The sequence below is a fragment of the Apium graveolens genome, chromosome 7 (assembly GCF_009905375.1).
Source record: "Apium graveolens cultivar Ventura chromosome 7, ASM990537v1, whole genome shotgun sequence".
Classification (NCBI taxonomy): domain Eukaryota; kingdom Viridiplantae; phylum Streptophyta; class Magnoliopsida; order Apiales; family Apiaceae; genus Apium; species Apium graveolens.
The window spans coordinates 173,461,500-173,605,678 of record NC_133653.1 but is presented as its reverse complement, the minus strand read 5'-3'; positions in this window follow the sequence as shown (position 1 = coordinate 173,605,678).

Here is a 144,179-nt window from a genome sequence, read left to right as displayed (position 1 = left end):
GTCATAAAATGATTTTGATTAAGAATGGTTTTAAAATTTGTTTTGATGCAAGCAAAATGATGCCAACTCACATAAGATTTATCTCTCGATTATCATTGATTATGTCATTCCATTGTCATTCCTAAAGGTATATCTCGATTTATGCTTTGCGTTGTATTGTTAGCACTTGTTGAGCTTTTGGCTCACTTCTTGCTTTACCCTGATATTACAGCTAGCAGCCATGGTTAGATTCAAGCAGACTGCCCGTAAGACCTGTGATGCGGATGCTTATGTTCGAGCCCAGGTAGAATAAGTAATAATAGCTGTGTGAGGACTCGGTATTTGTAATCAGATGTAATAGTTGATAGTGTTGGGCTGTTCCAAACCCTAAACTGTAAGATCTTGGATTTTGGTTGTGTAGTACTCATTAAAATGATGTAATAACTATAACTATTTTGCTATTTAAGTTGGGGGTGTGACAGGTTTTGGTATCAGAGCTACGGTTTAGAGTCCCTGGACAGCCCAAATAGGTTATAGGACTTGTGAGTAGGTTATAGATACTATGCGAGAGAGTAGGTAAAGTAAATTATTATTAATACTCCTCTTATTGGTTGTCAGCAAAGGGCGCATTCCTCGTCATCCTCTGGGTCGGACGACACTATTGCTTTCTCCGTGTATGCTGAGTTGAGGCGCGAGTTCGACATGCTTCAGGGCAAGTACGACCGACTGATAGACCGACTGAAGAACGTGTATCCGGACAGTCGAAACTACGAAGGGAAGCCCAAGGAGCAGATGATTGCGAGACTTGAGACCTTGGTTGGGTACGTCAACACTAAGCTTGAAGAGATGCCAGCGCACCGGGACCGTACCAGCCAGTATGTCATTCAGATGGTGGCGGATGAGCTCCAGAGCATTGTGAAGACACTTCGAGAGGAAAAGTCTACCAAGCCCCGTTCAGATGGAGTGGAGCCTTAGTTCTTTCCATTTACCTTTCATGTTGTTGTACTATCAAACTCTAAGGAATCCCCAGTTGCTTCTGTCTTTCCTTTAAATAAGCCTGTTATTTCTAGAATCAGACTATGTCCCAATCCTATGTACTGTGACCTTTAAAATTTCAATAATTATGTGCTATTGTTCCATTTGCTCTCAACTGTTATTTTATGTTTTTATCATCATATCTGCTTAATTTGGAAACGTGACCCCATATGTAAACAAGAATGCCATGCGATACCCTCGAATCATTTTATCATTCATATTTGTTATAACACAACTCTTATTTCAGGATCATGCCTCCCAAAAAGAAGAATCCAACAACCACCTTCACCACAGACCCAAATATTCTTCAACTACTGGAAACCTTGCAACAGCAAACCAATGCTATAGCTCAACAACAATTAACTCTTCAACAACGAATTGAAAACCAAGATAACCGTGAGCCATATCAACCACCTGAACCACCAGTACCACCAAGACAAATTGTCACTTTCAAGGCTTTTCAGAATGTGAATCCACCTGTATTTCAGGATACCACTGATCCAGTGATAGCAAACACATGGATCAAGGAGATGGAAAGGGCTTTTGAGTTGGTACAGTTAGGGGACGATCAGAAGACGCTGTATGCCACTTACTTCTTGAAGGGAGAAGTCATTTATTGGTGGGAATCAGTAAAAGTTATGGAAGTCACTCAGCAGATTTCTTGGGAAAGATTTAAGAAGTTATTTCTGGACAAGTATTACCCTAAGTACATGCAGAATCAGATGGAGCTAAAATTTCTTGAGTTAAAACAAGGGAACATGACTGTACTGGAATATGAGAAGAAGTTCACTGAGTTGTCAAGGTTTGTGACAAAGTATACCAGCACTGAGGAAGAAAAAGCAAAGAAATTTCAACAAGGATTGGAGCCTTGGATCAGAGATAGGGTGGCTATGTTTGAACTTGAGACTTATGCGGGAGTAGTACAGAAAGCTGCTCTGATTGAGAATAATGGGATGCATTCAAGGAAAGAGAGGGATAACAAGAAGAGGAAGGTTCCATTTTATGGAGAAAAGTCTGAAGCTGGAAGTTCGCAAGATCGGAATGTAAAGAGGATTGGTTTCCAGAAGGGCGGAAATTTTCAAAGGAAAGGAAATTTGGGCAGAAGGCAAGAATCAAAAGGGAACAATCAGGCAAACCAAGGGCAAGTTGGAGAAAACAGGTTCCAGAGGCCAGAATGCAAGCACTGTGGAAGAAGGCACCCCGGAGTATGCAATAAGCTGAGTATGACCTGTTATAGGTGCAATCAGAAGGGACATTTGGCAAATGAGTGCAAGATGCCGAAGCCAGGAGTTACGTGCTACAAATGTGGGAAGACTGGACACATGGCTAGGGAATGTAAGGCAACAGGACCAGTCAGAGCTCTGATGAACGTGGCAAGTACCAGTGCAAGCGTGCCAGCTGAGGTATTGGCATTACCTCCACCACCCGCACCAACCCCGCAAGCAACAGCAAGGACATTTGATCTAAAGATGAAAGATGCTGTTCAGAATTCTGAGGTGATAGCAGGTACACTTTTACTCAATAATGTCAAAGCCAAAGTATTGATTGATTCGGGAGCCACAAGATCTTTCATAACAGAATCCTTTGTTGATAAGATCCAATGTGATAAAACGGTTATGAGTGAGGTAGTAAATGTGGTAATTGCGAACCAAGAGAAGATTCCTGTGAATCGATTTTGTCCAAAATGTGAGATTGATATTTCAGGATATAAGTTCTCGGCCGACTTGATACTCTTCAAGCTGGGAGAATTTGATATAATCTTAGGAATGGATTGGTTAGGAGAGAATAGCGCGCAGATAAATTGTAAGACCAAGAGAGTGAATTTAAAGACGAAGAGTGGAGAGAAGGTAGTATTTAAGGGACAGAGGCAAGAGCGACTATTTCTTACAATTATTCAGGCTAAGAAGTTACTTAGAAAAGGTTGTGAGTCGTTCCTAGCATATGTAGTGGATTCAGAGAGAGGCAGCCCCAGCATGGAAGATATTCCTGTAGTTAATGAGTTCCCCGATGTGTTTCCCGACGAACTACCAGGCTTACCACCAGATCGACAAATTGAGTTCGAGATCAACCTTGCTCCAGGCACGGAACCAGTTTCAAAGGCTCCGTATAGGATGGCACCAGCAGAAATGAAAGAGTTGGCGAGCCAGCTACAAGAATTATTGGATAAGGGAGTGATACGACCAAGTACGTCGCCATGGGGAGCACCTGTTCTCTTTGTGAAGAAGAAAGATGGGAGTATGCGTCTATGCATAGATTACCGGGAGTTGAATAAAGTAACGATCAAGAACCGCTACCCGCTACCAAGGATAGATGACCTTTTTGATCAGTTAAAGGGAGCAAAATGTTTTTCGAAGATTGACTTGAGATCGGGATACCATCAATTAAAGATCAAGGAAGAAGATATTCCCAAGACCGCATTTAGGACCAGATATGGGCATTATGAATTCCTAGTAATGCCGTTTGGATTGACCAACGCCCCGGCCGCATTCATGGATCTGATGAATCGGGTATTTAAGAAGTATTTGGATAAATTTGTCGTGGTATTTATTGATGACATCCTTATTTATTCTAAATCGGAAGAAGAACATATGCAGCATCTCTGGATAGCCTTGGAGATACTCCGACAAGAGAAGTTGTATGCCAAGTTTACCAAATGTGAGTTTTGGTTAAAGGAAGTTCAAATTTTTGGGGCATGTTATTGGAAATGATGGAATTAAAGTGGATCCGGCGAAGATTGATGCAGTTATGAGTTGGGAGAGGCCAAGGACTCCTACGGAAGTGCGAAGTTTTCTAGGATTGGCCGGATACTATAGAAGATTCGTCAAGGATTTCTCGAAGATCGCCACGCCATTGACCAAGTTAACCAGAAAGAATCAAAGGTTTGAATGGAGTGCAGAATGTGAAAGTAGCTTTCAAGAGTTAAAACAGAAGTTGGTAACAGCGCCGGTGTTAGTACTTCCAGATGATCAAGGGAATTTTGTAATATTCAGCGACGCTTCACATAAGGGTTTGGGTTGTGTGTTGATGCAACACAGTAAGGTAATAGCATATGCGTCAAGACAGTTGAAGCCGCACGAGTTAAAGTATCCGACGCATGACTTGGAACTAGCCGCCATAGTATTCGCACTCAAGATTTGGAGACACTATCTCTATGGAGAAAAGTGTGAAATCTACACGGATCACAAGAGTTTAAAATACATTTTTACTCAGAAAGAGCTCAATATGAGGCAGAGGAGATGGCTGGAATTGATTAAGGACTATGACTGTTCGATAAATTACCATCCTGGAAAGGCGAACGTAGTGGCCGATGCGCTGAGTCGGAAGGAAAGATTGAATGCAATGATAACATCAAAAGAGTTATCTGAAGAAATCGGAAAATTTGAATTGGAACTTTGTGCTTATGGGGAAGTCAAAGAAGTTTGTCATGCAATGACCTTTCAGCCAATACTACTGGAAAAGATAAAGAAGTATCAAGAGGAAGTAATGGAAAAAGAGAAAAATCAGTTATCTGGAGAAGAGATTAATACTAAAAGGGATGAGCAAGGAATACTAAGGTTTTCATCCAGAATATGGATTCCCCATGTATCTGAATTAAAGAATGAGATCCTCCATGAAGCCCACCATTCGAAATTCTCAATCCACCCGGGAAGCACCAAGATGTATCAAGACTTAAAGAAGAACTTTTGGTGGCCAAATATGAAGCGAGACGTGGCAGAATGGGTTGCGAAGTGCTATACTTGTCAGAAAGTAAAGGCAGAACATCAACGACCAAGCGGGTTAATTCAGCCCCTGAAGATTCCAGAATGGAAATGGGAAAATATCGCTATGGACTTTATAGTAGGACTACCGCGAACAAAATCCGGACATGACGCAATATGGGTTATAATTGATCGTCTTACGAAGTCGGCGCATTTCCTTCCAATAAATGAGAAGTCGTCACTGGACAAGTTGGTTCATCTGTATGTGCACGAAATCGTATTAAGGCATGGAGTACCTGTATCAATAGTTTCAGACAGAGATCCCCGATTTAACTCAAGATTCTGGAAGCAATTCCAGGAATGTCTTGGCACGAAGTTGAATATGAGCACGGCGTATCACCCGCAGACTGATGGCCAGAGTGAAAGAACAATTCAAACAATTGAAGACATGTTGCGCAGTTGTGCAATCGATTTTGCTGGAAGTTGGGACGACCACCTGCCATTAATTGAATTTTCATATAACAACAGCTATCATTCCAGTATCGGCATGCCACCATATGAAGCTTTGTACGGGCGAAAATGTAGATCACCAACAAGTTGGGATGAAGTAGGAGAAGGAAGAATTCTCGGCTCAGAATTGGTACAACAGTTGCATAACTCAGTCAAGTTAATTCAGAAAAGGTTGCTTGCTGCTCAAGATAGACAGAGGAAGTATGCGGATCCAGCGCGTAAGGATGTTCAATTCCAAATTGGCGAAGCTGTGTTGCTAAAAGTGTCACCTAGGAAAGGGTTGATAAGATTTGGCAAGAAAGGAAAGTTAGCACCTAGATACGTAGGTCCTTTTGAGATTTTGAGTCAAGTAGGAAAGGTGGCCTACGAGTTGGCCTTACCACCTCAGTATCAGCATGTGCATAATGTGTTCCATGTGTCGTTGCTTAAGAAGTACAATCCTGACGCTAGCCATGTGATAGAATATGAACCTGTAGAAATTCAGGCAGACCTGTCATTTGTGGAGCAACCGGTTAAAGTACTCGACTGGCAAGTAAAGAGTCTTAGAAATAAATCAGTAAAGTTAGTGAAAGTACTTTGGAGGAACCCTAAGGTCGAAGAGTCGACTTGGGAGTTAGAGTCTGATATGCGTTCCCGGTATCCTCATCTGTTCTCTTAGATTCTGGGGGCAGAATCCCTTAAGGGGGAGAGGATGTTACGACCGGCATTTTCGTGTAATATTAATTGTGGATTTGGTATAATATTAAAGCCGAATAAAAATATGTTCAATTATTGTACGATTGTGTAAGCGAGAATTTCTGCATTATAAAATTTTTATGTGTAATACATGATTTTTTTTCAAAGCAAAATTTTAATTATTTCCTTTACTTTTGATTTATAAGGAATATTCTAAGCCTTGGAGAAATTTTCTTTTAAAAGATATTTTGTTCACAAATTTTGAAAGTGACTTTATAAAATCTCTAAAAATCCAAGTTATTTTATGGTATAAATTTTATAATTTTTGAACTTGTGTTTTATTTTATAAAAATAAATCTTTATAAATATAATTAGCAAATTCCATAGTTATCCTTGCATGCAAATTCCTTCCATACATTCCAAAAGGGCTAAAGAGTCAATAACCACCCCACTAACTCTTATTTCCTAGCCAAATACCTTCTTTACCCTTGCATGCAAATTCAACCAAGTTCAAGTGGAAGGCTAATCATGTCAATTCCTAATTCCACTCACTTTTGCCAATACAAAAACCATAAGACAAGCAAAGTCATGATCATTTTTACTCATCACCCACACCACACTCACTCTTCTCTCCCTCCTCCTCCCTCACTCTCGGCTCTCTCTCTCTCACTCTCGGCCTTTAGCCGAGAACCACCCCTCCCCATTTTTTTTCATTTCTCCACCAAGCTTCTACTCTTTATACAAGTAAATGTTATCTCCCATACCATGATCATTCATATTTCAAAGAGTTTTGAGTAGAAAGTTTAAGTTTAAGGGTTGCATGTAAAGGTTTTAGTGAAACTCAAAATACAATCTTGATTCTTATGGATTTAAGGTTGTTTTTGAGAGGACTACAATGAATGGATAAGTGCCAAGTCTTGAGAAGGAAACTCTTGATGATTTAATGGCCATTTCCATCCATTTCATTCGGCCATGACCATATGGGAGCCGAATGAATGGTCCTTGAAATCATTCTTGTTGTTTTGTTCAATTTTTGCATGTTTATGTGATAATGACTTGAATTTTGTGGTGAAAATTTGATAAAACTCCTTGCATGCTAAGTGATCATCTAGGTATACCTTATGCTAGGCTTGCATGTCAATTTTAAGATGGAATATATGTAGAAAATATGTTGTTTGGTTTGAAAAACCCGAAGGCATGCATGCATGTGGAATTCTCTTAGTTTGTTGTAAGATTTTGATCATTTGGAAAAGATTTTGTTAGTGAGCCTTAATTTCAGTAGGAATAATGTGATAATATTGATTTATGCTTCTTGTTGCATGGTAATAAATTGTGGTTATCTTTTATAAAAATATATATCTTGTTGTTTCAAAAGCATGAAGATTTGCGATTTGTTAAGAGTAGTCTCTTTCGTTTTGCCATAGTTGCACCTTAGGTAAGGATGATCTCACCAAGGTTATTTTGAGAAAAAGGGAGTTAGTTCAGTAGAATACCAAGTATAGGTCTTGGTTTAAGTATTTAGTTGTTGTTAATTGGGTTTGTCAAGTCAAAACCTTGGAAAATGAGAGTTATAGTTTCTGCAGAAAAATCAGTTTAGTACCCTGAGGTTTAGAGCGAGTTTTGACCATGTCATTGATGTGCACTTTGAGGCCCAAGCCACCAGAAGTTAGTATGTGGAATATATAATAGGTTTTAGGAGTTGATTGGAGGTTTGCATGTCATTTGGTTAGGTGCACAAGTAGAATAACAAAATCTGTCCAGCAGGGGACAGTTTTGTTACAACTTAGAAATAGGGAGATTTGGCCATGTCATGGGTAGGCCCTCATTAGGCCCAATTGGGCCTTAGTTAGAGGGTGTGTCAGAGAAGTTTTTCCAACCATAGTTCATAGGATATGAGCTAGAACCACGTGTCACAAGTTAATTCAAGTCAGGGCATTTTCTGCCCAGAAAAAAACAGGGGAACCTTGGACTTTTAGCTTAGGCCCAAGAAGGCCCAAGCCAGGCCTTTGAGCCACATCAAGCTTGTGAGATGCCCTTAGGTCAGGAAAGTCTTGTGTAAAAATTTTGAAGAAAAACTTGTAGTTTAAGAGTGTCTAATGCACTCAAGAAACCTTAGTTACCATTCTGAAATTTGCACCAGTGAACACTTTCACTTATCGCATAGTTTTAGGACACTTAGAAGTGAGTATTAGGTCGACCACCATAGTTGTAAGATAGTATAAGGTCAGTAGAACAAAAGGCACAAGTGAGGGTCAATAGGTTTTGGATAATTTAGGAAAGGCACATTGAGTTAGGAAGCCCAAATTCGAAGACTTCGTTTAGTTAGCGACCAAGTAACTTGAGTGGTGAGTCGAGATCATCCAAGCCTAGTGTGGCATTATGGTGTATATGATGTTATTTGGTATTAATATACGATATGTGATTATGTGGTTACATGTGTACATTTGAAAATATAAAGGTGGATATGAATTAAGTGCGTATAGGCCTAAGTGCCATCCATGTTTAATTTCGGGTTGTAAATAGGTTAAGATGGAAAGAATATATTATAATGAGGATTATTATTATTATGTAGGATCTCGAGACGAGGGAAAACTTGCCATAAAAGTCGAGTGAAGCTCCAGTTGTTGCTCCTACCAGTCAGACCAGACCAGTCTATCTCAAGGCAAGTGATTCAACTTGACCTTCGCATTTACTGTAAACAGTTCATATATATATCGATGCAATTATCCTGAGTCATTTTGATATATTTAAATCAAGAGTATCTTTTGTTTATCTTTGAGTTACATAGAAATGCCATGAACCCTCGAGTACATATTGCAAGTAGTTCAAAAGTCTTTTATGATAGTTTAATGCCATGATAAATTAGAGATGCGTTATAATATCTTATTGATCCTTTTGTTTATCATGCTACTGATCCCTGAGAAATCTTGATGTTGCACCCTGATGCTTTGATTCAACTCTTGAAATAGCCTCGATAGAAACTTTATTTTGATACCTAAAAGCCAATCATTTCTTAAATACATTCATGATTGTTTGATAACCCTATCCTTACCCTAAAGCTTGACACCCTGTTATATACTGAGCTGATGATCGCCTTCTTTATATTTTAACACCTTTATCCTATTGGAACCAGTGATGCCTATCTTTTGATGTTCTAATACCTATATCTTGTCTACAACTGTTGCTTTAAGTCTAGTTTGGCATTACTCTTTCATCTTATCCAATAGCCTGGCTTAATTTCCTTGTCTAAGTTCTTGTTTATGGAAACCTCTCAACTACCCTAATATAGTAAAGTCTAGTAGATCATGGCCCTGAGATTTAGAGTCATATTTCCAGTGTTTCAAGTTGATCTATAATCCCTTGATAAAAATAATTACAGTCGAAAGAAATTTTGTCATAAATCGGCATCAGTTTTTAAAATGATTAAAACATGGATTTTTCAGTCCCAAAGGGGGACAAATGTTTTCTTGAATGGTGGATCTGGACTGAGACGCGAGTCCTTTCCACACTTATATTAGGCTTAAAAGTTGCCTAGGGATTCCCAATAATGTTTTAGAACCCAGCGAGGTTCGGGATTACTTCGCGGCTGATCACCGGCTGTAATCCGTAGCGTCATAAAATGATTTTGATTAAGAATGGTTTTAAAATTTGTTTTGATGCAAGCAAAATGATGCCAACTCACATAAGATTTATCTCTCGATTATCATTGATTATGTCATTCCATTGTCATTCCTAAAGGTATATCTCGATTTATGCTTTGCGTTGTATTGTTAGCACTTGTTGAGCTTTTGGCTCACTTCTTGCTTTACCCTGATATTACAGCTAGCAGCCATGGTTAGATTCAAGCAGACTGCCCGTAAGACCTGTGATGCGGATGCTTATGTTCGAGCCCAGGTAGAATAAGTAATAATAGCTGTGTGAGGACTCGGTATTTGTAATCAGATGTAATAGTTGATAGTGTTGGGCTGTTCCAAACCCTAAACTGTAAGATCTTGGATTTTGGTTGTGTAGTACTCATTAAAATGATGTAATAACTATAACTATTTTGCTATTTAAGTTGGGGGTGTGACATCAACTGCAGAAGCAGAATACATTGCTGCAAGAAGCTGTTGTGCACAAATTCTTTGGATGAAGAATCAGTTACTGGATTATGGGTTAACATATTTTAAAATCCCTATTTACTGTGATAATCAAAGTGATATTGCTATGACAGGTAATCCAGTTCAACACTCGATAACAAATCATATCAGGATTAGGTACCACTTCATAAGGGAACATGTGGATGAAGGTATAGTGGAATAGCACTTTGTTCCAACAGATCAATAACTAGCAGATATCTTCACAAAACCACTGTGTGAAGCTACTTTTACAAGATTGGTAAATGAACTTGGAATGGTTTCAGGTTCTTTCTCTAAATCTGCTTAGTTTTGTTCTGATACATCAGACTTTATGATCAGTATTTACAGATATTACTCTCTTTGTGTATTATGTGCCTAATTGAAAATTGCTTAACTACTGATTGTTGTCTGATGGGAATTTCTAAACTTTGATAGTGAAATGACTATTTCTGTGACTATTCGATCCTATGAGGATAACTGTGCTAGATGCTGACCTAGTAGTCTTTAACATACTAGAGATCCCATGTTAGAAGTAATTATTTATGTGGAAATCTATTGACACAAGCAAATTCTGATATTGAGCTTAGTCACGTTTACTTTGTCTATCTTATTACTAAGTCCAAAACTAGAATAATGCTTCTCATCTGTTAAGTTCTGATGTTAGTAAATCTGTTGAATGTACTAAGTGCTGATAAACCTCACTTATCAAAAGAAAAAGGAAAAGAAAAGGGAATAAAAATCAGGTACTCCTTTGAGATCTAGAGTAAAAATGTGGAAGGGACGACCCAAGTGCATTGCTGGTATTAGGTAATATGCATTAGAAAAGCAAATAATTATTTTTCTTGGTGACTTTTCACACTCTATGATTACTGGAGAAATACTCTGATAATAGCATAAATTCTGATAAGCAGTCGTGACTCACTTACACTGAGAAACCACTGTAAAATGGAATTTCAAAAGATGCATAAAATAAGCACAAACCAGTTGAGGTGGACTCATGCATGAACTCGTTCAATAGTAGGCTTCAGAATAATGACAGATTTTAAGTAAAGTTCTTAGTTATGCCTTATTTCTAAGATGTACTGAAGTGAATCAGACTTTACTCTTTGTCTGATATTTAGCTTAATGCACACACTTACACTTCATATGAATGATAACAATTACTGTGGCGATCAATGTTGTTTTAGATGAACAGTTTATGTGTCAGATTGCATAAATTCTGAGGATAGGTTCTGATGGAAGTTCTGATGATTATGTTCTGAAGAACCGAAATCAGAATTTGTGTGAAGAATTACAGAAATAGGCATTCAACTTTTCAAATTAAGAAATCATGTTCTGATGACTGTTAAGTTCTGATATAAGTCTAAGTGTTGATATTAAATTCTGATTCTTTACTTGACTTATTTATGGTTAGAATCTGAAACAGTCTTATTTTAAATCCGAATATGTTTGGGTGGAATATTAACAGTCAATACAATTAGGGTTAGTGGTACACGTCCATGCATAGTAATATTTACTTGTTTCTTGTGCGCATTAAACCCTGTTTTACACTTCTAATGGCTGTTTTTATTCTCCTCAGTCTAGGGAGACGAGTTAGAATTAATTCTACCTATCAGCATTAAAATTTTCCTTGCGTCTCCTGGCATTCCATTGCCTATATAAACCAACACTTCACTCCAGTCAATACATCTCTCATTTTCTCTCAAACTCTCAAGCTCTCAATCTCATCTATTTCTCTATCATCACAATCATGGTGAACTACAACTTAGCTCTAAACTATGATACTTTCTCTCTCACCATGAGCTGTCCAGAGTGGCAGCAGGAATGGCATGTTACTGCTATTCCTGATAATTTTTGGGACTCTGTTCCCCAAGAGGTTCTAATAGACCACTTGTTCTTCTATCTGGATTACCTCGCCATGTTGAGCGATTGGAAGAAGCACGGCTGGAAGCTCTTCGACAACAGGAGCGAATCATTCGTCTCGCTGTTCTGTTTGTAGAGAGTAGGAAGAAGAAATAGGCCTTGTAGCTTAGGACACTCTTGTAATCTTGTGCTGTAATTTCAATTTCATGAATGTATTCTCTTAATATATTAATGGAATTTTTATATTTTTGCAAGATGTTGTCTCTGAGTTGTTTGAAATTCTGGTACATTTTTAAATCCTGATTTATCCATATTCTGATGACGATTTTATTACTGATACAAATCAAGTTCTAATTCTGACGTGGCAGTACCTGATTCCTTGATATTTTTTGGTCATTCTCTCACCTGATGTATTTTTACAGAATATTGGTTTCGTAGTAAAAATGATTTAATAAGTGGGAACAGTTTAAATTTTAAATTAAAACTGAATTACCTTGATTAATGGGATTACTTGGTAAGTGGAACGGTTTTTCCTTAAAAAACTGCATGTGATAAGTAATGATTATTGTTTTCCCGTGCCCATTAATTATTCTTTACTGCTGTATGTCTGACAGGTGTCCAACGGTTACTTTTTTACTATCGTGTATAAGTAAATGAGAGAGAAGATTGTAAAATCTTTTATTTACTTTCACACTTCATCTTTCTTTACTCCTATTCTCTCTCATCTCCTGACGTTGTTTTTCATACAGACATTTTATCAAACACCTTACAAGCAACCTTAATTCTCAATTTTTCTCATGGAACCTAAGGATTTGATCATAGATGGAGCCAAGTTCGTTCCCAATAACTATGCTGCAATCTTAAATCATGATGAAGCTCCATCTGAGTTGCACTTTGTGCAAGATCTTCTAGCACACAGTGAAATTGGGTATGCATTGACCCAGCCTCAAGTCATTTCCAGCCAACAAGTTCTGACGTTTTGGCGGACGGGGCATTTTGACAATGGTGGTGCTACTGGTACTCCAAGTATTATTTTCGAAGTAAATGAGGTTGAACATGTGGTAACTCCTGGAGCAGTTTGCAAAGCTCTACATGTGCCTCCGATTAGCAGAAACATTATCTCGGTTTCCTGTTTGGACAAGAAAGGTTTTTCATTTTTGATTCAGAATAATAGTTGTTCCTTTTCATTGAATAATGTTACCTATGGGGTTGCACGCTTGTTTAATGGTTTATATGTTCTTGATTTAGATACTCTTGTCTATAAAATAAATAATGATAATAAATGTATTAAGATGAAAGACTCAAATCAAGCATACCTTTGGCATTGTCGTTTAGGTCATAAAAATGAGAAACACATTTTTAAATTACATCAAGATGGTTACTTGGATAAGTTTGATTTTGAATCAAACGAGGAATACAAATCTTGTCTCATTGGCAAAATAGCTAAAGCTCCTTTTACCGGACAAGGTGAAAGGACCATCGAACGATTAGGACTTATACATAGTGATGTATGTGGTCCAATACGTACGATGGCAAGAGGTGGCTTTTACTACTTCATTACATTTACTGACGATTTCAGTAGATATGGATATGTGTATCTTTCGAAGAACAAATCTGATTCTTTTGAAAAGTTCAAAGAATACAAGGCCGAAGTGGAAAAGAAAGGAGGGGAAATTATAAAAGTTCTACGATCAGATTGTGGAGTAGAATACTTAAGCCTCGAGTTTAAAGGTTTATTGAAGGAGTGTGGTATCGTATCACAGCTTACTCCTCCCGGAATGCCTTAATGGAATGGAGTTTCTGAGAGGAGAAATCGTACCTTGTTAGACATGGTGCGATCGATGATGAGTCTAGCAGATCTTCCAATAAGTTTCCGGGGTTATGCTCTAGAAACGGCTGCATATACACTAAACCGAGTTCCAACTAAATCGGTTTAAAAGACTTCATATGAGATATGGAATGAGAAACATCACAGCATGTCGTTTATGAAAGTAGGGGGATGCAAAGCATTTTTGAAACGCTTGGTGTCTGACAAGCTAGGACCAAAATCGGATAAATGTTATTTTATGGGATATCCCGAAGAAACTAAAGGGTATAGTTTATATAATCCTACCGAGAACAAAGTGTATGTTGCTCGAACCGCTATATTTCTTGGAAGAGAGTTACTTTCCAAGAAAATTAGCGGGAGGACTATAGATCTCGAAGAAGATCAAGTTGTACAAAATAACATTGAACCAGAGTTGGAAAGTGGGCAGGAAGTACATCAAGATCTTCCTGCTCCGGAAACACAAGTTGTTCGTAGATCTAGTAGGGCTCGTCATAAGCCAGAGAGATATTATGGATTTCTCTAGACTCAATATGATGATGTAATGCTGATAGACAATGATGAGACTCTTACCTACCAAGAAGCTATGAACAGTCTAGACTCCGAGAGATGGCTAGAGGCCATGAATTCCGAAATTGAATCCATGTATCAAAATAAAGCATGGACTTTAGTTGATCCACCTGAAGGGGTAAAACCTATAGGGTGTAAGTGGATTTTCAAGAAGAAAACTGATATGGATGGAAAAGTACATACCTATAAAGTGTGACTAGTGGCAAAAGGTTTCAAACAAATTCATGGTATAGACTATGATGAGACTTTTTCACCAGTTGCTATGGTCAAGTCTATCAGGATTTTGCTAGCAATGGCTGCTTACTACGACTATGCGATTTGGAAAATGGATGTCAAAACCGCTTTCTTAAATGGGAGCCTTGAAGAGGATTTATACATGATACAACCTGAGGGTTTTGTCGATCCCAAATTTTTTAAGATGGTCTATAAGTTGCTTCGATCTATTTATGGATTGAAGCAAGCCTCAAGGAGATGGAATCGTCATTTTAATGAAACAGCCAAATAATTTGGCTTTATTCAAAACGAAGATGAACCATGTGTTTACAAGAAGGTTAGTGGGAGCCATGTGGCATTCCTAGTACTATATGTAGACGACATATTACTAATAGGGAATGACATACCTTCTCTACAGGCTTTTAAGTATTGGTTGGGAAATAGTTTCTCGATGAAGGACTTAGGCGATGCTACTTATATATTAGGGATCAAGGAAATTAATCGGCCTCAGTCAGAGTACATATATTGACAAAGTATTGCATTATTTTGGGATGCAAGAGGCAAAAAGAGGATATGTCCCAATGTCTCATGGGATATTGATCTCAAAAGACAACTTCCCTAAATCATTAGATGATAAGGGGCCGCTAGAGCAAAGTTCCATATGCTTCAGCAATTGGATCTATAATGTATGCGATGATATGTACCCATCCTGATATTTCGTATGCCTTGAGCATGACGAGCATATACCAGTCTAATTCAGGTGAGGGTCACTGGATAGCTGTCAAGAATATTCTTAAATACTTAAAGAGGACTAAAGATTCATTCTTGGTGTATGGAGGAGATGAGAAGCTGGTTGTAAAAGGTTACACTGGTGCTAGCTTCCAGACAGACAGAGACGATTCAGTATCTCAGTCAGGTTTTATGTTTTTCCTTAATGGAGGTGCTATAAGTTGGAAGAGTTCAAAGTAAGAGACAGTAGCTGATTCTACAATGAAATCTGAGTATATTACTGCTAGTGAAGCAGCCAAGGAGGTTGTTTGGATATGGAAATTCATAACGGGACTTGGTGTGGTTCCATCAATCACATATCCAGTTGATCTTTACTATGATAATAATGGAGCCATCGCGTAGGCTAAAGAACCAAGGTCCCATTCTTGGGCAAAGCATATACTTAAGAGATATCACTTTCTTCGAGAGATTAATGAAAGAGGAGATATACATATATGTAAAGTGCATACTGATGATAATGTTGCAGACCCACTGACTAAGGCTGTATCGCAGCAAAAGCATGAAGGTCATACAAGTTCCATGGGTATTAAATACATAGGTGATTGGCTCTATTGCAAGTGGGAGATTGTTAGTGTGTGCGCCCTAGAAACAACACTATTATGTTTATGTTATGAGAAATTTGAATTATTAATTATGATTATATGGATTATTCTTTAGTAATTTATTATATCTTTATTTTATGCGATAAAATGTTAGATTAATAAATGTCCTTGAAATATGATATGTAAATCTATATCTCTAAATACGTGACTTAGAAATGAGATTATGAGAATAATATTGATATTCCTAAAGGTCCTTAGTCAAGTATTATTCCTAACACGTTGAGACTAGTGTGTTTGTTGACTGATGATCACATCTCATTGATCATAGGTTTGGTGATACTAAAGTCAAAACACAGGTACATGTATTAGATACATGGTGCTGGATTGACCCGTTGTGAGAAGTGTCATAAGTTAATCTCACAGTGATAATGATGTATTGGTCCTTAGACCCGAAATTATTATATTTCTATACGAGAATTAATATACTTTGATAGTATTAAAAGTTATCGTTGACCGAGTAATAATAAAAGTAGACATTGGGTATATTATGAATCGTATGAGAAATATGAATGATCTAAATGGGATTTAGCCCTCCTATAATAAAGGAGTGATATTATTGGCCTCTTGATTGAGTAAGACTATAAAATGCATGGTTGTGCTCAAATACTGATTTGTTTAATAGTTTACTCATCGATCAAGGAAACAAGGATTAAACGTTAATAGAGGATGACACAATACATGCCTTGAGTTTGATCTATAATATAAGGCTAAAGAGATTATATTACATTGTACATTATTCACGAAAGGTTTAATTGAATCACCAATTATTATTATTACTTGGGGAGAAATGATGTATTACTGGATGCCACTCATTATTTATAATTTTATTATTAGAAAATAAAATTATTGCCAACGTAATAATAACCTAAAGGGTCACACACAAAGAACGTTCAAAACGGAGTGTTATTTAAATTATGAATTTAAATATTTTATTATTATTAATTTAAATTTAATTATTAAATTAATTAAGTGAGACTTGATTAATTATATATATATTAGAATTCGAATTTAATAATAATATAAACCCGAAATCAGAATGGGTCATTTTTCAGAAGCCCATTAGGTTTAGGGTTAGGCCTTAATACTCTCTCCCATATATATACATTAAGATGTATCAATTTAGGGTTCCAAGAAACATCATGTTTTTTGAGAAAAACCCTAGCAACTCTACATCTTAGAGAGGCTAGAGAGAAAGAGAGAGAGGAAGAGGAAACCAAATCGGCTAGTACCGGCTCCGGTGATCGTTGGACGATCGGACATTCGTGTGGATACCTTGGATAGCAGATCTTCGCAAATAGGGTTGCTGTGGTTCATCAAGATCAGAACTTCCATTATAATAAGAAGGAAAGCTCTATTAAGGTAAAATTCTATTCTCCCTAATTATCCAGTCATTAATCATAGATCATGCGGTAGGAATTCAATTTTTTTATTTTCCGTTACGTTTTATTACTTGAATACCTGACAGTGGAATCCTTCAGAATGTACCAAGTGAAAAGATTATACTTTGAAATGGCAAAATTCCTGATATCTCTCAACTTTCATGAAGAAGTATACCTCATAAATTCGTCAGATGATATCTGAGTCCACATTTACAAATTACAATTTTGACAAAGTCAAAATCATTTCCAGATTTATATTCTGGGAAGATAATCAATGATCAATGTTAGGTCCGTAATCAACTGTAGAGGGGGATGAACACAATTTATGCAATCAATTCGACAAAGTTTCAACAGAATCAACAGTTTTTATATTAACAGATAGAAATTAATTATGATCGTACTCTCTCAAAAGGATGAACAAATATCCTAGAGAGCTGCTAGGTTATGCGAATGATATAACAATGTTCGCAATGTATATAGCATGAACCTAATCTATGCTTTATATAGAGCACAACTACACAATCAAATAAGGAATCATATTCTATTACAATAAGGAAACCTATCCATGTATGATTCCGTCTCAGATAAAGTTCTTCACCGCCTTGAATTCCTGCTTTCCTTTTCTGTAAAAACCCGGATTATTTTTACATCGGTAAAAGACCCTTATATATAGTAAGCTTGCGGGTCAATAAACACTTTTGCGACTACACCATATACGAGTATTTAATTTAAGTTTCCGAGTTCATATTGGGGTTATACATACTAAATGAATGTATGTAAAAGTCGTTAGTTTTCGAAGAAAACCAATAGTTCAAATGACAATATTTTACGAGTCGTCGAGGAATAAGAGAACTATACTACGACCAAGAAAATCATGAGAATTAGAATTTCATAACTTATAACCAAGTATGAGTACTGGAAATGATAATAATTTACGATAAGCGGGATCATTCGACGTAGCGTTTACGGGAATTGATATAAACGTACATAAACGAATGCGAGATAATATAGGATGGCAAGGGACCAAGTGATAACCTAGTCAAATTAATTGTTTATAAATTTATCCAACAAGTAATAACTTAGGAAGCTAGTTACAAATATAAATAAATAACAAATTTCAGTAAACATGAATTCAAGGAGCTTATCATTCAAGTTTTGACAAATGTGACACCTAGCTAAGCCTAGCCTTTGAAAATAGGGTGCATCTTATCCTACACACTTTCTATATTCACAAGAAACCTATTTTCCACCACACTTCCAAGAAGCAAGACAAACAATTCTCTCTCTTTTCAAAAACACAATGCTGATTTTCAAGAACACCAAGGAAAGAAAAATTCAAATCTCATGTTCTACTCATTCAAAAATCACCAACTTTTAACCAAAGCTTCCTCATATAATGAAAAAAGTACTTTTATAATTTCATGGCCATTGGATTAGTATAGAATATTCAAATCCTTGCTCAAATTGGTGATGAATAGTAACTCCGAAAATCTCTTTTTATTTTCTTGATTTTTATGGCATGATTTAAGATCCTTAAGCACAATCAAGACCTCCCAAGGTTCAACCATTAATAATATAACCTCCCAAGATACCAAGAAAGTTATAAACCTTCATCCAAACTTTTTTTAAGCTTTAAGTTTCAAGAAAAGTAAGAATCTTGGATGTAAGTATGGTTTTGATGATTGATTTGATTTTTTCTTGATGTCTAGTTAGTAAGTTAATAAGGTTGATGTTGTGGCCTCAATAACATAATGTTATTGATAGGAGTAAGTGTTAAAATAATCATATGATGATTGATGGTGGTTGATTAATGATTGAGAGTAAAAATGAAACCCGAGTCGCGAGCGTAACGTCGATAAAACGAGGGAAACGTAATTATAGGTTTTCTGCAGAAGTGCAGAAGGTATAAAATGTCTTGAATGTATAAAATGTCTTGAATAATAAGACTTGATTATGAGGATTGGTTATGCGCTTGAATCGCTTGATTTCGATTTACGGATCAAAAGTTATGACCGTTTTAGTAAAAACGATTTACGCGACAAAAACTGCTACAAATTACGAATTTTGTAAATAGGAATGATCGACTTAAGAATATTAAAAATTCATGAAATTTTTACAGAGAGTAAGAAATAGATTTTATTAACTTTCATAAAAATTTTAAGTAAAAATATTTATTTTTTAATTTTTTAAAAATGTTGGAGCCGAGGTTGCGTGGAGTAAGAATACCAAACGCATCCCACTGCTAAAAAACTGGTGCTTCTGGATTTTCAACCCTGTTAATAGAAAACTATATTCAAATAATCTGTTCTAATTTTTTTCTAGATCATGCACGCGAAAACAGTGCTTCAATTGAGTTAACGGTATGAGAGAAATCAATGTTTTAGTGAAAGCGGTATAAATAGTAAAACTCTATTGTTGAATGAACTTTTAAAATGTTTTTCACCTATTTAAATTCATTTTATCAAAGTCAAACTTTTCTGATAAATATTACAAAAACTCAAAAAGCTCCTCGAGGTGGTTTCTTATTAAAATATTAATATTTCGATTTATTAAAAATGTTAGAATGGGAGTCCCGTAATAATAACATTCGGTAAACTCAACTCTTGAAGACCACTTTGACCGTCCGTTTCGACCAAGAATTGATACTTATTTCAAGTCGGTCGAATATTGAAAATTATGAAGTATTTTACCTATTAGAAATATTAGTCGGTGATGGGATTAGGAATACTGATTAAGATTATGATATTTGTTGATTAGAAAATCCGGAATGAGAGGAAGTCGGAAAATATATCTCGGACTCCAGGCAAGTTTACAAATCCTAAACTTTCAAAACTGTTGGGTTATGTTTGTTTTTGAATAACTTCAATATATGCATGATATTGTTTAAACTATTTTACCGAACAAGATATATTGTTGCGAGTAATTGTTAATATTATTGATATAGTAGAACACCGAGTTTAAAATGATATATTTAGACCGAGGGTTGATCGGTGTAAGTTTATAAAAACTCGGAAGTGTTCCGAACGTGTTTAGATTTGAGAATATTTACGCTAGCGAGTAGCGTGGTATTATATTTATAGACCGAGAGACGGTTGGTATAATTTATTTAAAAACCTGAAAGAATTCCAGTGGTATTTTGGACAATCAAAAATCCGTACTTGTTTTATTCCAAGAGACTCGATCAACAAGCAATATGCTTAAGGAAAAAAATAAGTTCCATATATATGATGGGATTCTTACAAGAAAAAGGAGGGGTAGAATTCAGTACATTATGGACTGGAGGGACTACCAATTTACTACCACATGAGAAGGTACCTTATATATCGATGAACATGTGGAGTATGCGTACCTGAGAGGGATGGACGCAAAACCGTGTCTTGAAAGGGATAGACGCAAAGTGTGTACCTGAGAGGGATGGATACAGAAAAGGCCCGAATGCCACCAGGGTGATAACCGATAACAAAGGGAATCATCCTTCTACATGTAGAGAACAAAAAATATTTACCGTTATACGACTGATCATCATATCTCCGGGGCTCCGGTGAATGTCCTATTCTTTTAATTGGAATTGAGATGTAATACTTTAACCCAAGCCTAGGTGCTGCTACAGGAAATGAGCAGTCTATCCCAAAGCCTAGAGCAGAATGGTCTGATCCACATATTGAGCAAGTTCATAAGGATAAAAAGACCATGAACATTTTGTTTAATGGTGTTGATGGTGACATGTTTGACAACATCATTAATTATAAAACTGCTAAGGATGTCTGGGATATAATTTAAGTTATTTATGATGGAACTGAGCCAGTAAGGGAAAATAAGATGCAACTCTTGATTCAGCAGTATGAGCACTTCCATTGTGAAGACAGTGAAATATGAACTGACATTTTTAGTAGATTTCGTAAACTGTTAAATGCTCTAAAGCTGCATGGAAGAGTCTACCATACAAGAGATTATAATCTCAAATTCCTTAGATCTCTACCAAAGGAATGGAAGCCTATGACAGTCTCTCTTAGAAATTCCCAAGATTACAAGGAATTCACTTTGGACAGACTATATAGAATTCTAAAGACCTATGAGCTTGAGATATAACAGGATGAGCAGATGGAAAAAGAAAGGAAGAAGGGAGGATCCATTGCATTGGTTGCTGAGCAAGAGAGAGAAAAAGAGATGAAGGTAAAAGTTGTGGAATCTGCACCAAACCCTAGATTTTGTGAAGGAAAAGGAAAAGGGCTAGTAGCTGAACATGAAGACCATCTTAGTCAAGATGATATGGATGACATACATAAATATATGGCTTTTCTATGCAGAAGGTTTGCCAAGCTTAAATTCAAGAAGAATTTTGGAGCATCCAAGCCAAATAGAAACATGGTTGACAAGTCAAAATTCAAATGTTTCAAGTGTGGCTTGAGTGGTCATTTTGCAAGTGAATGCAGAAATCCTTATTTCGATAGAAATAAGTTTGAGCATGTTGATTACAAGAAGAAGTACTTTGAGTTTCTCAAACATAAGGAAATGGCTTTTCTAACTCAGGAAAATGACTGGGCTGCTGATAGATTATATGAGGATGAGGATACAAGCTATGTTAATCTAGCACTTATGGCCAAATCAGATGAAACAAAGGTCAATTCATCCAGTAATCGGATAATCACCACGAATCTAGCACATTTATCTGAAGTTGAGTATAATGATGCTATAAATGACATGTCAACATAATTATATTGTTAGATATATTTGATAATGTCATGTCTAATATGATTTGTGTTTAGTTTTCAGATATTACTTAAACAGGACAAATCAGTACTTAACTGGAAATCAGCACTTATACTGAAGTCAGAACTTAAATTATCAGAACTTAAGGTTCAGGAGATATTTATCAGGAGATAATATCAGGACTTAAAGAAGACTTTCAGATAAGGAAGACGTCTGATTGAAAGGAAAGAAGATCAAGACAAATGCAAGAAGAGATATGCACGAAGAAGGAATTCTATGAAGAATAGAATACTTGGAAGAAAAGATAATTGATTGATATATTTTAGGAAGCAGAATTATATTCCATATCAATTAGTGATTATCTTGTAACTGTGTAGTATATAAACACAAACATAGGGTTTACACTATAAGTGTTATCATTATCGAGAATAATATTCATTGTAACCCTAGCAGCTCTCGTGATATTTTTTTCATCATTGAGAGAGGACAGTTCCACATTGTAACAGAGTTTAATAAAGTTTGTTTTCTGTTACTTGTGTTCTTTGAATTCGATTTGATTGTGCTATACGCTGTATTAAACCCCCTCTACAGTGTGTGTGACGTAACAAGTGGTATCAGAGCCTATCTGTTAACACACAAACAGTTTAAGATCCAAAAACAATCATGTCTGAAGCAGAAACTCCAACCAAGCCCACCAAAACTGAAGAACCTCCAAAGACTCAAATCCATAGTCGATATGAGGCTATTAGAGTTCCCATACTGAAACCATCTGAATACCCCATATGGAAGGTGAGGATGACTATGTTTCTGGAAGCTACAGATCCAGAATATCTTGACAGAATCAATGAAGGACCTCACAAGCCAACCAAACTCGCTGTTACAGTTGCAAGTGAAGTAGCAAAATATGTACCAAAGGAGAAGAGTGATTACACTGCTGAAGATATCGCATCAATTGCTAAGGATGCAAAGGTACAACACTTGCTGCATAGTGCCATTGATAATGTAATGTCAAACAGGGTAATTAACTGCAAGACTGCAAAGGAGATATGGGATGCCTTGGAGACAAGATATCAGGGGACTGATTCGATTAAGAAGAACAGGAAGACTATAATTGTGGCACCCTCCAAACCTGGGTCAGAAGTTTGGGGTCCACACACACACCTTATTTATAACCTGCTTATAACAATAATAAAGATAATAATAATAATATATGCAGTGACCCTACTTACCAACCACCACGGACCGCAACAGGTTAAAGTATGCACACAAGCCAAACTCACTAATATATTACAAACCGTTCAAATCCCAATCATTCAAACTCAAACTGAGTATTAAACTTTATTACAACTTTTACAAACTTAAATTATCCCAAAAGAAGCCTACTAGCTCAGCTTTCTCAACCTGAACCCCTAGCTCTCGCGCTGGACTGGGGATCCTCTTTACCAACTGGTTCCTTTTTAACTGGAAAGAATATAAACAACATTGCACAAATGAGCTAACTAGCTCAGCAAGTCACAATGATAAAACTGAGAATAATGATCATCAAGTGAACATGATTATGATATCAAGTGAACAATGGATTATGATTTAGAATTGGATATTATACTTTTAATTTAAAAACCAAGGTTAGGCTGCTGATCAGTCACGCACTAACCCCGAACAAGGCACACAGCAGTGCTTTAACTACTGGATCCAAGGCACACATTGGCTTAACTTGACCATTATATGGTCTGACCACGAATCTGGTCCACAATTTTATAAAAACAGTCCAATTCTAACATAATAACAGAATATGCAATAATAAACAATAACCAGAATCAATAACAACAATAAGTGTTTAACAATGAAAGGGTTTCAATCCTTGTAAGGATCAATAAGTCAATTTAAAAGCTTGGATGCTGGGTAATGAAGAATTGGATAACAGAGGAATCAACATTTCAGGGTTTCAAAGATTTGGGCTTTCAAAGCATAGGATGCAATGATTGAGTATACAAGTAATTCAGTTCAGTGTTTGGGATTATGTTTGCATGTATTTGTAGAGTAGTATCGTATGCTTGAGATTCGTGTTTGGGTACAGAACAATCAATGGTCTAGAAAGAATAAGGTTCATGGCTCAAGAACAATAACTGGAATCAGAGTTTGGGTTTCAGTGCTTCAAAGCACTTGCAATATCAACAAGACTATCAAGTACTATAATATCTCGAGAAAGTTCAGAACACTTGCCTGGTATTAGCTTACTACACTGCACTCGCTTCCAATTACAACCGTCTTACTCCTCAACTATCTGTTTCCCTTTTCTATGCCTTGCCTCTTCTTTGATTCTGCAGGTGTATGGATTACAGATTCTGATAGAGGTTCTCAAGACCTTCAAATCCAGTACTCGAGCTTTTCAAACAAAGATCAATAACACCTTCAAAAGTTGGTTTGATTCTTGAAACAGTTTATGAATATAGGATTTTTCTCTGTAAAATTATATATTTATCTGTCTACAAATGATTTTGATACGAAATAAAATACGGAAAAAGGCTATTCATATTTACGGAAAATTAGTATCCCGTTGGATCATTCCGGATATAAAACGGTACGTTTATTTGTAAAAACTGATCCAAACGGTATCGGTTTTCGGGATAATTATCCAAATCAGTACAATTTGTACTGCGGTCTTGGTCTCAGCGCCTAGTTACATGTACTATGAAGTGATAATTGGGATAATTTAATAAAAAGCTCCCGTTTATCGAAAATACGGGTTTTATTGATTTACCTAAACGAATATTGTATCGAAAATGTTGCGTCGGGACCCGCGCAGGATAAACCGTACACCGGATCGAAAAAGTCAAAACATGGAATATGCTTGGAATATTACAATTAGGTTAGGAAGGAGTTCTCGGAAGAGTTTCGGGTTCCAAAAACGTAACAACGGGTGACGTCGGTTGGTTCCCGTTTTTATAAAATAGATTTTAATTACACGGAAAAAGATTTTATAAATTTCATATGATTCTTATAAATCTATAAATCAACATAAAAATAATTAGGAGGATATGATAATTATTTATATTTTATTTTGGACATATAAAAATTAAAATACTCAATTAATATTATTTTTGAATATCCAAGTACTGATAACACTTAACAATTAACTCACAGAATAGATACTAAACACACATAATAATTATTTAATAGCAAAAATAATTACACGATATATCCCGGATATTACATCCTTCCCCCCTTAAAAGGATTCTGTCCTCAGAATCTCCTAAGAAAACAAATGAGGGTACTTTTCTCTCATATCACTTTCTAATTCCCAAGTTGACTCTTCAACCTTTGGGTTTCTCCACAATACTCTTACTAACTTTACCACTTTATTTCTCAATACTTTCTTTCTTTCCTCTAGAATCTCTATCGGACTCTCTACATATGATAAATCTACCTGAAGCTCTATTGGTTCATATTCTATTACATGCCTGGAGTCTGGATTATATTTCTTGAGCATAGATACATGAAAAACATTGTGAATGTGCTCCATGTGCGGAGGTAACGCCAATTCGTAAGCTACTTTGCCAACGCGCTTTAGGATTTCAAAAGGTCCGACATATCTTGGGCTTAGCTTCCCTTTCTTCCCAAACCTCGTTAGTCCTTTCCACGGTGATACTTTCAATAATACCAAGCTTCCTTCTTCAAATTCCATGTCTTTCCTTGACTGGTCTGCATATTTCCTCTGACGATCTTGTGCGGCTATTAATCTTTTCTGGATAAGTTCAACAACTTCCTTTGTCTGCTGTACCAGTTCAGGTCCAAGTATCTTGCGTTCTCCTACTTCATCCCAATATATTGGAGATCTACATTTGCGTCCATAAAGGGCTTCATAGGGTGGCATCCCAATGCTGGCATGATAACTGTTATTGTAAGCAAACTCTACCAGAGGTAAATGTTCATCCCAACTTCCTTTGAAGTCAATAGCACAAACACGTAACATATCCTCGATTGTCTGGATCGTTCTTTCACTTTGGCCATCCATTTAGGGGTGATAAGCTGTACTCATATTCAGTCTTGTTCCCAAACATTCTTGAAAACTCTTCCAAAATCTTGAATTAAATCTTGGATCTCGATCAGATACAATAGACACAGGAATTCCATGACGAACTATGATCTCTTTCAAGTACATATGGACTAACTTGTCGAGCAAAAATCTTTCATTTATAGGCAGAAAATGAGCTGACTTGGTAAGTCTATCCACTATAATCCAAAATGCATCATGATTAGCCCTTGTCCTTGGTAATCCAACTATGAAATCCATGGTAATATGTTCCCACTTCCACTCTGGAATCTCCAATGGCTGTAGCAATCCGCTTGGTTTCTGATGCTCTGCTTTAACTCTCTGACAGGTATAACATTTGCTAACCCATTCCGCAATTTCCCTCTTCATATCTGGTCACCAATAATTCTTCTTTAAATCTCTGTACATTTTGGTACTCCCTGGATGGATGGAATATCTTGAACTATGTGCTTCTTATAAAATTTCATTCTTTAACTCCGTCACCGGTGGAATCCAGATTCTAGATGAAAATCTCCATATGCTTTGATCATCCTTCTGCGTGCATAATTCTTCACCTACCAAACGATTTATATCTTGATCCATTACATCTTTCCTGACATTTCTTTATTTTCTCCAACAACTCCGGCTGGAAAGTCATACTGTACACTTTCGCTTCCTCAGGTTTGCAAACTCTAATTTCCAATTCCAATTTCTGAAATTCTTTATATATATATCTTCAGGTACTGATAACACATTCAACCTTTCCTTCTGACTCAATGCGTCTGCCACAACGTTCGCTTTACTGGGATGATAATTAATCGAGCAATCATAGTCTTTGATCAACTCTAACCATCTCCTTTGCCTCATATTAAGTTCCTTCTGGGTAAATATATATTTCAAACTTTTGTGATCCGTATAAATCTCACATTTCTCTCCATACAGATAATGTCTCCAAATTTTCAAAGCAAATACTATGGCTGCTAACTCCAAGTCATGAGTAGGATACTTCTGTTCGTGTGGTTTCAATTGCCTTGACGCATACGCAATCACCTTGTCATGTTGCATAAGAACACATCCTAATCCTTTGTGAGAAGCATCACTATAAATTACGAAATTCCATTGATCGTCTTGAAGTGACAAAATAGGTGTCGTGATTAATCTTCGCTTCAATTCCTGAAAACTTTCTTCGCACTTGTGGTTCCATATAAACTTTTCATTCTTTCGTGTAAGCTTTGACAATGGTGTTGCAATCCTTGAGAAATTCTGCACGAATCGTCGATAATATCCTGCCAATCCCAAGAAACTTCTTACCTCAGTGGGTGTTCTCGGTGTTTCCCAATTCATAATTGCCTCTTTGCCGGGTCCACTTTGATCCCTTCGTTACTGACTATGTGTCCTAAGAATTGAACTTCCTGTAGCCAAAACTCACACTTCGAGAATTTAGCATATAACTTCTTTTTCCTTAAAATCTCCAAAGCCGTTCTCACATGTTCCGCATGATCCTCTTCTGTCTTTGAATAGATTAAAATATCGTCTATAAACACAATAACAAACTTATCCAAATACTCCTTGAAAATTCTATTCATCAGGTCCACAAATACTGTCGGGGCATTGGTCAATCCAAAAGACATCACTAAAAACTCGTAATGTCCATACCTTGTTCTGAAAGCTGTCTTTGGTATATCTTCTGGCTTGATCTTCAGTTGATGATATCCCGATCTTAAATCAATTTTGGAGAAGTACTTGGCTCCCTTCAATTGGTCAAACAGATCATCGATTCTGGGTAACGGAAACTTGTTCTTGATTGTCAGCTTGTTGAGCTCCCTATAGTCAATACATAGTCTCATGCTTCCATCTTTCATCTTGACAAATAATACCGGTGCTCCCCACGGGGATACACTGGGTCTGATTACTCCTTTCTCTAACAACTCCTGTAACTACTTCGCTAGCTCTTTCATCTCAACAGGTGCCATTCTGTACGGGGCCTTGGATACTGGTTCGGTTCCGGGTGTTAAGTCGATCGCAAATTCAATTTCTCTATCTGGAGGAAGTCCTGGTAACTCGTTGGGAAATACGTCTGGAAATTCATTTACAACTGGAATATCTTCAAGTTTTGCTGGCTCCTGACTTCTGTCGATCACATATGCTACGAAATGCTCACATCCTTGTCGTAATAACTTCTTAGCTTGAATTATGGTTAAGAACTTCTTTACTTGCTTCTATCCCTTGAACGTTACTATCTTTTCGTCAGGCGTCTTCACTATTACCTTCTTATTTCGACAATCTATCTGGGCATCGTGCTTAGATAACCAATCCATCCCTAATATAATGTCAAATTCTCCTAACTTAAATGGTATCAAATCTACACAAAACTTACTACCAGAAATTTCAACCTCACAATTTCCACAAACTTGATTCACAGTTACACGTTCTTGATTTGCTAACTCCACAGTCATTATTTCATTTAAATGCCCAACTGGACAATTTAACTTACTAACAAAATCTTGTGAAACAAACGATCGAGTTGCTCCCGAATCTATTAACACTTTGGCACATAAAGAATTAACATTAAGCGTACCTGCCACAACATCCGTATCCTGGATAGCATCCCTCACTGACATGTCGAAGACTCTAGCCCTTGGAGTCTCATTTACTGTTGGGGTAGATCCTATGATCCTCAAGGCATTACTGACTGGGGCTGATGTCTTGCAATCCCTGGCCATATGTCCTGGGTTTCCACATTTGAAGCATGTAAATCCAATGGCTGGAACCTTCACTGCTGGATTCCGGATAGGCTGATCCTTATTTGCTGGCTCTCTAGCTGGCTGATTTCGGCACTCCCTCGAATAGTGCCCTTTCTGGTTGCATCTAAAACATACCACATTCAACTTGTTACAAACTCCTCCATGCTTCTTTCCACAAACTTGACAATCTGAAAAAATTAATCTCAACTGATTCGGCTGATTCACATTAGCTGGACGGTTGCCCTGGCCTCCGTCTCCTGCATTTTGTCTCCTAAAATTAAAATTTCTCCCTGACTGGAACTTGCCCTTCTTAAAGTTTGGAAACTTCCCTGGTTGTGACTGACCCTCACTTCCTTCAACTTTCCTTTTCTTGCTTTCCTTTTCCTTCTGGAACATCTCACTCTCTGTCTCTGCGATCATAGCCTTCTGTACTACTCCTGCATAGGTATCCAATTCAAAAATGGCTACCTTCCCTCTGATCCATGGTTTCAAACCCTGCTGGAATCTTTTAGCTTTATTTATATCAGTATCAACATACGACGGTACATACCTTGACAATTCCTCAAACTTACCCTCATAATCTGTTACCGACATGTTCCCTTGCTTTAATTCTAAAAACTTCAGCTCCATTTGATCTTGAACAAACTGAGGAAAATACTTTTCTAAAAACAATTCCTTAAACCTTTCCCAAGTAATAACATATGTGCCTTCCAATGTCTTCCCATTTCCCACCAATAGGTGGCCTCATTCTTAAGATAGTAACTTGCAAACTCAACCTTCTGTTCTTCCTTTACTTTCACTAAGGCAAATGTCTTCTCTATTTCCTTTAACCAAACATTTGCTTCAATTGGCTCTAAGGAACCCTTGAATTCTGGTGGGTTTACTGCCTGAAAAGTTTTAAAAGTTACCTGGGGGTTGGTCTATCTTTGTTGTTGTTGTGCCAGGTGAACTGTTTGTTGGGCCAAGATTTGAAGAATCTGGGCTATTGCTGGGTTCATGGGTCCTGGGTTCACATTCGGGTTTGTATCATCTTGGTTTTTATTGTTGTTGGTTTCTTCATTATGGGTGTTGGTGCGGGTATTTCTTCTGGGAGGCATTTTCTGTAAAGAATCAATCAATTTATTTAGTTTTTGAATCAAATCTTTGCATAAAGGAAAAGTTTTGTAAAACATGAATATCTCTTTTTGAAAACAGTTGTAACTAAGTAAATTGCATGCTTCTTTACAGAATATAAATAGTTATGGAAAACAGGGCTCATGGTATCACAGGGTATAACTGGTGCAATAAAGTAAATGACGGTGCTGGAAAGGAAAAAGGTACTGATATATATAGATCAAAAGTTTTAGGTAGTACAAGCGTAAAGACGCTTCGGATGTAAAAGCAAAAAGGGTGCAACAACCTACTCACTGGTCAGCATAGCTAGTCTATAAATACAACTCAAAAGTCTACTGATACACACTACACACTACTGTACATACTACATACTCATGGCAAATCTGGACCTCCTATCTCCTCAAGCTCCTCTAGAACCCACTTAGCCCACTCTACTAGGAAATCAGGGGTGATGTCCTATTGTGTAGCCTCAGCAATCCTCACAGCAGCTGCTCTACGAAACGCCTGGAGCCTCTCCCTAAGTCGCCTCTCACCACTCCCCATCTCTCTGGTACGCATGATATGCAATAACTCCTGGATCTGACCCTGTAGGAATCGCTGCTCCATAAGGAAAGCCTCAAACTGATGATATGGGACATGATAGGAAGAGAACTGGAAAGGTACTCCTGTGACTGAATGACTAGTAAAGCCTGAATCAGCAGGTGGGGGTCCTCTAACAGGTGGCCTCACGCCTGGAGGTGGAATAGCCTGCAATGGTACGGGCTGCAACACAGGTGGAGGTAGTATAGCCAACACGGGTGGAATAACAGGACGTGGATCCGAAAACGGCACTCCAACTGAAGGCTCTAAGTGATCAGCTGATACGGGAATAAAAGAGTCGGCCATCACTGCTATCTGAAATCATATCGCAATATAAGAATCTCGTACCATAACGCGAATTACACTAATACCTGATATACCGAAGCACTCAACCTCTCGACGTTCTATCTTTCTATTCCTTACTTCTAATCCTAACCCTCTACCCATTCCCGTTAACCTAGGCTTGTGTTAGTGACTTATAACCTGTAGCTCTGATACCAAACTTGTGGCGCCCTCCAAACCCGGGTCAGAAGTTAGGGGTCCACACACACACCTTATTTATAACCTGCTTATAACAATAATAAAGATAATAATAATAATAATATATGCAGTGACCCTACTTACCAACCACCACAGACCGCAACAGGTTAAAGTATGCACACAAGCCAAACTCACTAATATATTACAAACCGTTCAAATCCCAATCATTCAAACTCAAACTGAGTATTAAACTTTATTACAACTTCTACAAACTTAAATTATCTCAAAAGAAGCCTACTAGCTCAGCTTTCTCAACCTGAACCCCTAGCTCTCGCGCTGGACTAGGGATCCTCTTTACCAACTGGTTCCTTTTTAACTGGAAAGAATATAAACAACATTGCACAAATGAGCTAACTAGCTCAGCAAGTCACAATGACAAAACTGAGAATAATGATCATCAAGTGAACATGATTATGATATCAAGTGAACAATGAATTATGATTTAGAATTGGATATTATACTTTTAATTTAAAAACCAAGGTTAGGCTGCTGATCAGTTACGTACTAACCCCGAGCAAGGCACACAACATTGCTCTAACTACTGGATCCAAGGCACATATTTGCCTAACTTGACCATTATATGGTCTGACCACGAATCTGGTCCACAATTTTATTAAAACAGTCCAATTCTAACATAATAACAGAATATGCAATAATAAACAATAACCAGAATCAATAAAAACAATAAGTGTTTAACAATGAAAGGGGTTCAATCCTTGTAAGGATCAATAAGTCAATTTAAAAGCTTGGATGCTGGGTAATGAAGAATTGGATAACAGAGGAATCAACATTTCAGGGTTTCAAAGATTTGGGCTTTCAAAGCATAGGATGCAATGATTGAGTATACAAGTAATTCAGTTCAGTGTTTGGGATTTTGTTTGCATGTATTTGTAGAGTAGTATCGTATGCTTGAGACTCGTGTTTGGGTACAGAACAATCAATGGTCTAGAAAGAATAAGGTTCATGGCTCAAGAACAATAACTGGAATCAGAGTTTGGGTTTCAGTGCTTCAAAGCACTTGCAATATCAACAAGACTATCAAGTACTACAATATCTCGAGAAAGTTCAGAACACTTGCCTAGTATTAGCTTACTACTTTGCACTCGCTTCCAATTACAACCGTCTTACTCCTCAACTATCTGTTTCCCTTTTCTACGCCTTGCCTCTTCTTTGATTCTGCAGGTGTATGGATTACAGATTCTGATAGAGCTTCTCAAGACCTTCAAATCCAGTACTCGAGCTTTTCAAACAAAGATCAATAACACCTTCAAAAGTTGGTTTGATTCTTGAAACAGTTTATGAATATAGGATTTTTCTTTGTAAAATTTTATATTTATCTGTGTGCATATGATTTTGATACGAAATAAAATACGGAAAAAGGCTATTTATATTTACGGAAAATTAGTATCCCGTTGGATCATTCCGGAAAATTAGTATGCAAACGGTATCGGTTTTCGGGATAATTATCCAAATCAGTACAATTTGTACTGCAGTCTTGGTCTCATCGCCTAGTTACACGTACTACAAAGTGATAATTGGGATAATTTAATAAAAAGCTCCCGTTTATCAAAAATACAGGTTTTATGGATTTACCTAAATGAATATTGTATCGAAAATGTTGCGCCGGGACCCGTACAGGATAAACCGTACACTGGATCGAAAAAGTCGAAACATGGAATATGCTCGGAATATTACAATTAGGTTAGGATGGAGTTCTCAGAAGAGTTTCGGGTTCCAAAAACGTAACAACGGGTGACGTCGGTTGGTTCCCGTTTTTATAAAATAGATTTTAATTACCCGGAAAAAGATTTTATAAATTTCATATGATTCTTATAAATCCATAAATCAACATAAAAATAATTAGGAAGATATGCAATTATTTATATTTTATTTTGGACATATAAAAATTAAAATACTCAATTAATATTATTTTTGAATATCCAAGTACAGATAACACTTAACAATTAACTCATAGAATAGATACTGAACACAAATAATAATTATTTAATAGCAAAAATAATTACACGATATATCCCGGATATTACAATAATCACTCAAGAGTATGAACACTTTGACTCAAAGCCTAATGAGTCATTGACTGATTTATATGACAGATTCGTCAAACTCTTGAATGATTTGTCACTAGTTGATAAGGAGTATGATCTTGAAGATTCAAACCTTAAATTCCTGTTAGCTCTTCCTAAAAGATAGGATTTGAAGGACACAATTATAAGAGACAACTATAATCTTGAAGAAACAACTCTTGATGAAATTTATGGGATGCTCAAGACTCATGAACTTGAGATGGAATAAAGAAGCAAGAGGAAAGGAGAAAAGTCAAGGACAGTTGCTCTTAAGGCTGAGGAAGAATCCCCCAAAGCACCTACCTCAAGGAAAGGCAAGGGAAAATCGCTCATCACAAAGTCTGATACTGAGTCATCAAGTTCTGATAGTGATGATGACTCAGAAACTGAAAGCTTGCCTGAGATGGATGCTGATGAAGAGATGATGAAGCTGTGTGCTCTTATGGTGAAAGGAATCACAAGGATTGTATACAGAAAATTTAGGAAGGGAAAGAAGTTTTCCAGGAAAGGTGCAAGTTCTGATAAGAAGAGTTTCAGAAAATCTGAATGCAAAGAAGGGAAGTCTGACATAGGAGATTACACAAATGTCAAATGCTACAACTGTGGTGAGAAAGGCCACATATCTCTTGATTGCAAGAAAGTGAAGAGTGACAAAGGCAAGGCTCTTGTCACAAAGAAGAAAAGCTGAACAGATACTTCAGATTCTGAAAGTGAGGTGAACTATGCATTGATGGCAAATGCTGATAGCAGTTCTGAAGCTGCTGAGTTAAAGGTACATCAAACTACTTATGCCTTTCATACTGATGATATTATTGAGTTGAGAAGATATCTTAAAACCATGTTCATTAGTTATAGAGATCAAACTTTAACATATGAAAGTTTAACTTCTGAAAATCTTGCCTGTAAAAAGAGGAATGATTATTTAGAAAAAGAGTTAGTCATGTTCCATCAAACTCAGAAAGATAGAGATGATGCTTTCAATGTTAGGGATGGAGTACTTAAAATGAATGAATCTCTAAAAACTGGGTTAGGAAAGGAAAGAGAGATTATTAGGACTTGGACTAACTCTGGCAGAACAACTCAGAATTTGTTAAGTAGTGGAAACTGGAAAGAGGGCTTAGGTTATGGAGATGATAAGAATGATAAAGGAACTGTAAATATTAAGCCTATAGTTGTTAAATAAAAGCCAAAGTTAAAACCTGTTAAGTTTGTAGCTGTAAAGTCTGACAATGAGAAATCAGAAGTTAAAAAGGAATTAACTTCTGACAAACTAAAACAGGAAAATACAACTGAAGTAAACGTAGGCTTAATGACAAAGAAGCAGCTTACGCATAAGCTGAAAGACGTTAAGAATGCAAACAAGGTAAAATCACCTAGAAAAAATAGGAATGGAAAGGAAGGTGTGAATAAAAGCAATGATTATAAGCCTGTTCTTGATGCTCCTAGAAAAACGTGCCATAAGTTCTAACCATCTGGCTTCTTTTTGCAGGAAGAATAAGAACATAAACTCCTTACCTTCAAAGTCAGGAGTTAAGAGTCAGTCTGTTAGATATAAGCCACAAAATCCTTGTTTTAATTGTGGTAGTTTATGGCATTCCATTTATACTTTTAAGGAATATCATAGTCTATACTATGATTATTATCAAATAAAACCTTCTTTAAAGAAAGTTAGCATTGTTCCTTCTAGTATATGTTCTGATTCAAAGTCTGATAGTGTAAATTCTGATAAGAAAATTGTTAACATAAACTCTGATGCTAAATCCGCTGCAAATGTTAACAAACCTAATAAGGCCAAAGGATCCAAGCAAGTCTGGGTCCTTAAAACAAATCATTAGTGGTCTTTGTGATTACAGGGCAACAGGAAAAACATCCTAGTTTTGGACAGTGGATGTTCAGGACATATGACTGGAAATAAAGCCTTGCTATCAGACTTTGTGGAGAAAGCTGGTCCAAGTATTTCTTATAGAGATGGAAACATTGGAAAAACACTGGGATATGGAAATATCAATCTTGGGAATGTCATCATTAAGAAAGTAGCTCTGGTCTCAGGACTTAAACACAATCTGCTAAGTGTTAGTCAAATCTGTGACAGAGGTTATTATGTGGATTTCTTTGAAGAACACTGTGAAGTTGTAAGCAAATCTACAGGCAAAGTTGTTCTGAAAGGATACAGGCATGGTAACATTTATGAAGCCAAGCTTTCAACAAGTACTGATGGTTCTGCAATCTGTTTGTTAAGTAGAGCATCAATGGAAGAAAACTGGAATTGGCACAAGAAACTCTCTCATTTAAATTTCAACAATATAAATGAACTAGTCAAGAAAGATCTTGTGAGAGGACTGCCAAAATCAGTATTTGCTCCTGATGGCCTTTGTGATTCATGTTAGAAGGCAAAACAAATGAAATCTTCATTCAAGAGCAAGACTGAATCATCAATTCTTGAGCCTTATCACCTATTACATGTTGATCTATTTGGTCCAGTGAATGTTATGTCTATTGCAAGGAAGAAATATGCAATGGTCATAGTGGATGAGTTCACCAGATACACATGGGTGTATTTCTTGCACACAAAAAGTGAAACTGCATCTATCTTGATTGATCATGTCAAGCAACTGGATAAATTGGTCAAAGATTCTGTGAAGATCATAAGAAGTGATAATGGCACTGAGTTCAAGAATTTGATCATGGAAGAGTTCTGCAAAGACCATGGAATCAAGCAAGAATTTTCTGCTCCTGGAACTCCACAGCAAAATGGAGTTGTTGAAAGAAAGAATAAAACTCTTATTGAAGTTGCACGAACAATGCTTGATGAAGCAAAGCTACCAACCTATTTTTGGGCTGAAGCTGTGCATACTGCTTATTTTACTCAGAATGCAACACTCATTAACAAGTGTAATAAAAGTTTAAGTAAATAAATAAAAGATGTGTATTAATTTTGGTAGCGGTTATTGATTGTTATTTAAATAATTATGATTTGTTGATATGTGGGATTGGAATTATGTGATTTATTGGTGAGTTATGTGATTTTATTTTGCTTGTAAAAGTGACTTTATTGTAATTTTAATTCCATAAATATTTGGGTTGTCTTTAAAATTGGTTTTCTAATTTTATAATTTCAATGATTATTTTTAGGACTTTATAAAATTGAGAAATTAATATTTTGTTAATTATTCATTTTCAAATGATTTTCTGAGTGTGTTAAATGCTAAAATCCATATTTAATTATGGGAATCTTTAAAAATTATAAAATTTATATTTTATTAAGTTCGTATTATTCGGAGAATTTTAAAATTATTTTGGAAATTTTCGGGAATGGTTTCATGCGCGCGTCGTTTCGTTATTTATTAAAAAGCGGGTATAAAGCGTACCTTAAAAATTGTTTAAAAATTTCGAAATTTACATTTTTATTTACTTCAGGATATTTATAATATTTTAAAGATATTTTCGTAATTTTCGGAGGTTGTTTTATTCGCAACTTATTTCGTTAAATTCAGTTTTCGGGGCAAAATTTCAGTTCCCGGGTATATCTGGGATACGTGTCAAAATCTTATAAAAGAAATTGACACGTATCCAATTAACAGATACGTGTCAGCAGTTGGCTTTGGGGAGAATTAAAACATCATATCTCTATTATTTCTCTCCCTGTTGCACTCTCTCTTCTCTCTCGTTCTCGGTTCCTTTTTCATTTTCTTCTTCCTTCGCTTGCTTCCACCTCCTCTCAGTAATTACTATGCTGCCTGTTTTCTTGTATTCCATTGCTGTCTCTTCCTTTCTCTGGCCACTGTTGCCGCCGGTTTCCGGTTGGTGGCGGCGGTAGGCGATTGTGTGTGATTGTGTGTGATTGTGTGTGTATTGTGTGGTGTTGTGTGTGTTGTGTGCGGTGTGTGCGCGCGAGCCGCGGCGCGTGTGTGCTGTGGTCGTGTGGTTCCTGTGCTGTGCTGTTTCCCTGTGTTGGATTCTGTTGGGCTTGATTCTGTTGGTTCTGTTGGGCCTGTTATTGGGCCTGACAGTTGGGTTTAGTAGTGGGCTCTAATTATGGGCTTAATTATTGTGCAGTTGGTTTAATATGAATTAATTTGTGTTATTGCAGGGATTTTTGTTGACTGATTCTATGAAATAAAATACAGTGCAGTAAAAAAATAATTTTAAAAAAATCGGTGAAATTTTGGTTGGAATCCGAATTATCGGGTACCCCGGAAATTTTGCCGCCGTACCGCGATGACTCGCTACGAGCGGACGGTGGACGGTGATGACGATGTTCTGAGTCCTAAATTCTATAAATAAATAAAATGAAATAATTATGTAAAATATTTTCGGACTTAAATAATTATTTGTGATTGGTGTTGGGATGTAAGTTGTATAAAAGGATAAATAATATTGTGGATTATTGAGAATTGTTGACGTCGATTATAAACGACGGGTAGTCTTATAAATAAAGAAGTTGCTGCCAAAATTTTCTAAAATATATTTGTAATCATACATAATTATGTTTTACATGATATCCCTATTTATGTTCGAGAAATATAATTGCATGATTATGTGTATAATAATAATACGAGTCGGGTTGTCGGATTTGGGTTATTAGGATTTGATGATATCAAGCATGTCGGTATAACTAATTAGGGTATTCTGTAATTGTAGATCCCAGTTGAGTTGTTCCAGGATCAAAGTCAGCGTGAAAGCTATTAGGGTTTGTAAAGCGTTGCAAGGCAAGTACCCCTGACCATTCTTTTATGGTTCAGTGTATATGAATAGCTAAATGTTTTATTCTCGTAATGGAACAGAAATGTTTTAAGTTACGTATCCCCCGTAGTTATAAAATCACTGTTTTCGAATTGTTTCGGGGAGAAGTAACTTCAAAAGGTACCTATCTCGAATGAAATGATTTGCGAACTGGATTTTTATATGTGTGCTGGTTAAATATATGGTTTTGAAAGGAGATAGGTACAAGTGTTTTGAAAACTGGATAAAACGGTCAGATATGGGATACATTGGGGCCAGAGTAGGCCTATTGAGGTGGCGTAAGAGGCTAATTCGGTTGCGCGCATTATAAAACTGATTAGTCCAGCAGGTCAGAGACCTAGCTTGTCTCTGAGTTCCGGAACAGGTAAATGGGATGGCAGTTAGAGCCGTCTGGTGTTGATAGCCTGATCAGCTGTCTTCACATATCCGCTATGTGATTGGGATTTGTGAATTATATGAAAGCATGATTTATTGATACAGCGGTTTTTATAAAATGATTAGCATGCTAAAATTGGACTCTGGTATTATGCAGCACACTATAATGTTGTTTTCACAAAGCATGCTAGTTAATAATATCCAGTTACTTTGATTATCACTATGAAATGTTAATATCATGATTTCAGCTCTGTTCCCATTATTGTTGTATTATTATTTTAATCTGTTATTCATATTTGGTACTGCTGAGCGATTATGCTCACCCTTGCAAACTGTTACGTATATTTCGCAGATGCCTAGAAGATCTGTCAGACCGACCCGTGTTCCCGCCCCTTCTGGACCTTGCTCCTCTGAGGTAGTTTGTATCATACCATGAGGTCTGAAGAGTTGCTGAATAAAGTTAGTGTGACGTAGATAGTGAATAAAGAGTTAGTAATAATGAGAAACCTGAATTATACTTGAACCTGGATCGGATCTTGGTTTGGGGTCAAGTTAGTATATTCTAATAATAATAACTCTGTTGTTATAATTTTTGGGTAATTGTGTTTAGTGACGTCAACTCCTGATCCCGGGGTTGAGGCCGTCATAGTTGGTATCAGAGCTACAGGTTCAAGTCCCTGATTCAAGTTAGGGATTATGTTAAGTAGGTGATAGCTTGAGTCTTTAAGTGTGAGTCAGCAACTCATATAGAGGAGCAAACCTTTAGAGTCAGTCGAGGGTTCCGACGGCGTTACCCTAGCATCTATTAAATGTTTTGATAGAATTGCCTTGACCTGGTTGTGTCTTGCCTGTATATTTATTATGTTGGCAGTGGCCTATTGCGATTTCGAGTTCTCCATCTCGGGCTTCTGATTCGGATAGCTCAGATTCGGAGGAACCCCTTGATGCTGTTGCCGAGGAGACCTATATGCCTCCTCCACCAGTCCCTACTTTTGTGCCTCGAGACATCCCTGAATCTGGTCCTCGTCCCCATTGGGTACGTAGGTCTGTGTCTGCTGTCAGGGATTTCCCACCCGGCTGCAGTCCCAGTTCTTCTATGATGAGACCTCCGGCACCTCTTGTGGCCCCTAGTAGTATTTCTTCACCAATCCCTTATCATGTACATAGGGTGGTGAATACTTCCTTTATCAGAGATCAAAGTCCACAGTTTGCTGCCCAGTTGGACCAGGTACCTATTTCACCATTTCAGGGTATTTCTGCCCCTTCCCCTGAGGTGCGAGCCCGTGTGAGAGCATTGCTGTAGAGAGGGCTAGGTCTATTGACCGTTTCATTAGTTCAGAGTTCAGAGCTGTGCAGTATCAGGACCTAGTGAACTGGCTACTGTTTGAGCTAGGTTCCATTGGTGGTAGTGGTAGAGACTAGACAGAGCTGTAGTAGAGGGATGCAGAGCTCAGAGTTGACTTCTAGGAGTTCTGTGGTTGTTTACTTTGTATATGTACATTATCTTGTGATAGTTGGTAGTAGGCGAGGCTGTTATGACAGCCAATTTTGGCGTGTATTCAGATGGTTCTTTGTATTTGGATTTTTAGTTGTACTAGTTGGATTATGTTGGTTACTGTAGTTCAGCTGCTTTATATTATCGTTCAGTTTTTATATATCGTGTGTGTGTTGCTATTATTGTTGCTATTATTATTGTTGTTTCTATTGCTGGCATTTTTAGATTATAATCATTCACTCAGGACGGATCCAATTATATGGGGGATGAGAATATTGTCTTAGTGGCAACGCTCTCCTGATGCATAAATATAAACTACTGGAGCAATCCATTCTCTTATATATGACTATTATGTTTCAGGAGTTGCCACCAAAGAAAAATTCTCAGCCCAATAACGGATCTGCTGGGGATCCTTCCATGAGTGATTTGACAAACTTGTTGCGTCAGCAGACTATACAGCTGGCCCAACAACAACAACAATTCCAACAACAACAGCAATAATTGCAACAGCAACAACAACAGCAACAGCAGCTCATACAACAACAACAACAGCAAATCCAACAGCAGCAACTACAAATCCAACAGCAGCATGAGATGAGAGGGGCAAATCAAGGTGTTAGTTTTAAGTCTTTTCAAGCAGTGAAGCCCCCAGAGTTTAAAGGAGAGGTAGATCCTGTTGCTTCCAGGATATGGTTAAAGGAAATGGAAAAGGCGTTTGCGCTCACCAAGGAGAGTGAGAATTTAAAAACTGATTATGCTAGTTATTTTCTGAGAAATGATTCGAATTATTGGTGGGAATCTACGCGAGCCCTAGAAGGAGAAGGTCCAGTTCCCTGGGCCAGATTCACAGAGTTGTTCTTGGAAAAGTATTTTCCAGCTTGTCTCCAAAGTCAAATGGAGATGGATTTTTTGGAGCTGAAATAAGGAAATAGGAGTGTCACGGAATATGAAGCGAAGTTTACGGAGTTGGCCCGTATAGCACCGGAATATGTGAGTTCAGAAGCCCAAAGAGCGAAGCGGTTTCAATAAGGGTTGAAGCCAGAAATAAGGAGTGGAGTTGTAGCCTTACAACTCAAGACATATACTTCGGTAGTTCAGGCTGCCCTGGTGATAGAGAGTGATCAGAAGTTAGCTGCAAAGGAGCAGGGTGAAAAGAAAAGGAAATTTGAAAGTGGACCTGCAAAGTCAGAATCAGGAATAGCAAGTCGAAAGTTTCAGCATTGGTTCGGCAGAAATAAGAATAAAAAGTTTAAAGGGCAGAACTTTCCCCAAGTTAAGCCCGGTACAACATCAGTTAACTCTGCCCCGATGAGGATGAGTAAGCCAGTAGTTGATTGTAAGACGTGTGGGAAAAAGCACAGTGGACAGTGCCGAGATAATGTTAATTGTTTTAAGTGTGGACAGAAAGGTCACTATTCCACGGAATGTAAGTCTGAGATTCAAGGAATTACTTGTTTTAGTTGCGGCAAAGTGGGACACATAGGTAGGAATTATAAGTTAGTGACCCAAGGTAATGCGGGTAGGAGCGTGTCTCAAGGACCAGCAACCAGTACTGCGAGAGCTAGGACTTTTAAGATGACCCAGAAGTCTCCAGTTCATGATTCTGATATGGTTGCAGGTACGTTTACTCTAAATTCCGTACCTGTTAACGTTTTGTTTGATTCAGGAGCGTCCAAATCTTTTATATCTGTGAGTTGTGTGAATAAAATGCAATTGATGCTAGAAGATTTAGATGAACCCTTAACTATAGAATTAGATAATAAGGATAAAGTACTTGTAAAACAATTTTATCCTAGTTGTTCCCTAGAGATTTCGGGGTATATGTTCCCTGTTGACTTAATACCCTTCGAGTTGGGAGGCTTTGATGTTATTCTAGGTATGGATTGGTTGTCTCGATATAGGGCAAATATTGATTGTAAGAAAAAGAGAGTTGTTCTTTACACCTCAGATAATAGAAGGATCAGTTACCAAGGGCAGAGGCAAGATAGGAAGTTTCTCTCAGTGATGCAAGCAAGAAAATTGCTGAGACAAGGATGTGAAGCGTACTTGGCTCATGTAGTGGATACGAAGAAAGAGACCCCTATTTTGGATGACATCCCTATAGTAAGAGAATTCCCTGATGTTTTTCCAGAAGAATTACCAGGATTGCCACCTGATCGTGAGATAGAGTTTTCCATTGATTTGATACCTGGAGCTGAACCAGTTTCTAAGGCTCCATACAGAATGGCCCCGATTGAAATGAAAGAATTGGCTAAGCAACTTCAGGAGTTATTGGATAAAGGAGTTATTCGACCCAGTGTTTCCCCGTGGGGTGCTCCAGTGTTATTTGTGAAGAAAAAGGATGGAAGTATGAGATTGTGTATTGATTATAGAGAGCTGAATAAGTTGACGATAAAGAATAAATATCCTTTGCCGCAGATCGATGATTTGTTTGACCATCTTAAGGGAACATGTTACTTTTCAAAGATTGACTTAAGGTCCGGCTACCACCAATTGAAGATAAAGCCCGAGGATATCCCCAAGACTGCATTTCGAACAAGGTATGACCATTACGAGTTTCTAGTAATATAGTTTGGATTGACGAATGCGCCAGCACCTTTCATGGATTTGATGAATAGGGTATACAAGGAGTATCTGGATAAGTTTATTATTGTATTTATTGATGACATCCTCATATACTCGAAGAATCCAGAAGATCACGCGGTGCATCTGCAGATTGCCCTTCAAAAGTTAAGAGAAAAGCAGTTGTGTGCTAAGTTTTCTAAGTGTGAGTTTTGGCTGACGGAAGTACAGTTCCTTGGTCACGTAATAAGTAAAGAAGGTATCAAAGTAGACCCGGTAAAGATTGAAGCCGTATCAAAATGGGAGCGACCGAAGACACCAACGGAAATAAGAAGTTTTTTTGGATTAGCAGGATATTATCGAAGGTTTGTGAAAGATTTCTCGAAGATTGCATCCCCACTAACCAAGTTGACCAGGAAGAATGAGAAGTTCGTTTGGAAGGAAAAGTGTGAAGAGAGTTTCCAGGAGTTAAAATGAAGATTAGTGACGGTTCTAGTGTTAGCATTGCCAGATGAGACTGGAAACTTTGTAATTTACAGTGATGCTTCTCTGAAAGGATTGGGATGTGTGTTAATGCAGCATGATAAAGTGATTGCGTATGCCTCCAGACAATTAAAGCCTCACGAACAAAAATATCCAGTTCATGACCTTGAATTGGCGGCTATAGTATTTGCTTTAAAGTTATGGCGTCACTACTTGTATGGAGAGAAATGCGATATTTACACCGATCATAAGAGCCTGAAATATATATTCACGTAGAAAGATTTGAACATGAGGCAGAGAAGGTGGTTGGAGTTGATTAAGGACTATGATTGTTCGATTAATTATCACCCAGGTAAAGCCAATGTGGTGGCTGATGCCTTGAGTAGAAAGGAAAGGCTGAATATGATTAAGATTGCGGAAGAGTTGGCACGGGACTTAGAAAGAATGGAAATTAAAGTTCGAGGATCTAACGGAAGTCAAGAGCAACTATATGAAATTACTTGCCAGCCGGCCTTAATGGAAAAGATTAGAAGATGTCAAGAAGGAGTTATAGAGCAAGAGTTGGATACTTTGACAGGAGAAGAGTTGTGTACTCAAAAAGATAGTCAAGGTTTATATAGGTTTTCGTCCAGAGTATGGATTCCTGATGTAACAGAGTTGAAGAACGAAGTATTGCAGAAGCACATAACTCTAGGTTTTCTATTCACCCTGGTAGTACCAAGATGTACCAGGATTTGAAGAGAAATTTTTGGTGGCCAGGAATGAAGAAGGATATTGCCAATTGGGTAAGTAAATGTCACGTGTGTCAGACGGTGAAAGCAGAGCATCAACGACCGAGTGGATTGTTACAACCTCTGGAGATTCCTCAATGGAAATGGGAAGACATTGCTATGGATTTTGTAGTGGGATTGCCAAAGACGAGAGCGAATCATGATGCTATTTTGGTAATCATTGATAGATTGACTAAGTCGGCGCATTTCCTTCCGATTAATGAGAGGTATTCGTTGGAAAGGCTAGTGAAGTTATACTTGGATGAGATAGTTACCAAACATGGAGTTCCTGTTTCTATAGTATCGGATCGAGACCCTAGATTTAATTCTAGGTTTTGGACTAAATTCCAAGAGTGCTTAGGAACGAAATTAAATATGAGCACCGCCTATCATCCTCAGACGGATGGCCAAAGTGAAAGAACAATTCAGACCATAGAGGATATGTTGAGAGTCTGTGTTCTAGATTTTTAAGGGTAATTGGGATGAGCACCTACCTTTGATTGAGTTCTCATATAATAACAGCTACCATGCCAGTATAGGGATGCCACCTTATGAAGCTTTGTATGGACGAAAGTGTAGGTCACCATTGTACTGGGATGAAGTAGGAGAAAAGAAAGTGTTAGGCCCTGAGTTGGTTCAGCAGACTAGAGATGCTATAGTGTTGATTCGGAAAAGATTGGAAGCAGCTCAAGATAGACAAAGAAAATACGCAGATTTGCATAGGAAAGACATGGACTTTGAGATAGGAGCTTTGGTGTTACTAAAAGTATCGCCTTGGAAAGGGTTAGTACGATTTGGTCAGAAGGGTAAACTTAGCCCTAGATTCATAGGACCCTTTGAGGTTTTGAAGAAAGTGGGAAGGGTTGCTTACGAGGTAGCGTTACCCCCGCAGTGGCAACACATTCATAATGTGTTCCATATGTCTATGTTGAAGCCCTATGTCCCTGATTCGAATCAAGTTATAGAATATGAACCGATTGAGCTTCAACCAGATTTATCCTCTGTAGAACAACCAGTTCAAATCCTAGACCGTAAGGAACGAGTCCTTAGAAATAAGTCAATTCCTATAGTAAAAGTTTTATGGAGAAATCCTCGAGTAGAAGAGTCTACCTGAGAATTAGAGTCAGACATGCTTGATAAATATCCTCATTTATTTAGATGAGTCAGATTCAGGGGACATAATCTTTTTAAGGGGGAAGGAATATAACGACTCGTGTACTTTAATTTTATTTCTAATATTTGGAAGTGTAATAAAAGTTTAAGTAAATAAATAAAAGATGTGTATTAATTTTGGCAGCGGTTATTGATTGTTATTTAAATAATTATGATTTGTTGATATGTGGGATTGAAATTATGTGATTTATTGGTGAGTTATGTGATTTTATTTTGCTTGTAAAAGTGACCTTATTGTAATTTTAATTCCATAAATATTTGGGTTGTCTTTAAAATTGGTTTTTTAAATTTTATAATTTCAATGATTGTTTTTAGGACTTTATAAAATTGAGAAATTAATATTTTGTTAATTATTCATTTTCAAATGATTTTCTGAGTGTGTTAAATGCTAAAATCCATATTTAATTATGGGAATCTTTAAAAATTATGAAATTTATATTTTATTAAGTTCGTATTATTCGGAGAATTTTAAAATTATTTTGGAAATTTTCGGGAATTGTTTCATGCGCGCGTCATTTCATTATTTGTTAAAAAGCGGGTATAAAGCGTACCTTAAAAATTGTTTAAAAATTTCGAAATTTACGTTTTTATTTACTTCGGGATATTTATAATATTTTAAAGATATTTTCGTAATTTTCGGAGGTTGTTTTATTCGCAACTTATTTCGTTAAATTCAGTTTTCAGGGCAAAATTTCAGTTCCCGGGTATATCTGGGATACGTGTCAAAATCTTATAAAAGAAATTGACACGTATCCAATTAATAGATACGTGTCAGCAGTTGGCTTTGGGGAGAATTAAAACATCATCTCTCTATTGTTTCTCTCCATGTTGCTCTCTCTCTTCTCTCTCGTTCTCGGTTCCTTTTTTATTTTCTTCTTCCTTGGCTTGCTTCCACTTCCTCTAGGTAATTACTATGCTGCCTGTTTTCTTGTATTCCATTGCTGTCTCTTCCTTTCTCTGGCCGCTGTTGCCGCCAGTTTCCGGTTGGTGGCGGCGGTAGGCGATTGTGTGTGATTGTGTGTGTATTGTGTGGTATTGTGTGTGTTGTCTGTGTTGTGTGCGGTGTGTGTGCACGACCCGCGGCGCGTGTGTGCTGTGGTCATGTGGTTCTTGTGCTGTGCTATTTCCCTGTGTTGGATTCTGTTGGGCTTGATTCTGTTGGTTCTGTTGGGCCTGTTATTGGGCCTGGCAGTTGGGTTTAGTAGTGGTCTCTAATTATGGGCTTAATTATTGTGCAGTTGGTTTAATATGAATTAATTTGTGTTATTGCAGGGATTTTTGTTGACTGATTTTGTGAAATAAAATACCGTGCAGTAAAAAAATAATTTTAAAAAATCGGTGAAATTTTGGTTGGAATCTGAATTATCGGGTACCCCGGAAATTTTGCCGCCGTACCGCGATGACTCGCTACGAGTGGACGGTGGACGGTGATGACAATGTTCTGAGTCATAAATTCTATAAAAAAATAAAATAAAATAATTATGTAAAATATTTTCGGACTTAAATAATTAGTTGTGATTGGTGTTGGGATGTAAGTTGTATAAAAGGATAAATAATATTGTGGATTATTGAGAATTGTTGACGTCGATTATAAACGACGGGTAGTCTTATAAATAAAGAAGTTGCTGCCAAAATTTTCTAAAATATATTTGTAATCATACATAATTATGTTTTACGTGATATCCCTATTTATGTTCGAGAAATATAATTGCATGATTATGTGTATAATAATAATACGAGTCGGGTTTTCGGATTTGGGTTATTAGGATTTGAGGATATCAAGCATGTCGGTATAACTAATTAGGGTATTCTGTAATTGTAGATCCCAGTTGAGTTGTTCCAGGATCAAAGTCAGCGTGAAAGCTATTAGGGTTTGTAAAGCATTGCAAGGCAAGTACCCCTGACCATTCTTTTATGGTCCAGTGTATATGAATAGCTAAATGTTTTATTCTCGTAATGGAACAGAAACGTTTTAAGTTACGTATCCCCCGTAGTTATAAAATCACTGTTTTCGAATTGTTTTGGGGAGAAGTAACTTCAAAAGGTACCTATCTCGAATGAAATGATTTGCGAACTGGATTTTTATATGTGTGCTGGTTAAATATATGGTTTTGAAAGGAGATAGGTACAAGTGTTTTGAAAACTGGATAAAACGGTCAGATATGGGATACATTGGGGCCAGAGTAGGCCTATTGAGGTGGCGTAAGAGGCTCATTCGGTTACGCATATTATAAAACCGATTAGTCCAGCAGGTCAGAGACCTAGCTAGTCTCTGAGTTCCGGAACAGGTAAATGGGATGGCAGTTAGAGCCGTCTGGTATTGATAGCCTGATCAGCTGTCTTCACATATCCGCTATGTATCTGATTGGGATTTGTGAATTATTTGAAAGCATGATTTATTGATACAGCGGTTTTTATAAAATGATTAGCATGCTAAAATTGGACTCGGGTATTACGCAGCACACTATAATGTTGTTTTCATAAAGCATGCTAGTTAGTGATATCCAGTTACTTTGATTATCATTATGAAATGTTGATATCATGATTTCAGCTCTGTTCCCATTATTGTTGTATTATTGTTTTAATCTATTATTCATATTTGGTACTGGTGAGTGATTATGCTCACCCTCGCAAACTGTTACGTATATTTCACAGATGCCTAGAAGATCTGTCAGACCGACCCGTGTTCCCGCCCCTTCTGGACCTGGCTCCTCTGAGGTAGTTTGTATCAGACCATGAGGTCTGAAGAGTTGCTGAATAAAGTTAGTGTGTCGTAGATAGTGAATAAATAGTTGGTAATAATGAGAAACCTGAATTATACTTGAACCTGGATCGGATCTTGGTTTGGGGTCAAGTTAGTATATTCTAATAATAATAACTCTGTTGTTATAATTTTTGGGTAATTGTGTTTAGTGACGTCAACTCTTGACCCCGGGGTTGAGGCCGTGACAGACACCATATGAGATGGTGAAGAAAAAGAAGCCAAATCTGAAGTATTTTCATGTATTTGGATGCAAGTGTTTTGTTCTTAAGACTCATCCTGAACAGCTATCCAAATTTGATTTAAAAGCTGATGAAGGAATCTTTGTTGGATATCCACTTTCCACAAAAGCCTTCTGAGTCTATAATTTAAGAACAAGGGTTGTCATGGAATCTATCAATGTCTCCTTTGATGATAAGAAGATTACTGGACTTGAAGATTTCAATGATCATGATCAGCTGAGATTTGAAAATGAAGACTTAAATTCTGATACTGAAAATCCTGACAGTCTAAATCCTGATACTGCAAACTCTGATGGATTAAACTCTGATGTTATTGAAACTGTGGTGACTACGCCAAAGGAAGATGCACCTGTGCAGGGGGAGCATACTGAAGATAGAATCATATCTCAAGAAGCATCAGAACCTACAACTGGCTCTTCAAGTTCTGATTCATCAAGTTCTGATGAGCCAAGTTCTGATAATTCTGGAAACTCAATTTCTGAAGGATCCAACTTAGAGAGCATAATTTCATGGGGAGCATCAGAAAATGTTGAAGAAGATAGCATGGATCATGGGGGAGCATCCAATTCTAGAGAAAACCTTCCATTTGCAAGGAAGTGGACTAAATCACATACACTTGATTTAATAATTGGAAATCCTGATGCAGGTGTCAGAACTAGAACAGCTACTTCAAATGAATGTCTCTACAATTCTTTTCTTTCTCAGACTGAACCAAAGAAAGTGGAAGAAGCTCTTCAAGATGCTGATTGGGTGCAAGCAATGCAGGACCAAAGAACAGATCTGTTGTTGGTACAAAGTGGGTGTTCAGAAACAAAACTTATAGTGATGGCATAATTACAAGGAATAAAGCAAGGCTGGTTGCAAAAGGATATTCTCAACAGGAGGGAATTGATTATGATGAAATATTTGCACAAGTTGATAGATTAGAAACCATAAGGATATTTTTGGCTTATGCTGCTCACAAAAAGTTTATTGTCTTTCAAATGGATGTGAAAAGTGCTTTTCTCAATGGAGAATTGGAAGAGGAAGTATATGTTGAACAACCTCCGGGCTTTGTAGATTCCAAATTTCTAAATCATGTCTACAGGCTTGATAAAGCACTTTATGGCCTTAAGCAAGCTCCAAGAGCATGGTATGAGACTCTAGCTCAGTTTCTTCTGGAAAGTGGATTTAACAGAGGAGCTATTGACAAAACATTGTTCTACCTCAACCATGGAGAGGACTTACTTTTGGTGCATATATATGTTGATGATATCATTTTTGGTTCTACAAATGACAGACTTTGCAAGAAGTTTGTCAAACTGATGCAGTCAAGATATCAAATGAGTATGATGGGGGAACTTAGCTATTTTCTGGGCCTTCTAGTCAAGCAGAATGAAGAAGGCACTTTCATTTGTCAATCCAAGTATACCAGAAATTTGCTGAAGAAATTTGGAATGCAAGATTGTTCAAGTGCATCCACTCTCATGGCCACTGCAACAAAATTGGATAAGGATACTGGTATATCAGTAGATATTACTGATTACAGAGGTATGATTGGCTCTCTATTCTATTTAACTGCTAGTAGACCTGATATCATGTATGCTACCTGTCTTTGTGCAAGATTTCAAGCAGATCCAAGAGAACCTCACTTAACAGGTGTGAAAAGAATTTTCAAGTATCTTAAGGGAACAGCTGATCTGGGATTGTGGTATCCTAGAGAATCAGACTTTAAGCTAATAGGTTACTCATATGTAGATTTTGCAGGATGCAAAATTGACAGTTAAAGCACAAGTGGAAGCTGCCAATTTCTTGGAGGCAGATTGGTTTCTTGGTTTAGCAAGAAACAAAAGTCAATTTCCACATCAACTGTAGAAGCAGAGTACATTGTTGCAGGAAGCTATTGTGTACTGATTCTTTGGATGAAGAATCAGCTACTGGATTATGGGTTAACATATTTCAAAATCCATATTTACTATGATAATCAAAGTGCTATTGCTATGACAGGTAATCTAGTTCAACACTCAAAGACAAAGCACATCAGCATTAGGTACCACTTCATAAGGGAACATGTGGATGAAGGTACAGTGGAATTGCACTTTGTTCCAACAGATAAACAACTAGCAGATATCTTCACAAAACCACTATGTGAAGCTACTTTTACAAGATTAGTAAATGAACTTGGAATGGTTTCAGGTTCTTTCTCTAAGTCTACTTAGTTTATGATTCTGTTTCATCAGACTTTATGATCAGTATTTACAGATATTACTATCTTTGTATATTTTGTTCTTAATTGAAAATTGCTTAAGTACTGATTGTTGTCTGGTGTGAATTACTAATCTCTGATAGTGATATGAATGTTTCTGTGACTATTCAATCCAATAAAGATAATTATGCTAGATGCTGACCTAGTAGTCTTTAATATACTAAAGATCCCATGTTTGAAGTAATTGTTTATGTGGAAATCTTTTAACACAAGCAAATTATCATATTGAGCTTAGTTAAGTTTACTTTGTCTATCTTATTACTAAGTCAAAAACTAGAATAATGCTTCTTATCTGTTAAGTTCTGATGTCAGTAAATCTAGTGAATGTACTAAGTGCTGATAAGCCTCACTTATCAAAAGAAAAAGAAAAAGAAATTAAAATCAGGTACTCCTTTAAGATCTAGAGTAAAAATGTGGAAGGGAAGACCCAAGTGCATTGATGGTATTAAGTATATGCATCAGAAAAGCAAATAAATATTTTCTTGGTGACTTTTCACACTCTATGATTACTGGAGAAATACTCTGATAATAGTATAAATTCTGACAAGCAGTCATGACTCACTTACATTGAGAAGCCACTGTCAAATGGAATTTCAAAAGATGCATAAAATGAGCACAAAACAGTTGAGGTGGACTCATGCATGAACTCATTCTAAAGTAGACTTCAGAATCATGGCAGACTTTGAGCAAAGTTTTGAGTTATGCCTTATTTCTAAGATGTACTGAAGTGAATCAGACTTTAATCTTTATCTGATATTTAGCTTACTGCACAGACATACACTCCATATGAATGATGAAAATTACTGTGGTTTTAGATGAACAGGTTAAGTGTCACTGGTAAAAATTCTGAGGACAAGTTATGATGGAAATTCTGATGATTAAATACTGCAGAAACGAAATCAGAATTTGTGTGAAGAATTACAGAAATAAGAATTCACCTTTCGAGTTAAGGCATCATGTTCTGATGACTGTTAAGTTCTGATATAAGTCTAAGTTCTGATATTAAATCCTGATTCTTTACTTGACTTATTTATGGTTAATATCTGAAACAGTCTTTGTGGCGCCCTCCAAACCCGGGTCAGAAGTTTGGGGTCCACAACACATACACAATATATAAACCTGTATAAGAAATATTATTTATAATGACCTTGCTTCACAAAAACCACGGATCGCAACAGGTTAAAGTATGAAAACAAGCCACAACCTTAACTTTTATTACATCGTACCAAATCCCAACTAATTTAACTTACAATTGATAATAAAATTATTCTTACAATCTTACTATCTCACTACCGCAATAAACTCCTGCTAGCTTGATCCAACTCTATCTAGAATCCTAGCTCGCACTTTGGACTGAGGAACTTCACTATCATCCGTATCATTCCCAACTGTAAAATATATAAAACGAATCGCAAGGGTGGGCTAACTAGCTCATCAAGTCATAACAGTGATAACTGAGGTTAAGTAATGTTCAAATGGAATGATTCAGAAGAACCAAGTTTATTGTTAAACAATCATTAGAATTGGACATTCATTTTTAAGTTTTAAAACAAAGGGTTAGGCTGCTGATCAGTCACGCACTAACCCCGAGCAAAGCACACAACACTGCTCTAATTACTGGATCCAAGGCACACATTGGCCTATAATCGACCACGAATCTGGCCTGACCACAAATCTGGTCCTTATTTAGAAAACTATCCAATTCTAAGACAATGCAGTATGACCAACAATATACTTCAATAAAACAAAATCATAATCAATGATGATCAAACACTTGAGTAAAAATGTGAAGAAATTAATGGATATCACAAGGGTATATCAGGGTATGTATAAGAAACGGTTTTCAGTTTGTACAAGGGTCAGGTATTAGACCAGTAATGTTTTTTCAGGATATGGTTCTTTTGATGTTATAAAGAATGATTAAAGTAAAAAGGTTTCTGTATTTTCAAACAATTATCTTCTAGTGTTTGGTGTTTGGTAGTTATACATTTGGGGAGTAATATCATATTTGTATGGTTTGGTGTCTGAGGATCAACAAAGGACGGTTTACAAAGAATAAGGTTTATGGCTAAAGAACAAGAAAATCAGGGTTCAAGGTTTAATAGTTTAAAGCACTTGCCATATAAAACAAGAGTTATTTTGCATAATAGCGACATGTTATGAATCAGTTCAAAAATATTTGCAATATATCTTGAAGAAAAGTTCATAAATACTTGCCTTACAGGGCTTTATAACTATTACTGATCAACTCTGAGCCGACTCTGTCGCTCAGGCTTTAACGTCCAACCACTAGATCCCATTGGATTCGACTTCGACACTCAGGTTTTTCTGTTGAAACCCTACTGAGCTCGTCGACTGACCACTAGGTTATCTTTAGTCCATCGTCCATTTTCAGGTTCCCGACTATAACCTACAGGGTCGAAATACCCTACGTTAGATACCCAGTTATGCTTGACATATCCTCGTTAACCACCTACTCATACGATAGCATATTCCGACTCGTAATTATTCATATTATAATATCACAACCCATAACTAGGGTTCACGTTCTCGAAATAGGTTCAGTGTTCGTTTTCAGAAAATACGTATACTCATTATTTTACGAAATTAGGGTTACTGAGTTTTGGAAAAACGTTTCACTATAACATACAATCAGGTTTTATATAAAACATACGTATATGCATTTACTTATACTCGTTCGACGTCCCGATAATCCTCGAATACGCTCCCGTATTTCCGTAGTTCGATTTCCCGGAAATCGGACAACGTCCCCTTTGTTTATCGGACTACCCGTCGAAACATCATCGACGTCAATAAAACAAATCACAATCCAATTTTCACAATTCCACAACCATTCCCATACGAAACAAAGTACACGACTCATTTTATTTATTTTATAAAAATTAGGACTCAGAATAAATTCATCATCGTCCACCGTCGACTCGCTGAGGGTCATCGTCGACGGCGGTAAAACTCGCGGGTACCCAATTAATTTCGGGTTTCCTACGCGGACTTCACCGATATATTTCAAAATTAATTTCCGAATAATCAGAATTTAGAATCTGCAAATCAGGGAAGTTTCAATCGTATGTTATTTATTATTTAATCCAAACAAGGACTTGAAATTGCAACGCAGAATAACAATTATCACACGGTGAAGCACACACACACGCGCATAGCGCGTAACAGCACACACAACCGCAACCCAACTACGCCACCACCTCCTTCGCCGGAATAAGGGAAAGGGGCGGCGAGTAGGGCGGCTCAGACACCACAGGTTCCACACATACATATATACGCACATGTATATATAGATATATATGAAAGTGAAACAGAATCACAGCACACGACCATACAACAGACTGCAGGAAGGACTAAAGTCGAGGAGCAGTTACCGAGGAACAGGCTGCACCGGACGGCGAAAGGAAATAAAAGGAAGAATCACGACCAGAGAGGCGAGGAAGAAAAATAAGAAAGAAAAGAGTACCAATTTGAGGGAGATGGGAAGAGAGATTGCAGGAGAGAAAATGATAACTATGTTTACTGTTTACTGTTTTGTTTTTTTTTTCATTTTTAGGAACAGCCAACACGTGGCAATACTAGCCTGTAAAACTGACACGTTGCAGTGCTTCCCTGAATATCCCCATTTTCGTAACGATTTATTTGATATAATGAAATAAAGTACGAATTAATAGTAACCAAAACAATTTCAAATTAATTTTAAAATGATAGAGATATCCCGAAGTTAATAAAAATGTAAATTTCGTAATTTTTAAATAAATTTTGAAACGCAACTTATACCCGCATTTACACTTAACGAACCGAGCTGCACTTAAAATAAATTCAGAAAATTATGGAAACAGTTTTAAAATTTTAGAAATATCCCGAAATTTATAAAAACTTAATTTTTATAATTTTAACACAATTTTTGAAATGCCACTTATACCGCTTTTATCAATAAAACGAAATAACGCGCGGGTAAAATTAATCCCAAAAATTACCAAAATAATTTCAAAATTCTCGGAATATTCCAAACTGAAATAAATATGAGTTTCATAATTTTTGAAGAATTCTGGAATTAAATATGGATTTTACAAATAAACATAATCAGAAAATCATTTAAAGATAAATAATTAATAAAATATTAATTTCTCAATTTTATAAAATCCTAAAAATAATTATTGTAATTATAAAAGCATAAAAATAATTTTAGAGACATCCCAATTATTTATGCAAATAAATTTGCACTAAATCCACTTTTGAAAGTGAAAACAATTCAATACGACCCCATAATTAATCACGCGGACAATCCGGTATACCATAAATCACACACATCTACTAATGAAACAACATATAGCGGTCAAAACCAATATACATATTTTATTTATTTAATAATTCCCATATTCACATATTTAAATAATTCAAAAAATACACGAGTCGTTATAGTCTTATTTAAAATCAGAATATGTTTGGGTGAGATATTAACGGTCAACATAATTTGGGTTAGTGGTACTCGTCTATGCACAGTAATTTTTACTTGTTTCGTGTGCGCATTCAATCATGTTTTAAGCTTCCAATGGCTGTTATTATTCTCATCAGTCTAGGGAGACGAGGTATAATTATTTTTACCTATAACCATTCAAATTTCCTTGCGTCTCTTAGTATTCTATTGGTTATATAAACCAACACCTCATTCCAGCCAACACATCTCTCATTTTCTCTCAAACTCACTCTTTTTACATCCTCATCTAAAACATGGTTCGTTTCAACTTGGTCCTGAACTATTACACTTTTAATATAGATTTGAGCTGTGCGGATTGGCGGCAAGAGTGGCATGTCACTGCCATCCTGATGAAATCTGGGACTCTGTTCCCCAAGAGGTTCTCACAGACCTCTTATTCTTCTATATGGACTATCATCGCCATCTTGAGCGTCTGGAAGAGGAAATGAGAGAAGCTCTCCGACAGCAGGAGCAAATCATTCGTCTTATTGTTCTCTTTGTTGAGAGTATGAAGAAGAATTAGCTGTAGCCATCCGTTTCTCTTCACCGTCAGCTTTGTCATCTTCTTAGACTAGGACTAAAGCTGTCGATGTTAGGATTCGTAGCTTAGGACAATCTTGTAACTTTATGCATGTAATTTAAGTTTCATGAAATGTATTTGCTTAATATATTAATGAAATTTTATATTTTGTGCAAGATTTTGTATCTGAGTCATTTCATATTCTGATGATATTTTAAATCCTGATACTAACCATATTCTGATGACCTTTTTTGCTCTGATACAAATCAAGTTCTGATTCTGACGTGGCAGTATTTGTTTACTTGGTTTATTTATGGTCATTCTCTCAATGGTCATATTTTTACAGAATATTGGTAAAGCAGTAATAATAATTTATTAAGTGGAAATAGTTTTAAAATTTAAAATAAAACTGAACGTCCTTGATTAATGGGATTACTTGGTAAGTAGAACGGTTTTTCCTTGAAAACTGCATATGATAAGTAATGATTACTGAATACCCGTGCCCATTAATTATCTTTTACTGCTGCATGTCTGACAGGTGTCTCAACGGTTATTTTCTTACCATGTATAAGTAAAAGAGAGAAAAGATTGTAAAATCTTTTATTTACTTTCATATTTTATTCTCTCTCTTTTTACTTTTATTCTTACTCATCTACTGACGATTTTTCATACTGACGTTTTATCAAACACCTTACAGGCAAATTTTTTTTCTCACATAATTCTCACGGCACCCAAGGACATAATTTTTGATGGAGCTACGTTTGTTCCTAATAACTTCTCCGTTATTCTTAGCAAGTCAGAAGCCCCATCTGAACTTCACTTCATTCAGGACTTTCTTGCTAGTTCTGATATTGGGTATGCTCTGACTGAACCTGAAGCAGTCTCTGGTACTCAAGTCCTGGAGTTCTGGAGAAGCAGAATATATGATGATGGTGGTGCTCAAGGGTCCCCAAGTATTATTTTTTTATCAGGGGAGGATGAGTATATTATGATATTGTCTACGGTTCGACAAGCACTGCAGCTACCTGAGAACTGTGTCTATTCTACTGTTGAAGAGCTAGTTCTTCAAAACATGATGGCCAATCTGGGATATGAGTAGACATTGGCAAAGCTGGGCCAGTTGAAGAGATCTTTCATAAGGAGGGAATGGAATTTCTTCTTTGATTGCATAACCAAGGCTTTTGCAAACAAATGTTCCAATTTCGATGCAATTCCCATATTCAGCCAACAAATTGGGTATGCTCTCATAAATCAAACTGATTTTGACTATGCAAGTGATGTCTTAGGTTTTATTGGGGATAGAATGACAAAAGATAGAACTATTGTTTATTTTGCTAGATTCTGTCAGCTTATCTATAGTTTCTGTTGTGATAATAAGCCCCGAAAAGCTAGTGAATTAATTTCATCATTCAGAATAGCTAAAAGAGCTTTTAATGACTTATTATCTACTGATAATAAGAAGGCTGTGTTAAGACCCCTCCTAATTCCTTTATCTGTCAAACAAGCCTTAATAAACTACGATCCAGTTAAATACACTACATTATATCCTGATGTTCAACCGTCTGAACCTCATCCATCAGCACCTACCACCTCTACTCAACCACCCCAAACTTCTCAACCTCAACCTTCAGATCCTATAGTGCAGCCTTCATCTTCCAAACCTAAGAGGATTAAGAAAGTACCTCAGAAACAATAGAAAAGAAGGAGATTCATTCTGCGAGATGAATCAGATGTTGAGGAACAGGTTCCTGTATCAGAACCTGTTGTTCTAGAAGCTGAGAAGGTCACTTCTCAGAAGGATGTTGATATTGGGAGTTCTAGGCCCCTAAAAAGGCTTAGAAAGCGTAATTCTGATGATAAAGCTCATAAAGACTCCTTAAAAGCTAAAAGATTTAAATCATTGGGAAAAAGGCCTGAAGATTCTGGTAAAGGAATGGAAGCAGCAACTAAGGAAGGGGGTCAGGAATCTCTGATCTCACAAGACCCTGTTGAAGCTCACAATTCTCCTAGTGTTGATCCAGACCTTCATGCAACACATCACTCTCCACCAATGAACCAGAAACTACTCACATTCCCACAACTCCAGTATCTCCAGTACATGATGTTAACCAGGGGCTAATTGATGAAATTGACATCCCTAACTTGGAAGTGCCTCAGGTTTTGTATCTAGAAGCTCCACCAACTCAAGTCACTCCACCAACAACACCAATTCCTGATGCTGATTTTAATCTAGAATTGCCTACAACACCTTCTCTGCATCTAGATACTGAAGATCAGATTTTAGGTGAGCATCAGAATATGGCTGTTGATCAGAACTTAGTTAGATATCAGCACTAAGAGGTTGATGTTGAAGCCTCCATAGCCTCTCATACTGTTCTTTTATCAAAGGATGTTGAAGATGTTGACTTTGTAAGTTTAGATGCTACAAATGTTGATGATACTGGTAATGCTGCTATAAATGCTGATGCAGCTGGTCCTTCTGGACATGCACCTCTACAAGCTCCTTCAAAAGATGAGATAGTCAAGAAGTTTGTTATAGGGGAAGCACCAGTCCCTTGGATTGAAACTCCTAGAGGACAGGAGTGGACTAAAGAATGGAACTCAGTCAGTTTTGTTCCTTCTGAAAAGATTCTTGTTGATCACTTGGCAAAAGCTGATGAGATGCTAGTCAATGATGATTTCAAGACACAACTAAGAGTTATTGCACTTAGTACAAGGCACCTTCAAGGTCAACAATCTGTAACTCAGGCCAAGGTGGACAAGATTCAAGAATCCTTAAATCACCAAGATACAGCTGTCAAGTTGGACAAGAAAAGGTTTTTCCAACCTACCTTTGACAAAATTACCTACATTGAGAAAACCCAAGAGAAGCAACAGTCTTAGATTGATGAAATTTTGAAAAATCAAGCTTCTCAGCAAAATCAACTCAATGAGATCCAATCCTCAGTAAAAGCTTGTCTCTCTTCTTTTACCTGCTGATGCCAAAAAGGGGGAAAAAGTAATTGAGTCCAAATGCAAACCTGTTAAGACACTGAAGGGAAAGGATGGTAATAACCCGGGAAACTCTGGAATGGGTAGATGTCATGGTCAAGGTGGAGGTCTCATCAAGTAGAACTGGAACTACAAGTCAAAGAACAAGTTCTGATACTGGGAGAAGAATAACTTCTGATACTGGTAAAAGGATAAGTTCTGATGAACTTTTGGAACTTGATGAAGAAATTTCAAGACAGTTATTTCTGAAAGAAAATCCAGGAATGGACTTTGAGAGTCTAAAGGAAGAAGAAGCTAGACTTAAGTTAGAAAAAGTCAACTCCAAATCTGAACCTTCTGTTGTTGAAAAGAAACTTCCTATGGCTAAAGGAATTGTTATAAAAGAAAGGACAAATCCTGTGGCGACCAAGGCCAAATCACAATTGCAGATAGATCCAAGGTCCAAGGGCAAAGAAAAAGTTGGTGAACCTGTAAAGGTTTATGTGCCTCCTATGGATGAAGAAATATCTGATGAAGATGCTAATCTTACTCTGACTTCAAGGAAGATTTCTAAGACAACCTCTGACATGGCTCAAGTTGTTCAGAGTCAAGATATAGTTAGTTCTGATATAACTATGAAGCAAGCAACCTCTGACATAGCTCAAGTTGGCTTGATATCAGAAGATAAGTCAAAGGAAACCTCTGACATTGCTCATTATAAACCTCAATGTTACTCCTACCGGGATCCACTAAAGCCAAACAGACTCAACCTTTGAAGACTGCAGCAAGTGGTTTTGAAGCAAGAGTGGTTACTGGAAAGGAATCAAGAGATCAATCTGGATTGGGTAGTGCTGATGAAAGAAGAGTGCAAAACACAACCAATGATTTACCATACCTTCTTGAAAGAACACATCTTATTATATTTCATGACAGATGGAAGGTTTTACCATATTAGGCAGAATGCTATACCACTAAAGTATTATGAGGAACTAGAACATGTTCTATTCCTACTTCAAGTGAAGAACATATTAACAGATAGTGCTGCAAATTATTTGAAGACTCAAATTCAGAGACAGAAGAAGCTTTATTCTGTAATGTCTGACAGCACATATGGTCCAAAGTACAGAGATCACAAGGGTGATATTGTTGAGATGAAGCCTAACTCTGCTAAGATTATAACTACCTTTCTGGGTTATAAGGCTGTAGAATTCAATCTTGAGTCTGACAAGGCATATTTGATCAGACTAGATCAGGAGTTGAGAAAAGCAAAAATTAATGATCTCAGATATGCTATCTTCCAAACTGGTGAAGATACTGCAGAGCTTAAAGATGCTAAAAAGAGGATGATTATGAACTCAGATATGCTGAGAGATGTTTTTTAAAGAACTATCTCAGAACAACTCCTGATATTGAAGAGATTATAAATTGAAGCCAAGTCAAGATCTACAACTGCTCAAATTCTGATGTGTATACAGACTAAAGCTGTTATCAGAAGTTAAAGTTGGTAAAGCTTTAAGGACTGTAAGTTGTAGTTATCTAGTCAAATTCTCATGCATTTGTACTTAATGTTTTTGACATCATCAAATATCTGTTAAACTTGTATATTTTGCTAATTTACAAGTTGGGGGAGATTGTTAGATATATTTGATAATGTCATGTCTAATATGATTTGTGTTTATGTTACGACCGGCATTTTCGTGTAATATTAATTGTGGATTTGGTATAATATTAAAGCCGAATAAAAATATGTTCAATTATTGTACGATTGTGTAAGCGAGAATTTCTGCATTATAAAATTTTTATGTGTAATACATGATTTTTTTTCAAAGCAAAATTTTAATTATTTCCTTTACTTTTGATTTATAAGGAATATTCTAAGCCTTGGAGAAATTTTCTTTTAAAAGATATTTTGTTCACAAATTTTGAAAGTGACTTTATAAAATCTCTAAAAATCCAAGTTATTTTATGGTATAAATTTTATAATTTTTGAACTTGTGTTTTATTTTATAAAAATAAATCTTTATAAATATAATTAGCAAATTCCATAGTTATCCTTGCATGCAAATTCCTTCCATACATTCCAAAAGGGCTAAAGAGTCAATAACCACCCCACTAACTCTTATTTCCTAGCCAAATACCTTCTTTACCCTTGCATGCAAATTCAACCAAGTTCAAGTGGAAGGCTAATCATGTCAATTCCTAATTCCACTCACTTTTGCCAATACAAAAACCATAAGACAAGCAAAGTCATGATCATTTTTACTCATCACCCACACCACACTCACTCTTCTCTCCCTCCTCCTCCCTCACTCTCGGCTCTCTCTCTCTCACTCTCGGCCTTTAGCCGAGAACCACCCCTCCCCATTTTTTTTCATTTCTCCACCAAGCTTCTACTCTTTATACAAGTAAATGTTATCTCCCATACCATGATCATTCATATTTCAAAGAGTTTTGAGTAGAAAGTTTAAGTTTAAGGGTTGCATGTAAAGGTTTTAGTGAAACTCAAAATACAATCTTGATTCTTATGGATTTAAGGTTGTTTTTGAGAGGACTACAATGAATGGATAAGTGCCAAGTCTTGAGAAGGAAACTCTTGATGATTTAATGGCCATTTCCATCCATTTCATTCGGCCATGACCATATGGGAGCCGAATGAATGGTCCTTGAAATCATTCTTGTTGTTTTGTTCAATTTTTGCATGTTTATGTGATAATGACTTGAATTTTGTGGTGAAAATTTGATAAAACTCCTTGCATGCTAAGTGATCATCTAGGTATACCTTATGCTAGGCTTGCATGTCAATTTTAAGATGGAATATATGTAGAAAATATGTTGTTTGGTTTGAAAAACCCGAAGGCATGCATGCATGTGGAATTCTCTTAGTTTGTTGTAAGATTTTGATCATTTGGAAAAGATTTTGTTAGTGAGCCTTAATTTCAGTAGGAATAATGTGATAATATTGATTTATGCTTCTTGTTGCATGGTAATAAATTGTGGTTATCTTTTATAAAAATATATATCTTGTTGTTTCAAAAGCATGAAGATTTGCGATTTGTTAAGAGTAGTCTCTTTCGTTTTGCCATAGTTGCACCTTAGGTAAGGATGATCTCACCAAGGTTATTTTGAGAAAAAGGGAGTTAGTTCAGTAGAATACCAAGTATAGGTCTTGGTTTAAGTATTTAGTTGTTGTTAATTGGGTTTGTCAAGTCAAAACCTTGGAAAATGAGAGTTATAGTTTCTGCAGAAAAATCAGTTTAGTACCCTGAGGTTTAGAGTGAGTTTTGACCATGTCATTGATGTGCACTTTGAGGCCCAAGACACCAGAAGTTAGTATGTGGAATATATAATAGGTTTTAGGAGTTGATTGGAGGTTTGCATGTCATTTGGTTAGGTGCACAAGTAGAATAACAAAATCTGTCCAGCAGGGGACAGTTTTGTTACAACTTAGAAATAGGGAGATTTGGCCATGTCATGGGTAGGCCCTCATTAGGCCCAATTGGGCCTTAGTTAGAGGGTGTGTCAGAGAAGTTTTTCCAACCATAGTTCATAGGATATGAGCTAGAACCACGTGTCACAAGTTAATTCAAGTCAGGGCATTTTCTGCCCAGAAAAAAACAGGGGAACCTTGGACTTTTAGCTTAGGCCCAAGAAGGCCCAAGCCAGGCCTTTGAGCCACATCAAGCTTGTGAGATGCCCTTAGGTCAGGAAAGTCTTGTGTAAAAATTTTGAAGAAAAACTTGTAGTTTAAGAGTGTCTAATGCACTCAAGAAACCTTAGTTACCATTCTGAAATTTGCACCAGTGAACACTTTCACTTATCGCATAGTTTTAGGACACTTAGAAGTGAGTATTAGGTCGACCACCATAGTTGTAAGATAGTATAAGGTCAGTAGAACAAAAGGCACAAGTGAGGGTCAATAGGTTTTGGATAATTTAGGAAAGGCACATTGAGTTAGGAAGCCCAAATTCGAAGACTTCGTTTAGTTAGCGACCAAGTAACTTGAGTGGTGAGTCGAGATCATCCAAGCCTAGTGTGGCATTATGGTGTATATGATGTTATTTGGTATTAATATACGATATGTGATTATGTGGTTACATGTGTACATTTGAAAATATAAAGGTGGATATGAATTAAGTGCGTATAGGCCTAAGTGCCATCCATGTTTAATTTCGGGTTGTAAATAGGTTAAGATGGAAAGAATATATTATAATGAGGATTATTATTATTATGTAGGATCTCGAGACGAGGGAAAACTTGCCATAAAAGTCGAGTGAAGCTCCAGTTGTTGCTCCTACCAGTCAGACCAGACCAGTCTATCTCAAGGCAAGTGATTCAACTTGACCTTCGCATTTACTGTAAACAGTTCATATATATATCGATGCAATTATCCTGAGTCATTTTGATATATTTAAATCAAGAGTATCTTTTGTTTATCTTTGAGTTACATAGAAATGCCATGAACCCTCGAGTACATATTGCAAGTAGTTCAAAAGTCTTTCATGATAGTTTAATGCCATGATAAATTAGAGATGCGTTATAATATCTTATTGATCCTTTTGTTTATCATGCTACTGATCCCTGAGAAATCTTGATGTTGCACCCTGATGCTTTGATTCAACTCTTGAAATAGCCTCGATAGAAACTTTATTTTGATACCTAAAAGCCAATCATTTCTTAAATACATTCATGATTGTTTGATAACCCTATCCTTACCCTAAAGCTTGACACCCTGTTATATACTGAGCTGATGATCGCCTTCTTTATATTTTAACACCTTTATCCTATTGGAACCAGTGATGCCTATCTTTTGATGTTCTAATACCTATATCTTGTCTACAACTGTTGCTTTAAGTCTAGTTTGGCATTACTCTTTCATCTTATCCAATAGCCTGGCTTAATTTCCTTGTCTAAGTTCTTGTTTATGGAAACCTCTCAACTACCCTAATATAGTAAAGTCTAGTAGATCATGGCCCTGAGATTTAGAGTCATATTTCCAGTGTTTCAAGTTGATCTATAATCCCTTGATAAAAATAATTACAGTCGAAAGAAATTTTGTCATAAATCGGCATCAGTTTTTAAAATGATTAAAACGTGGATTTTTCAGTCCCAAAGGGGGACAAATGTTTTCTTGAATGGTGGATCTGGACTGAGACGCGAGTCCTTTCCACACTTATATTAGGCTTAAAAGTTGCCTAGGGATTCCCAATAATGTTTTAGAACCCAGCGAGGTTCGGGATTACTTCGCGGCTGATCACCGGCTGTAATCCGTAGCGTCATAAAATGATTTTGATTAAGAATGGTTTTAAAATTTGTTTTGATGCAAGCAAAATGATGCCAACTCACATAAGATTTATCTCTCGATTATCATTGATTATGTCATTCCATTGTCATTCCTAAAGGTATATCTCGATTTATGCTTTGCGTTGTATTGTTAGCACTTGTTGAGCTTTTGGCTCACTTCTTGCTTTACCCTGATATTACAGCTAGCAGCCATGGTTAGATTCAAGCAGACTGCCCGTAAGACCTGTGATGCGGATGCTTATGTTCGAGCCCAGGTAGAATAAGTAATAATAGCTGTGTGAGGACTCGGTATTTGTAATCAGATGTAATAGTTGATAGTGTTGGGCTGTTCCAAACCCTAAACTGTAAGATCTTGGATTTTGGTTGTGTAGTACTCATTAAAATGATGTAATAACTATAACTATTTTGCTATTTAAGTTGGGGGTGTGACAGGTTTTGGTATCAGAGCTACGGTTTAGAGTCCCTGGACAGCCCAAATAGGTTATAGGACTTGTGAGTAGGTTATAGATACTATGCGAGAGAGTAGGTAAAGTAAATTATTATTAATACTCCTCTTATTGGTTGTCAGCAAAGGGCGCATTCCTCGTCATCCTCTGGGTCGGACGACACTATTGCTTTCTCCGTGTATGCTGAGTTGAGGCGCGAGTTCGACATGCTTCAGGGCAAGTACGACCGACTGATAGACCGACTGAAGAACGTGTATCCGGACAGTCGAAACTACGAAGGGAAGCCCAAGGAGCAGATGATTGCGAGACTTGAGACCTTGGTTGGGTACGTCAACACTAAGCTTGAAGAGATGCCAGCGCACCGGGACCGTACCAGCCAGTATGTCATTCAGATGGTGGCGGATGAGCTCCAGAGCATTGTGAAGACACTTCGAGAGGAAAAGTCTACCAAGCCCCGTTCAGATGGAGTGGAGCCTTAGTTCTTTCCATTTACCTTTCATGTTGTTGTACTATCAAACTCTAAGGAATCCCCAGTTGCTTCTGTCTTTCCTTTAAATAAGCCTGTTATTTCTAGAATCAGACTATGTCCCAATCCTATGTACTGTGACCTTTAAAATTTCAATAATTATGTGCTATTGTTCCATTTGCTCTCAACTGTTATTTTATGTTTTTATCATCATATCTGCTTAATTTGGAAACGTGACCCCATATGTAAACAAGAATGCCATGCGATACCCTCGAATCATTTTATCATTCATATTTGTTATAACACAACTCTTATTTCAGGATCATGCCTCCCAAAAAGAAGAATCCAACAACCACCTTCACCACAGACCCAAATATTCTTCAACTACTGGAAACCTTGCAACAGCAAACCAATGCTATAGCTCAACAACAATTAACTCTTCAACAACGAATTGAAAACCAAGATAACCGTGAGCCATATCAACCACCTGAACCACCAGTACCACCAAGACAAATTGTCACTTTCAAGGCTTTTCAGAATGTGAATCCACCTGTATTTCAGGATACCACTGATCCAGTGATAGCAAACACATGGATCAAGGAGATGGAAAGGGCTTTTGAGTTGGTACAGTTAGGGGACGATCAGAAGACGCTGTATGCCACTTACTTCTTGAAGGGAGAAGTCATTTATTGGTGGGAATCAGTAAAAGTTATGGAAGTCACTCAGCAGATTTCTTGGGAAAGATTTAAGAAGTTATTTCTGGACAAGTATTACCCTAAGTACATGCAGAATCAGATGGAGCTAAAATTTCTTGAGTTAAAACAAGGGAACATGACTGTACTGGAATATGAGAAGAAGTTCACTGAGTTGTCAAGGTTTGTGACAAAGTATACCAGCACTGAGGAAGAAAAAGCAAAGAAATTTCAACAAGGATTGGAGCCTTGGATCAGAGATAGGGTGGCTATGTTTGAACTTGAGACTTATGCGGGAGTAGTACAGAAAGCTGCTCTGATTGAGAATAATGGGATGCAGTCAAGGAAAGAGAGGGATAACAAGAAGAGGAAGGTTCCATTTTATGGAGAAAAGTCTGAAGCTGGAAGTTCGCAAGATCGGAATGTAAAGAGGATTGGTTTCCAGAAGGGCGGAAATTTTCAAAGGAAAGGAAATTTGGGCAGAAGGCAAGAATCAAAAGGGAATAATCAGGCAAACCAAGGGCAAGTTGGAGAAAACAGGTTCCAGAGGCCAGAATGCAAGCACTGTGGAAGAAGGCACCCCGGAGTATGCAATAAGCTGAGTATGACCTGTTATAGGTGCAATCAGAAGGGACATTTGGCAAATGAGTGCAAGATGCCGAAGCCAGGAGTTACGTGCTACAAATGTGGGAAGACTGGACACATGGCTAGGGAATGTAAGGCAACAGGACCAGTCAGAGCTCTGATGAACGTGGCAAGTACCAGTGCAAGCGTGCCAGCTGAGGTATTGGCATTACCTCCACCACCCGCACCAACCCCGCAAGCAACAGCAAGGACATTTGATCTAAAGATGAAAGATGCTGTTCAGAATTCTGAGGTGATAGCAGGTACACTTTTACTCAATAATGTCAAAGCCAAAAGTATTGATTGATTCGGGAGCCACAAGATCTTTCATATCAGAATCCTTTGTTGATAAGATCCAATGTGATAAAACGGTTATGAGTGAGGTAGTAAATGTGGTAATTGCGAACCAAGAGAAGATTCCTGTGAATCGATTTTGTCCAAAATGTGAGATTGATATTTCAGGATATAAGTTCTCGGCCGACTTGATACTCTTCAAGCTGGGAGAATTTGATATAATCTTAGGAATGGATTGGTTAGGAGAGAATAGCGCGCAGATAAATTGTAAGACCAAGAGAGTGAATTTAAAGACGAAGAGTGGAGAGAAGGTAGTATTTAAGGGACAGAGGCAAGAGCGACTATTTCTTACAATTATTCAGGCTAAGAAGTTACTTAGAAAAGGTTGTGAGTCGTTCCTAGCATATGTAGTGGATTCAGAGAGAGGCAGCCCCAGCATGGAAGATATTCCTGTAGTTAATGAGTTCCCCGATGTGTTTCCCGACGAACTACCAGGCTTACCACCAGATCGACAAATTGAGTTCGAGATCAACCTTGCTCCAGGCACGGAACCAGTTTCAAAGGCTCCGTATAGGATGGCACCAGCAGAAATGAAAGAGTTGGCGAGCCAGCTACAAGAATTATTGGATAAGGGAGTGATACGACCAAGTACGTCGCCATGGGGAGCACCTGTTCTCTTTGTGAAGAAGAAAGATGGGAGTATGCGTCTATGCATAGATTACCGGGAGTTGAATAAAGTAACGATCAAGAACCGCTACCCGCTACCAAGGATAGATGACCTTTTTGATCAGTTAAAGGGAGCAAAATGTTTTTCGAAGATTGACTTGAGATCGGGATACCATCAATTAAAGATCAAGGAAGAAGATATTCCCAAGACCGCATTTAGGACCAGATATGGGCATTATGAATTCCTAGTAATGCCGTTTGGATTGACCAACGCCCCGGCCGCATTCATGGATCTGATGAATCGGGTATTTAAGAAGTATTTGGATAAATTTGTCGTGGTATTTATTGATGACATCCTTATTTATTCTAAATCGGAAGAAGAACATATGCAGCATCTCTGGATAGCCTTGGAGATACTCCGACAAGAGAAGTTGTATGCCAAGTTTACCAAATGTGAGTTTTGGTTAAAGGAAGTTCAATTTTTGGGGCATGTTATTGGAAATGATGGAATTAAAGTGGATCCGGCGAAGATTGATGCAGTTATGGGTTGGGAGAGGCCAAGGACTCCTACGGAAGTGCGAAGTTTTCTAGGATTGGCCGGATACTATAGAAGATTCGTCAAGGATTTCTCGAAGATCGCCACGCCATTGACCAAGTTAACCAGAAAGAATCAAAGGTTTGAATGGAGTGCAGAATGTGAAAGTAGCTTTCAAGAGTTAAAACAGAAGTTGGTAACAGCGCCGGTGTTAGTACTTCCAGATGATCAAGGGAATTTTGTAATATTCAGCGACGCTTCACATAAGGGTTTGGGTTGTGTGTTGATGCAACACAGTAAGGTAATAGCATATGCGTCAAGACAGTTGAAGCCGCACGAGTTAAAGTATCCGACGCATGACTTGGAACTAGCCGCCATAGTATTCGCACTCAAGATTTGGAGACACTATCTCTATGGAGAAAAGTGTGAAATCTACACGGATCACAAGAGTTTAAAATACATTTTTACTCAGAAAGAGCTCAATATGAGGCAGAGGAGATGGCTGGAATTGATTAAGGACTATGACTGTTCGATAAATTACCATCCTGGAAAGGCGAACGTAGTGGCCGATGCGCTGAGTCGGAAGGAAAGATTGAATGCAATGATAACATCAAAAGAGTTATCTGAAGAAATCGGAAAATTTGAATTGGAACTTTGTGCTTATGGGGAAGTCAAAGAAGTTTGTCATGCAATGACCTTTCAGCCAATACTACTGGAAAAGATAAAGAAGTATCAAGAGGAAGTAATGGAAAAAGAGAAAAATCAGTTATCTGGAGAAGAGATTAATACTAAAAGGGATGAGCAAGGAATACTAAGGTTTTCATCCAGAATATGGATTCCCCATGTATCTGAATTAAAGAATGAGATCCTCCATGAAGCCCACCATTCGAAATTCTCAATCCACCCGGGAAGCACCAAGATGTATCAAGACTTAAAGAAGAACTTTTGGTGGCCAAATATGAAGCGAGACGTGGCAGAATGGGTTGCGAAGTGCTATACTTGTCAGAAAGTAAAGGCAGAACATCAACGACCAAGCGGGTTAATTCAGCCCCTGAAGATTCCAGAATGGAAATGGGAAAATATCGCTATGGACTTTATAGTAGGACTACCGCGAACAAAATCCGGACATGACGCAATATGGGTTATAATTGATCGTCTTACGAAGTCGGCGCATTTCCTTCCAATAAATGAGAAGTCGTCACTGGACAAGTTGGTTCATCTGTATGTGCACGAAATCGTATTAAGGCATGGAGTACCTGTATCAATAGTTTCAGACAGAGATCCCCGATTTAACTCAAGATTCTGGAAGCAATTCCAGGAATGTCTTGGCACGAAGTTGAATATGAGCACGGCGTATCACCCGCAGACTGATGGCCAGAGTGAAAGAACAATTCAAACAATTGAAGACATGTTGCGCAGTTGTGCAATCGATTTTGCTGGAAGTTGGGACGACCACCTGCCATTAATTGAATTTTCATATAACAACAGCTATCATTCCAGTATCGGCATGCCACCATATGAAGCTTTGTACGGGCGAAAATGTAGATCACCAACAAGTTGGGATGAAGTAGGAGAAGGAAGAATTCTCGGCTCAGAATTGGTACAACAGTTGCATAACTCAGTCAAGTTAATTCAGAAAAGGTTGCTTGCTGCTCAAGATAGACAGAGGAAGTATGCGGATCCAGCGCGTAAGGATGTTCAATTCCAAATTGGCGAAGCTGTGTTGCTAAAAGTGTCACCTAGGAAAGGGTTGATAAGATTTGGCAAGAAAGGAAAGTTAGCACCTAGATACGTAGGTCCTTTTGAGATTTTGAGTCAAGTAGGAAAGGTGGCCTACGAGTTGGCCTTACCACCTCAGTATCAGCATGTGCATAATGTGTTCCATGTGTCGTTGCTTAAGAAGTACAATCCTGACGCTAGCCATGTGATAGAATATGAACCTGTAGAAATTCAGGCAGACCTGTCATTTGTGGAGCAACCGGTTAAAGTACTCGACTGGCAAGTAAAGAGTCTTAGAAATAAATCAGTAAAGTTAGTGAAAGTACTTTGGAGGAACCCTAAGGTCGAAGAGTCGACTTGGGAGTTAGAGTCTGATATGCGTTCCCGGTATCCTCATCTGTTCTCTTAGATTCTGGGGGCAGAATCCCTTAAGGGGGAGAGGATGTTACGACCGGCATTTTCGTGTAATATTAATTGTGGATTTGGTATAATATTAAAGCCGAATAAAAATATGTTCAATTATTGTACGATTGTGTAAGCGAGAATTTCTGCATTATAAAATTTTTATGTGTAATACATGATTTTTTTTCAAAGCAAAATTTTAATTATTTCCTTTACTTTTGATTTATAAGGAATATTCTAAGCCTTGGAGAAATTTTCTTTTAAAAGATATTTTGTTCACAAATTTTGAAAGTGACTTTATAAAATCTCTAAAAATCCAAGTTATTTTATGGTATAAATTTTATAATTTTTGAACTTGTGTTTTATTTTATAAAAATAAATCTTTATAAATATAATTAGCAAATTCCATAGTTATCCTTGCATGCAAATTCCTTCCATACATTCCAAAAGGGCTAAAGAGTCAATAACCACCCCACTAACTCTTATTTCCTAGCCAAATACCTTCTTTACCCTTGCATGCAAATTCAACCAAGTTCAAGTGGAAGGCTAATCATGTCAATTCCTAATTCCACTCACTTTTGCCAATACAAAAACCATAAGACAAGCAAAGTCATGATCATTTTTACTCATCACCCACACCACACTCACTCTTCTCTCCCTCCTCCTCCCTCACTCTCGGCTCTCTCTCTCTCACTCTCGGCCTTTAGCCGAGAACCACCCCTCCCCATTTTTTTTCATTTCTCCACCAAGCTTCTACTCTTTATACAAGTAAATGTTATCTCCCATACCATGATCATTCATATTTCAAAGAGTTTTGAGTAGAAAGTTTAAGTTTAAGGGTTGCATGTAAAGGTTTTAGTGAAACTCAAAATACAATCTTGATTCTTATGGATTTAAGGTTGTTTTTGAGAGGACTACAATGAATGGATAAGTGCCAAGTCTTGAGAAGGAAACTCTTGATGATTTAATGGCCATTTCCATCCATTTCATTCGGCCATGACCATATGGGAGCCGAATGAATGGTCCTTGAAATCATTCTTGTTGTTTTGTTCAATTTTTGCATGTTTATGTGATAATGACTTGAATTTTGTGGTGAAAATTTGATAAAACTCCTTGCATGCTAAGTGATCATCTAGGTATACCTTATGCTAGGCTTGCATGTCAATTTTAAGATGGAATATATGTAGAAAATATGTTGTTTGGTTTGAAAAACCCGAAGGCATGCATGCATGTGGAATTCTCTTAGTTTGTTGTAAGATTTTGATCATTTGGAAAAGATTTTGTTAGTGAGCCTTAATTTCAGTAGGAATAATGTGATAATATTGATTTATGCTTCTTGTTGCATGGTAATAAATTGTGGTTATCTTTTATAAAAATATATATCTTGTTGTTTCAAAAGCATGAAGATTTGCGATTTGTTAAGAGTAGTCTCTTTCGTTTTGCCATAGTTGCACCTTAGGTAAGGATGATCTCACCAAGGTTATTTTGAGAAAAAGGGAGTTAGTTCAGTAGAATACCAAGTATAGGTCTTGGTTTAAGTATTTAGTTGTTGTTAATTGGGTTTGTCAAGTCAAAACCTTGGAAAATGAGAGTTATAGTTTCTGCAGAAAAATCAGTTTAGTACCCTGAGGTTTAGAGTGAGTTTTGACCATGTCATTGATGTGCACTTTGAGGCCCAAGCCACCAGAAGTTAGTATGTGGAATATATAATAGGTTTTAGGAGTTGATTGGAGGTTTGCATGTCATTTGGTTAGGTGCACAAGTAGAATAACAAAATCTGTCCAGCAGGGGACAGTTTTGTTACAACTTAGAAATAGGGAGATTTGGCCATGTCATGGGTAGGCCCTCATTAGGCCCAATTGGGCCTTAGTTAGAGGGTGTGTCAGAGAAGTTTTTCCAACCATAGTTCATAGGATATGAGCTAGAACCACGTGTCACAAGTTAATTCAAGTCAGGGCATTTTCTGCCCAGAAAAAAACAGGGGAACCTTGGACTTTTAGCTTAGGCCCAAGAAGGCCCAAGCCAGGCCTTTGAGCCACATCAAGCTTGTGAGATGCCCTTAGGTCAGGAAAGTCTTGTGTAAAAATTTTGAAGAAAAACTTGTAGTTTAAGAGTGTCTAATGCACTCAAGAAACCTTAGTTACCATTCTGAAATTTGCACCAGTGAACACTTTCACTTATCGCATAGTTTTAGGACACTTAGAAGTGAGTATTAGGTCGACCACCATAGTTGTAAGATAGTATAAGGTCAGTAGAACAAAAGGCACAAGTGAGGGTCAATAGGTTTTGGATAATTTAGGAAAGGCACATTGAGTTAGGAAGCCCAAATTCGAAGACTTCGTTTAGTTAGCGACCAAGTAACTTGAGTGGTGAGTCGAGATCATCCAAGCCTAGTGTGGCATTATGGTGTATATGATGTTATTTGGTATTAATATACGATATGTGATTATGTGGTTACATGTGTACATTTGAAAATATAAAGGTGGATATGAATTAAGTGCGTATAGGCCTAAGTGCCATCCATGTTTAATTTCGGGTTGTAAATAGGTTAAGATGGAAAGAATATATTATAATGAGGATTATTATTATTATGTAGGATCTCGAGACGAGGGAAAACTTGCCATAAAAGTCGAGTGAAGCTCCAGTTGTTGCTCCTACCAGTCAGACCAGACCAGTCTATCTCAAGGCAAGTGATTCAACTTGACCTTCGCATTTACTGTAAACAGTTCATATATATATCGATGCAATTATCCTGAGTCATTTTGATATATTTAAATCAAGAGTATCTTTTGTTTATCTTTGAGTTACATAGAAATGCCATGAACCCTCGAGTACATATTGCAAGTAGTTCAAAAGTCTTTCATGATAGTTTAATGCCATGATAAATTAGAGATGCGTTATAATATCTTATTGATCCTTTTGTTTATCATGCTACTGATCCCTGAGAAATCTTGATGTTGCACCCTGATGCTTTGATTCAACTCTTGAAATAGCCTCGATAGAAACTTTATTTTGATACCTAAAAGCCAATCATTTCTTAAATACATTCATGATTGTTTGATAACCCTATCCTTACCCTAAAGCTTGACACCCTGTTATATACTGAGCTGATGATCGCCTTCTTTATATTTTAACACCTTTATCCTATTGGAACCAGTGATGCCTATCTTTTGATGTTCTAATACCTATATCTTGTCTACAACTGTTGCTTTAAGTCTAGTTTGGCATTACTCTTTCATCTTATCCAATAGCCTGGCTTAATTTCCTTGTCTAAGTTCTTGTTTATGGAAACCTCTCAACTACCCTAATATAGTAAAGTCTAGTAGATCATGGCCCTGAGATTTAGAGTCATATTTCCAGTGTTTCAAGTTGATCTATAATCCCTTGATAAAAATAATTACAGTCGAAAGAAATTTTGTCATAAATCGGCATCAGTTTTTAAAATGATTAAAACGTGGATTTTTCAGTCCCAAAGGGGGACAAATGTTTTCTTGAATGGTGGATCTGGACTGAGACGCGAGTCCTTTCCACACTTATATTAGGCTTAAAAGTTGCCTAGGGATTCCCAATAATGTTTTAGAACCCAGCGAGGTTCGGGATTACTTCGCGGCTGATCACCGGCTGTAATCCGTAGCGTCATAAAATGATTTTGATTAAGAATGGTTTTAAAATTTGTTTTGATGCAAGCAAAATGATGCCAACTCACATAAGATTTATCTCTCGATTATCATTGATTATGTCATTCCATTGTCATTCCTAAAGGTATATCTCGATTTATGCTTTGCGTTGTATTGTTAGCACTTGTTGAGCTTTTGGCTCACTTCTTGCTTTACCCTGATATTACAGCTAGCAGCCATGGTTAGATTCAAGCAGACTGCCCGTAAGACCTGTGATGCGGATGCTTATGTTCGAGCCCAGGTAGAATAAGTAATAATAGCTGTGTGAGGACTCGGTATTTGTAATCAGATGTAATAGTTGATAGTGTTGGGCTGTTCCAAACCCTAAACTGTAAGATCTTGGATTTTGGTTGTGTAGTACTCATTAAAATGATGTAATAACTATAACTATTTTGCTATTTAAGTTGGGGGTGTGACAGTTTAGTTTTCAGATCTTACTTAAACAGGACAAATCAGTACTTAACTGGAAATCAGCACTTATACTGAAGTCATAACTTAAGTTATCAGAACTTAAGGTTTATGAGATATTTATCAGGAGATAATATCAGGACTTAAAGAAGACTTTCAGATAAGGAAGACGGCTGATTGAAAGCAAAGAATATCAAGACAAACGCAAGAAGAGATATACATGAAGAAGGAATTCTATGAAGAATAGAATACTTGGAAGAAAAGATAACTGATTGATATATTTTAGGAAATAGAATTATATTCCATATCAATTAGTGATTATCTTATAACTGTGTAGTATATAAACACAGACATAGGGTTTATACTATAAGTGTTATCATTATCGAGAATAATATTCATTATAACCGTAGCAGCTCTCGTGATATTTTGTTCATCACTGAGAGAGGACAGTTCCATATTGTAACAGAGTTTAATAAAGTTTGTTTTCTGTTACTTATGTTCTTTGAATTTGATTTGATTGTGCTATACACTGTATTCAACCCCCCTCTACAGTGTGTGTGACCTAACATATATCATCTGCGTGTTACACTCAAATCACTCACTAAAGAAAACACTAAGATTAAAGAGAACAATTTATTATTGAGTGAAAGAAACAATGTGCTAGAAACTCAATTTGTTGAGTTTGAGAAAATGAAGATAGAATGCAAGATTGCAAAAGATGAATTAACTAAATCCTTAAAGAAAGAGGAAATTTTAAAAAAGCATCTTGAACAAGAATAGAAAGTAATTAAGGCTTGGAAATCATCTAGAGATGTCCATGCTCAAATTACTAAAGTTCAAGGTATAGAGTCTTTCTGTGAAAAAGCTTAGAAAAAGAGCAAGGAGAAACTGAATTCAAACTTGGAAGAAGGACTTTCAACGGATGTGGATTCGACGGATAATGAAGATTATCCGTTGAATGATAAAAAGAATTATCTGTCGAAAGATAAAGAACCACATCCATCGAGAGAATGGAAACCAGTTAGCAAAGTCAAACTAGCTAAGTTAGATGAGAAATATGGATCAATTTCCAAGAACTTTATTCCAGGAGAAACAAGTCAAGTGAAAGAAAACAAGAGAGTCAATGTGGGGCACCTGCCAATGAAGAAGTTGAATGACAGATTGGAAAATATTGAGGTTAAAGAAGGATCTAAAAGGAAAAACAATAGGAATGGAAAAGTAGGAATTAACAAACATAATAACTGCACACTTGATAAATATGCACCTAGAAAATTCTATGTGAAGTGTGGTAGTGTTAGTCATTAATATGTTAATTGCAAACTTTCTACGCCTACATCCATGTCTGCACCTCCCTCATTTCCCAACATGCCCACAATTCCTGTGAATGTTATGCCTGCACATAATTTAAATGCACAATTTGTTAATATGTCATTTGCATAAAATCCCTACTATGCCATTTAGTATGCCTCAAATACCATTCAACATGCCTTATTGGAATAACAGGTTAACCAGCCTGTGCATGATAATTCTGTTATGATGAATAGTTTTTAAGTTTCCACTCAAATGACTAAGGATGAATCTCATACACCTAAGTCAAATGAGGAAAAGCCTAGAAAAACCCAAGAAAAAGGCTAACAAGGCAGGATCCAAGGAAACTTGGGTACCAAAATCAACTTGATTTGGTTTTGATGTGTGCAGGGAAACATATGGAATCTTTGGGACATGGCTCAAGGCACATGACTGGAGATTCTACCCTGCTCACTAAGTTCAAGGAGAGAGCTGACCCAAGTATCACTTTTGGAGATGATAGCAAGGGTTATACTGTGGGATGTGGCTTGATTTCTAAAGACAATGACATCATTGAGGAAGTTTCCCTAGTGGATGAACTCAAGCATAATTTGTTGAGTATCAACCAGCTTTGTGATAAGGGCAAATCAGTAACATTCAACTCTGAAGCCTGTGTTGTGACCAACAAGAAAAGCAACAAAGTGGTTCTCACTAGAGTGAGAAAAGGAAATGTGTATCTAGCTAACTTCAACTCATCAAATGCAGAATCTGTCACTTGTCTTTTCAGCAAGGCAAGTCAAGATGAAAGTTGCCTATAGCACAAGAAGTTGTCCCATCTCAACTTCAAGGCTATGGATGAACTAGTCAGGAAAGATTTGATAAGATGCATTCCTCAAGTGGAATTCTCAAAGGATGGATTATATGGTTCCTTTTAGAAAGAAAAGCAAATCAAGGCATCATTCAATAAGAAGCTTGAATTAACAATTGAAGAACCCTTACAATTACTGCACATGGATTTATTTTGGACCAGTCAATGTGTTGTCCATCTTAAAGAAAAGGTATTTCCTAGTAATTATAGATGATTTCTCAAAGTTCTCTTGGACATACTTTATCAAATCTAAAGATGAAGCTGGTGAAATCAACATCAATCACATAAGTCAAGTCAACAATCATCCTGATCTCAAAGTTAGAAGAATCAGGAGTGACTATGGTACTGAGTTCAAGAATACTATGATAAGATTGTCTTTTGAAGAGAATGGGATCATGCATGAATTTTCAGCAGCAAGAACTCCACAACAAAATGGAGTGATGGAAAGAAAGAATAGATCTCTTATTGAAGTTGCAAGGATAATGCTGGAAGAATCAAAGTTACCTACATATTTTTGGGCAGAAGCTGTAAATACTGCATGCTACACTCAAAATATTTCTTTGGTCAATCAAGAAAAATGCATGACTCCCTACCAATTGTTCAAGAATAAGAAACCAACCTTAAACTTTCTTCATATCTTTGGCTACAAATGTTATATACTAAAGAATCAAACTGAGCAACATGGAAAGTTTGATGCCAAAGCAGATGAGGGTATTTTTGTTGGGTATGCAGTTGGAAAAGCATATAGAGTCTACAATCTCAGAACCAATATTGTTATAGAATATGTACATGTTGTGTTTGATGATAAGAAGATTGAAGGACTGCAAGATAAAGGTTTCCATGAAAGCCTAAAATTTGACAATGTTGAGATGATTTGTGATGATACTGAAGATGAAAGTGATCAAGAAATAATCTCTAAGGAAAATGCAGAATAGTCAGTAACAAATAAAACACATAATTCAACATCCGTTAAAAGACCAAGTGCATCATCCGCCGAGAGGCAAAGATCAACATCCGTTGAGCCATCAATAGGAGTTGAAAGTCAATACAGATCACACTCAGAAATGACCCCAACTTAAAGTCAAAGATCCACAAACTCAGAGGGAGTTTCTTCTAGTCAAAACTCAGTCACACATCAAGACAATTATGAGGCCTCTTCATCTAGAGATAATCTACCACAACAAAGAAAATGCACTAGAGATCACCCATTTGAACTTATTATTGGTGATGCAACTTCAAGAGTGCAGACTAGGAAAGTAACTCATGAAGAATGTCTATACAGCAGCATCCTATCTCAGAAAGAGCCTAAAAAAATAGAAGAAGCTTTGTTGGATCCGATGGGTTTTTAGAACAGGAAGAGCTAAACCAATTTGAAAGAAATAAGGTATGGAAGCTGGTACCCAAACCTAAAGGCAAAATTCCTATTGACACCAAATGGGTATTCAGAAACAAGATCAAAGAAAATGGCATAGTAGTCAGGAACAAATATAGATTGGTTGTTGAGGGCTATTGTCAACAAGAAGGAATAGATTTTGATGAGACACTTGCTCATGTTGCAAGACTTAAAGCCATCAGAATTTTTCTAGCCTATGTAGCCTATGTAGCCCATGCCAATTTCAAGGTCTATCAAATGGATATTAAAAGTGCATTTCTGAATGGAGATTTGGATGAGGAAATCTATGTCTGTCAGCCTCCTGGTTTTAAAGATCCCAACTTTTGAGAATATTTCTACTATCTTTTGAAAGCACTTTATGGATTGTAGCAAGCACCTAGAGCATGGTATGACATTTTGTCTAAGTTTCTCTTAAAAGATCATTTCATAAGAGATGTTGTTGATAATACTTTATTCTTTAGAAATGTTAATGGCTCTAGTATACTTGTTCATATTTATGTAGATGATATTTTATATGGCTCTACAGATGAGAAACTTTGCAAAAAGTTTGCCAAATTGATGCAAAGTAAATATGAAATGAGCATGATGGGAGAACTAACTTACTTTCTTGGTTTACAAGTTAATCAAGTTAGTGATGGAATATTCATTAGTCAAACCAAATACCTTTATAATCTTTTAAAGAAGTTTGACTTAATGGATTGCACATCTACAAAAACTCCCATAGCCACTACAACTAAACTTGAATTAAACACTATTGAAAAGTCTGTGGACATTTCAAGTTATAGAGGCATGGTTGGATCACTGTTATATTTAATAGCCAGTAGGCCAGATATAATGTTTGCTACTTGACTTTGTGCTAGATTTCAGGTTGATCCTAGAGAATCTCATTTAGTAGCTATTAAGAGAATTTTCAAATATCTCAAAGGAACACTAAAACTTGGCATTTGGTTTCCTAGAGATTCTGGTTTTGATCTAACTATTTATTTAGATGCAGATTATGCAGGTTGTAAAATTGATAGAAAAAGTACAACAAGATCTTGTCAATTTCTAGGAAAAAAGCTAGTATCCTGGTTCAGTAAAAAGCAAAATTCAGTCTCTACTTCTACAGCTGAGGCTGAATATATTGTTGCAGTTATTGTGCACATATTTTATGGATGAAAAACCAACTATTGGACTATGGTCTACAAGTGGATAAGATTCCTATCTTCTGTGATAACAGCAGTGCCATTACAATTACTGAAAATCCAGTACATCATTCAAGGACAAAGCACATTGACATCAAATACCACTTCATTAAAGAACATGTCATGAATGGTACTATGGAACTTCATTTTTTTCCCAAATGAGAAGCAACTTGCAGACATCTTTAACAAGCCACTTGATGAGTCCACCTTTACTAGGTTGGTAAGTGAGTTAGGTATGCTTAATTACTCCTAATTTATTTTGATATCTAAGCAATTTGAAACGCAGCCAGAATCAAATTTGATTTTTCTTGTCAAGGATGAAATTTTGGCCCAGTCAAAATTTACATCTCGACGGATGCTCATTATCCGTCGAAAATGAATATCCGTTGAATTTCATTATCTGTTGAAAAATCAAATATTATTCTGGGTACTTTTTATCTCAACGGATATTTGTTTAATCCTTATCCGTCAAATTTCTTTAATAATAGCCATTAATTTTATGTATCATCCTTCGAATTTACTTACAGCCTATAAGTATATTTCGATGGATAACCTTTAGAATTTCCACAGTTTATTTTATTTTAAATGGCTACTTCGACAAATTTTATTGGTTTCTTTATTTTTACTTTTTAAATTTTAACTGTTTATTTATGAAAAAGTATAAAAGACTATTTCATTTTCATTTTTATTTTTATCTTTCTCAAGCAAGTTTTACTCTCTCTTCATCTCCAAAACTCAAAACCTTTCTCTGTAACTGCTTTCATCACTTCAATGGCACACATGTTGTAAAGATCATATCTTAGACTGGTTTCGTATATGAAAAGAACAATTTTGTAGCACTTGTCAACAAGAGTCTCACTGCGTCTGAGGCCTATCACAAGATGATGGACTTCATTCAAGGCTGCAAATTGAGCTATGCTATGTTGGCATCATCAATAATTTGATATGAGGTTGTGGAAGAGATATGGACCACAGTAGTGTACAACTCAAAGGACAAAACTATTGCCTTCACTCTGAAAGGTAATAATTTCTACATAAATAGTGATGTAATTCGAGCATGTTTTCAATTTCTTGAGAATAATACACTAGTTCCGCACACAAACACAGATGTAAGTTCTATAATTAGTTCTATGGTCTATTCTCTTAACCCTGCCAAGCTTGGTGAGGCTAGGAGGAAATTCCTTATAAAGGAGTGGAGCTTTCTCTATGATTCTTTCATTAAATTCTTTTCTGGAAAAATAAGCAATTTTTATGTTGTGACTTACTCTCTTGTTAACATGCTCTATATGCTACTTGGTGATAAGTATCATAATTTTAGTGAATCTATCTTGTATGATTCAGGTTATAAATTATGAGATATTAAGAAAAGAAATAAAAACATATATTATGCTAGATTCGTTATAATGTTGGCAAACCATGTTTCTCAAGATCTTCCTATTGAGAACCTAAAAAATAAGTTAGATTATTGAGTAAAAGAGAGGAGAGTTATAGCTGATTTGAACAGGGCAAATAATCTCAGTGAGGTTCCTCTTATCTACTTGCCAATCATAGAGGGGCCTCAGGTAAGTGGGGTAAGTTCCACTGTCTCTACTACTTCTCTACCACAAACTTTTTTGCAGACAACTGTGGCTATGGCATTTACGAGTTTGACCCAACAGATGCCTACCAAAGCCACTAAAACAAAAGTTTATAAATCCAAGTCTCAAAGACCCCACTCTAGTTCCTCTCAAAAGGGACTAGTTTCAAAAACTACCAAAACTATAGGGAGGAGTGTGAAGGGAAGTGAGGCTGGTGAGGGACAGGGTGAACATCAAAGAAGCCCTAAGGATAAGGAGAGAGAGGTGTGTATAACCCAGCCTAGCTACACTACAGTTTCCTAACAAACTATAGTGATTAATAAGGAATCAAGCTCATTGCTAGTGGCATCCTCCCCAAAAGGATGTGACTATTGAAACAAGCTATCAACCAAGAGCACATGTTAAAAGGGTTAGGGACACAGACCAACCTCAAACTTACAAAAGAAAGAAGAAATCCAAATATACTGGGGATACACAGGCTGCACACACTGTGCAAACTACAGTCAAAGACTCAATTATAGCACCTTCTCAAATTCAGATTGACGTGGCTCCAATAAATGTGGAGTCACGGCCAAAATCTATTACTATAGATGCACCTCACACACAAAACTCACCCACTAACTCTTTGGATGTGGACATGATTCACACATTATTTCCTGATTCTTTATCTTTAACTCTCTTGGATGAGCTAAAATCTCAAGCAAGTGGACATCATATTTTAGATGATTTGTTGGCTCACTTGCCATTTCTCTCTGAAAATATTAAGAAATCTGTGGACAATCTAAAATCAATCACCATAGATTCTACCATAATTTCAACTCTAAACTCATTCATTTCAACTATTTCGACGGATATTATTCATCCGTCGACTAGTGATTGTATCTCGATAAATGTGCTTAACAACAATTATCCGTTGAATTTCTCAACTACTACTTTGACGGATGTTGCTCATCCGTTGAAAGTCACTGCACCACTTGAAATTTCTAAAATTGTTACAAGTGCGGATGAACTAGTAGTTGTACAATCACTATTAGAATTGAGGGAAGGGAGTGAATAGAGTGAGAGGCTGAGTTGCTCTCAGGTAAAAGGAGAAGAAAAGAGTGAACAAATGCAAGCTATTTCTTCCAGCTTGGCAAAAGAGAGTGAGAGGAGTCCCACCTTAGATGGTGAAGGTGAGGGTGGGAAGCCAAGGGGAGCCTTGATGCAAAAACAGAGAGAAAATAAAAGAAAAATAGGTATAGATGAATGGGAAATGCCCATTATTAGCGAGTTAATGGATGTCGATGAGGCTGAAAAGAGACAGCTAATTCAGCAAGAATATCAAGCTATTTTAGACTTTGCCACTTATGATGCTGAGACATTTACTCACCCTAATCCAGCATATCAAGTTCTTTCTGGACAGGGCAATGAGGCTGCTGAGCAGATTCTGTATTTGGTGCACACAACAGCATCTATGCTAAGGACCAAGGATGCAATCAATGCCATACCCTCCACAGCTGGTGATGATTTTGAGTATCCCACTAGTGGTTCTGAAGACTCTTTTGGGGATGACTGTGAGGATGATGAAGGAGAAGGCATGGCCATAGGGGGAGATGTAGAAATTCCATCATAGATGATGCACAAGGAATGCACTTACTCACATCTCCAAATCACACTTTTCAAGTTAATTCATGACACCCAAAGTGCAATTAAAGCAAACACAAGTGCGAGCACCAAAAGTCTACTCAAAGTCCATCCGGAGTCTCTACAATAGCACAAAATTCAAACTTTAAAATAAAGTCAAGATATGGATGGACTAAAGCAAGAACTTGCTGAAGATAAACAGGATCTTGTTGCTAGATTTGATTCTAGGCTTCCAGACACAACCATGACAGAAATAGTCTAGAAGCTAAGAAGGAAAATTGATTTGAATAGAAAAGTTGAGGCCATGGACTCAAGACTTACAAATATGGATAAATCAATGGCCTGGATACTTGAAAATCAGGAAGCTCAGATAAGTATGCTACATCAATTGGTGGTTGTACAAACCTCAAACCTTGCTCAACTTGATGCTAACAAAAAGGGGGAGAATAATGCAATCATTCCAGTTAGTAAGGGGGAGATAGTTAGTGAGGGGGAGAAAGTGAAAATTCAAGTCAGCAAGGTGATTGTTCCAGAAATTACCTTCACAAAGCCAGCAATGCTAGAAAGCATTGACCTGATACAGATAGCAGCAGCGGAACTAGAGCTGAAAGAGAAATGGAAAAAGATTGATGAGAAGATTGAGAAAAATTTTGGTCAAATTGCAAAACCTGTTAAACCAGTGAAACACTTCACTCAATTGAGACCAATTTCAATCAATGAAATGAGCTTAGGGAATTTGGAAAAAGGTCAACCCTCGGGAAGAAGACCTCTACAAGACAATGTGATTTTATAGCCAAAGAAAAACTACTCAAAGGATTCAAGTAAAAATCTATTGGACCTAGTCTATGCAACTCCCAAGCCTGATGAAGAGAAGCTGCTTGGTAGATCTATTGCCTATCACAAAGATCTAAGAGACTTAGTCTTGAAGAAGAGAATTGCTAAAGTTTACAAGAATGGCAAGTTGATCTGTGTGATGGCTGGACATCCACAATTTGCAGAAGCTAAGAAAGAAGAAAAGGTGAGGCTCAAATAACAAAAAAGGCAAGCTTCCTTAGATGCCAAAAACCAATCTAAGAAGCCTGCAACCACAGGAACTGAAATACCCATTGTGATAGCTGAGTCTGTGAATGAAGAAAAGCAAGATGAACCAAAACAAATAGAAGTACCAAGATAGAAATTTAGAGCAAAGAGGAAGCTGTATTTTCATGAAGAAAAGGAAGAGTACATGTCAACCCAATTTATCACTATAAATCAACCAACCTTGCCCATAATGGAGTAGGCTGAATTCAAGGTTTATTCTGATATAAATTTCCATGGTGAACCCATAATTCCCAAGGATGAACCCATAGATTGGGAAAGCCTACCAATCCCTGATCTAAACATCCCAATCCCAACCAAACCAAGGAAAACAAAGAAAAGAGCAATCAAACAAGCCAAACCTCTTAGATTTCAATACAAAGCCTTAGCCAAACCCAAACCAACTGTCAACAAGGGATATCAACTCTACATATGTGGCTTCAAGGAGTTTTTAGACATCAATCTCTATTTGGATGAGCTAGATGAAGTAAGAGCTATTGATGGTCACAAGAAGCTTCCAGAGAGATTGGTGTTCAGATACAAGGGTGGAAAAGAGCTAACTTGGTCTCTTTACAGAATTCTCAATTAAGGCTATTCTGTCTTAGTGAAGATATTCTCCTCAATAAAGAAGAACTTTGGGTTCAACATTGTTATCAAAAGGGAGATACTGAACAAAATTAAAAAGATAAGAAATAGCTAGAGAGACCCAAATACACTCCCAAGAGTCTTAACTATTCCCTACAATGGAGATAAAGTGCATTTGAGGCCATATTGGATGATGGAGTTCAAGGATGAGAAGAACACCAGAAGATTCTTCAGATTAGAAGATCAGCTAAAGATTTTAAGAAATAAAACTCTCATGGAGATGCAAGAGATGCTGGATCAGACTAATGAAGATGAATCTAAATTTTACAGGCAACATCAACATCAGATTGGAGAGAACAATGAGAAACTGGGAAAGAAGACTCGACATTCAAGAAAATAAGATAAATTTGCTCAGTCTAAAGGAGCACCTTCAAAATGGCTTATGAGATTTTTTATGAACCTTTCTCTGTATAATTTTCAATAAATTGCAACACTTATTAATTTATCTACTATTAATCGGTCTGTATTTATAAGGTGTTTTGTTATCATTATGTTTCTCTTAATTTATGCCTACAATTCTAGTAGGCATAAATTGGGGGAGATTGTTAGGAATATGTCTTAGGCTTGATGATAAGTTCACCAAAACACCTTAGTAGATTTAATTTAGTATTTTTGTAGCTCTCAATGGATGACTCACTTTAACATTTGTTGAGAGAGTAGCTTATGTCTTAATAAGTTTTGTAACACATTCCTGCATACTATAATACCTTTGAGATCTAGAAGTTTTAGGATATTCTAAGTCATGTTGACTACTAGATTGATATGAAAAATAGGTCGGCCAATTGTTAATATTAGATGCCTTGTAATTTTGCATAAGTGAAATGGAGTTAATTGTTATGGAATACTTTTAACGGATGATTCTACAAGGTTTCAACGGATGATCCAAGTCACATTCAACGGATGATCTAATGAAGTTTCGACGGATGATCCAACACAATCTCAACGGATGATCCAATGAAGCTTCAACGGATGTTCTAATTTAAATTGTAGTTGATAGTGACTTGACAGTCACATGGGTTGATTAGATGCAAATGGAATGTGGCAGCCTATTTATAGGTTTTAGAGAACAAATAAGCATTTCCATTTCCATGCTTACTTGCAGAAAATCAAAGATACTGGATGGAGAAATGAAGAAGCATGTGATTAGACAAAGACAAATTTTGTTTTATTAGTTTGTATTATTCACTTGTATCTTAGTAATATATAAACCAAGAGTAGCTAGTAGTAAATTAAGTAATCAACAAGAGAAATAAAAAAAGTTGTATCTGTGAAGAATTTCTTTGTTCCTTGTAATTCTACTTGTAAGCAGCTATGTGCAAACCTTATATCATAGAGTTCTCGATCTTATATATATCTCTGGTGAAAAAGTTCAATCCACCAGAAAGTTTTTAAATACTTGTGTTTAATTACTTTGTGTTTGATAAATTTAATATTTTCATTCCGCACTTTTGCGTAATCAAACACTATTATATATTTGAGATAGAGTATTTCTTGAAATCAAAAAAGGAACCAGAATTTCATTCAACCCCCCCTTCTGTAATTCTTTGTTAGATTGTTTGGGAATAACATCACATTATCTTAGTAATTTCTCAGAAAATTCTCGGAAGTACATATATATACATACATACCAATATGTACCTATCAACAAGCAATATGCTTGGGGAATAAAATAAGTTCCAAATATATGATGGGATTCTTACAAGGACAAGGAGGGGTAGACTCTAGTACTTCATGGACTGGGGGGGAGTACCAATTTACTACTACATGAGAAGGTACCTCATATACTGATGAACATGTGGAGTATGCGTACCTAAGAGGGATGAACGCAAAACCGTGTCTTGAGAGGGAAAGGTACGAAGTGTGTACCTGAGAGGGATGGACACAGAATAGGCCCGAATACGACCAGGGTGATAATCGATAATAAAGGGAATTGTCCTTCTACATGTAGACAACAATAAATGTTTACCATTATATGACTGATCATCGTATTTCGGGGGCTCCGGTGAATGTCCTATTCTTTCAATTGGAATTGAGATGCAATACTGTAACCAAAGCCTAGGTGTTGGGTTTACAATTAAGGTATTTGCAGACTAATAAGTCAATCAAAGAATTGGTTTGAAAAGAGGTATGTATCACCAAGAAAACTACTTTGAATTAATACATATCCTTATACGGATTAATATAATTTCTTTAATAGTCTTTTCATGCTGTTCATTATTATGGCTGAGCATTATTGTTCACTCTTGCTTTCTTTTAAATGTCACAACATAACAGATTATCAATATGTCAGCGTGGGGCTTAGTCACTTGAAATCGTGGGGAGAATCCCTTACAGATTTATCTCAGGTGGACCAGAGTATTTTGATAGGTATAAGATGTTAGTGGTAATTATTGTAACTTCATGTAGAGGTTACGAATAATTGTTTAAGATCCTGTAAAGTACATTTGAGTTGTAATAAAAGAAGATTACATTGTGTACATCATTTCTAAGGCTATAAATTGTGTGTGTGTGTGTGTATGTGTGAGATTGGGGGTCTGTGATATAGAGTTACTGGATTATTGAGTTAATACAGGTTACACATGATTGAAGGATTGCGTGACGACCCAGATTCCTGACCCCGGATTTGGGGGCATTACATAAATGGTATTAGAGCAATAAATTATAGTACTTAGAGATGAGAGTATTAGGAGTCTATCTAAATGCGAGATTACATAAGAGCTCGTATAGAGTTCATCATTGGACTACCGGATGTAGCCCCAATGTGTAGGTTAGGATAAGTGTATATTTGAGGTATTAAAGTATGACTAATAGAACCATTGGAGATTATCAGAATGATGAGAAGAAAAATTAGAATCATATATGATTTGGCAAGGATGTGGATGTAGAACTCGGAGCTGAGTCTCCAGGGCATTTGGGGTAAAGACGGTATTACCTACACCCTATGTTCATTTTGATAACACGAGCCTGGTTACTTGTAGTTCCTTATAAGTTGCCCATGAGGGGGCATCACATCTAAGAACCATGAAGTCTAAATATTAATAAATATAGTTGAGGTTATTGACCCAAACTAGTTGAAGGTGTCATTTTACCAATAAGGATGTGAATATCGTATTAATCACGAATTCAGCAGAGATAGTGTCCAATATACCCTTAAGGATATTTTTTCTATTAAGAAAGATTTAAAATAATATAAGAATGTTATCGTAAGATGACTACACTACATGATATTATTAGTGTGCTTAACATGTAAGGTTATCATTTTTTAGCTCAGAGATCAAGAGCGTCGAGAATTGATGACATGTCTATAATTAAATGGCCTAAGATTGCAACGAGCGATGGTTCGATCTTAGAACCTTCTAAAAAGATAGACCAATGAGTCTAGAGTGGAATTATTCAGTAGAAATAATGTCAAAGACTACGTATATATACTCGTAGATCTCTAATATATTCGGTAATGTATGTTCACTTACACACACATGCCACCGAACTTATGGACTGCATTGAGATCCCTGAGAGATCTCTTTGATCTGTTCCCAGGGGGAACTGGACACCTGTAATTAGTAACGGATGCGTGTAGAAGGCCCATATCGACTTAATAGATGTTTTTCGAATAATTCTGAGAAAGGTCTTTGAGGTAAAACACCAGAATGAGAGATATACTTATGAAAGTCAAGTTAGTAAGTGACTTTAAAATGATGATTGAGGGAGACACTAGTTGAAACATGGAATTGTGAAAATGAAGAGATGGGATCATCTTTGGATGGATAATGAAGAGGGTTAGGATAATCGGTGAATTATTTTGGCATCTACTCACCGTCACACTACTCCCTCGTAACTGTTTATCATTCATATTGCCTTGATAAGTCATATCAGGAAATCCTTTTAGTTCCCTAATTTGAACTTCTGATGTGACCAATAACTTGAATAGTCTTTCTCTACATCAGGACTTGTTCAATTCTTTTAGTTGATCCATGAACTTTTAGTCATAGATTATGATCTTCTTGTTCGGCTCAGAGCTATTTATACTTTATTTCAATTATCCAAGGAATTTTTAATAAATTTTCCTCAAATCATCGACGAATATTCATAATGAATATCTTCATTTGATTCTTCTTTCATACTTACTCTTCTCAGTCAAGATTGTAAATATCTAACAAATTGTTAAAAACATGGATGATCTAATATCCATGGATTCCTCGGGATTTCTTTTCTTCTATTAGGGATGAGATTGGATATTAAACTTTGAAATCATAGTAAGGGTATCAATTTGATATTGGTATTCCGAATTCAATTCTATTTGAGAATATGATAAAGTATATGAATGAGGGTACCTCCGATTATACCATTTTATTGGTAGGAAATATTTGATAAGGGGCTATCGATTGTTCCGATGCCAAGACCACTCGATTCAGAGTTATAATTGCCTTTCTCGGCCCAAATTTAAAAAGTCTTTATTTTGAAATCGTCATCCAGGTAGCCACAAATTCATTAGTGCTTACGATATTGAGATTTTCTTTTTCGAACAAACTAAAATATGTTTAGTTGCATATATTCTCATGAGCGACTAGTTAATGTCCTAACTAGTCAAAATTTTAAATAATACAATGGAAGCCTAGCTAATCTTCCTAGCTAGTTACTATGGGCCAAACCGATTGAGCTGGCCATTTTCTTAGCCGATTGATAATTTGTTTGATATGGACTAGTTATTATTTTTCTAGTTCCACTTCTAATCAGTTTTTTTACATTATGTATTATATATGCAAGATTAATCGTAGGTGAAATTTTTAAAGAATGATTTAATTGAGACATAACTAGGTCGCCCACTCAAACGAGAATTCATATTCAGTTTTATGAAATATTTTGTTTATGAAATATTTTATTCTTTTTTTATATAACGAATATCCAATTAAAATCATAAAGTTATTGAAGAACAATATACTTTCTTATTGTTAATCATTGAATACAATTCCTTCCTTCAAAATAACTTCATTTTGAAACCTCAATGATTAACCTTTGGTTGAGGATTATATTCGAAATTTCTTTCATTATTTGAAAAGGAAAGTATTCTTTCAAGGGGGAATTCTTAAAAGTATCATTCGTATGATATTATTATTCAGCAATCATTGATTTCAAGGGATTTCTCTATAATATCAAAATATAAAATTCTAAGGACCTGGAAGGACAATCCTTGTTGTATTTTTCTTCCAAGTTATAAATCTTTTGAGTATTGCGACTCTTTTATTTAGAGCTCATTATTTTTTCAGATATTAGATTTTGATTTCTTGTTAAGATTGTCTAAATTACATCGATATCATGAAAATCATTCTTCCAAGGATGATTTCCTTCCAAACAAAGAGAGGTGTAGTTGAGAACCGATTGTTGTATTATGAGACTGAAAACTCAGTGCTAAGATGGTGCAATTGGAGCATCGTGATGAGTAAGTTGTTTTAAAAACAAAGAATACCATGTTTAGTTATTATCATAAGGATCTTTAACATGGTTATAGAAGAACGATAATAGAGATACCAACGTGATTAGTGAGGTACACTTCTATGAAACATTATCGGAATAGGTACTAATGAATTCGGGAGAGACCAAGCATGTATGAATTCGAGAAATAGGATTTTGAAAAAGTGAAGTTAAGATAAGTAACAACCCCGTGTTAGCAATACTCGATGATAAAAACAGGATTTTGTGTAAAGTATAATGATACATCTATGCAACTTCAGGACCGGGACATTAGGCGTCCTAATAATGATCTAGAATAATCACGATAAGGTTCGCACTATAAGGGGCGAAGGGTTTAACTTATGAGGAAAATTTGAATTTTTTTACTCTGGACACAACGTAGAAGTTTTAGTCAAATTGATCAAGGACCATGATTGAGAAATCTTTTATCATCAAGGAAAGGCCAGTGTGGTGGCCGACACTTTAAGTAGGAAAGATATATTGAGGATGATAATTTCCAGAACAACTGATGAGAAGGATCGCATGAATGAATTTTGAAGTTGAGATAATGTGAAGAGGACCCTTTATTATATAACAGGAAGACTTAAAGATGCCTAAACATGTAAGAGGATATTAGTCAAGACCGAATATGAAAGGGATGTCATTGAGTAAGCAAGTAAGTACTCGACATGATTGAAAATGAAAACGGGACGGTGAGGATTAAAATTTGGTGATTGCGACTTGTAAACAACCCGAATGGGAGTAAGAGTTTATTATAAAAAAATTATGAAGAGTAATTATCATGAATTAAGTAAGCCATCAAGCTATTTGGGTATTTTGAGTTATAAGTTAAATAAGACCACCTATTGTATTATGCAAACGATAGGTCTCCACCCGATGAAATTGTAATAAACACGGAAGATATAATGGGTGAAAAAAAACCCCATGGCAATTGGGCCAGGCAAGACCCAAGATTTAATTTCATAACTGGACTATTTTTCAAAGTTTTAATAAAAGAGAACGAACAGAGGCACGACTTATAATTTTCAAATCGACAAGAAGGGCAAGAGAACTATCCAGACCATTGAAGATACATCTAGCGGCCTGCCTTTTATTTGGAACGGTCAGGAGAATCGCCTATCGTTGACAGAAAATTCATGTAGATATACTTACCACGCTAGCATAAGGAAAATAACTGTTGATTTCCCTTACGAATGACGTGGAAGAATGAAGGATGTCTTTGTTAGAGCTGACAAAAGGCAGAGAAGATCGTACATGCCCTTTAAAGGCCACTGGTAGCAGTTCCCAATAAATGTGAACACGTCTAAGGTGCTAGAGAGAATAACGAATACGACCCGGAAGGTATCGTAGTTCCATAAAAATCAAACAGGAAATGATTAAAGAAGTCTGACCATTAGCGGAAGCTGAGCGTTCCACAATTCTAAACCGTATCAATCAATTGTGTATGAAATGGCACTTCTTTCAAGATGGCAACAGGACAACGATGTGCCTTACATTACTACATGAAGAAATGTTAAATCTGGCGCTAAGCGTGTAACAGGAGACGAGCGTGTAGAAATGCGACGAGAACTTCTTACATAAAATAATCGACAAAAATGATACGTTGAAATGGGCAAATGTTAAGGAAGGAAAGTCTAGCACTAGTAAGAGTGATGAAGGGGGGAAACAAATAAGTTGAAGGACCATTCTAAATGCTAGGAGATGCGCTAATAGTCAATATTATAGATTTTAAGGAAGATGAAGTGACCAGTTGACGTTAATGGAATTATCGACAATAACGAGTTATCATGTGGGCATTGGAATGGCTACAAAGTTTTGTACGTAAGAAAGAATCATTCTCCCTTATGTTGGGAAGAAGTTGGTAAGCGGAGGATACTTGGACCATAGCTGAGTCGACAGACCAAAGAAATTTCTAGAACTTATCTGAACCCGGCTAGTGGAAGCCCAGGATGAATAATAGAGATATGTGGACCTGAACTATAAGGATAGAGAGTACGAAGTAGCCGACCAAGTATTGTTAAAAAAGCCTCCTGGAGAGGGAGTGATGAGATTCGAAAGGGAAAGAAATATTGAACCCAAGGTTTATTGGACCAGTTGAAATCTTAAAAGGACTAAGAAAGTTGGCTTATAAATTAACACCATCGTCAATCAGTCGCCAAGTTTATAACGAGTACCATGAATCGATGTTAGGAAATTTAACCGTCAACGCCAGACATATGATTGAAAATGAGCTAATAAACTTGCAGCCTGACTTAGCATATGTGGAGAAACATGTAAAGATCATAGGTCTACGGGAAAAAGTACTCTGAAATATATTTTTCGGACGAGTGAAAATTTTATGAAGAGATCCAATACTGCGAAGTCAACGTGAGAACTCAAGGTGGTCATGTGATAAGCGAATCCCTGCCTGTTTCTAAACTGATTCCGGGACGGAATCCTTTTAAGGGGGAAGACTGTAAAAACCTGAATTTTTTTTACATCGTTAAAAGACCCTTATAAATAGTAAGCTTACGGGTTTATAAAAACCTTTGTGACCACATCATATACGATTATTTAATTTAAGTTTTCGAGTTTATATTGTGGTTATGCATACTAAATGAGTGTATGTAAAAGTTGTTAGTTTTTGAAGAAAACCAATAGTTCAAATGACATTATTTTACGAGCCATCTAGGAAAAACAGAATTACACTAAGACCAAGAAAATCATGAGAATTAGAATTTCATAACTTATAATCAAGTACGAGTACTGGAAATGGTAATGATTTACGATAAGCGGAATTATTCGACGTAGCATTTACATGATTTGATTTAAACGTACGTGAACGAATATGAGATAATATAGGATGGCAAGGGACTAAGTGATAACCTAGGCAAATTAAGTATTTATAAATTTATCCAACAAGTAATAACTTAGAAAGCTAGTTACAAATATAAATAAATAACAAATTTCAATAAACATAAATTCAAGAAGCTTATCATGCAATCTTTGACAAATGAGACACCTAGCTAAGCCTAGCCTTTGAAAACAGGGTGCATCTTGTCCTACACACTTTCTATATTCACAAGAAACCTATTTTCCACCACACTTCCAAGAAGCAAGCTAAGCAATTCTTTCTCTCTCTCTTGAAAAACACAATGCTGATTTTGAAGAACACCAAGTAAAGAAAAATTCAAAAATAGGTTCCTCATATCATGTACAAGGTAATTTAAAAATTTTATGGCCATCGGATTAGTATAGCATAGTCAAATCCTTGCTCAAAGTTGGTGATGAATTTGTAACTCCAAAAATCTTTTTTTATTTTCTTGATTTTCATGGCATGATTTAGGATCCTTAAGCACAACCAAGCCCTACCAAGGTTCAAAAATCAAAACCAAAACCTCCCAAGATACCAATAAAGGTATAAACCTTCATCCAAACTTTGATTAAACTTTAAGTTTCAAGAAAAGTAAGGATCTTGGATGTAAGTATGGTTTTGATGATTGATTTGATATTTTCTTGACATTTAGTTAGTTAGTTATTAAGGTTAATGTTATGGCCTCAAGAACATGATGTTCTTGAAAGGAGTAAGTGTTAAAATTATGGTATGATAATTTATGGTGGTTGATTAATGATTTTAGAGTAAAAACGAAACCCGAGTCGCGAGCGTAACGTGGATAAAATAAGCGAAACATAACCATAAGTTTTTTGCAGAAGTACAGAATGTATAAACTGTGGATTATTTAAGAATAAGACTTTATTATGATATAAAATATTATGAGGATCGTTTATGCGCTTGAATCTCTTGATTTAGATTTACGGATCAAAAGTTATGACCATTTTAGTAAAAATGATTTACGCGAAAAAACTGCTACAAATTACGAACTTTGTAAATAGGAATGATCGACTTAAGAATATTCAAAATTCATGAAATTTTTACATAGAGTAATAACTATAGTTTATTAACTTCCATAAAAATTTCAAGTAAAAATATTGATTTTTCAATTTTATAAATATGTCGGAGCCGAGGTCGCGTGGAGTAAAAACACCAAACGCAACCCACTGCTAGAAAACTAGTGCTTCGGTATTTTCACCCTTGTTACCAGAAAACCATTTTCAAATAATATGTTTGAAATTTTTTCTAGATCGTGCACGCAAAAACGGTGCGTCAATTGAGTTAACGGTTTGAGAGAAATCAATGTTTTAGTGAAAGCGGTATGAATAGTAAAACTTCGTAGTTGACCGAACTTTTAAAATTCTTTCACCTATTTAAGCTCATTTTATCAAAGTGAGACTTTTATGATGAATATTAAAAACACTAAAAAATCTCCTCGAGGTGGTTTCGAAATAAAATATTAATATTTCGATTTATTAAAAATGTTAGAATGTGAGTCCCGTAATATTAACATTCGGTAAAGTCAACTCTAAAAGACCACTTTGACCGTCCGTTTCGACCAAGGATTGATACTTATTTCAAGTCAATCGAATATTGAAAATTATGAAATATTGTACTGTTTAGAAATATAAGTCGATGATGGGATTAGGAATACTGATTAAGATTATGATATTTGTTGATTAGAAAACCCGACACGAGAGAAAGTTGCAAAACATATCTTGGACTCCTTGGAAGTTTACAAACCCTAAACTTTAAAACTATTGTGTTGTGTATGTTTTTGAATAACTGCAATATATGCATGATACTGCTTAAACTGTTTTACCGAACAAGATATGCTGTTACGAATAATTATTAATACTATTGATATAGTAAAACACCGGATTTGAAATGATATATTTAGACCGAGAGTCGATTGGTGTAATTTTATAAAATCTCGGAAGTATTCCGAAGGTGTTTATATTTTTGAGAATATTTACGCTAGCGAGTAGCTTGGTATTATATATCATAGACTGAGAGACAGTCGGTATAATTTATTTAAAAACCCGGAAGAATTTCGGTGGTATTTTGGACAATCAAAAATCCCTAGGTTTATTCGCGAAGTACTAAATACCTCAAATTTATTTAAAAATGATTTCCAAAGATCATATTCCCTCAACTATATTTAACTACTCGAACAATGAATATTATTTCGAATATTCATTTAAAAAGGAGAAGTATTCTCCAACGTTTATTTTATTTTAAAACCAATTATTTTACATATATTGAAGATTAATTTAATTACTTAAACATAAATTAGTTGAGGAATATTATTTCAAATATTCTTTTAAAAATAGGATTATTCGAGGTTTAATTATTTAATTAATAAATATTTATTAAGTGATATAATATGATTTTAAAAAATCATAAAACCTATTTTAAAATACTTTCTGAGTTTCAGAAAGTCATGTGTTGGGTTTACAATTAAGTAATTTGCAGACTAATAAGTCAATCAAAGAATTGTTTTGAAAAGAGGTGTGTATCACCAAGAAAACTACTTTAAATAAATACATATCCTTATACGGATTAATATAATTTCTTTTCATACTGTTGATTATTATGGTTGAGCATTATTGCTAACTCTTACTTTCTTTTAAATATTACAACATAACAGATTACCAGTATGCCGGCGTAGGGCTTAGTCACTTGAAATCGTGGGGAAAATCTGTTATAGCTTTTTCTCACGTGGATCAGAGTATTCAGATAGGTATAGGATGTTAGTAGTAATTATTGTAACTTCATGTAGAGGTTACGAATAATTGTTTAAAATATTCTGTAAAGTACATTTGAATTATAATAAAAGAAGATTACATTGTGTATATAGTTTCTAAGGATATAACTTGTGTGTGTGTGTGTGAGTGAGATTGGGGGTCTGTGATATAGAGTTATTGGATTATTAAGTTAATACAGTTACACATGATTGAAGGATTGTGTGACGACCCAGATTCCTGACCCCGGATTTAGGGGCGTTACATTTTCCATATGGATATCTACTGAAGTGACAAATCCTAATGACATCATTAGCTGATCATCAAGTACTGATATAAGTACTGATGATGTCACTCTTCAGTAAATGCTGATATAAGTCCTGATATGAACTTCTGATGGTTTCTATCCAGATATCATTAATTATATCTAACAATCTCCCTAACTTGTTTATTATGGCAATATATACAAGCTTCTAATGATTATGTCAAAATTATATGAATGCAGAAATAAAGTAAGCATATTCTTTCTTACTTCAGTGAATATCAGACTTTACTCTTCATTCTGAACTCTAACATAGTCTGGAAAATCTTTAAGAACTTCCTCATCAGATTTTCTTCCATTACATCCAAAGACCAATGCATACTATGTTTATGTTTCTTCGGTTCATCTGTTGATTCATCATTCTGATAGATGGCATCCATGAGATTATATAATTTCAAATTTCCAAGAGATAGATCATCTAGCTCCAAAAACCCAATTTTCTTTCCATCAGGATTAAAGGTTAAAACTTTAGTCCCTAGACTCATTTCTATCTTAGCTCCTCCAATAGGCACTCCCTTTTGCTTTAACTATATCAGGTTCTTAATGAATGCAAACCATCTGGCAGTTACTGAATTAGTTACCTTGAGAATTGTAGCAATAAGTTCCAATTCCTGCCATGGTTTGTCTCTTAACTGTTCTTGTTTCAACCTTAAGCTTCTCCCAGACTCCATAAAATAAATTATTTTCTCTTTAACATGATCAATAACAATTTGCACTGATATGATCTTCTATAAGTCTTCAAGCATCACATTATCTCCAATTTCTGTCAAATTAGAATGCTTTCTTAAAGTCAAGGCATCTCCTACAAATGGATCATCAGCATTTAATCTTCCACGACCACTTATGATTCCAGGTTTTCTAGATTGAGAACTTTCACTATAAATCTTCTTTAATGTTTCAAAAGAATCTCTTCTAGGTGTTGGCTTCTTGCTTCTCCATAGTAGCTTCTTCTTTTCTTCAAAAGTAAGTTCTGGCTAACCAGAGACTATGTCTTTAGAGTCAGGATTTGATAACTCTTCTTGAATTGGATTTAATAAATCAATAAAACGAGTAGAATCAAAGGTTGTGATTGGTTAAATAACAGCTTCTTCTTTAACTTGAGCAATGTCAGAGGTTAATTTCAATTTATCAGCCCAGTCAGCTCCATAAATCTTCCTTCTTTGGTGAGCTTGGCTGATTTCTTCTTCTTCAGTAATTTCATCTGTATCAAAATATTGAGAAACTGTATAGATTGGATCTATCACTATTTGTGATTTAGTTGCTTTAGATATTGATTTCTTCTTTGCAACAATTTTGGCTTTAGGCTTTAAAATCTTTGACTTCTCTCATATCTTCTCTTTTCCTTTATACTTCCTGTCAACTAGTTAAGATAGCTTGAGATCTAAGAGATCTTTCATCCTCTTCCTGACTTACCTCCTTTATAACTACACCTTTAATTGGTTTGTTAGAAGGATCATATTCATAATGTTCTTGAGAGATAACAACAATATCAACATTTGCTATCTTCATGGAATTCTTGAAGTCTTCCTCCATTTTCTTTAGCTGTTCTAGATCAACTCTAGGATTTTCTCTTTCAAAGATTATTCTACTCACCTCTGAGTCAAATGCTTGAATCTTTGGATCCTTGTAGAATAGAGTTATCTTTCTTCCTTTTACTTTCAGAGTTCGAAGATATTGACTTCGTTCTACACCAGCTTCTATCTCCAGAATACATTGGTCTTCATCAGCAGTTATGACTTGTAAAGATTTTTGAGTTGTTGTAGTCACAGTCAATTCTCTAACTCTTTTTTCCCTTCTTTCACTTTCTCCACCTTGTCTATATTGAGATCTAGTGATTGCTTTTGATGAACCACTAACTCCAACTAGCTCTTCACCTCTTCTACTTTCACTATCCTTCTGTCCCCCCTTATTACCTCCATCAGGATTTTTATCATTAGTATTTCTCAAATGTCAGATGTTTACATTTAGATTAAATAATTTTCTCCCCCTTTTGGCATCATCACCAAGCAGTAAAGAAAAAATCAACTCCACTGAATTTTGTACCCTTGTAAGTTGATCAGACATTTGAACTTATTTAGTTTCCAATCTAGCTTAACTGGCTTCAATTGCAGTTTGTCTGGAAACTATTAGTTCAATTTGTTTCTGAATTTTCTGATGTGTAGTCAGCCTTGAAGCAATCAATGATTCTTTGATCTAATTAATTTGAGAAGTAGTTGCTTCTTGAGTTGTATGTAAAGATCTGACAACCAGAGTAGATGCTTTCAGATGAGTCAGCATATCAGGATTTTGAATTTTTTATTTTGTTGTTTCCAGATGCTTAACAACATTTGTTCTGAAAATAGGATATGTATCATCTTTCCATTTAGCATTCCAGATAGCATCAAGATAATCTTGCATTTTCTTAGCATCGAACTCTTTCAGTTTCTGTTGCCTTACATGTGTAGGCATATCTTTAGGGAAGAAAAGATCATCTTCAGGATCTATAAGAATATTAGAAGTATTAGCTTCTTCACCATCATTAGATTCTCCCTTTGCAACTGGATTTTGCACTATTTGCTGAACTTCATCACAAGCTTCAACATTTAAGATAGAATCAGAAATTAGTGCAGTATGTGATCCATTAGCTTTAGAAGCTTCCATATCATCATCAGTTAACTCCACATCTTCAAGAATTGTAGATAAATGAACTGGAGCTTCTATATTTACTTCAAGAACCTCAGTTCCTGTAGATTATTGTGGTGACCCTGAAATGGATGAAACTTTATAAATGGACTGTTGTGCTACTACATCTTCAACAACAACAGACTTCAGGTGGTGGAATAATAGAGTGAATGGACTGTTTTTTAACAAAAATAGGGATTTTCTCATGTGGTGGAATAGTGTAGTGAATGGACTGCAAGAAAGTATCAGTAAGTAGACCTACTGTGACGCCCTTCAAACCCAGGTCAGAAGTTTGGGGTTCACAAAACATACCCAATATATAAACTTGTATATAAAATATTATATACATTGACTCTTCTTTACACAACCACGGATCACAATAGGTTAAAGTCTGAAAATAAGCCACAACCTTAACTGTTATTACATCGTACCAAATCCCAACTAGTTCAACTTACAAATGATAATGATATCGTTTTTACAATCTTGCATAACTCATCTACAATATAAAGCTCCTGCTAGCTCGATCCAACTTAACTTGGAACCCTAGTTTGCACACTGGACTGGAAATCCTCGTTACCAAACATTTCCTTTTTAACTATGGAATAACATAAACAGATTTGCAAGTGTGAGCTAACTAGCTTAGCAAGTCATAATAGCAATAACTAAGGTTAAACAATGATTAATTGAAATAATTCAGAAGAATCAAGTTTCTGGATAGGCAATGATTAGAATTGGATATTCACTTTTCATTTTAAAAACCAAGGTTAGGCTGCTGATTAGTCACGCACTAACCCTGAGCAAGGCACACAACTCTGCTCTTTATACTGGATCCAAGGCACGCATTGGCCTAATATGACCGCGAATTTGGTCCGACCATGAATCTGGTCCACATTTATAAAACCATCTAATTCTAAAATGATTCAATATGATAACCATTATAATTCAATAAAACAGACTCACAATTAACATTGATAAAGCATTTATCTCGGAGCATAAGATATTTCATAAGTATCACCAGGGTATATCAAGGTATATATATGAAGAACGACTTCAAGCCTGTTAAGAATCAGGTATCTGATGAACAATGGTTCAATGATAATATAGGATATAAATCTTTGATGTTATAGGGCATTATAGGTTCTATAAGATTTTGTATGCTCAAGTAATTCTGTTTCATGATTTGGTTTATGCTGGGTATGTATTTGTGGAGTAGTATCGTATTTGTATGGTTTAATACCTGGGAAATCAACGGTCGGTGGTTTACAAGAAATAAGGCTTATAGCTCAAGTTCAATGATATGATCAGGGTTCAAAGTTGAATATTTTAAAGCGCTTGCAATATAAAACAGGACTTAATTTGAATACTAGCAACATGTTATGAGAAAGTTCAGAAATATTCACAATTTATCTCAAGAAAGGTTCAGAAGTACTTGCCTTATCACAGATGATTTCCAACCTTGTACTCATCTAACAGTTCCACTCATCCATATTTTTCCTTCTTTTTTTATGCCTTGCTTATATTTATCGATCACTTGCTTTCTTTTTCTACGCTCCAGTTCTATTTACTGATCATTGGCTTTGTTTTCTATATCTCGCTTACTCTGCTAGGCATCACAAGTATCTTTTAATATTTAATCTCATATTATTCTTATCGTCACATAGACGTCATAAGCTTTTATCTACCCTTTATTTTATCCAAATCCAATTTACAGATTGAAAGTTATGACCAAAACAGTAAAACAATAACCACATAGACATATAACACATCAATCAGACAGCACGTAGCACATAGCACGCACGATATTCAATCAAAATAATTTTTCAAAGAAAATTCGGGGTCAAAAAGATTTTCCAGATATTTAATACGAATTTTTGGACATTTTTCAGAATTAAAACGGATCTCTGAATCATTTTATAATTAAATAACAGCGTTCGAATACACGAATCTAACATTAAAATGATTTAATAATAATTATTGAGCCTTAAAAATAATTTAAAATAATATTTTAAGTCTCAAAACTATTTTTCAGGTTTTTTTAAATCCAAATAAATAATTAAATCTAATTAAATAATCAATTAAAATTAATTAATAACAAATTAATTTAGTTAGTCAATTAATATTTAAAATAATTGATCAATTGAATAATTAAGTATCAACTAAAATTAATTAATTAAGTAATTAAGATTTATTTTTGAATTAAAATAATTTTCAGAATTAAAATAATGATTTTTGGAATTTAAAAATAACTAAAAACAATTTCTGAAAATAATGATAAAAAGAAAATATAGATTTTGTAAATAATTAAAACAGGAATCTAATTTTCGAATTTTCTGAAAATGTCAGGGACTGAAATGCAAATTTGGCCAAACTACAGGAGTGTTTTGCAATTTGGCTGTCCCCGTCCCCTTTCGCTGGCGGTCGCCATTAATGGCGACCCCGAGCTCCCCAGGAAACTGAAATCCAGCCCAAAACTCGACCAAATCAACAGGAAATGATACTTGTTGTTCCAGAAACATATATGCAAGGTTATAATCATCAAACAACACAGATTTTGGCCGGAAAATCCGATCGAAGTTCCGCCGCTTGATTATGAAAGAGCTTTTCGAGAGCTTCGAATCGATATATGGCACGCTTGATTCTGAATTCGATAACGCCTTCGTTTTTTGTTTTGATTCTCAAGAACACGATCATTTTACGGGATTGTTACTGATCGATTATGAGTATATGAATAAAATGAAATAAGAAATAGACTACTTATATTTATGGAATATTAATACCCGTTGGATCGTATTGGATCGAAAAATAAGTTGCTTAGCCGTTAAGTAACTACAAAAATGATCCGATTTGATACCCGTATTGGATAATTATCAAAAACACACTTCTTATAAAATACATTACCCGAAAATAATATAATTATATCCCGTCTTTCGAGAATACGGGTTTTATTGATTTACCGAAATAATTATCGTATCGAAAATTTTGTGCCGAGACGCATACGGGTTAAACTGTAATCCGGATCGAAAAAGTCAAAATACGGAATATGTATAGAATTATCATATTAGGTTAGGAAAGAGTTTTCCGAAGAGTTTCGGGTCGTAAAAACCTAAAAACGGTTGAAGTTGGAAGATTTCCGATTTTATAAAATAGTTTTATAATTATTCAGAAAATAATTAATAAATTCATAAATCATTATAAAATCATATAACCATCCAAAAATTACCAAAAAAATACCATAATTATCTATATTTTATTCTAGACATAATAAAAATATTATACCTATACTTTACCACATATAAGCATCCACATATCAATACCAATCATCAGATAATTCACCAAAAATCACATAATAATTATTTATTGATAAAAATAATTACACGCTATGTCCCGGATATTACACCTGCAGGGAGATTAACAACACTTGGTATATCAGAGTTTATTCGAGTGTCAACAGACTATAATTCAGCATATGTTTCTTTAGTACTCTGTGCACTTAAAAAAATATAACAAGTAACACTTAATCTCTCTATGCTTTTAAAGTAGTCTCATTACTCCTCACACCACACATCTCATGACTTTTAATAGTCGGAGTTTCCTCACAAGGATCACTAGATCCTACCTCTCATCTACCTCTTCTTTTTCCAAGAAGGATCTTGCCTCTCTTTAATTCTGTTTTTCTTTAAATCTTTTCCCACAACTCACAGGAAAGCTCAAATATTTTTTCCTACAGAAATAGGAGGTGGCTAAAGAAGGGTGAACTGTAGTCATACAACTAGAGGTAGTCCTTAAATAAGGTCTAGAAATAATCATAACAACAGGATTTTAAAACATTTATAATTGTTATTTCCAAATAATCTAAACAAAAATTACAGAAGGGGGTTGAATGGAATTCTGGTTTCGTTTTAGATTTCAAGAACAGTTCTTCTACAAATAAATAACTGTGTTTGATTTTGCAATAGTGCGAAATGAAAGTAAGGTAGAAATCAAAGCACAAAGTATTTAAATACAAGTATTTAAAAACTTTCTGGTGGATTGAACTTTTCCACCAGAGATATATATTAAGTAGAGAACTCTGTGTTACAAAATGTACAGAGCTGCTTACAAGTTGAATTACAAGAACTGAGAAATTTTTTACAGATTTTTTCCTAATATATTTCTCAGGTAATTGCTTACTCACTTGGATACTATTCACCTTGCTACGCTTGGTTTATATATCACCAAGTTACATGATAAAAAGACAAGATAATAGGACAAAATATTTCTAGTCTAATTTCATGTTGTTACACTTCTCTTTCCAGTATTTTTGAATATCTTCAGTTTAGCATGGAAATAGAAATGCTTATTTATTCTCTAAAACCTAAATTAGGCTGCCACATTCCATTTGCATACAATCAACGCATGTGACTGTCAAGTCACTATCAAATGCTCTTTTGAATTTGATCATCCGTTGAAACTCAGATTGATCATCCATTGAAACTCTAATTGATCATCCGTTGAAACTCTGTTTGATCATCCAAAGAAACTCTGTTTGATCATCCGTCGAGACTAATGTTGATCATTCATTGAAGCTTTGTGAATCATCCGTTGAGACTATCTTTTTGTCAGTTGACTCCATTTCATTTATACAAGATTAGAAGGCATCTAATATTTACAATTAACCAACCTATCTTGCATATCAATCTAGTAGTCAACATGACTTAAACATTTTAGAACATCTAGTTCACTAAGCCATTTAAGTATGCAGAAATGTGCTATTAATCTTATTATGTTATTCCCTAAAAATACAACAAGAATTACAGAAGGGGGGTTGAATGTAATTCTGGCTTCTTTTTGAGATTTATGAAAAATGGTTCTAACTCAATTTATATCTAACTGTTTGATTTGCAAAGTGCGGAATACAGAGTTAAGTTAATCAAACATAAAGTAATAAATACTCAGGTCTCTAAAACTTTCTGGTGGATTTGAATGTATCCACTAGATATATATATATATATATATATATATATATATATATCAAGAGAACCCTTTGAAGCTTGAATAGCTCACAGCTGCTTTACAAGTGAACAAACAAACTACATTGAAATTCTACAGAATACAGCTTACAAATGTTTCTCTGCTCAAAATATGTTTGCTTAGTTAGTTTGTTCTACTAGCTACACTTGGTTTATATATCACCATGTTTACATGGTAATAAGACAAGATAATAAAACAAAACCTATCAAGTCTAATTCCATGTTGCTTCACTACTCTATTCCTGCATCTTTGAATATCTTCATAATAGCATGGAAATGGTAACGCTTCTTTGTTCTCATTTTCCTACTAAACAGGCTGCCACATTCCTTTTGCAAACACTCGACGCATGTGATTGTGTTGTCACTGTCAACAGATATTTGAATTGATTATCCGTCGGGTAGCTTTGTTGATCATCCGTCGGGTAGCCATTTATCACTTGACTACATTTCATTTGTGCAGAATTACAAGACATCTTATATTTACATTTAATCAACCTATTTTGCACATCTGCTAGTAGTCTATATGATTCATAAGCTACTACAGAATCTTATACAAAGTTGTTTGCAGAAATGTGCTACATGACTTATTGTTACATAAGCTACTCACCCGATGGATATCAATTAGTCATCCGTCGGGACTATACTGAATCATCCGTCGGGACTATAATTGATCATCCATCGGGTGCTACAAAATTCACTAAGTTAAATCTACCAAGGTGTTTTGTTTAGCTTATCATCAAGTACACGACATATTACTAACAATCTCCCCGAATTTATGTCTACTGGAATGGTAGCCATAAATTAAGAGAAACTTGATGATAACAAAACATCCTAAAGATACAGATTGAAAGATAAAAATAGTAGATAAAACTGTTAAGTGCTACAAATTGCTGATAGTTGAACAATGCAAAGTACACAAAGAAATTGCTAACAATTGTTATCAAGATGCTCCTCTAGTCTGAGCAGATAGATCTATTTCCTTGATTATCTGGATTTCTTCCCAAGCCTTCTGTTGTTTTCTTCAATTTGATTCTGAATTTGTCTGTGGAATTCAAGTTCATCAGCTTCTGAGAGATTTAACATTTCCTGCATTTCCAAAAGAGTCTCATTGCTAGAGATACTCAATTGGTCCTCCAATCTGAAGAATCTTCTAACACCTTTGTCATCCATGAATTCCATCAGCCAATAGGGCCTTAGATGCACTCTATTTCCTGTAAAGGGAATAGATAGAGATTTTAGAAGTGCATCTTTGGCTCTAGTACTCCTTAGTTCCTCAATCCTCTTTAGAACTATTCTTCTTGTAGTCATATTATAACCAAAGTTCTTTTTGAAGGATGAGTAGACTTTAATCAGAACAGTTGGCTTTCTTGGAGAATCCTGTGAAGAGGCCATGTCATCTCTTTCCCTCCCTTGTATCTAAATACCAGTCTTTCAGGAAGATTTCTGTAAACATCAATTCCTCTTACTTCTTCCAGTTCAACCAAGTAGAGATTCAAGTCTGAAAATTCCTTGATATCACAAATGTACATGAGATCCCTCTTGTTGACTGTGGGCTGGGATTTGGTTAGAGCTTTGGATCTGAGAGATACAGGCTTCACTTTCTTGCTAGCTCTAGTATTTGTCTTCTTTGTCTTAAAGATGGGTAAATTTAGCTCAGGAATTGGTAAACTATCCCAGTCTACTGGCTCATCCTTAGGAATAATTGGTTCACCATTAATATTTCTTGTTGGATCAACCACCTTGAATTCTTCAAATACCACTGAGGGTTTTGATGTCTGAGTTGTAGTTGTAGGCTTTTTGGGAAATTGGTCTTCCAATTCCTCATCATTAAAGTTCACTTTCCTCTTGGAATGGAGTTTGTATCTAAATCTTCTTTATTGTTGTGGTTCTTCTTGCATTTTCAGATCCTTAGGTTCAGTAATTATAGTTGGTTGTACAGGAGGTTCTGTTGTGGTTTTTACAGCTTGAAGCTTGGCCTAGATAGCAGCTTGTTCTTTCTTTTGCTTTTGCTTCTTAGCATCCAAAGCAGCTTGCTTATTTTCTAGCCTGATTCTTTCTTTCTCTTCCTTCTTAGCTTCCACAAACAGTGGGTGTCCAACCACCACACAAATCTCCTTACCATTTCTGTAAATTTTAGCAATTCTCCTTTTCAATGCTGAATCAGTTGGATCCTATTAGAATGCAATAGACCTAGCCAGCAGCTTCTTCTCATCTGACCTAGGTGTTTCAAACACTGTATCCATAGGATTCTTGTCTGAAAACTTAGAGTAGTTCCTTTTGGCCTTCATGATGAGATCTTTCTTTGGAGATTTGATGCAGGAAGTTTGACCTCTTTCCAGATAGTTCATACTTATGTCATTCACAGAAATTTTCATGACTTTAGAGTGATGATTGAAGACTTTGTCTGGCTTCTGAATTGGCCCAAACTTTTGGTGGATATCTGCATCTATCTTTCTCCATTTTTCTTTTATTTCCTTCTCTAAAGCTATAATATCAAGCATCTTGGGATTTGATTTTGACTCAAGCTTTTCAGCTGCTAGTTGGATTAGATCAATGTTATCCAAGTCTGGTGGTTTGTGAAATTAATTGTTGGCACAATCACTTTACTGACTTGTATGTTTAGCACTTTTTGCTCCCCCTTACTTCTTGACCCCCTTGACTGAATGAGACAATTGAGCTTGCTTTCTCCCCCTTAGAAGAGGTTTCTTTCTCCCCTTTTTTGTTATCAGTAAGTTGAGTAGAAGAAGAGGTTTGTGCTGCCACTAGCCTTTGAAGCAAGTCTGTTTGTTGTGCCTGATGTAGATGTATAGCTGTTAGAGAGGCTTCCATTATTGTCATTCTTTTCTCCAAGGAGTCCACCTTGGTTGCAAGATCAGTGTTCTTCCTTAATTGTCTTTTAACATCAAGCATTGTAGCTTCTGGAAGTTTTGCATCTAATCTTTTAGCTATATCCTTCTTCACTTGAGTGATCTCTGTTTTGATATAAGTGATATCCTAATTGTGTTGGAAGCCTTGGATTTGATGCAGATGTAGATAATTAAGATGTGCTTGTAGAAGCTGCTTGGTGCTTGCATCTGTGGTAGATTGAATGGCATTATGTATTTCCTTGATTTAATGAATGAGAGTGACCTTAAAATGTTGAAGATCACAATCCTTGGAGAATGCCCATGAGGGAAGGCCAGATCTAGAACTGGTGCCTACTTTTCCCCCTATGTTAATGATTTCCACACTTGCACTATCATCTCCAAAGAAATCAGCAGATGCACCTGTTCCATAGTCAATATCATCATCACCTTTAGGTGGCATAGCTGTAATAACATCCTTAGCTCTTTGCATTGACTGAGTGGTGTGCACCAAGTTCAGCATCCTATCTGCATTCTCATTGCCCTGGCTAGCCAAAATTTGATATGTTGGGACAGGATGAGTAAATGCCTCAGCATCCAAAGAGAATGAACTTATAACAGCTTGATTATGTTGAGATAGTTTCTCTAAGTCTGCATCATTGACATTCATTGACTCACTTGCAATGGATTCCACCCTTATTTCTCCTGTACCTGCATTTCTCTCATTTTCTCTCTCTTTTTGCATCAAGGGCTCCCCTTGGCTCCCCACCCTCACACCCTCTCCTTCACCATCTAAGGTGGGACTCCTCTCACTTACTTTTGCTAGTCCTGAAGAAATGGACTGCATTGGTTTACTCTTTTGCTCTCCTTTTTCCTGGGAGCAACCCAGACTCTCACTCAGTTCACTCCCTTCCCTCAGTCCTATGAGTGATTGCACTACTACTAATTCTTCTACACTTGTAAGAATTGAAGAAATTTGAGGTTGTGCAGAGACACCCGACGGATGAGGAATATCCATCGGGTTAGCAGTTTGACTATCTGACGGATGACTGCTGTTAAGCTTATCCGTCGGGATACAATCACTACTCGACAGATGATGAATGTCCATCGGGATAGAAGAAATAATTGAGTTTGGCATGGAGACTATTGTAGACTCTGTGCATATTGATGAAAATTTTAGCACAAATGTCTCAAAAGTCTCAGAAAGAAAAGGCAAGTGAGCCAACAAATCATCTAAAAGATGATGCTCACTTGTTTGGATTTTTGGCTTCTCCAAGAGAGTTAAAGATGGAGAATTTGGAAGTGATGTGTTTATCATGTCAACATCCAATGAGTGTGTGGGAGAATTTGGTGTATCAGGTGCTTCAATTATGAGAAATTTTGGCTGTGACTCCATATTTATTGGAGCCACATCAACCTAACTTTGAGAAGGTGCAGTGACTGGGTCTTTAGCACCAGTTTGCACAGTGTGTGATCCCTGTGCATCCCCAAGATTTTTTGCTTTCTTCTTTCTAGTATAAGTTTGGGGTGAGCTTGTGTCCCTTATCCTCTTGGCCTGTGCTCTTGGCTGAGAACTTTGTTCAATAGTCACATCCTTTTGGGAGGATGCAACTAGTAATTACCTTAAATCCTTTTTAAGCACTATAGTTTGTTGAGAAACTGCAGTGTGGCTAGGCTGGGAAACACTCACCTCTCCAACCTTATCCTTAGGGCTCCTTTGATTTTCACCATGTCCCTCACCTTTCTTGCCCACCTTCACACTCCCCTCTTTAGGTTTGGTGGATTTTACAAATGATTTCTTTTGAAAGAAATCAAAGGGGGCTTTCTTAGCTTTGGATTTAGAAACTTTTGTTACTTTGGTAGCTTGGGTAGGCAACTGTTGGGTCATTGACACAGTTGCCATAGCTACACTAGAAAGCAAAGAAATTTGTAAGGTTGGAAGAGTGGAGACAGAAGAAATTACCTCACTTACCTAAGGTACCTCCATTACTGGAAAGTAGTATAAGGAAACTCCTCGTGATGGTTTGCTCTGTTTAAATCTGCAATGATCCTTCTTTCTTGAACCCAACAATTTAACTTGTTCGTTGGGTTCTCAATCACAATATCTTCAATAAGATGGTTAGCAAGCATCATAAAAAATCTAGCATAATAGACACTTTTACCTCTCTTATTTATCTCACCTAACTTAAAGCCTAACTCAAACAAAACCAGATCACTGAAATTAAAGTACTTATCAGTAACTAGCATGTAAAGCATATAAATGTTTATAGAGTCAAAGTTAATAATTTTACCAGAAAACACCTTAGTTACTACATCACACAGATAACTCCATTCTTTCCTAAGACCCAACCTCCTAATTTCACTTAATTTAGAAGTAGTGAGTGCATAGCCCATGGAATTAAGCATATTAACAATGTCAGTGTCTGTGTGTGGAGCAGTTACAGTATTATCAGGAATCTTGAAGCATGCTTTAACAATATCACTATTTATGCAAAAGTGCTTACCTTTCAGAGTGAATGTAATGGTCTTGTCTGTCGAGTTGTACACTGCAGTTGTCCATATCTCTTCAACAACCTCACAGTAAATGGTGAGTGATTCCAGCATGGCATAGTTAAGTTTGCAGTTCTTCACAAAATCCATCATTTTGTGATAGTCACCATACTGTTGAATCTCCTTGTTCATCAAAGCTGAGAAGTTGTTTTTCTCATAGATATAACCGGTTTGAGATATGATTTTCACTACAGGTGCCATTGTTAGAGATTTGGAATTTGCAGAGGGAGAGTTTGCTTTTGAGAAGAAAGAAATTAGAGCAATTGAATATTGAGAATGATAAAAGAAATGAATAAAATTGAATGTAGCTTTTATACTATCTCAGAAATTAACTGACAAAAAATAATAAAGTAAAATAAAGTAACCAATAAAAATTGCCCAAAATAGCCGTTTAAAAATAAACTGTAAAAATTTCATCACTTATCTGTCGTGTCATGCTTACAAACTGTAAGTATACTCAATGGATAATGTTCAGAGAATTAACAGCTAGGATTGAGTCAATTCGACGGATGAAGATAAAACAGTTATCCGTCGAGTTATAAAATATTCCAGAAAAATAATTGATTTTATTGACAAATTGTATTCCGACGGATGATCAAACTCGATGGATGATGATCATCCGTCAGGATGTAAATTTTGACTTAGCCAAAATTTCATCCATTCCAGAAAAATCAATTAAGTTTCTGGCTACATAACCACTTGCAAAAATATCTGAAATAATTCAAGAGAAATTAAGCATACCTAATTCACTTACCAACCTTGAAAAGGTGGATTCATCAAGTGGTTCGGTGAATATATCTGCAAGCTGCTTTTCACTTGGAACAAAATGAAGTTCCACAGTACCATTCATCACATGTTCCCTTATGAAGTGGTACTTGATGTCTATGTGCTTTTTTGTTGAATGTTGTACTGGATTTTCAGTGATGGCAATTGTATTTGTGTTATCACAGAAAATAGGAATCCTATCCACTTGTAGACCATAGTCCAACAATTGTTTTTTCATCTATAAAATTTATGCACATCAACTACTAGCAGGAATATATTCAACTTCAGTTGTAGAAGTAGAAACTGAATTTTGTTTTTTACTAAAACAGGACACAAGCTTGTTTCTTAGAAATTGACAGGTTCATGTTATACTTTTTCTGTCCATTTTACAACCTGCATAATCTACATCTGAGTAACCAGTTAGATCAAAACCAGAATCTCTAGGGTACCAAATGCAAAGTTTTGGTGTTCCCTTGAGATATCTGAAAATTCTCTTAATAGCTACTAAATGAGATTCTCTAGGATCTGCCTAAAATCTAGCACAAAGATAAGTGGCAAACATTATATCTGGCCTACTAGCTGTTAAGTACAGAAGTGATGTAACGCCCCCAAATCTGGGGTCAGGAATCTGGGTCGTCACACATCCATCAAATCCTTTGAAACCTGTATTAATCTCAATAATCCAACAAAATCACATTAAAGACCCCAATCCTCACACACACAAGTTATAACGTTAGAAATAATACATAACCAATAACATCTGTTATTACCCATCAAATACACTTTCCAGGATCTCACACTATTACTCATAACCTCTACATAAAGTTATGAATATTTCTAACTCGAACAACATCCTATCTTCATACTCTGGTCCACCTGAACAAAGCTGCAAAGAGTTTGTGGGCAATCTACGTATTCTCCACGCAATTGCCTTCTCTCCAGCATACTGGCTATCTGTTGTGATATAATATATAAAAGCAAGAGTGAGCACTATGGCTCAGCAAGGTATATATATATTTATATGTATACATATATATAACAAAAAAATTTCTTTATATTTTACAAAGATTTCTGAAAACATATGTGCTTGTCAAACTTGTAATATTCTCAAAATCAACTGTAACATTATATCCACTTTATACTTGTATCCGTCTCTTTTTCAAACTTCAAGATTTTACTCGAACCAGAATTATAAACTGGATTTGATATTCACATCATGTATCTTATGATTTAAAACTCAGCCTTATCGGCCTTCTGTTGTAGATTGCACAACAATTTTCCAAAATGGAAGAACGGGACTATACTGGAATAAACCTCGTACCAGTGATCAGCCGAGTACGAATTTTTCTCTACTAGTAGAAGGAATACAAACCTAGACACCTTTGGGCTTATCAAGACATTACACGATGGTAGCCCATTTCCGTGCAAGTCCGAAAGTCAATGGTCACAGAGACCATATAACTGTACACTGCGCCACTCCGCGCCTGGTCACTACCCGATACCTCTCCGTGCCGGGCAGGCCACATTCCAGTCCCAAAACAATTATATCATTTACACAAAATCCTTTATCGAAGGAATAGATCGTTCTGAGTTGACCTTTAAATAAGATGATTTATTCATCACTTTTAATTCAATTGATCCTTGGAAGTTGTCGGAGTTTTAAATTTAAAATCATTTTCAAACCCTAGACTGTAGTAAAGTTTTACATATATTGTTCACTTGTTTTTCATTGAGCGAGGAAGCAAAAACCTTATGCTCCTATTCTAATTTCCCTAAGGTTTTGATAAGTTTCAGATGATTGGTCTCTTCCGAGAAATTTTGAATAATTTAGAAAGTATCCTTAGGAATTATGTCTATTTTTAAATGATTTTTACAGGTACGTAATATTAAATATTTACATTCTCATAATATTTTTAAGAAGGGTTCAATGAATTGATAAAACCTTAAGTACAAAATGTTTCTCAATAAGGTTCAATAAATTGATAAAAATCTTAATTAAATACTTAAGACAGGATTTGACATCTTATAATTTTCCTTCGAATGGTTACATGCGTTTTAGACAGAGTGAATTGATTTAAAAACTTTTCAATATCTCTTTAAGTATTTTCCGGATATTTTAGTAACTCTTTAGGTATTACTTATAAATAAATAATCAAATAGGATATCCCTTGAGTGAATATTCGATTATCTCTTATAGTTATAAATCAAATCTCAATCGTTTGCTTAATATGTATGTTACGCGAAGGTACTTTTTTTATTGAATAGAAATCTTCTGCGTCCGGCTCGTTCCGGAATTAAATCAATTTAAAATATCTCCGACTCCCACTATCTTGTATTATAATAAAATTACATTTCAATTTCTCATACTCGTATAAAACGAAGTTTGTTTTCGTAAACAATCGCATAATTTGAATGTATTGATGTCACAGCCAAGCATATATTTTCAAACTGTAAATTATGGCATCAATATCACAACAGTGTATATAGCATGGATAATTTGTGATAGGGTTTCGTAAACTTGCCTGATGTCCAAGCTCTAGCTTAATGTATCCCTCTCGGTCCCGGAACCTCTACCAAGACATAATATAACCTCGGTTAGTCGGGTTAACCAATGATCGACTTATTCTAAGTAGACTCGCTCTACCCGATCTTCACTCTCTTGGGTTCATTTAACTTACGACATCTCACACCTCGTTACTGTCCATTTAAATCTCGTTTGACACACCTATGTGTTCTTCTTATAATCCTTAACAACTCTCGTGTTTTGATCATCTCCAAATTATATTATTAACTTGGCCAAAATGGGCGGTCAAAGTAGTACTTCCATAGTTGACTTTTCATTGAATTACTATTACGCGACTTGCACGCTAGCATTTTTAATAAATCGAAAAATTAAGATTTAAATGCGAAACCACCTCAAAGACTTCTTGAGCGTTTTTGATAATTATCACAAAAGTTTCGATTTGAAAATATGAATTTAAATAGGTGAAATCATTTCCAAAGTTCGGTCGACTATGGAGTTCTACTATTCGCGCTAGTTTTACTAAAACGCTCATAACACACAAACCGTTAAATCAATCGACACGCCGTCTTTGCCTACACGATCTAGATAACTTCTAATTTTTAATCAAAAACAAACTCTGTCCTTTTTAAAAAAAAAATTCCCAGATTTAATCAAAATAGGGCAGTAGCTAGGCAGTGGATACGCGTCGTGTAGCATTACCGCGCGACTTTGGTTCCAATATTTTTATAAATTTGAAAAATCATTATTTTAAGCTCAAATTTTTCAGAGACCTTTATTACATCTATATATAGCTCCTGTAAAATTTTCATGATTTTATAAAATGTTAAGTGAGCTTTTCATTGTAACCAACTCGGCAAATTCGCAAGTGTGCGCCACGAAAACCGGTTTTACTAAAACGGCCATAACTCCTAAACCGTAAATCGTAATCAAGCGATTCAAGCGCCCACGCGAAGATTATAACATGATCTATCTATTCCAGGTAGACTATATCCAAGGTTCCATAAGTTTTATTCCCAGTTTTCTGCTTAACCTAGGCAGCCGGAAATCGGGCATTACGATGGCTTGTTTTTAAGTACTTTACCATTCTCAAACACAACCAAACCATCATCACTTTATCAACATCCAAGGATCTACCATTTCAATATCTCATAATCTCAAGAACATCAAGAACAACTCATATTATCCATATCTTACAATCCAACCATCAAAATCAATCTTTTATAATCCAAACTCCATAAATCAACATATACTTAACTATGACACAAACTCAAGTTTAAAACTCAACTAAATCAAAAGGGTGGATGATGTTTATACCTTTATTGGATCCTTAGAACATCTAGGAAGAGTGTAGTAACCTTGGAGAGACTTGATCTATCCATAACAAACCTTAAACTAACAAGAGAAATCAAGAAAACAAGTTAGAGATTTTCGGAGTTACTATTCAGCACCTCCTTAAAATATTTTTATAAAATTGAAAAATCCACCAATGGACTTGAAATTTTGGACGAGTCTTACCCATGATATGGAGAAGCTTTGATAAAAATTTCATGATTTTAGGAGCTCTAGAACTTGAGATATGAATTTTTCTTTCTCTTTTGTTCATGCTAGGCAGTTTTGGAGAAGTGGAGAAAAAGAGAGAAAGGAGAGGGTTTTGCTTGGCTTCTTGGAGAAGAATGACTATAATTGAAATGTGTGGTGTATATGCAATGTATATGGCTGGTCCTTGCTCTCAATAAAGCCACTTTATTCACTTGTATAGTCAAGTGTCCAAGCTTGCTCAAAAATCTTCCATGAATCCCTAAATCATGGAATCATGTTTCTAACCATATTCCCTTGGTTCTACTATTCTAGTTGGCTTGAAATTAATTGGTTTGCATGGATCTTGCATGAGGTTTGTATGGGTGCAAGTTGGTTATTTATCATTTAACGGTTACCAATTTATTTCGGTAATCCCTCGAGACGTTACGCGACGAAACTCTCATATCGTAATTCTTTAGTAATTCAATACTTCTAGTTGATTATATTTCCATGGACTTGGATTCTTATATCCTCTCTCACTCCAAATGTACGCCTCGTATTATTCGCTAACCCGTAAAAGCGGTCATTTTAAATATTGGTCATTTTCGAAAACTAACGAAGTTTACATACACTTATTTTCCATTTTAAGATGCGCTCTGAAATCGGAATCGTAAAATTCATACTTGTATATGGTGTGGTCGCAAAAGTTTTTTGTTCGTACGAAAAATCACTATTCATCTAAGTCTTTTATCGATGTCCAACAATTTGGGTTCTTACAGTCTCCCCTCCTTAAAAGGGTTTCGTCCCGGAATCACTTGACGAATAGACGGGACAGTTTCTTGCATGACTTCCTCGAGTTCTCGTGTTGACTTTTTAGTATATCGACCTTACATAAAACTCTTATTCACTTGATCACTTGGTCTCGGAGCATCTGTTTCTTGCAATCTATGATCCATATTGATTATTCCTCATGTGTTAAGCGTGACTGATATTTATCTGTTCAGATTCGATCGTACATCTGGCATCAATGTCGTAATCCCTTAACATAGACATGTGGAATACGTTACAATTTGTCGAAGGTTCGGGGTAGCATTAACTTGTAATCATGCTTTTCTATCCTTCTTAAGATCTCAAACCATCTAAAAATTTTTAGGCTCAGCTTTCCATTCCTCCCAACCTTCATCACTCCCTATTTGGGAAACACTTTACATAATATTACGCCTCTTACTCCACATCTTCTGCATTTTTCTCTTGTCTGTCCTGGGCTGCCACTAGTAGTCCTTGATAAGGTCTATGATTCCTTTGATCTTGTTCATTCAACTTGGTCCGAGTACTCGTTGCTTACTAACTTATTTTTATCACAATGAAAAATGATACCTTCTTTAAAATCATTAGCACCACTATTATCACATCCTTTTGGTGTTCGAATGGTCCTTTCACCATTTGATTCTCCTGCACCACTATTGTTAGCGGTTAACATTTTGTCCCTTAGTATTTACTCATTTCGATATATTATCCCTAACTTTTCCTCTATATACGCATATCTGGCCATGTCTCCACCTTGGGCCTTCTAACAAAAAAAATAGCCTATACTTATGGTGAAAAATTCTGCTACTTAGTGCCTAGTGTTCCTCCTTCCACCTTAAATTCCAACTCAACACCAAAACCAAAAATTAAGCCAACAAATCTAACCTACAATGTACACAACCATAATAACTATCATTTTTTGGGAAATTACGAGCATAAACCTAGCCATATAAGTCATTTACCGAGGTAAAAACAAAGAGCATAGTAGGGCAGATTTTACATATGCGATTTCAAGCAGAAATTTGAACTAAAAAATACATGGTATCAACTTGATGGCTATAAAATTTGATCATAAATTATCAAGGCACATAGCATACTAGCATTTCAGAGCAAAAACCAAGGCATGCATTGCACAAAACTCAAATTTAAGTCATATAGCACATTTGTCTGAAATATCACTTATATCATGACATGCAAGTACTAACTTCAACTTTTATCATAAAAATATTAGCATGCAAGGATGGAAACTTTGTGAAATACATTTTAAAAGATCAGAGATTCTTTGAAAGCCATATGGAAAGTCTCTTTTTACAGAAAACCAACTTAACATAATGAAATTTATTCGGCTCCTTGGGAGTCATTGCCGAATGCTTGAGGTCAAGACCATGGCTTGAAAATAGAAGCAAAACACTTCGTCAAGACCATTTCTTACTCAAGTTCTATGAGCCATATTGGGTTCAACTCTAGATTCATAAGAATCAAAGTTAAAACCCTTAGCTTTAATCACATGCAACTAAGAAACTAACCTCAAATGAAGATATAGCACCAAGTGTAAATGATCCTTGCTTAGAGGAGTTTAAAGGTGTAAGAAAAATGAAGAAATGAGGAAGAAAATGAAATGGGTGGGGAGGATTTTAGGCGCGGCCGAGAGGGAGTATGGAGAGGAGAGATGGAGTGGTGTGATGAGAGAAAATGATGTGAGATTGAGTGCTTTGATTAGCTTTTATTTCATTCAAATAGTGAGTGGAGGTTGTTTTTACCATTCTATCCTTCTTCTACTACTAGCAAGATCTTGCATGCAAGGTTTTATGGGTCATTTAGTTGGTCAAATAGAGTTAGTGGAGGGTGAAAGGTCAGTCTTACCCTTGATTTCTATTTGGGTGGAATTTGCATGCAAGGGTACACTTGCAATTCAATAACTATTAAAAGTATAATTAAAAAGAATGAGTTTCAGTAACTAAAATATAAATCCATAAATCATAAAATTAATACCATAAATACTATGAGATTTTAGAAGATTAATAAAATTGTTTTCAAAAATTTCGAACAAAAATTTATATTAAAAGAATTTTCTAACATTATCACACTAATAAATAAGTCATGTAAAATATATTTAACACATTAAAAATCACACATGCAATTGCAAATAAATTGACTCTACACCACAATATTAGAATATAATTTATCGCCTAATCGCAACTTATTCAAATATCACTAAATCGCGAGAATCTCAATTATTACTTAATCGCGTAGTCGCAACTATTCGTATATTATCAAATCGCGCTACTTATTTAATCGCGTAGCGAAAATCTTACTCGCGTACAAAAGTTATACACTTAGAAATATTCCAGCAACATTCGCAATGCCATACAACAAAATTATACACAATATATAACAAATCCGCATAATTGCCATTATATCACAGATTATTTATGAATATATATATCGCACTTATAAAATAGTTCAAATATTTGCCGGTTGTCACATCACATAATCCTCAGCATCTCCACCAGTGGACTTACGAGCAGTCTGCTTAAATCTAACCATACTTGTTAGCTGAAATAACATGAATAAATAACAAGAAATGAGCCAAACACTCAACAATGTATATCAAAAGACATGAATTAACATAATAGCAATTCACAAATTTAGAATTTGGGGTGAATGACATCATTAATCAAGTAAAAACATTTTTAACCAAATCATTGCTCAAAATCATTTTTATGACGCTACGGATTACAACCAGTGATCATCCGCGAAGTAATCCCGAACCTCTCTGGGTCTCAACAAATTTTAACTGGGATCCCTAAGCAAATTTTAAGCCTAAAATAATAAGTGTGAAAGGGACTTGCGTCTTAGTTCAATCCACCAACCTCAAGGAAATATTCTTTTATTTGAAAAAGCAATTATCTTTTATAAAACTGATGCCAGGGAGAAATCACAAGAATTCTAAACAATAGAGATTAAATTATCAGGTCAAGGGTTGGAGTTATGGAACTCTTAACTGAAATAAATTAATGCTTCACTAGCGGGGTCATCAATGGTGAACATCAATGATTTATCAGCCAAGGAAGAAAGTATTGAAAAAAAAGAATCATAATGATAATCAACAAATGTAGGGATCTCTAATATCAAGTATAATACATGGCATATATCTAGTTACAAAGTTTGGGTATGATAATAAAGGGGTAATGAAGAAGTTTGAAGGTGGATTTTTGATATCTCAAGGTTTTAGTGGAATAGTATTGAATCAATAGTGGTTCTAGGATCAAGGTAATTGATGTACTAAGCATATGAAAGTATTTTGGTATGATTTTATAAGAGCAATAATAGATTTGAAGCAATTCCAATAATCATAAGCATGGCATAGCATTTGCAATATCTCAACCTAAAGTTAGAGTATTTGTAACAATATATATCATGGTGACAATAATATCAATGATCATTATACGAGCATGCTATTATAATTTAAAGGAGTGGTTCAGAACAGTTGCAATACATTTTAAAAAGTTTAGAATAAACTCGCTACATATCTCAAGAAGTTTTAAGGACACTTGCCTTAAGAAGGCTTGACTAACTCTCGACTTGATCGTGGAAGCAACCAGGAACACTACTCGAATTTAACGGAAAGCTTACTATCTTCTCCTGAGCCTACACAATAATATTAAACCTCATCATGATATATTCCCACCAAAATTCCATCCCAGTTATAGAAGATTCGAATCATAGTGACACTTAGGCCTATTTACACATTCGACTCTTAGTATTCACATAATAGCATCATGTCCCAAGTAGTCATTTAGAAGCGCTTAACATATTTAGTCACATAATACATATTATTTAGATCATAGTGCACTAATAAGTATTGAATGATCTCACTCCACCAACATAAATGACTCGAAGTGTTTAACTAGTCTAGTGTAACCCAACTATCTCTCCAAATTCGAAGTGCCCTAACTAGCCAACCTCATTTCTCTTGACCACAACCATGGCATAACCTTCTAATGACCTCAAACTATTATATAACCTCAATGTTCAACTCAGGCCTTACCTTTAAGAACTCAAAAACTAAGTGAAAAGTCAAAGTGTTCCTAACTGCAACACCTAGGTGACATCGAATGATGTTTAGTGTCATTGATCCCCCTTCCACTCAAATTTTGCTACTCATATTACTAAAATGGAATCTCAAGACCTAAATATAACTTTTGCATTTAGAATGACACTAAGGCCCATCCTAGGCCTCCCTAGGCCTTCTCACAAAGTTGACTCTCCCATGTTCTAGTGACACTCAAACTGCTCTGTTTTGTTCTCACTTCATACCGTTGGTTTTAACTCTTAACCTCCAAACTATGGATTGAAAACTTTCCCCATACTCCCTAGTATCAGTTATAATCAAGGACTAATGAAGTCCTACTCATGACATTACTTTTTAAGCACAAACTTGCTCTTAACTTAAATTGTCCTGTGTTCTGGCAGAAATCATGTTTCGACTTGTGCACCTAACTAGATGGATTGATTTCTCACATATAAAGATTCTAGGATCAAATATAGATCAAGTACCAACCCCTGGTAGCTTGGTCCTCCCAATTCATAGCATATGCCCACTCATTTCTTACTCACAAACCAAACTTAAATCTGGAAAAATGCTGAGAATCTATTCTAACTCCTTCCACCTTAACTCCCTCATTCGAGTAAAACCAAAACCTAATGAGATCATTCAAAACTTATTATCTTGACACACTTACACTCTTCATTAACTATCAAATAAGCTCATCAAATAATCCAAAAATAACCACAAAAATCGAATGACAAGAAGTCATGTTAGGCATATTAGCACTTAGTCATTGTTTTCGAAAATAAAACAAATTTTTGCTTCATAAATCGAAATTTAAAAGCAGGATATCTACTGATTAAACTTTCTTAACAACATGGAATACTCAAATTTATCAAAATAGATCATAATCAGGTGAATGCAATCGATTTAATTTAAAAAATCAAGCACATAGTCTAGTTTTCAACATGCATCCCTAGTACTACAAGTTTTTATGCATAAAACTAACATGCAACCACTATCAACATAAATCCCAACTATTCCATGGCATGCAAGGGTTTTAAAGTGGGTGATTCAACACAAAACTTAGCTTTGAACAACATGCAACACATAACAAACTTCACTTAAGGCAGGGTCTCATCACATAACATTTCAAAACAATTTTTTTGATCAACAAAACTTCACTTAAGGAGTCATTTCCGAATGGAGGGAGTGAAATGATATCATGGGAGTGAAAACACTTCACCATTAACCATTTCTACTCTTGACAATTTTGCCTTATGATTGGGACATTAAATTCATAAGAATCAAGGTCTTCATCTTTAGGCTCACCTTAACTTCAACATGCAAGCTACAACCAAGTATTTATATCACATAATCTACCCACTAACCAAAAGTTTAAGGTTCAAGGGAGTTATTTTTGTAAGTAACTTGAAAAATGGATGAGAAAAATGGACAAAGGGAGGGGGTGGGTCTTCGGCGGAGAGAGAAACGAGAGAGGGGAGGAGAGTGAGGGTGGTGTGTGCAAGTGGATAACGATCACACTTTTGATCATTTTGTTTGTTGTAAAATGGATAGTGGAGTGGGTAATTACCTCTTTGTCCCTCCCCTTAACTATCAAGAATTGCATGCAAGGTTATAAGGGTAATTATTTTAGTACAAGAAGTGCTAGTGGGGTTGGAAATGCCAACAATGCCCTTCTCTTCTATTGAGTGAAAGTTGCATGCAAGATTTTATTGGTAGTCTACTAATTATTTATCTAATTAGATATAAGAATAAATTTTTATAAGTAAAACTATAAATCTATAAATTACAAGAGTGGCATCGTAAAATAGCTTAGAATGTTAGGAATTTAATAAGATAAAAATTCAAAATTTATTAATAAAACAAATTTTAAAAATGATTTTCTTAAATAATAAAGTGCATCTTTTTAACCTATATAAATAGCAAATAATGCATTTCTTATTTTCTAAAATTCTAAATAATATCACACAATTATTTATCACACAAACACATATTCACAAAATTTTATTTAACTCAATTAATATATATATATATATCAATTAAAGGATGAATAATATACCGATTATGACATTCTCTCCCCCTTAAAGGCTTCTTCCCTCGGAATCTAAGGAAATAAGTGAGGGTGCTGGACTCGCAATTTCTTGACTCTAATTCCCATGTCGATTTTTCGACTTTGGGATTTCTCCAAAGCACTTTCACCATCTTTACTGACTTATTTCTAAGACTCTTCTCTCGTCAGTCGAGTATTTTGACAGGTTGCTTATAAGAATCCAAAATTTTGACATCGGTAAAAGACCTTTATGAATAGTAACCTTGTGGTTTAATAAAAACTTTTGCGACCACACCATATACGAGTTTTTAATTTAAGATTCTGAGTTGATATTGTGATTATACGTACCAAATGAGTGTATGTAAGCGCTATTAGTTTTCGAAGAAAACGAACTTTGAAAACGACCGTATCTATTAACCATCAAGGATTACGAGAATCATAATATAACTACAAATTTAAAATCCTACAAATTCAAATCCAAGTACGATACTTCAAAACGTAAAGAACGTATAAGAAAAGATTTACACCACGAACCGTTTACGAGAGTTTATTATGAAAACAAATAAGCGACCGGGCGAATGCGTAAATGAATAGATAAACATACCAAATCAAGTTAACTAGACAAGATAACTAGAGTAAGAAACTAACCATGGTTAAGTAGCCAAATAGTAACCTAGCTAAATAGGAATGATAACCTAAAAGCTAGCAAATAGTAACCAAGTACCTAAACTAAGTAGTATAGCTTGGAAACTAGGATGGCTAGCAAAGATTTCTATTGATTTAGTAGTACTAGGATATATACAAGATCATATATTATAATCTTTCACAAGAAGCATCCAAGAAAATCAAAAACTCTCTCTCTCTCTCTCTCTCTTCAAACAATGCTGATTTCAAGAACACTATGGAAAGAAAAATTCATATCTCATGTTCTACTCATTCAAAAATCACTAACTTTTTACCAAACCTCTTTAATATTATGGGTAAGTCACGCATCAAATTTAAAGCCCATCCATGAAGTTTTCAATTTATAAAAATATTTGAAGTTGAGGGTGAATAGTAACTCCAAAAATCACTAACTTGTTTTCTTGATTTTTCATAGAAGTTTAAGGCTCCTAAAGCTAGACCAAGGCTTCAGCAAGGATCTTAGGACTTTATTAAGTATTAACAAGATTCTAGGAAGGTATAAACATTTATCCAAACTTTGTATAAGTTTTAAGTTTCAAGAAAGTTAAGGATCTTGGATATAAGTATATTTTTTATGATTGATTTGATATTTTCTTGATATTTAGTTAGTTAGTATTAAGTTTAATGTTTGTTGCCTCAATAACATGATTTTAATGAGAGGATTTAGTGCTGAGATGATGATATGGTGGTTTTTTTATGGTTGCATAATGATTTAGGACGTAAACGAAACTCGGATCGTAATCGTAACCTCGTTAAAACGAACAAATCACAACTTAAGTTTTCTGCAGAAGTTCCCAAATGTATAAACTGTAGTTTCTTGACAAGTAAAACTTGATTATGATATAAAATTTTATGAGGATAGTTTAGGCACTTGACTCGCTTGATTTCAATTTACGGATCAAAAGTTATGACCGTTTAAGTAAAAATGATTTGCGCAACAAAAACAGCTACAAATTATGAAATTCGTAAATAGAAATGATCGACTTAAAAATATTTAAAAATCATGAAATTTTAACAGAGAGTAACAAATAGAGTTTATTAACTTTCATAAAAATTTCAAGTAAAATATTGATTTTCCAATTTTATAAAAATGTCAGAGTCGAGGTCGCGCGGAGTAAAAATACCCAACGCAACCCACTGTTAGAAAATTGCCACTTCGGGATTTTCACCCCTGTTACCAGAAAACCATTTTCAAATAATGTGTTCTAAATTTTGTCTAAATTTCGCATGTAAAAATGGTGCATCAATAGAGTTAACGGTTTGATAGATATCAACGTTTTAGTGAAAGCGGTTTGAATAGTAAAACTCCGTAGTTGACTGAACTTTTGAAATGCTTTTCACTTAATTAAATTCATTTTATCAAAATGAAACTTTTATGATAAATATTAAAAGCACTCAAGAAACTTCTTGAGGTGGTTTCGTATTAAAATATTAATTTTACAATTTATTAAAAATGTTAGAGTGCGAGTCGCGTAATAGTAATATTCGGTAAAGTCAACTCTAGAAGACCACTTTGACCGTCCATTTTGACCAAGTATTAATACTTATTTCGAGTCAGTCGGATATTGAAATTTATGAAGTATTGTACTTATTATAAATATAAGTTGGTGATGGGATTAGGAATACTGATTAATATTATGATATTTGTTGATTAGAAAACCCGGAACGAGAGGAAGTCGGAAAACGTATCTTGGACTCCAGACAAGTTTTCAAACCCTACCTTTTAAAACTGTTGTGTTGTGTTTATTTTCAAATAAATTCTATATATACATGATGTTGTATTACGATATATTACATATTGTGATATTTAATATCTTATGATATGTTAATGATTCTGGTATATGAATTTTACCGAATTTCAATCGATAACGCTAGAGAGTAGCGTTGTATAGAGTATATTTTAGACCGATGATCGGTCAGTATAATTTGATGAAAACCCGGAAGTATTTCGGAGGTGTTTTATTTACATATATTAACGCTATATTAGAGCATGATGTATAAGTTGCAAAACCGAGAGTCGGTCAGCTTTTATAAAGTATAAACTCGGGAATCATCATGGAGATGTTTTGGACGATTAAAAGACCGTACTTATTTTATTCCAAGGGACTCGATGTCCACTTGTAAATTATTAAATACCTCGAATTTTTTTAAAAATATTTTCAAAGATCGTATTCCCTCAACTATATTTAATTACTTGAACAACGAATATTATTTCGGTTATTCATTTAATATAAGAGAGGTATTCTGCAACGATTATTTATTTCAAACCCAATTAATTATATTATTAAAGATTACTTTAATTATTTAAACATAAATTAGTTTAGGAATATTATTTCAAATATTCTTTTAAAATATAATTACTCGAGGTTTAATTATTTAATAATTATTATTTAATTATTAATTATTTATTAAATGATTTAATATGATTTAATATGATTTAAAAATCATAAAACCCGATTTAAAATACTTTCTGAATTTCAGAAAATCATTCGAATAATTTCAGATCATTGAAGAATATTATCTCGACTTATTTTAAATATTTGAGCATAGTTTCAAAAGAAACTCCCCCTTAATTATTTATCTGATGACAACGGTCAACTCACATCCTTAGTATTTCCTCTGAAAATTCTCGGAAGTACATATATATATAAATACATATGAGATGAGCTGTGCCTATCAACAAGAAAAACGCTTGGAGAATTTCGATGTGGTTCGAGTTTATGAGATATGATAGGGTTTCTTAAAGGACAAGGGAGGGGTAGTGATCCAGTACTTCGTGTATTGGGGAGACTTCCAGTACCGTGGGAGACGGTACTATGTGTACCTAAGGACCTACGAAGTGTGTGTATACCCAAAATGGGACACATAGCCCGTATACGGCCAGGGTGATAAAAAGGAGTTTGGAAGTCATCCCATACTACTAGAAAGGTTACTGATTTCCGTCTTACGACTGATCATCGTAAGCGGGGGCTGTAGTAAATATCCTATTCTTCCAATTGGAATTGAGATGCAATATCGTAACCCAGGCCTAGGCACTGGGTTTACCATTAAGGTATTTGCAGACTAATAAGTCAATCAAAAACATTGTTTTGAGAAGAGGTGTGTATCACCAAGAACACTACTTGAATAAATACATATCCTTATACGGATTAATATAATTTCTTTAAGAGTTTTTTCATACTATTGATTATTATGGTTGAGCATTATTCCTCACTCTTGCTTTCTTTTAAATGTCACAACACAACAGGTTACCAGTATACAAGTTTGGGACTTAGTCACTCGATATCATGGGGAGAATCCCTTACAGCTTTGTCTTAGGTGGACCAGAGTATCCAGATAAGTATACGATGTTAGTAGTAATTAATGTAACTTTATGTAGAGGTTACAAATTATTGTTTAAGATCTTGGAAAGTACATTTGAGTGTAATAAAAGAAGATTACATTTTGTGCATCGTTTCTAAGGCTATCACTAGTGTGTGTGTGTGCGCGTGAGATTGAGGTCTGTTGGATTATTGAATCAATATAGGTTACACATGAGTGAAGGATGGCGTGACAACCTAGATTCCTGACCCCGGATTTGGGGGTGTTACATAAATGGTATCAGAGCAACAAGTTATAGTAATCAGAGATGAGATTGTTAGGAGTGTGTCTAGATGCGAGATTGTGTAAGAGCTCATATAGAGTTCATCATTGGACTACCAGATGTAGTCTCAATGTGTAGCTTAGGATAAGTGTAAATTTGAGGTATTAATGTATGACTAATAGAACCATTGGAGATTATCAGAATGATGAGAAGTAAATTTATAATCATATATAATTTGGCAAGGATGTGGATGTAGAACTCGGAGCTGAGTCTCCAGGGCATTTGGGGTAAAGACGGTATTATCAACACCATATATTCATTTGGACAACACGAGCTTTGTCACTCGTAGTTCTTTATAGGTTGCCCATGAAGGGGTATCACATGTGAGAACCGTGAGGTTATTGACCCAAACTTGTTGAAGGTGTCATTTTACCAATGAGGATTTGAATATCATATTAATAACAAATTTAGAAAAAATAGTGCCCAATATACCCTTAAGGATTTTATTTCTATTAAGGAAGATTTGAATGTAATATAAGAATGTTATCGTAAGACTAGTATACTACATAATATTATTAGTGTTCTTAACATGTAAAGTTATGATAGTTTTGCTCAAAACTCAAGAGCATCGAGAGTCGATGACATGTCTACAATTAAATGGCGTAAGATTACAACGAGCGATGGTTCGATCTTAGAACCTTTTAAAAGGATAGACCAGTGAGTCTAGAGCGGAATTCTTTGGTAGAAATGATGTCAGAGACTAGTATATATACTCGTAGACCTCTAATATATTCGGTAATGTATGTTCACTTACACGCACATGCCACCGAACTTATGTACTGCATGGAGATACCTAAGAGATCTCTTTGATCTGTTCCCAGGGAGAGCTGGCCAATTATAATTAGTAGCAGATGCGTGTAGCAGGCCCCTATCGACTTAACAGATGCTTTTGGAATATTTTTTATTAAGGTCTTTAAGGTAAAACACCGCAATGACAGATATATGTGCGAAAGTCAAGTTATTAGGCGATTTTAAAATGATGTTGAAAGAGACACTAGCTGAAACATGGAATTACAAAGACGAAGAAGAGTTATCATCCTCACAAGGATAATGACGAGGGTTAGGATAATCAGTGAAATATTTTGGCACCTACTCGCTGTCATACTACTCTCTCCAAACTGTTGATCATTCGTATTGCCTTGATAAGTCATATCAGGAAATCCTTTTAGTTATCTACTTTGAACTTCTAATGTGACCATCTTGAATAGTCTTTCTCCGTATCAGGACCTGTTCAATTCCTTTAGTTAATCCATGAATTTTCAATCATAGATTATGATCTTCTTGTTCGTCTCAGAGCTATTTATACTTTATATCGATTATCCAAGGAATTTTTAATAGATTTTTCTCAATTCATCGACGAATATTCATAATGAATATCTTCATTTGATTCTTCTTTAATACTTACGCTTCTCAGTTGAGATTGTAAATATCTAACAAATTGTTAAAAACATGGATGCTCTAATATCCATGGATTCCTCGGGAATCCTTTTCTTCTATTCGGAATGAGATTGGATATTGAACTTTGAAATCATATTAAGGGTATCTGTTAGGTCACACACACTGTAGAGGGGGGGGGTTGAATACAGTGTATAGCACAATCAAATTGAATTCAAAGAACACAAGTAACAGAAAACAAACTTTATTAAACTCTGTTACAATATAGAACTGTCCTCTCTCAATGATGAACAAAATATCACGAGAGCTGTTAGGGTTACAATGAATATTATTCTCGATAATGATAACACTTATAGTGTAAACCCTATGTCTGTGTTTATATACTACACAGTTAAGAGATAATCACTAATTGATATGGAATATAATTCTGCTTCCTAAAATATATCAATCAAATATCTTTTCTTCCAAGTATTCTATTCTTCATAGAATTCCTTTTTCATGCATATCTCTTCTTGCATTTGTCTTGATCTTCTTTCCTTTCAATCAGCCGCCTTCCTTATCTAAAAGTCTCCTTAAGTCCTGATATTATCTCCTGATAAATATCTCCTGATAACTTAAATGCTGACAACCTAAGTTCTGACTTCAGTATAAGTGCTGATTTCCAGTTAAGTATTGATTTGTCTTGTTTAAGTAAGATCTGAAAACTAAACAAAAATCATATTAGACATGACATTATCAAATATATCTAACAATCTCCCCCAACTTGTAAATTAGCATAATATACAAGTTTAACAAATATTTGATGATGTCAAAAACATTAAGTACAAATGCATGAGAATTTGACTAGATAACTACAACTTACAGTCCTTAAAACTTTACCAACTTTAACTTCTGATAACAACTTTAGTCTGTATACATATCAGAATTTGAACAGTTGTAGATCTTGACTTGGCTTCAATTACTGATCTCTTCAATGTCATGAGTTGTTCTGAGATAGTTCTTTAACAAACATCTCTCAGCATATTTGAGTTCATCAATCATTCTCCTTTTAGCATTCTTCAATTCAACTGTATCTTCACCAATTTGAAAGATAGCGCCCTGAGATCATTTATTTTAGCTTTCCTTATCTCCTGATCTAGTCTGATCAAATATGCCTTGTCAGACTCAAGATTGAATTCTACAGCCTTATAACCCAGAAAGGTAGTTATAATCTTAGCAGAGTTAGGCTTCATCTCGACAATATCACCCTTGTGATCTCTATACTAAGGACAGTATGTGCTGTTAGACCTTACAGAATAAAGCTTCTTCTGTCTCTGAATTTGAGTCTTCAAATAATTTACAACACTATCTGTTAATCTGTTCTTCACTTGAAGTAAGAATAAAACATGTTCTAGTTCCTCATAGTACTTCAGTGGTATAGCATTCTGCCTAATATGGTAAACTCTTCCATCTGTCATGAAGTATAACAAGATGTGTTCTTTCAAGAAGGTATGGTAAACCATCTGTACAGATTCAAGCTGATTCAATATTTCAGGAGTTGCTCCAACACCTGGTTCACTTAAGGAAGTTGGATCATTGGTTGTATTCTGCACTCTTCTTTCATAAGCACTACCCAATCCAGATTTATCTCTTGCTTCCTTTCCAGTAACCACTCTTGCTTCAAAACCACTTGCTGCAGTCTTCAAAGGTTGAGTCTGTTTGGCTTTAGTGAATCCCCGGTAGGAGTAGCTTTGAGGATTTAACATGAGCAATGTCAGAGGTTTCCTTTGACTTATCTTCTGATATCAAACCAACTTGAGCTATGTCAGAGTTTGCTTGCTTCAGTGTCATATCAGAACTTACTATATCTTGACTCTGAACAACTTGAGCCATGTCAGAGGTTGTTTGAGAAATCTTCCTTGAAACCAGAGTAAGATTAGCATCTTCATCAAATATTTTTTTCATCCATAGGAGGCACATAACCTTTACAGGTTCTCCAACTTTTTCTTTGCCCTTGGACCATGGATCTATCTACAATTATGATTTGGCCTTGGTTGCCACAGGATTTGTCCTTTCTTTTATCACAATGCCTTTAGCCGTAGGAAGTTTCTTTTCAACAACAGAAGCTTCAGATTTGGAGATGACTTTTTCTAACTTAAGTCTAGCTTCTTCTTCCTTTAAACTCTCAAAGTCCATTCCTGAATTTTCTTTCAGAAATAACTGTCTTGAACTTTCCTCATCAAGTTCCAAAAGTTCATCAGAACTTATCCTTTTACCAGTATCAGAAGTTATTCTTCTCCCAGTATCAGAACTTGTTCTATGACTTGTAGTTCCAGCTTTACTTGATGAATGATCTTTACCTTGACCATGACCTCCACCCATTCCAGAGTTTTTCGGGTCATTACCATCATCATTTCCCTTCAGTGTCTTAACAGGTTTGCATTTAGACTTAACTACTTTCTCCCCCTTTTTGGCATCAGCAGGTAAAAGAAAAGAGACAAGCAATTCCACTGAGGATTGGATCTCATTGAGTTGAGATTGCTGAGAAGCTTGATTTTTCAAAATTTCATCAATCTGAGACTGTTGCTTCTCTTGGGTTTTCTCAATGTAGGCAATTCTGTCAAAGGTAGGTTTGAAAAACATCTTCTTGTCCAGCTTGACAATTGTATCTTGCTGATTCAAGGATTATTGAATCTTGTCCACCTTGGCCTGAGTTACAGATTATTGAGCTTGAAGGTGCCTTGTACTAAATACAGTAACTCTTAGCTGTGTCTTGAAATCATCATTGACTAGCATCTCATCAGCTTTTGCCAAGTGCTGAGCAAGAATCTTTTCAGAAGGAACAAAACTGACGGAGTTCCATTCTTTAGTCCACTCCTGTCCTCTAGGAGTTTCAATCCAAGGGACTGGTGCTTCCCCTGTAACATACTTCTTGACTATCTCGGCTTTTGAAGGAGCTTGTAGAGGTGCATGTCCAGAAGGACCAGTTGCATCAGCATCTGCATTTATAGCAGCATTACCAGTATCATCAACATTTGCAGCATCAGAACTTACAGAGTCAACATCTTCAGCATCCTCTAAGTGCTGATCTCCAACTAAGTTCTGATCAATAGCCATATTATGATGCTCACATAAAATCTGATCTTCAGTATCTAGATGCAGAGAAGGTGTTGTAGGTAATTCTGGATTAAAATCAGCATCAGGAATTGGTGTTGTTGGTGGAGTGACTTGAGTTGGTGGAGCTTCTAGACTCAAAACCTGAGGCACTTCTAAGTTATGGATGTCAATTTCATCACTTGGCCCCTGGTTATCAGCATGTACTGGAGATACTGGAGGTGTGGGAATGTGAGTAGTTTCTGGCTCATGTAGTGGAGAGAGATGAGTTGCATGAAGGTCTGGATCAGCACTAGGAGAATTGTGAGCTTCAACAGGGTCTTGTGAGATCAGAGATTCCTGACCCCCTTCCTTAACTGCTGCTTCCATTCCTTTACCAGAATCTTCAGGCCTTTTTGCCAATGATTTAAATCTTTTAGCTTTTGAGGAGTCTTTAGGAGTTGTATCATCAAAATTACGCTTTCTAAGCCTTTTTAGGGGCCTACAAACTCCCAATATCAACATCCTTCTGAGAAGAGAACTTCTCAGCTTCTAGAACAATAGGTTTTGATACAGGAACCTGTTCCTCAGCATCTGATTCATCTCGCAGAATGAATCTCCTTCTCTTCTGTTGTGTCTGAGGTACTTTCTTAGTCCTCTTAGGTTTGGAAGATGAAGGCTGCACTGTAGTATCTGAAGGTTGAGGTTGAGAAGTTTGATGTGGTTGAGTAGAGGTGATAGGTGTTGATGGATGAGGTTCAGATGGTTGAACATCAGGATATAGTGCAGTGTATTTAACTAGATCGTAGGTTATTAAGGCTTGTTTGACATATATAGGAATTAGGAGGGGTCTTACTTATCATTACTTATCACATGCAGTTTTTCAAGGAGAAAAACCGTTCCACTTACCAAGTAATCCCATTAATCAAGGACGTTCAGCTTTATTTTAAATTTTAAAACTGTTCCCACTAAATAAATTATTATTACTGCTTTACCAATTTTCTGTAAAAATATGACCAATGAGAGGATGACCATAAATAAACCAAGTAAATAAATACTGCCACGTCAGAATCAGAACTTGATTTGTATCAGAGCTAAAAAGGTCATCAGAATATGGTTAGTATCAGGATTTAAGATATCATCAGAATATGAAATGACTCAGAGATAAAATCTTGCAAAAAGATAAAATTTTATTAATATATTAAGCAAATACATTTCATGAAACTTAAATTACATGCTTAAAATTACAAGATTGTCCTAAGCTACAACTCTTAACATCAACAGCTTTAGTCCTAAGCTAAGAAGCCTAATGACTAACTCCTTCTGCTGCTGACGAAGAGCACTGCAAGACGGATAATCCGTTCTTGCTGACCGAGATGATGGAGATGTAGATCTCTTTGGACAGTCAACAAGTCATTTTTATTGATCTCCGGAAATTGAATCTAGAGATTATGAGGAATATTGTTGATAGGATATGCAGTCAGAATTCCATTTTGATAGGATATGCAGTTGTAAAACCAACCAAACTCAGCCATTTTTGTTGATATGAAAGAAAAGAAAGAGTGAGTTTGTGAGAAAGTGAAGAATGTTTTGGCTGGAAGAAATGTTGGTTTAAATAGTCAATGGAATACCAAGGGACGGAAGGACTGGGCAACAATTCCAAGTAAAAATGATGACCTCTCGACTCCCTAGATTGATGAGTAATAACGACAGCCATTGGAAGCTTAAAACAGGAGTTAATGAGCACACAAAACAAGTAAAAATTACTGTGCATATACGAGTACCACTAACCCAAATTATGTTGACTTTTTATATCTCACCCAAACATATTCTGATTTTAAATATGACTGTTTCAGATTTTAACCACAAATAACTCAAGTAAAGAATCATGATTTAATATCAGAACTTAGACTTATATCAGAACTTAATAGTCATCAGAACATGATTCCTTAACTCGAAAGGTGAATGCCTATTTCTGTAATTCTTCACACAAATTCTGATTTCGTTTCTGCAGAATTTAATCATCATAATTTCCATCATAACTTGTCCTCAGAATTTATACCAGTGACACTTAACCTGTTCATCTAAAACCACATTTATCACCACAGTAATTTTCATCATTCATATGGAGTGTATGTGTGTGCAGTAAGCTAAATATCAGATAAAGATTAAAGTCTGATTCACTTCTGTACATCTTAGAAATAAGGCATAACTAAGAACGTTGCTCAAAATCTGTTAGTATTCTGAGGTCTACTTTAGAATGAGTTCATGCATGAGTCCACCTCAACTGTTTTGTGCTCATTTTATGCATCTTTTGAAATTCCATTTTACAGTGGCTTCTCAGTGTAAGTGAGTCACGACTGCTTATCAGAATTTATGCTATTATCAGAGTATTTCCCCAGTAATCATAGAGTGTAAAAAGTCACCAAGAAAAATATTTATTTTTCTTTTCTGATGCATATTACTTAATACCAGCAATGCACTTGGGTCTTCCCTTCCACATTTTTACTCTAGATCTTAAATGAGTACCTGGTTTTTATTACTTTTTTTTCTTTTTCTTTGGATAAGTGAGGTTTATCAGCACTTAGTACATCCAACAGATTTACTAACATCAGAACTTAACAAGTAAGAAGCACTATTCTAGTTTTTGACTTAGTAATAAGATACATAAAGTAAACTTAATTAAGCTCAATATTGGAATTTGCTTGTGTTAAAAGATTTCCACATAAACGATTACTTCAAACATGGGACTTTAGTATATTATAGACTACTAGGTCAGCATCTAGCACAATTGTCCTCATTGGATTGAATAGTCACAAAAGCATGCATATCACTTTCAGAGTTTAGAAATTCACATCAGACAACAATCAGCACTTAAGCAATTTTCAATTTAAGCATAGAATACACAAAGATAGTAATATCTGTAAATACTGATCATAACATCTGATGTATCAGAACATAAACTAAGCAGATTTAGAGAAAGAACCTGAAACCATTCCAAGTTCATTTACTAATCTTGTAAAAGTAGCTTCACACAATGGTTTTGTGAAGATATCTGCTAGTTGTTGATCTGTTGGAACAAAGTGCAATTCCACTGTACCTTCATCCACATGTTCCCTTATGAAGTGGTACCTAATGCTGATGTGCTTTGTCATTGAGTGTTGAACTGGATTACCTATCATAGCAATAGCACTTTGATTATCAAAGTAAATAAGGATTTTAAAGTATGTTAACCCATAATCCAGTAACTGATTCTTCATCCAAAGAATCTGTACACAATAGCTTCCTGCAGCAATGTACTCTACTTCTACAGTTGATGTGGAAATTGACTTTTATTTCTTGCTAAACCAAGAAACTAATCTGCCTCCAAGAAATTGGCAGCTTCCACTTGTGCTTTTCCTGTCAATTTTGCATCCTGCAAAATCTACATCTGAGTAACCTATTAGCTTAAAATCTGATTCTCTGGGATACCACAATCCCAGATCAGCTGTACCCTTAAGGTACTTGAAAATTCTTTTCATAGCTGTTAAGTGAGGTTCTCTTGGATCTGCTTGAAATCTTGTACAAAGACAGGTAGCATACATGATATCAGGTCTACTTGCAGTTAGATAGAGTAGTGAGCCAATCATACCTCTATAATCAGTAATATCTACTGATGTACCAGTATCCTTATCCAATTTTGTTGCAGTGGCCATGGGAGTGGATGCACTTGAACAATCTTGCATTCCAAATTTCTTCAGCAAATTTCTGGTGTACATGGATTGACAAATAAAAGTGCCTTCTTCATTCTGCTTGACTTGAAGGCCCAGAAAATAGCTAAGTTCCCCCATCATACTCATTTGATATTTGACTGCATCAGTTTGGCAAACTTTTTGCAAAGTCTGTCATTTGTAGAACCAAAAATGATATCATCAACATATATCTGCACCAAAAGTAAGTCCTTTCCATGGTTGAGGTAGAACAGTGTTTTGTCAATAGTTCCTCTGTTAAATCCACTTTCCAGAAGAAACTGAGCTAAAGTCTCATACCATGCTCTTGGAGCTTGCTTAAGGCCATAAAGTGCTTTGTCTAGTCTGTAGATATGATTAGGAAATTTTGAATCTACAAAACCTGGAGGTTGTTCAACATATACTTCCTCTTCCAATTCTCCATTGAGAAAAGCACTTTTCACATCCATTTGAAAGACAGTAAACTTTTTGTGAGCAGCATAAGCCAAAAATATCCTTATGGCTTCCAATCTAGCAACTGGTGCAAATGTTTCATCATAATCAATTCCCTCCTATTGAGAATATCCTTTTGCAACCAGCCTTGCTTTATTCCTTGTAATTATGCCATCACTGTCAGTTTTGTTTCTGAAAACCCACTTTGTACCAACAATAGATCTGTTCCTTGGTCTTGGCACTAGGGTCCAGACTTTGTTTCTTTCAGATCAACATCTTGAAGAGCTTCTTCCACTTTCTTTGGTTCAGTGTGAGAAAGAAAAGAATTATAAAGACATTCATTTGATGTAGTTGTTCTAGTTCTGACACCTGCATCAGGATTTCCAATTATTAACTCAGGTGTATGTGATTTAGTCCACTTCCTTGCAGATGGAAGGTTTTCTCTAGAACTGGATGCTCCCCCATGATCCATGCTATCTTCATCAACATTTTCTGATGCTCCCCCTGAAACTATGCTCTCTGAGTTGGATCCTTCAGAATTGGAGTTTCCAGACTTATCAGAACTTAGCTCATCAGAACTTGATGAATCAGAACTTGAAGAACTAGTTGTAGGTTCTGATGTTTCTTGAGATGTGGTTATATCTTCAGTATGCTTCCCCTGCACATGTGCATCTTCCTTTGGCGTAGTCATCACAGTTTCAATAACATCAGAGTTTAATCCATCAGAGTTTGCAGTATCAGAATTTAGACTGTCAGGATTTACAGTATCAGAAATTAAATCTTCATTTTCAAATCTCAGCTGGTCATGATCATTGAAATCTTCAAGTCCAGTAATCTTCTTATCATCAAAGGAGACATTGATAGATTCCATGACAACCCTTGTTCTTAAATTGTAGACTCTGAAGGCTTTTGTGGAAAGTGGATATCCAACAAAAATTCCTTCATCAGCTTTTAAATCAAATTTGGATAGCTATTCAGGATGAGTCTTAAGAACAAAACACTTGCATCCAAATACATGAAAATACTTCAGATTTGGCTTCTTTTTCTTCACCATCTCATATGGTGTCTTTCCATGCCTGTTAATGAGTGTTGCATTCTGAGTGAAACAAGCATTCTACACAGCTTCAGCCCAAAAATAGGTTGGTAGCTTTGCTTCATCAATCATAGTTCGTGCAGCTTCAATAAGAGTTCTATTCTTTCTTTCAACAACTCTATTTTGCTGTGGAGTTCCAGGAGCAGAAAATTCCTGCTTGATTTCATGGTCTTTGCAGAACTCTTCCATGATCAAATTCTTGAACTCAGTGCCATTATCACTTCTTATGATCTTCACAGAATCTTTGACAAATTTATCCAGTTGCTTGACATGATCAATCAAGATAGATGTAGTTTCACTTTTTGTGTGCAAGAAACACACCCATGTGTATCTGGTGAACTCATCCACTATGACCATAACATATTTCTTCTTTACAATAGACATGATATTAACTGGACCAAATACATCAACATGTAGTAGGTGATAAGGCTCAAGAATTGATGACTCAGTCTTGCTCTTGAATGAAGATTTTCTTTGTTTTGCCTTCTAACATGAATCACAAAGACCATCAGGAGCAAATACTGATGTTGGCAGTCCTCTCACAAGATCTTTCTTGACTAGTTCATTTATATTGTTGAAATTTAAATGAGAGAGTTTCTTGTGCCAATTCAATCTTTCTTCAATTGATGCTCTACTTAACAAACAGATTGCAGAACCATCAGTACTTGTTGAAAGCTTGGCTTCATAAATGTTACCATGCCTGTATCCTTTCAGAACAACTTTGCCTGTAGATTTGCTTACAACTTCACAGTGTTCTTCAAAGAAATCCACATGATAACCTCTGTCACAGATTTGATTAACACTCAGCAGATTGTGTTTAAGTCCTGAGACCAGAGCTACTTTCTCAATGATGAAATTCCCAAGATTGATATTGCCATATCCCAGTGTTTTTCCAATGTTACCATCTCCATAAGAAACACTTGGGCCAGCCTTCTCCACAAAGTCTGATAGCAGGGCTTTATTTCCAGTCATATATCCTGAGCATCCACTGTCCAGAACTAGGATGTTTTTCCTGTTGCCCTGCAATCACAAAGACCACTAATGATTAGTTTTAAGGACCCAGACTTGCTTGGATCTTTGGCCTTATTAAGTTTGTTAACATTTGCAGCGGATTTAGCATCAGAGTTTATGTTAACATTTTTCTTATCAGCATTTACACTATCAGACTTTGTATCAGAACTTACACTAGAAGGAACAATGCTAACTTTCTTTAAAAAAGATTTTATTTGATAATAATCATACTACAAACTATGATATTCCTTACAAGTATAAATGGAATGCCATAAACTACCACAATGAAAACAAGGATTGTGTGGCCTATATCTAACAGACTGACTCTTAACTCCTGACTTTGAAGGTAAGGAGTTTATGTTCTTATTTTTCCTGCAAAAAGAAGCCAGATGGTTAGAACTTCCACAGTTATGACGTGTTTTTCTAGGAGCATTAGGAACAGGCTTATATTCATTGCTTTTATTCAAACCTTCCTTTCTATTCCTATTTTTCCTAGGTGACTTTACCTTTTTTACATTCTTAACATCTTTCAGCTTATGCTTAAGTTGTTTCTTTGTCATTAAGCCTACGTTTACTTCAGTTGGCTTTTTCTGTTTTAGTTTGTCTGAAGTTAATTCCTCTTTAACTTCTGATTTTTCATTATCAGACTTTACAGCTACAAACATAACAGGTTTTACCTTTGTCTTTTGTTTAACAAATATAGGTTTAATTTCTACAGTTCTTTTATCATTCTTATCATCTCCATAACCTAAGCCCTATTTCCAGTTTCCACTACTTAACAAATTCTGAGTTATTCTGCCAGAGTTAGTCCAAGTCCTGATAATCTCTCTTTCCTTTTCTAACTCAGTTTTTAGAGATTCATTCATTTTAAGTACTTCATCCCTAACATAGAAAGCATCATCTCTATCTTTCTGAGTTTGATGGAACATGACTAACTCTTTTTCTAAATAATCATTCCTCTTTTTACAAGCAAGATTTTCAGAAGTTAATCTTTCACATGTTAAAGTTTGATTTCTATAACTAATGAACATGGTTTTATGATATCTTCTCAACTCATTAATATCATCAGTATGAAAGGCATAAGTAGTTTGAGGTACCTTTAACTCAACAGCTTCAGAACTACTATCAACATTTGCCATCAAGGCATAGTTCTCCTCACTTTCAGAATCTGAAGTGTCTGTCCAGCTTTTCTTCTTTGTGACAAGAGCCTTGCCTTTGTCACTCTTCACTTTCTTGCAATCAGGAGATATGCGGCCTTTCTCACCACAGTTGTAGCATCTGACATTTGTGTAATCTCCTATGTCAGACTTCCCTCCTTTGCCTTCAGATTTTCAGAAACTCTTCTTATCAGAACTTGCACCTTTCCTGGAAAACTTCTTTCCCTTCCTGAATTTTCTGTATGCAATCCTTGTGATTCCTTTCACCATAAGAGCATAGAGCTTAATCATCTATTCATCATCATCCATCTCAGGCAAGCTTTCAGTTTCTGAGTCATGATCACTATCAGAACTTGATGACTCAGTATCAGACTTTATGATGAGCGCTTTTCCCTTGCCTTTCCTTGAGGTAGCTGCTCTGGGGGATTCTTCCTCAGCCTTAAGAGCAACTGTCCTTGACTTTCCTCCTTTCCTCTTGCTTCTTTGTTCCATCTCAAGTTCATGAGTCTTGAGCATCCCATAAATTTCATCAAGAGTTGTTTCTTCAAGATTATAGTTGTCTCTTATAATTGTGGCCTTCAAATCCCAACTTTCAGGAAGAGCTAACAGGAATTTAAGGTTTGAATCTTCAAGATCACACTCATTATCAACTAGTGACAAATCATTCAAGAGTTTGACGATTCTATCATATAAATTAGTCAATGACTCATTAGGCTTTGAGTCAAAGTGTTCATACTCTTGAGTGAGTATAGTCTTCCTGTTCTTCTTAATCGAATAAGTTCCCTAGCATCTTGTCTCCAAGGCGTCCCATATCTCCTTTGCAATCTTGCAGTTGATTACCCTGTTTGACATTACATTATCAATGGCACTATGCAGCAAGTGTCGTACCTTAGTGTAACACCCCCAAATCCGGGGTCGGGGATTCGGGTTGTCACAAGTTCCATTTCCCTTATCAATACTTAATCTTAACAGTCAACCAACTACTGAGTACCGTGACCCCACAATATACACACACACACACCACAAGTTATAGCCTCAGAGATGAATACCACAAATAACACAAGTCATTTTATTCCACAATTATAAACCGTTACACCTTAAAAGGGTTTTTGAATAATTTACATATTCCTTGCCATTATTACCATTCATATTATACATAAGTCTGGTTCATCAATAGTTGAAAACCTAGCCTATTGGTAGCTCCTACCTCAGCTACGGCGACATCAACGCTTCCAGAAAACTGCGGAACATTTTCTAACCGCTTGCAAATTGGAAGCTTGGTCTTATTCATCTTTTCTATCTGTTGTTGTGTGATGAAAGAAGAAAGCAAGGGTGATCAACAAGCCCACCAAAATAATATGTATAATGATTAAAAATATATGAGCATTCTCATAGTACTCATGAAAGTCTTGGTCAAAAGAAATGAACCAAGCTGATATCTTAACGCGACCAAGTCGCAAATTATTCAGTATATATATACATATATATATATACTTTTCACAATATTTGAAATCCTCTGACATGTATAACATCCACAGAGTTCTAGTTTATAACTGTATAAAAATATCGTTGCAAGGTGATCTCATATATCTAACCTTGTCTCAACGTTTTTTTTTCTGAAAATCTTTGACATGCACAAGGTAATCATTTACTAGATATAAGTTTAAAAGATGAAGTTACAAGATACTCCAATATACTTATATCTTTTCCGAATACTACTTGAACTACCACCGTTCAAGTTATAATTAATTTCAAAAGTTCATCACATAGATGAGACTACAAGGCATAACTCGTATAGAATCAATCTTTGAAATATCATTCAAAAGAAATGAAGTTATGAGATACTTCATTTGATGGAAACATCATTTTGAAAACTCGACCCTGCCAACACTCAACAATCGCCCAAACGTAGCCTTTCTATCGAAGTACTCTGGGTAGTGTTGCAGAAATATCCAACTGGATGATGAACTCATTACGGGAGTTTGCCGCGCCAGGAAGACCACTCACGATGATCAGTCGCAGTAGTGCAACCCCACCATTTTATACATGTAGAGGAGAACCTGTCAGATTTACTTGTCAACCGAACACTGGACTCCTAAGGAATGGACCGTCTTAGCAGAACTTCCAGGACAATTGGGCCAATATAATAAGGCTGGGCCGGCGCCACTCGACCACTTACGCCACTCCTAGTTTAGATGAAATCCATGACTCTGAAACGTAAAGCTCGCCCCCACTTTCCCCAAGTAGAAACTTGTTGATACGGCTCCACCAAGAAGTCGTATCTAGTTGGAAAGGAAAACTCACCGATATTTCCCAGGCGATGCCTGTTAATGGATTAACTTGTTCCAAGAATTTTACTTTCTGAGTGTTGGGTAAGTAATCAAAAACTCTTTTATCAAAATAGCAAACTTGTTGCGAATATAAAACACACCACTGAACCGAATGCCTCAGGTTTTGAGCGAGTATTTTAATCCCCTTTGAAAGGAGGATCTTAAATATAAAAATGAGTTTTGGGATACGCCCTAACCTTTAAAATCATTTTGAAGACTGGAAAACATTTTTAAGAATGTTTGGAGTGATGCTTATTTAATAAAATAAATCAGTCCCTATATATTAGAAAATATCTGAATATTATTGTTTAAATAATATTCCCATAAAGAATAATCTTTATAAAAATAATTGAAGTAGAAGTTTTAAAACTTATACTTGAAATGAATATTAAATTACCAAAGATATACTTATACGAAAGTACTATCTTTATTTCAATAATCAAAAGTGAGTTTGATTATCGACACATTATTCTTTAATAAAATAAAGAATAATAATTAGTAAATAATCGGAGTCATAAGTCCTCGAATGAATTCAAATAATAATATTCATTAAATAAAATAAACGGAGTCATATGTCCTTGAATGAATATTCAAAATAATATTCATTAATAAAATAAACGGAGTCATATGTCCTCGACTGAATATTCAAAATAATATTCATTAATAATATAAACGGAGTCATAAGCCCTCGAATGAATATTCAAACTAATATTCATTAATAAAATAAAGTTATCGAATAAACCTTATTCGATTCATAGTTTTGAAAACTATATCTATATATATATATATATATAAATATATACAATATACTCGGGAACATCGACTCCCGGTTTTAGAAAATGTTCACCTTTGGGTCCCCTATACTAAGGGTATATGCAACTTATAAGCAATTGAATCAACAATATATATCAAGATTATGAAACAGTCATGCATATATACCATATCACATGCTCCAATATATCGCAAGATTTGCTAATTAACCACCATGCATCTATCACAAGATAATGCATATACATATGTATACATCACAACAACAGTATAACGGGTAGAAAACTTGCCTGAGCGACTGGGGGTGGTAAAAGTCCTGGGATGAGTCTGGTAACCTATAAACAACATATAAGTTGTAATTAAACCAAAGTCGCTTATGAATCTATACTTTAACCAATTAGACTCTAACGCTCGCTTTGCGCTCAACAATTCTCTTAAGTCGCTCAAGTACCCTTGGCTCTATCATTTTTAATAAATTAACCATTAACAGTTTTAAGGCGATTCTTTCGCGAGTGCCTTACAACTGCCTAATACACTTTACATAAATGTTTCATACTCCAATTAGTCATTTAAGGTCCTTAACCAAGGTTTCAAAGTAAGGCGAGGGGAAATGGTTCGTTCGCGAAATGCCGTTACTTAAAACGGTCGTTTCTCCTAAACCGTACATCGGATTTAAGCATACCACATATCAAAACGAAGCTCGTAACGTGAATTATGTAATCATGGCAATGGTCAAAACCTAAAAGTGAGTTCTCGGGTCCTGATGTTATGAACAAAAACAGTCTAGGATAATCGGACATTACGACGGCTTTGTTTACACGATTACCAAATTTGTACAACTCCAAATCAATCCACAATCAACCCACAATCAACATTACAACCCAAAATCCCTCCAAACCTCACCACATCAGTCCATTACTTCATGTTTTAACCAACTCATTCAATCACAACAAAAGCTACTAACCATATTAAGGTTCATTAACTAATAACCAAGATTCAACCATCAAAATCTCTACAAACTCAACCAAACTTTAAACAAACAAGCATCATGCTTCACATATACTATATCAATCATAACCATTCCTAAATACTCAAAACTAAAGCTAGGGTTTGGAGTTTATACCTTCTTGAAGCTTCTTAACACAACACAAGAGCTTTGAATGCCTAAAGAACCTTGATCCTTGCTTGTATAACCTTAAACTTTCATAAAAAATTCAAGAAAACTAAAGTTATTTTTTTGAAAGTTACTATTCACCATCTTCTTCCTTGAATTATTGGAAGAGATTGTGAAGGAATTTGAAGCTTAAACCTATAGGATATCCATATCTATGTACAAGGAACCTTAGATAATTACCTCACTAATTAACAAAGCTTGGAACTAGGATTTGAGTTTTTTTCTTCCTTTGAAATGGATAAAGCCGAGAGCTCTTCTTGAAAATGGAAGTGTTTTGTGTTTTTTGATGTTTATGATTTGTTTTTGGCTTGGTTGATCCACTTGGTTTGTTAATTAGATTATTACCATGGTAAATTTTGTGTGGTTCACAATCAACCAACAACACACTTCTCTTTTGGTCATGCTTAGGTCATCTTCCCATGTCATCCTCTCACACTTATCCTCTTCTTGTTGGTGAGATGACATCACTCTCCACTAACCCTTTGATTAACTCCTAATCACTTGGCTAATGACCGCTGATCTGTTATACGGTTCGCTTAACTTTCGTTCTCGTTTATCGTTTGAGGGATCATACCCGGGATCTTATTACTTGGGTTCCCTTAACCTTTCTCAATATATTATATTCCTTTTATGATCCTCTCTTATAATCCTTGAATTTAAATCCTTTTAATCATGTTACCTTATACTCAATTCTTTCGGTATCTGGTGGATTTTCGGGAAAAATCAAAGTGTTCGGATTTGGATTCCGACGATCTTTACATACACTTATATACCACATAGAGTACTAATAATATCCCAGAAAATCAATAAAAGAACCCCTACATAGTGTGGCATGAAAAGTTTTCTTATTCAGCATAATCAGCAAAACACTATTCATAAGGGTTTCAAAAATTCCAAAAATTGGGGTTATTACAGTCTCCCCTCCTTAAAAGGATTCCGTCCCGGAATTAGATAGAAAAGGAGTAAGGATACTTTCTTAGCATTGCACTTTCTAACTCTTACGTAATTTTCCCACATTGTGGTTCTACCATCAAACTCTGACTAGTTTGATAACTCTTCTCCTAAGCATTTGTCCATTTTTGATCTATAACCCTTCCTGGTTGCTCCATGTAGGTTACATCTGGTTGCATGTCTATGCGCTCATATGCCCCTATTTGTCTGGCATCCGAATTGCACTTCCTTAACATTGATACGTGGAACACGTTATGAACTTGCTACATGTTCGTGGGTAGGGCTAGCTCATATGCTAACTTCCCAATACGCCTTAATACCTCAAAGGGTCCAACAATTCGTAGACTTAGCTTTCCTTTCTTTTTGAACCTCATCAATCATTTCCAAGGGATACCTTTAACATTACTAGGTCCCCTATTTCCTATTCTTTGTCATTTCGTGTCAAATCAACATATTTTTTATGTCCATCTTGGGCTACTACCAGCCGTCCTCTGATTAGATCTATTATATCCTTGGTCCTTTGGACCACTACTGGTCTGAACATCTTGCGCTCTGCAACATCATCCTATCATAAGGGAGATCGACATTGTCTTCCCTCAAGGATCTCATAAGGCGATATCTCAATACTAACATATGATCTATTATCGTAAGAAAACTCAATCCGTGATAAGTGATCATTCCAATTTCTCTCAAGTCTATTGCACAGACTCTCATCATAGCTTCTAGCATTATAGCTTTTGCTTCTCAATACCCATTCTTTTCTAGTTCGTAGTCCTTACTATCTTCCGTACATAATACTATACTGGTTACACTTTTGCTCGTTAGCATTCTATAACCTTTTAATAATTGCGTCAACCTTAGTATCACGAATGCGTTAGATTCGGAATACCACTGCACTGATACTACTCCTTCCTAGCTACTTCTATCTTTGAAAGCTTGATCCATCGTATAGAAGTAAAAGAATTTATTGAGAGATCACTATGATCATGAACTCTTATTATATCGCATAGTTAGTACAGAAGGTGGCCAGCCTTTAGTACTTGACAAGCAATTAAACAACATGTGGTATCCTACTAGGCTCCTATCACACAGATAGATAGTCATTCGGCAATACATCCCCTTCTGGAAGGGTTGTTCTTCTCAGCTTACATGAAATGAAAAGAAGAGAAAAGAACGAACTGAAGAGAATTGTATATACGTAAAAATATTGCCATAAAATATTTGGCATGGAATCTACCTCTAAACTATAGAGGTTTGTCATAGGAGAACAAAACATATACGTATATATATCAACATCAAGTATTATATCATCGTATATCACATGCCTAAATATTTTTTTGCTATTCCGTCCATCATTCTATGGACCCATGCTCTTCCTCGAGCTTATACAGAATCACCTTTGAAACTCCCTCGACATCGAAAATCGAATCTGGGATCTCATTCTAGACATCATTGTTACTAGAATTTTATGCTTGCACCGCAACCTTCCTCGTATAATAATACGACTCTCTATTGATAAGAAAGAATAAATATTCAATAAGTAAATAATCGACCTAGTTTTTCTATAAAAGATAACTTATACGTCCACATGACCCGATTAGTGGTACTCAATCTCAACATCCATTTCAATACAACTCTCATGGTTGTAATCGGCTCATTATTCAAGGAATCGTTGATGCATTACTATAGTCCACCACGGACCTACTATAGTCATTCGTTTTCCATGAAATCTTTATATCTAACCACACAAATCCATACCTACCTTATCGAGTTCTTCTAAGGAGTTAACATAATCACCATTCATAATTCATGAACAACACACCAGATCCTGACGTACATTCATGACATGAAGCAGATAAAATTGTAGAAGAGTTTCAATCAAAGCAACGATAGCAGGTTAATACCATTCTTAATCATATGCCTTCAATAGAAGACTTAACTCAAAGGTTCGTTTAGTCCTTCTTGAAACATGGTCCTGGCTTATCTCAAGATAGTACCTTCTAAGATAGATAGCCCGCTCATGGCGATTACACGAATTAAACCTTTACCAAACTACTATTACGGTTGGGTATTGCACAGTCATCAGAAGGAATGTCAATCTTCCAAACCATAATACAAACTTCATAACTTTAACCATCATCACTGTATTCCTCTGGCACGAGCGCCTATAATTGTCCTCTTACACTTAAAGTGTCGGCCATCTCTTTGCCCTTTCCTGATAGTAAAATTTCCTTACAATCAATCTCATTTTAACCACCTCCAACTAAATTTTCTACCTTATTTTAATCATTGCTTATGTGAAAATGCTTTTCTTAAGTCCCGGTGAGAAAAGAAAAAAAATCACCATTTTTCCATAAGTCATTGCCTTAGTCTTTAGATGTGAACATTGTCACGGCTAACTCTCGATCATACTTAGGACGTCTCTTATATTGGTTCCTTCTTGTTTTCACCAATCTCGACCCTCATTGGGTCGATCTATACTTTCTTATGGTTCAATACGTGCCTCACCTTGTATTATTATAATTACGTCATATTTCCTTTATCAAAATTTATTTTCTTGAGAACTTTGAATACTACCTTTCTCCTTGTAAAAGCTCTAAGGTTATCCTTAAATCCTTCATCAGGTACACCCTAGGCTCAGGGCATATTAAGATACCATTTACTAATACCAGAATCATTGTCTATATACTTCTAAAAAATTTCCCCACTGATCCTTGAAGGTTGTTGTTACCTTAATCCTTTCCAATTCATACTGTCAAAACTCATACTGTCCCTATTAAGGGTGAAATGCCAACCTTCATGCATTCCCCTATGGTTCATCTCAATTTATCGAGGTTCTATCCTTAATTCCTCCTTTAAAAAGGTACTCGCATCCTTCCATGGGTAAATCAAGTCATATATCCCTGATAAAGGTATCTTATTCAATCATTTCCACCTTGATATTCTATACCAAATTTCATAATAATATCCTTATCCAAAATGAGGTCAATCCACATGGCCTCCAAAAGAAAATAACGGTTATCCACTTTTCTTTCCTGATTTGGTAATGATAACAGGGATGTTCTGGAAGATATTGGTTGTGTTCAACGTGAACTTCTTCTTAAATTCCTCATTTACTTTTGTTGTTTATCTCAACAGTCATCTCAATGTTGGGATATCTTTCATACCTGGCATCTCCCTTTCTGGGTATCATGCCACCGGTCTTACACTTCACATTCTTGAAGGTCACTTCCTTTATCCAATTTTCCTAATTTCTTACTTTCTTGTCTCCTCAGTCTATCGGCGTGTCATTATTTATCCTTCGAACTATCTCAAGGTTTCCTCGAATCCTCCCAACTTACAGGGAATAAAATATATGTATCTCTTATGCCTTCAACCATCAACTTTAACTTATGGTGAATCACCCTCATCCTGACGAATACATACTTTTCTATTCTATTGCTACGAGTCTTTAGAGTTTCCTCATACCCAACTCCCTTATCATTCCTCAAACTCTATTGTCTTTTATATCCCTTTATACTCCTTCCCTTTTCAGTCTTTTATTTTCGTTTCCATTACAACCATTACATGAACCAACACAACATAATCATTGATTTTAAACATCCCGTCATTCTGGATTCGTGTCCTCAGAACGAATCTTGACAACTTTTACAACTTAGATTCCTAATTCATCATACTCGTCCACTTTTGTTCTGGCTCTAAAGCTTTTACACTATCTCCATAGCCTTGGGAATTACTTTCCCGAAAAC